Source organism: Carya illinoinensis, chromosome 15 (genome assembly GCF_018687715.1).
Source record: "Carya illinoinensis cultivar Pawnee chromosome 15, C.illinoinensisPawnee_v1, whole genome shotgun sequence".
In the NCBI taxonomy this organism is placed as follows: domain Eukaryota; kingdom Viridiplantae; phylum Streptophyta; class Magnoliopsida; order Fagales; family Juglandaceae; genus Carya; species Carya illinoinensis.
The window spans coordinates 7,791,672-7,921,743 of record NC_056766.1 but is presented as its reverse complement, the minus strand read 5'-3'; the positions used below and the strand labels follow the sequence as shown (position 1 = coordinate 7,921,743).

General features: G+C 37.7%; 9 protein-coding genes and 1 pseudogene across 10 annotated transcripts; 7 read left to right on the top strand and 3 right to left on the bottom strand.

Moving 5' to 3' along the window:
• Positions 1–14,689: 14,689 nt before the first annotated feature.
• Positions 14,690–89,344, top strand: LOC122297610 (annotated as a pseudogene).
• LOC122296613 (secreted RxLR effector protein 161-like) lies at positions 22,385–22,891 on the top strand. The gene has a single exon (XM_043106413.1). It carries the CDS (start codon positions 22,385–22,387, stop codon positions 22,889–22,891), a length of 507 nt encoding a protein of 168 aa, XP_042962347.1.
• LOC122297609 (cytochrome P450 81Q32-like) lies at positions 25,645–28,464 on the top strand. Its single transcript, XM_043107718.1, has 2 exons — positions 25,645–26,640; positions 27,550–28,464. The coding sequence occupies exons 1-2, from the start codon at positions 25,726–25,728 to the stop codon at positions 28,174–28,176; spliced, it is 1,542 nt and encodes a 513-aa protein (XP_042963652.1). The 5' UTR covers positions 25,645–25,725; the 3' UTR covers positions 28,177–28,464.
• On the top strand, positions 66,635–69,210 carry LOC122297608 (cytochrome P450 81Q32-like). The gene is made up of 2 exons (XM_043107717.1): positions 66,635–67,619; positions 68,463–69,210. Exons 1-2 carry the CDS (start codon positions 66,705–66,707, stop codon positions 69,087–69,089), a joined length of 1,542 nt encoding a protein of 513 aa, XP_042963651.1. The 5' UTR covers positions 66,635–66,704; the 3' UTR covers positions 69,090–69,210.
• On the top strand, positions 87,133–89,344 carry LOC122297611 (cytochrome P450 81Q32-like). Its single transcript, XM_043107719.1, has 2 exons — positions 87,133–88,110; positions 88,517–89,344. The coding sequence occupies exons 1-2, from the start codon at positions 87,202–87,204 to the stop codon at positions 89,144–89,146; spliced, it is 1,539 nt and encodes a 512-aa protein (XP_042963653.1). The 5' UTR covers positions 87,133–87,201; the 3' UTR covers positions 89,147–89,344.
• Positions 89,345–89,710: 366 nt separating this feature from the next.
• LOC122297612 (cytochrome c oxidase subunit 6b-3-like) lies at positions 89,711–93,383 on the bottom strand. Of its 2 annotated transcripts, none has more exons than XM_043107721.1 (5): positions 93,156–93,383; positions 91,713–92,042; positions 91,511–91,593; positions 91,342–91,423; positions 89,711–90,028 (listed from the first exon to the last, which is right to left on the bottom strand). In XM_043107721.1, exons 1-5 carry the CDS (start codon positions 93,351–93,353, stop codon positions 89,975–89,977), a joined length of 747 nt encoding a protein of 248 aa, XP_042963655.1. In that variant the 5' UTR covers positions 93,354–93,383; the 3' UTR covers positions 89,711–89,974. The 2 variants fall into 2 exon arrangements, with proteins under 2 accessions (XP_042963655.1, XP_042963656.1); XM_043107722.1 differs by lacking the exon at positions 93,156–93,383 and adding an exon at positions 92,915–93,103 and having other exon boundaries at positions 91,511–91,609.
• Positions 93,384–104,990: 11,607 nt separating this feature from the next.
• LOC122296148 lies at positions 104,991–109,073 on the top strand. The gene is made up of 5 exons (XM_043105598.1): positions 104,991–105,238; positions 105,616–105,730; positions 105,884–106,513; positions 107,030–107,213; positions 108,623–109,073. Exons 1-5 carry the CDS (start codon positions 105,162–105,164, stop codon positions 108,643–108,645), a joined length of 1,029 nt encoding a protein of 342 aa, XP_042961532.1. The 5' UTR covers positions 104,991–105,161; the 3' UTR covers positions 108,646–109,073.
• Positions 109,074–110,732: 1,659 nt separating this feature from the next.
• LOC122296149 (cytochrome B5) lies at positions 110,733–115,435 on the bottom strand. Its single transcript, XM_043105599.1, has 6 exons — positions 115,284–115,435; positions 115,106–115,150; positions 112,730–112,762; positions 112,446–112,603; positions 111,305–111,355; positions 110,733–111,199 (listed from the first exon to the last, which is right to left on the bottom strand). The coding sequence occupies exons 1-6, from the start codon at positions 115,321–115,323 to the stop codon at positions 110,846–110,848; spliced, it is 681 nt and encodes a 226-aa protein (XP_042961533.1). The 5' UTR covers positions 115,324–115,435; the 3' UTR covers positions 110,733–110,845.
• A 4,713-nt stretch (positions 115,436–120,148) lies between these two features.
• Positions 120,149–121,894, bottom strand: LOC122297834 (3-oxo-Delta(4,5)-steroid 5-beta-reductase-like). The gene is made up of 2 exons (XM_043108037.1): positions 121,565–121,894; positions 120,149–121,467 (listed from the first exon to the last, which is right to left on the bottom strand). Exons 1-2 carry the CDS (start codon positions 121,877–121,879, stop codon positions 120,331–120,333), a joined length of 1,452 nt encoding a protein of 483 aa, XP_042963971.1. The 5' UTR covers positions 121,880–121,894; the 3' UTR covers positions 120,149–120,330.
• Positions 121,895–125,133: 3,239 nt separating this feature from the next.
• LOC122296612 lies at positions 125,134–127,505 on the top strand. Its single transcript, XM_043106412.1, has 2 exons — positions 125,134–125,493; positions 127,017–127,505. The coding sequence occupies exons 1-2, from the start codon at positions 125,134–125,136 to the stop codon at positions 127,503–127,505; spliced, it is 849 nt and encodes a 282-aa protein (XP_042962346.1).
• Positions 127,506–130,072: the final 2,567 nt, after the last annotated feature.

Genomic DNA, 130,072 nt, shown 5'->3' with positions numbered 1-130,072 from the left:
CGTCACATCTCTGCAAAACAAGAGCTAAGTTATACAAACAATGATCAAAAGATGTACCAAAAACTGAAAAATCATCCATGAAAACTTCCATTATATCTTCCACCATATCAGAAAAGATAGCCATCATGCAACGTTGAAATGTCGCAGGATCGTTGCACAATCCAAAGGGCATCCTCCTAAAAGCAAACGTTCATAGGGGCATGTGAATGTAGTTTTCTCTTGATCTTCAGGAGCTATAGCAATCTGATTATACCCCGAATAATCATCCAAAAAACAATAGTAGGAGTACCCAGCCAATCGATCCAACATTTGATCAATGAATGGAAGTGGAAAATGATCCTTCCTTGTTGCTTTATTCAACTTGCGGTAATCCATGCATACATGCCATCCCGTGACCGTTCTTGTAGGAATGAATTCATTATTGTCATTTTTCACCACCGTCATTCCACCCTTCTTTGGTACAACTTGCACTGGACTTACCCATAAGCTGTCTGAAATAGCATAAATGATTCCAGCATTAAGGAGTTTCAAAATTTCAGCTCTCACTACTTCCTTCATTGCTGGATTTAATCTTCTTTGGTGCTTGATCGTTGGCTTGTAAAGCTCCTCCATTAAAATTTTGTGCATACAAATAGAGGGACTTATTCCTTTTATGTTAGAAATAGTCCATCTCAAGGCTGTTCTATGCTTCCTCAATACACGCAGCAACTTTTACTCTTCTTCGAGTGTGAGTGATGTAGCAACAATCACTGGAAATGTATCACTATCCCCCAAGAGCGCATAGCGAAGATGCTCAGGTAATTGCTTCAACTCCGGAGTTGTATTTTTCTGCATCTTTTCTTTAGCATTTTCAGATTCAGCCTTTGGTACCACCGGCTCTAACTTCCCCACTTCATTACCACCGGCTCTAACCTGCTGCAATGCTCCCAAAGCAAAAACATAGTGGAAAAATTCTTCACTAACAAAAGGCAAGTCAGATTCACAAACAGCAGAATTATTAAAATCAAAAGCATGAGATGAAGTGGTGATACAGAGTTCTAGGTGATCGGATGGCATATCTTCTTGAAAGGCCTATTCTACATATTACTTAATGACATCTACTCGAAAGCAAGTACTTGGATCTTCTGGAAATTTCATAGCTTCGTAGATGTTGAACATAACTTCTTCCTTATTAACTCTCAATGTTAATTCACCCTTTTGAACATCAATCAAAGCTCTTCTCGTGGCCAAGAATGGTCGGCCAAGAATTAGAGGGACTTCTTCATCTTCTTCTATGTCTAACACCACAAAATCAACAGGAAAAATAAATTTATCCATCTTTACCAATACGTCTTCTATGATTCCACGTGGATACTTAATGGACCGATCCGCTAGTTGCAAAGAAATTGTTGTATGCTTCATCTCTCCAAGTCCTAATTTCCTGCATATAGAAAGTGCCATAAGATTAATGCTAGCACCAAGATCACATAAAACTCTATCAAAAAATGAATTTTCAATAGTGCAAGGTAAAGTGAAACTCCCCGGATCTTTTAATTTTTGAGGCAATTTCTTTTGAAGAATGGCACTGCATTCTTCAGAAAGTTTCACTGTTTCAAACTCCACCAACCTTCTCTTCTTGAAAATAATGTCCTTCAGGAATTTGACATAGTTTGGCATTTGTTCCAAGGCATCTGCAAAAGGAATATGCGGTGGAATACCAAAAAGGCCAAATTAGATTTTAACTTGTGGTGGTTGCTTCGGCGATGAATTGGAACTGGAAATTGGTGGGTTAGGTCAGTAAGAGGTCGGTGATGAAGTGGTGAAAAAATGGTGGCTGGAGGTGGAGTGACGGCGGCGCTAGAGCAAAAAGACGCCTCAACTTGGAGGAGTTCTTGGTGGTTAATGGTGGCACTAGATGGTCTGAAAATTGGTGGGGGTGTTCATCGGTCGGAAGGGAAGAGAATGGGAGGGGCGATGAGAAGCACAGCCGATGGATGGCAGTGCTACAGTGGGATGAAAAAAACGATGGGGGGAAGAGAGGAGGAACGGGTCGCACGAGCTGGGGGAAAAAGGGAAGGAAAAGAAAAAAAAGAAAAATGAGAAAAGAAAAAGAGAAGAAAAGAAAAAGGGAAAAAGACAAAGGAAGAAAAGCAAGTGAGATCCAGTCCTCACAACTTGGGTCACTAAATTGATCTAACAAAATTATTTTCGAAACAACAAGTTAAATAAAATAATTCAAATGTAGTGATTAAATAAAATAAAATAATAAGATCCAAAAATAAAATAATTTAAATTAAAAAAAGCAATATGAATATAATATAATAATAAATAGCAAAAAAGCACGTTAAAAATAATTTCACCACTTAAAAATAATAAATTAATATTGCAAATATACTTTTAATTTAAAATAAGAAAATTACTAATTATAATAATTTAAATAAAACCACTCAATAAAAATATACGTAAAATGGGAATATCATAGAAATTTATGTAGTTTTTAATATCAAACTGGTGACTGGGTGGTGGGTTTGGAAGGCCGTTATTCCCATACCAAGGAGTAGCATAGGAAGTTCTTCTTTGTCTCAATTAGTGGTTGGGAGTTCCCTTCTGGTGAGACCTACCATCTAGAATTCCTTATTTAGGTGGTGGAGGGTATTGTCCTTGAGGACCGTAACCTTGTAATTATTCTTTCTGACAGTGAGGAAGCTCACTTGTATCTGGTTTATAAGTGGGTGGAGTACAATGACAACACCACTTGTTCTAATGTTCTCCTCACTCACTCCAACATCAATAGGTTTTTGGTTTTAGTGAACGGGCCTCATGTTTTTGGTCGCCAGTTCTTAGGTGCTCTTTTGCTATCTCGAGGGCAAAAGAGGGGATCTTCTGCTCCTTCAAGGCAAGAATGAAAGAAAACTATACAGTAACCCAATTCGTGGCTAGATTGAATCATCCTATGAATCAAGCTCTAACAGGGAGATGCTGATTCATGCTTCATCGACCCCTAGGGAAATCGGTCAGTTCAACCGGCTTCTCCATTTCCAAACTTACTAGAGGAAGTTATGGACCAAGCTAAGATTGACCTGGCATTGGTGTTAAACGTTGAGTCACCTGAGCTGGCTGGTCAAGAGGTCGTTTGCCATACACCCCTTGCCTCGGGTGGTCAAGATGGGACTCCTTGATAGGATGAGGATGATATTGATGTGGTTCTTCATTCTACATTTTTGGGAGCTGCTCCCTTGGTTTCGATGAGTTTTGCAGTCCCATTTGGCAAAGTACACAATGTGTCTTTGACACTTAGTGGAGGTGTTGACGCCTTTAGGGCCTGTGGAGAGGCGGTGCTTGGGTTGGAGGCTAGTTCTTCTTTGTCATATGTTCCTTCTACTGTTTCTAGCGGCATAACTCTAGAAATCTCTTTTATTCTTCCTGCATCCCTTCATGACAACCCTTCACGGGTAGATTTTGGCGAAGGTCATGTATTCATCCCTTTGTCGCCCTTTAGCACCTCGTCCATGAGGAGTGATGTTTCTTCGTCTACATCTTCGAGCAATTTTTCGATTGGCAATCACGCTTTGGACTCAGTCAAGCAATTAGGGGAGAGTGCCTTTGCAGCTTCGGCCTTTGTTTGCTCAACCTCTTCTGATTCCCTCATAATTATAGGGCTTTGGTAAAATGGTTGGCTTCAGACCTTTTTCCAAGGGAATTTTTAACTTCTCAAGGTTGCCTAGTTCCTTAGGATCTCAATCTGTGGGTCTTACACTATGAGCTGATGATCACAGGGACGAGTCTATTCATGCCATGACCAGTAAGCTCTGATGCTTTTTGACCCCAACAAGTTTTTATTTTGAGTGTATGTTTTCACTTTTCATGCTTCCCGAATGTGATTTGGTTTGTTCTCCATAGAGTTGACCATCTTGCAACTTGGATAGTTGATCGCTAGATCAACTTGGAAAAGGATAATTGTTCGATGCGTTTGTATATGGAGAGGACTCATCATGATGTCTAGATGGCCCAAGAGGAGGGGTTGAGATGGCAAGGAACCCGTCCCAGTTGAAGTTGTATTCCCATTCCCTAGAGGATCATATCTCTTTTCTCCAGAAAAGGATGGAAAATTTCCAACATCATTTGGAGAAATCACAGGGGAGGTGAAGTAATGTTATTTTGAGGCGAAGATCATGGAGGAAGAGCGTGAAACACTTTGTGATCACCTTTGTCACTTGGACATGGAGTTAAAGGAGGCTTAGTAGCAGAGTTTTGAACTTGCCACCCGTGTGACTTAGCCTAAGGAGGCTCACTGAGAACTACCCATTTAGCTCAACATTGCTCAAGGCGAGAAAGTTCATGCTGAGGCCTAACTTGAGATGGTGAGCTAGGATCATAAGCAGCATGACCAACATTTCATGTAGTTGAATGAGGTTGGTTTCTGAAAGTCACAAGCAAAAACTAGCTGCCTCTGAGCTAAAGGTAGTTAAGTTGGGGGTCTACAAGGAGGAAGTTATCCACCTTTCCCCTCAATTGGTGGCTACCTATAAAATCGCAATAGGGCCTAGGATTTGGGCTTAAGCTCGACCTCACAAAGCTGAGGGATTATATGCTAGACCACCCTAGTGTTGACCTGTGGACATTGAATTTGAAGTCGATCAAGGTTGATCACACCACCTATAAGGTTTTTGACTCATTGGGTAGAGACACCATGTCAGGTGCCTTGAGCTCGTCGTAATCCCTTACTCTTTCCTTTCTTTTCCTATAGTTTGTAATGAAGCTTGAACAATTTTTATTGATTATGACATTTTGGATCATGTTTAATGGTTGATTATTTGTCAATTATTTTTCTATCTTGGTCTATTTTTTACGCTTGTGTGAAGTGTTTAAGCTTTGAGAGTGCGTGGGCTGTTGTTTTGCTTAGTTTACTTGGCCTATTGTTTGGTTGGTTTGTTTTGTACATTGAGTGTGACTGGACACTCAGCTTGAATAGGCGGGAGATAGGCTTAACTGTGCTTAGTGGTTTTCTCCTTTTTTGCTAAGAGCAGGTGGAGACAGTCGACTTTAGTGTTTAGGTGGAAGACAAACTCGATCGCACTTAGTGGGGGAGGAGGGAAACTATGACGCCCCCAACTCCCACATATAGACATGCGGAAATCAAGTCGTCGGGATGATGACAATACGGATCACACATCCCATTGCCAAGTGCCAAGTGTGTGTACATGCAGCACGTGTACACGTAAGTAACGTAGCAGGTAATAAAAGTCTTTAAACTAAGTACCAAAATTTTGTTTAAATACAAACTTGCTTAAAACAAGCATATCAAAAATATTACAATTAACCAACATAAATATAATACAAATCAAAACAATAAACAAAAGCAGGAAATATATCACAATCCACGAGTGATCCCCGATCACTCATTCGACTGAGCTGCCTCCTCGTCCTCTACATCAAAATATACGGTACTCAAGACGGTACCGCAGGTAAGTAATAATCCAAACACTCACAAGATAAAAAAATATATTAAAACTCAATAATATGCATGAACAGGATGTCATATCATGAGATCCAAAAATAATCTTTTCCAAAAATAATTCTTTTCCAACTGATGCCAAAAATCACATTTGGCCAAAAAAAAATTCTTTTTCAACTCACGCCAAAAATCACATATGGCCCAAAAATTTCATTTAAAACTTTTCCTCGCCATTTTTCCAGAAAATGACCCAAAAATTCAAGTCTCAACTCAAGATCCATTTCCATTAACCGAATGCACCATGACCTCCCCTAGGGGTCATCTGCACACCCTGACTCCCTTCGTCACACTATGGGTAACGACCATGCATGTGACTTTATAACGAGTGATGCCTAGTTCTACGGCCAGCGCATACGTAGCTAAGCATCCTCTAGTCTCTGCTAGCAGAGGGGTCATAGAGTCAGTACGAGAGCATTATTATCATGTCCGCTCTCGTTGTCACCCAACGACAACTTAGGAGATGTCACTCAGTATATTGCACTCCCAAGTGACCAGAAGAGTTCCACGGAGTTAATACCCCATCTCAGCTTGGGCTCATGATATACAAACACCCAAAAATCTATTTACACATGGAAACCTAGTTTTCAATATTTAACACATGCACATATATGCCATTATGTGAAAAAATCCAATTTTCCTTTTTACAAACATGATCATGCATGCTCCATGCAATGCACACATCAAGATATAAATATCCAACAAATCTCAACATGAACAAGCATACAAACAAATAACTCAGTCCTCTAATCCATCTGACCCTGAGCTCCTCGGACTCAGTCTGCCATAACCAACAAAATACAATTTATTGTTAAAGTTAAAATATATTTAAATTAAAATGAAGTTTGAAAAATAATTACAATGCTATATAATATTGTTTGAACGATCAATGGGCTGTAAAAGGTGGCGAAAAAGCAATGCAACAGTGTAAAATACACTGTGGCCATGGGTTATAAAATACTCACTTTTGAATGATGATAAACGAAGACTTGGGATTGATAGAGAATGGCTTAGAGGTGTTTATGAAACTAATGGAAGTAGTGGTTGACCGTGAGTGGCGGAGAAAACGACAGTGGAAGTGAAAAAAAGGCCAAAACAGAGTTGAGCTCGTGGTGGTTGCTCCGGCTACTGATCGTAGCTGGAAATGGGCGAGTTAGATCGGCAAGAGATCAATGATGAACTAGTGAAGAAGTGTTGGCCATTGGCTGCACGACGACAGCACGGAGATGATTTTGGGCTATGGCTTGGTGGGGCATGTGTGGTTTAACGGTGGCTCGGTTGGGGCTAAAATTTGGTTGGGAGGTGAGTTGGAAGGTGGGGAAGAGGGTGGTGGGGGCGGTGCAGTGCACGTCGGTATGGTAGTGGCACTGGGGGCAGACGAATGAAACGAGTGGGAGGGAAGAGAGAGAGGGTGTCGCACGGGGAGAGAGGGACCGGGGGAGAAAATGGGGAGAAAGAAAAGAAAAAGGAAAAGAAAGAGTAAGAAGAGAAAAAAATAATTAGAGAAAAAGAAAAGATGAGGAAAAAAAATGAGATCCAATCCTCACATCTAAGGTCTAGAAACTGATCAAACGAAAACAATTTTAAAAGCTATAAACTGAATAAAATAATTTAAACACATTACCTTGCTAAAATATAATAAATAACTAGTAAAAACTAATAACAAAATTTTAAATCCAAAAATAAACTAAATTAAATTAAAGAACAATTTAAACACAAAATAATAATTAATAATAAGAAAGCACCTTAAAATAAATTTCACAACTAAATAAATCCAATTAAAATTCGATAAATTTAAAATAAAAGAACCAATATTTTCATTAAATTAAAATATATTTTCAATAAAAATATATGTAAAAGGGGATAACATAGAAATACTTAAACATGTTTTTTTCTTTTTTATTCGCCAAGGGTGAGTGAAGGCACTCGGCTTTTGTGTTTAGCCGGAAGATGAGCTTGACCACACTTAGTAGATGGAGAGGGAAACGCTTAAACAAGTTGTTTCCTCCTTTGTTTGCCAAGGGCGAATAGAGACACTCAGCTTTTGTGGTTAAGCAGGAGATGGACTCGACCACGCTTAGTGGGTGAGGAGGGAAACACTTAAACAAGTTGTTTCCTCCTTTGTTCACCAAGGGAAAGTTGAGGCATTTGACTATGGTGTTTAGGCATGTAACAACCGCTCCATAGAGATGAAATGAGCTACTACATTTTCTCCTACTTTCTTTTTATACGGAAATAATATATTAACAATTTACAAAGGAGCTTTCTCTTTCTTTTCTTCTTTTATAACTTCAAAACTCAAAATAAGATGTTTGTCAAAATATAAGACTGTCCCATTAGTTACATATTAAAAATCATAACTATCTTCATATTATGAACATCTACCGTGCACAAAATGTTTGCTTTCCCAAAATACAGTCTAAATAGTTTCACAAAACTTTCAAAAAAACTAAAACTTCATTAACAAGACCCAACCCAAGACTACTAAATTTCCGTCTCTCCTCCCTGAGTAGTGTCTTCTTTTATAGCTTCATCTCTATCATTACCTATACATTTAAAACATTAAACATAAAAGTGAGTCTAATAATCAGTAAGCAATATACCATACAGTTAAAATATCATACATCAATTATTCATTTCTTTTGAAAATTTATATAAGTTTAAAACATTTCAATTAAATATTCTGAATCAATTTTCACTTTTCTCTTACTAAACTATTACACCCTATATGTTAGGATTCGTGGTCTTTTGGACCCAATCGGCAAGTAGTCGAGGGTTGGGAATCATTCAATCAGGATGGGGCCACTAGGTGCACCACCAATGGAGCCAATCCAGCATTGCAATCTGCCCCTCTCATTAGTACCATCATCGTATTTTCATACATAAAACATTAATTTCCTCTTTCTTTCCTTTTTCCTCTCATAACATTTTCATCATCTTTCTCAGTCCAAACCAGTATGCATTTTCTTTCATAAAAGAATGTATTTCATGCTATAACTTTATATTAAGAAAATCACTAGTTTTTAAGAAAGCAAGTACATGATAAATTGCATGCTTTCAACCTTGAATGTGAATGCTTTACACCATACTTATACACATAGGTATAACCAATAGGATGCTTAACATGGGCTACCAAGAAAGTTGATATATTATATACATTTATTTTTCATTACAAAGAAGCATTTGAAGAAAACAAGCACATGTAGTAGAAGAAAATATTGTGTAAAAAGCATGATCATAGCTACTTACCTTCAAGCTCAACTTTTATTTCCTTTCGCACTTCAATAAATCCTATTCAATGAAATGAAATGAACATATCAATATCCACTTCACATTAAGCTTTGCTAACCATACTCTTAGCTAGTTGTTTACTTTAAATCCAAGAACGAAGTAAAACATTTTCCTTAACTTCCTGTTCATTTAGAAAAAGTCAACTACAAGACACAATCTCTATCCTTTCAACTTCTAACCATATCAAACAAGGTCAACAAGAAACCAATTCAATAAAACTTTATTCTCTCCTTCTCACCATCCATTTCTTTAAGGTATAAAAATTTCAAGTTATACTTCTCTACTTAGCACTAACTCAAGCCATTTAAATTCCTCATTTTAAGCTTGCTTATGAAATTCATAAACATGTTTAATAACTTGCTTGCTGACCAAGAAGGGTCCAATTAGTTTTCTACATGAAAGATAGGTGAAAATCATGGAATTAGGATGTATAGATGATAGGAATTTGCTTGGAAATTGAAGAGATCAAGGAAGTACTAAAATCTGGAAAATTTCGCCAAAATGGATATTTGTCGACTTTTGGTAACCTTGTTGGAACCAAAATGTGTGAACTAAAGCTTACTTGATGGTAGATTTTTCCCCTTGTTTTTTAGTAGTTTATCATAAAAATAAGTAACTTTAGTTGAGTGAAAATGAAATAGAAAATAGAGATGAAAATGGTCTTGTTTGAACCCAAAACATAATGCATAGCAGAAAATTTCTGCACTAACTTTTACAGACAGCAACTTTGTTTTCTTCACCATCGACTGGTTTTGGTTGAGAAAAATTTATATTTCTTGATGTCGGTGCGGTTTCAAAACCGAAACTGCATCGATACCTTCAGTTTTTAGCCCCACTTCTAGGGTCCTATCTAGGGATGAGATTAAAATGAGCCAAATTATTAAGAGACAAAATAATAATATTAATAGTGGGACAATCGGTAACAATATATATATATATATATATATATATATATATATATTTATATGTATATATATCTTCTTCTTCTTTTCATACTAAGTCTCATTTAAACATGAAAAATATATTTTTTGAGTTTTTAAAATAATTTTCAAAGTGACATAAAATTATTTTATGAATCAAAGAAGGGATTTAAAGAAGAAACAAAATCACAATAATGAAGACTCCTAAATTAAAATAAATGGAGAAGGAATTTGATTTAATTAAATTATTGACATAGGTTTTTTTTTTTTTTTCTATATTCAGTTATTACAAGGCAGAAGATGGGCTCAACCGTACTTGTGGGGGAAGAGGTAAACACTTAAACAATTTGCTTTCTCCATTGTTCGTCAGGAGCAAGTGGAGACACTTGACTTTCATGGTTAGGTGGGAAATGGACTCAACTGCGCTTAATAGGTAAGGAGGTAAACACTTAAACAAGTTGTTTCATTCTTTGTTTGTCAGTGGCGAGTGCTTTCCATCCTTTGCTATAGTGACCCTTGCTTCCTTTGAGGCTAGGTCCCCCACATTGAAGGATCTGGGCCTAACCTTTTGTGAAGTATTAGTCTGCCTTTCTTTTGTAAGCCGCTGCCCTAACCTTAACTTCCTCTCTCCTTTCTTATATGAAGTTGAGGTTCTCTTCCATTCCTCTGACGTTTGACTCTTTTTCAAAGTGACGGATTATGTGGTTTGACATTTCTACCTCGATCTACTGGTATAATTATTTTGCTTCCATAGATGAGGGCAAAAGGCATCTCCCCTGTCTGGGTGTTGGAGATTGGCTTGTAAGCCTATAGTATCCTAGGGTAATCCTCAGCCTAGGCTCCCTCTTTGTCTTCAAACTTTTTCTTTAGAATGTTCATTATTGTCATTTTAGTTGGCTCAACCTGTCTGTGGGCCTAAGGGTGTCCAAGGGAAGAGTATTTGGTGTTATTCTCAAGTTCGGCGCACCAACTCCAATAGTGGTTAGAATGGAAATATTTACCATTATCCAAAATGATGCTTCGTGGTATCCCGAATTGGCATATGATAGCCCTCCATAGGAATCTAGTGACATTTTTCATCATGATGGTTACTAGGGCTTCAACTTCTACCCACTTTGTGAAGTAATTCACGGTGAGGATTATGAATCTTGCTCCTCCCTTGTCCAGGGGCATGGGACCAACTAGGTTGTCACCCCATTGGGGGAACGGCCATGGCAATATAATTGATGTTTAGTTCTTCAGGTAGATAGATTGGTTCTGGCTTGTGTCGTTGGCACTGAGAACATTTGCAAGCTCTTTGGCATCCTTGAGGGCGCTTGGCCAATAAAATCCTACTCTCATAACTTTAACGACTAGAGCTCTTCCTCCTAAGTGATTCCCGCAAACCCTTTCGTACACTTCTGTGAGGACGTACTAATCCTCTTCCCTTGAGATGCATCTTAGAAAGGGTGTGGAGAAATCCCGTTTGTATAACATGCCTTTTATCAGGGCAAAACAGGCATCTTTGTTCCTCACTTTCCTCGCTTACCTTTATCACCTAGAAGTTCCCCAGTAGATAGGAACTTGGCTATGTCATGCGCCCATTTCAAGGTTCCTATTTTTATCTTGAAGATATCAAGTCTGACGGCTAGGGTTCCTATCGTTCGAATGGTCACCTTCCACGGTAGGCCTATCTCATCCATACCTGATGTAGCCCTTGCTAGTTTGTCGGCCTTCCAATTGTCAATATAGCTAATTTGGACATTACTAAAGCAATTGTTCCATTGTATACCTGCTATAGGTATCTCTTAATTAAGTTTCTCACCCTTTGCCAGGTATTCTCCTGTTATTTGGTTGACTAACACTTGAGAGTCTGCCTTCATGTCGATTTCTTTAGCCCCTAGAGCCTCCTCTACAGCGAGTCCTGTCAATACTGCTTCATGTTCCATCTCGTTAGTGGTGGTCTTGAATTCAAGCCTTATCGCATAATACATTTCCTTGATGTTCTCTACCACTATGTATATGTCTACTTTCACTAGAACGGTAGGACAAGCCACCAACATAAACTTGCTAGAGTTTCCCGGTAGGGGATCTTTGTATTTCTTCAGGGAAGTTAGTGAATTTGGCCATGAAGTCAACTAGTACCTAACCCTTTATCACCATCTAAGAAAGGTAGTCGATTTCAAATTCGCTCAGCTCGATTGACCAATTTACTAAATGGCATGAGGTGTCACCTCTGTTAAAACTCTTATGGGATGCACTTGGAAATATGGTCTTAGCTGGCAAGCAACTACTACTAATGCAAATGCTATCACTTCTATTATTGCATATTTGGTCTTGTCACCTCTTAGAGCACGACTCATGTAGTAACCCAGATTTTGCGCCTTTTATTCCTCCCAAACTAGGGCAGTGGACATGGCTGCTAGAGTAACAGACATATACAAAATCAGGACCTTCCCTTGATTGGTTTGGCTCACGAGATGGGGGACGTTATAAATATTCTTTGAGTTAGGCAAACACCTTCTTGCACTCATTATCCTAGTCACATGCCTTTTGCATGACTCAAAAGAATGGTAGGCACCTATTTGTGGATCTGGACACGAACCTATTGAGTGCCGCTATTCTCCTTGTTAACTTCTGTGCCTCATTCGTGTTCTTTGGTGGCTTCATATCGACGATCACCTAGATTTTCTTAGGGCTGGCCTCGATCCCTCTTTCGGACACTATGAAACCTAGGAACTTGCCCGACTGTAATCTGAAGGCACACTTTGTCGGGTTGAGTTTTATTTTGTATCATCTTAGTACAATGAAAGCTTCAGGAAAATCTGCCATGTGCTGTCCTAGTTCCTTACTCTTGACAAGCAAGTCATCAACTTAAACTTCCATATTCCTCAAGATATGCTCTTTAAACATTCGATTTACCAGCTTTTGGTATGCCATTCTGACACTTTTCAAACTAAAAGGCATTACTTGGTAGCAGTATAATCCTCGGTCAGTTATGAAAACCTTTATTTCTTGGTCCACTTGGCTTATCCAGATCTGTTATACACATAGTAGGCATCCATGGAGCTTAGCATCCAGTGCCCCACTGTGGAATCCATAATTATGCCAATTCATGATAGGGGAAAGCTATCTTTAGGCAAGATTTATTCAAGTTGACACATCCTCCACTTTCCATTGATCTTTACAAGAACCACGTTTGAAAGCCACTTTGGATAGTTGGTCTCCTTGATGAACCCTGCAACCAAGAGGCAATTGACATCTTCCGCAATTACCACATATTTCTCGGTACTAAAACTTCTCCTCTTTTACTTGACCTTCCTTGCTTTCGGGTTTAGGCACATGCAATGTTTGATCACCTCTGTTTTAGTCCCTGGCATGTCCTTATGGCTCAAGGCAAGGACATCCATGTGTTCGTTGAGCAGCTACTTAACCTGTTACCTAACTTCGGGCTCTACCTTGGATCTGATCCTTACCATGGCTTCTGGGTGAGCTTGATTTAGGGCGATCTGCTCAAGGAGTTCATCAACCTCACCTTGTTTTAGGTTTTGTTTGTCCCAGGTGTTGAATTCACGTTCAATGAGCTCAGGAGGTGGGGTTGGTGACTATTCATCCAGCATTGGTAATTCAACTACTCTCACGTCTATTTCTCAATCTCTGAGTTCTTGAACACAGCATTCTTTGGCAAGCACCTACTTGCCGTGCACCTCTCCAACACCCGTCCCCGTAGGGATCTTCATTTCTAAATGGTACATAGAGGTGATGGCTTTAAGGGCATTTAGGGTTCGTTGCCCAATGATGGTGTTGTAAGACACACGAGTCTTGAACACATGAAATCAATCATCCTGGTGGCCATGTGTGAGCCAAGTTTTGCAAATACTGGCAGGGCAATGCACCTAATTGGTTGTGCCACTTTTCTTGAAAATCCTTTTAATCGAATGGGTGATTGGCGTAGTCTGTTTTGGTCAATTCTCATTTTTATGAAAGCGTCCCAAAAAAAGATGTTAATTAGTTGAACTACTGTTATTGACTAGTATCCTCTTACTAGTGTAATTTGCTACCAACATTGTTATTATTAATGCATCATAGTGTGGATAAATTACTCCTTCACAATTGCCTTCACAAGATATTGTGGTCGTTTGCTATGACTTTGGTTGCTTAGTTGGTCTTTCGATGCTAAAGATTTCTTCATATCTAGCTTTGCAGGCATAAACCTTTCTTCCAAAGAGGTCGAGCCGCCTCCAGGGATAGTGTAGATATTTTTACTTTGCATTTCATATTAAGACGTCTAATATTATATAACAAAAAATTTTGAGATCCATATTAATAAATTTATTATTTCACATAAACTTAGTTTTAATTTTAAATTTGGAGAGGCCACAATCTTGAAAATAGATAATATATAGAAATTAGACAAAATTTTGGGACTTTAAGGAAAAAAATCTAAGGGAGACATCTCTAGGTATATTGAAATTTTTAAAATTTTAGAAAACATATAAAAATAAATCTATGGGGTATTTTTTGTTTTCAAAAAGTTTTGTTTATTTTTTGGGGTTGTTGTTGGGGGGGGGGGGGGGGGGGGAGCTATGTTAAAAAGAAAACAAAGGGGAAAACCGAAACCTAAGTCAGGGGGTGTTGCAGTTTTTTGTTTTTTTCTTTTTAACGAGTTTAGATAGTGGATTCATCTTTGTGGAATCCACTTAAGAGGAGTTTAAATATGTTTGGATGTCTTATATTAATTAACACTTAAAATGACTCTATAACAACATTACACTTGTTCAACATTAACCCGACTACATGAACATGCAAGAAAATGACTAAAATGGACACAATAATGGCATTAATTTATTTTAAAAAAATTATTAATAAAATTAGAGTACCATCCTCTTTTATAAAAAAACAAAAATACAATTAACTATAATTTTAAGTTTCACAAAAACTATCTTGAGCGTTATAATAATAAAAACCCAAAACTGATAGCAAAGAAAAAGTAGAATATAAGAAGGAAGTTACTAATTTTCCTATATATTATCTTTATTCCTCCCCACACAAACACATAATAACCTTCATAGGATCCACCAACCCAATCTATATCCTTCATCACTACCATGTTCTTCCAAATTCTTCTCTTCGTAGCCTTCTATGTCATAGCCAAGCACTTGCTTTCCAAGACCCAAAATCTCCCACCAAGCCCTTTCCCCACCCTCCCCATTGTTGGCCATCTCTACCTCCTAAAGAAACCCCTCCACCGCACTCTAACCAGGTTATCAAACCGGTACGGTCCCATAATTTATCTCAGCTTTGGCTCTCGACCAGTGCTTGTCGTCTCTTCCCCGTGCGCGGCCGAGGAATGCCTCGCCACCAAAGACATCATCTTTGCCAACCGCCCTCGCTGCTGGCCGGGAAACACCTCGGCTACAATTTCACCTCCCTTGCATTGGCCTCCTACGGCGATCACTGGCGAAACCTCCGCCGTATCTCGTCCCTCGAACTTCTCTCTTCCCACCGCCTCCAAACGCTCTCCCATATACGCACCGACGAGGTTCGTTCGCTCCTTCGCCGGCTCTTGCCTACTAATAATAAGAATCAAAACCAGACTGAAGTCCATGATCTGAAATCAGCCTTCGTTGAGCTTACGCTTAACGCGATGATGAGGTTGATTGCTGGGACTCGGTATTACGGGGATAGCACTGCGGAAGCAGACAAAGATCAAGTCTGCATGTTTCGGGATATTGTGTCTGAAACATTTCGGTTGGGGTCTTTGACATATGTCGGAGATTTTTTGCCCATGTTAAGGTGGTTTGGGATTACAGGGATGGAGAAGAGGTTGATTTTATTGCAGGAAAAGAGAGAAAGGTTCATGCAGAGCTTGATAGAGGATCATAAAAGAATGGGATGTGATGCAGATGCAGAAAACGATAAGAAGAAGAAGAAGACGATGATTGGAGTTCTGTTGGATCGATCTGCAAGAATCGGAACCTGAATACTACGATGACGAGATGATCAGAGGCATCTTGCCGGTAAATATTGAGATGATCTAGTTTTGCAAAGGGTCACTGAAATTTTCATGCATTAACAAGATTTTTTAATCCAAAACACTATAACTGAGGACAGATCGATAAGATTTTTTAATCCCCAACACTAATCTATTTAATTTCTACAGTAACAAATGTCACGAAAACATAAAAGATAAACATCTGACAACCTGAACCTCTGTTGCAGTAATAATGTTTTGGATTAAAAAAAGAAACCTGAACCTCTATTGGGACTTCATGTGGAAATAAAATAGGATTATCATTGTACCAGTGAGCACAATACATCAGCAAAAGCTGAAAATTTGTGGTCTAAAATGGAACAGCAGTAGCATAATTCTGTGCTAATGGAAACTCTGGTAACTCAAATAATTATGCTTGAAATATGTACATGTACAGGTCCTATTATCAGGTGGAACCGACACTTCGGCCGGCACCATGGAGTGGGCAATGTCACTTCTGCTCAACAACCCAGAACTTCTGAAGAAGGCGCAGGCAGAAATCGACAATCGGTTAGGACACGATCGCCTGCTTGATGAATCCGATTTGGCTAAGCTTCCATATCTTCGTTGCATTATAAACGAAACACTGTGCATGTATCCAGCAGCACCATTACTTGTGCCGCACGAGTCATCGGAGGATTGCCAGGTGGGTGGTTTCCACGTCCCTCGTGGCACTACACTACTAGTGAATTTGTGGGGCATGCAATATGACCCGTCAATTTGGGAGGACCCCACGAATTTCAAGCCGGAGAGGTTTGAAGGTTTTGAAGGGATGAAAGATCATGAGTTTAAGTTTAGATTCATGCCTTTTGGATCAGGGAGGAGGAGCTGTCCCGGAGAAGGTTTGGCAATGAGGGTGGTTGGCTCTGCTGTGGGTTCACTGATAAAGTGCTTCGAGTGGCAGAGGATTGGTGACGAAATGGTAGACATGGATGAAGTGGTTCGGCTGACCATGAGCAAGGCTCGACCATTGCATGCTATTTGTCGACCAGGTCCAGCCATGGTCAACCTTCTTTCTCAACTTTGAACCTATATATATTATATATATATATATATAGAGAGAGAGAGAGAGAGAGAGAGAGAGAGAGAGAGAGAGGGTAGCCCTAAATAAATGTGCATTGCCCTTGCGGTATATGTGTTGTTTAGTACTTTGAAATGCACTTCTAGCTTTTTACAAAGATCAAGTTACCTAGACAATGGAATATTGTTGGACTCGGTCCTCCTAATGGGCGTAATCCATTTATTTTCCAAAAACATCTCAAACCAAAGAAAGGTGCTGCAAAAATAGAGGCATTTGAACACTACGATCTGTGGATTTCCCCACATGCAGGCAAAAATAATCTTAGTAAGATCTGTTTCATGGAGTTTCATTGTTTTTAACACGTAAAGTAATACTAAGGGAGCATATTTTTTAGATGAGCCAGAACGAAATAGGACTGGGTTTGATTGTGAAAATAAAATCTTGAAATTGGTTGGAGTGACTTCAAGTCCAAAACACGAGCTTATTAAAACGTTTTGGCAATGGCATATAAACTTTCTCGACGCTTGAAAACTGCATCAGGAAACACTATTTTATTAGTATGTTATGCGTAGAGAACATTTAGGTAAATGCTATATTTTTATTCTCCATTGCCATTCATTAACCTCTTAACTGTTACAGAACAGTTGGAAGTATATGATGGAAAAACACCTGAGTGATAGCGAAACGATAACTTTGTTTATGTGTATTTGAACTGGAACTAAATCCCAATGAACAACCAAAATTTCTTATTAACTCATTTGTCCTAAAAGCACATTCCCTGAGGTTCCATATCTCATCAAAGAAACCGCATCTCAAACTCAGTATCAAAGTGGAAACATCAGCTACAGAGGACCCGGAAAGTCTCTGTTCTCCCTTTGCTCATTCCATCTGTCGATCTATTATGCATAAAGCACACAACACTTTTCATAAGCCATACAAAGCCAAGTTACCCCACGAAACAAGAAATGAGATCAAATTATACCCAAAAGTAGAATTTACAATCTATCAAGCACCATGATATATCAGCCAACCAATGTATCAGATAACTATTGCTAGTTTGTAATTGGTAGCTGCAAACTCTAAAAAGAAAGCAATGACTTAGTGTGCTAACTAGTGAGCATGTCTATTTTCACGGGTGTAACCAAGCATACTTCAATGATGATTTACAATGGGGGTAGAGCCAAGCATACGTCAATGATGATTTACAATGGCCAAACTGAACCTAGTTCTACACATCCTGGCTGCCCACAAACCCAACTTCCTCCCTTCAAAAGGAGGTAGAGCCAAGCATACGTAAATGATGATTTAAAATGGCCAAACTGAACCTAGTTCTACACATGCTGGCTGCCCACAAACCAAAACCTTCAGTTGGTGGTCAGCCGAGTAGATCAGTGTGCAAGAGATGGATAGTCTGAGTCTGAGTGGTGTACCCCTTGAAACTGAGCCCCAAACGAATATATATAGTTTTGCAGAAATATGGGTAAACACCCAACTTTGGTTGTTTTGTTCAGGCGAAGAAATTCTGGCCCAAACCTGAATACCCCTAGTAATTTGTGATGAAGTATAACTAGATACTAGTCACTTTTATCAGCAGCAACTTTTTCCAACCATTTCAAGTCAGAAGCAGTATACTCATTCTTGAAGCGTTAGCTTTTCATCAGTGCGTGGTGTCAGCCATACAAAGTCCAGCTTGTCAAAAGCCAAGCTTTCAGGCAAGAGGTGTTTAGTTCATACCAATCTAGGGGTATCCCTTGCTCTCCCAGGCCTGCACCCCCAATTTGTATCATTAGTGGAAGATTAGAAGTGGCTTATTAAATTTTTGGCATGATAACTGGATGGGTGATAGATCCCTTGCATCTTTGGGATTTTTTGTCTCTACACCAAAGCTTCGAATAAACGATCTATATACTACTGTTGGCAGAGTGATAAGCTTGAAGCCTACAGAATCCTATGTTGATGCAACAAATTCTTAGATTCAATATCAAACTAAGAATTGGTGATGATGGTCAATTTTGGAAGCATAAAAATGACGGAAAATTTACTGCGAAGTTAGCTTGGGATATTTTTAGAGTTCAGCATCCTCAGTTTTCTGCATCAAAGTGTATTTGGAGTAAAATTCGTCCACCAAAGATATCTTGTGGAATAATGGGTAGCTTTGGACTTCAGTATATAAAAAAATGTGGCATAAGCTTGGCTTAGTCTATTGTTATTGTAGTCAAACTCTGTTATCATGCATCTTGGGACAGCATGACTATTAATTCTCTATAATTTTCAATGTTGTTTATATAATGTACTTCTCCATCTGTAATCGGCAGAACATCAATATCAATCAACAAGTATTTTGGTTGAATTTCTCCTCTATTTTTTCATCTTTTTACCACATCTCTGTACCAAAAATACCAACAATTGGTATCAGCCCAAGGTTACAATCTCTTTGGGATATGATGGCTGCGCCTGGTTCATCTGCAACTCTTCCCATTTTTTCTGGTGAAAACTATGACTATTGGGGCATAAAAATAAAAACCCTTTTCTTATCTCTTGATCTGTGGGATGTTGTTGAAAATGGAGTCTCTTCAACTGTTGAAGGCATGTCTAAAGGAGCTTTTGATCCTACCTGAGTCAAGTCTGATAAGCAAAGGGATGCAAAAGCCTTGTTTATTCTGCAGTAGGCTGTGAGTGAGTCCATCTTTCCAAGGTTGATGAGGGCTTCTACTTTCCAGCAAGCTGGGGAGATCCTCTAGCAAGAATTTCAAGGTAATACCAAAGTTAAAACTATCAAAGTTCAAGGGCTAAGAAGGGAACTTGAAAATCTCAAAATGAAAGAATCAGAGAATATCAAGGACTATTTCTCTAGAGTCATTGAAGTAGTGAATCAAATGAGGGCTTATGATGAAAATATTTCAGATGAAAGAATTGTTCAGAAAATCCTCATAAGCTTGACTGAAAAATATGACCATGTGGTGGCTGCCATTGAAGAAGCTAAAGATCTCTCTTCACTTTCTGTCACTGAGTTAATGGGATCACTTTATGCTCATGAACAACGGATTGGCAGAAGGAATGAGGTGTCTTTGGAAAATGCATTTCAATCCAAAGTTAGCCTAAAGAATCAAAAGCAAAAGGACTTCAAGAAAAAGTTCAAGGGCATAGTAAAAGGAGGAGAAAATTCTCAAAAGAAGAAGGGAGAATTTTCACCTTATGGTGTTTGCAAGAAGACTAATCATTTGGAGAAAGATTGTTACCACTAATGCAATCACAATGCTCAAATTGCAAGAAGTTTGGGCATGAGGAGAAAGATTGTCGGTTCAAGAACAAAAATCAGCAAGCAAATTTTACCGAGGACAAGGAAGAGCAGTTGTTATATGCTTGTCATGTTGCAGCCGAGCAAAGAAGAGAGTGGTTTCTAGACAACGGGTGCAGCAACCATATGACACCAGATGAGAGTTTATTTTCTCAAATCAATAAATCTGTATGTGTTAAAGTGAAGCATGGAAATGGAGACTTGGTGGAGGCAAGTGGCAAAGGTACGACTGCCATGGAAACCAATAGAGGGACTAGATTCATAAAAGATGTTCTTCATGTTCTTAGTCTTGATCAAAGTTTGCTAAGTGTTGGGCAAATGATGCAAAATGGCTACTCACTTCACTTTGAGGGAGAGCTATGTGTTATTCTTGATTTGAAGAAAAACAACCATGTGCTGGCAGAAGTTAAAATGGGAAATGGGAGAAATTTTCCCATTACTTGGCAGTTCCCAAAAGCAATGATGGCCAAATCTGATGAAACAACTCTTTGGCATCAAAGGTTTGGTCATTACAACTTAAATGCCTTAAGGATGTTAAATAAGAAGAACATGATAAGAGATAAGCCTTTGTTGGACCAAAACATGCCTACTTGTGAAGGGTGTATGATGGGAAAGCAACATAGGCAGCCATTTCTATCAGGAGAAGCTTGGAGAGCAAAATCAGTACTTGAGCTAGTGCATACTGATCTGTGTGGTCCCATGAGGACACTTTCTCAAAGCCAAAATAGGTATTTTATGCTCTTTATTGATGATTTTTCAAGAATGACTTGGGTCTACTTTCTCAAACAAAAATCAGAGGCTTTTAGTGTTTCAAAAACTTCAAAATGCTGGTTGAAAATCAAAGTGGTTGGAAGATGAAGATCTTGAGAAGTGATAGAGGGGGTGAATTCAACTCAAGTAAGTTTGTTGAATTTTGCCAAGAAGAAGGATTGGAACACCAATTGACAGTAGCCTACACTCCACAACAAAATGGAGTCTTAGAAAGGAAGAATAGGACTGTTATGGAGATGGCTAGGTCCTTGCTAATGGCAAAGGGCATTCCAAAAAAGTTCTGGGCAGAAGCTATTAATACAGCAGTATATGTGCTAAATAGATGCCCCACAAAGGCAGTGAAAGATATGACTCCAATTGAAGCATGGAGTGGACACAAGCCAACTGTTAATCACTTCAAAATATTTGGATGTTTGTGTTACATTCATGTTCCTGAACAAAAGAGGCACAAACTAGAAGAAAATTCAGAGAAAGGGATTTTTCTTGGGTATAGCTCTCAATCTAAGGGATACCGGATCTTCAATCTCAAAACTCAGCAGCTGGTCACAAGTAGAGATGTTCAGTTTGATGAGCATTCAACCTGTAAATGGGAAGAAGAGCATGAACTAGATCTGACTCTTCATGTTCTAGTTATCGAGCAAGTTTAAGGGAGGCTAGAAACATCAGCTCCAAATGATCAACCTTCATCACCATTCTCGGTTTCAGGAAGTGATGGCAACTCTAGAAGTTTAGCACTTTTATCACCCGAGACTCCTCCAAGAAGATTCAGGGCATTGAATGAGATCGATGAATCTTGCAACTTCACTTCCATAGAGCCTGAAAATTATGCAGCAGTCTCTAAAGAACAAGTTTGGGTGGATGCAATGAAGGAGGAGATTAAAATGATTGAGAAAAACAATACATGGGAGCTGGTTGCATATCCTGGCAGCAAGGATGTTATCGGAGTTAAGTGGGTATACAAAACAAAGTTCAACCCACATGATTCTTTAAATAAGTGTAAAGCAAGACTGGTTGCAAAGGGCTATTCACAACAGGCTGGATAGATTTCAATGAAACCTATGCACCGGTAGCTAGGTTGGACAGCATTAGAACAGTAGTTGCACTTACAGCTCAAAGAAGTTGGAAGATCTCACAACTTGATGTAAAATTAGTTTTTCTCAATTGAAAACTTGAGGAGGAAGTGTATGTTCAACAACCTAAAGGCTTTATAAAGGAAGAAGGGAAAGTATTTAAGTTAAAAAAAGCTCTTTATGGGCTTAAGCAAGCATCCCAAGCTTGGTGCAGGAAAATAGATGGCTATTTTTGTGATCATGGCTTCAAAAGAAGTGTTAGTGAACCTACACTTTATGTCCAGCTCAAAGGTGAAAGTTTGCTCATTGTCTCACTTTATTTTGATGATTTAATTATAACGGGAAATAATTCAGTTATGATTGAATCATTCAAACAAGAGATGATGAAAACATTTAAAATGAGTGACATGGGACTAATGCACTATTTCCTTAGAATGGAAGTATATCAAGAATGAGACATTTTCATTTCACAAAGGAAATATGCTCTTGATTTGCTCAACAAGTTCAATATGGCTGAATGCAAATCAGTAGCCACTCCTTTGATAGCAAATGAGAAATTGAAGAAGGAAGATGGTGCAAAAGAAGCTGATGCAGCAGCATATAGGAGCTTAATTGGAAGTTTACTCTACTTGGCTGCCACTCGGCCTGACATCATGTATGCAACCAGCCTCCTTTCAAGATTCATGCAATGTCCTAGTCAAATCCATTTTGGAGCTACTAAAAGAGTGTTGAGATACATTCAAGGCACAAAGGATTTTGGCATTTGGTATAAACCAAGTTCTCATTCAACTTTGACTGGTTTTACTGATAGTGATTGGGCTGGTTCTATGGATGATATAAGAAGCACATCCGAGTATTGTTTTAATCTTGGAATTGGTGTGTTTCCATGGGAATCAAAGAAGCAAGGATCTGTAGCACAATCCACAGCTGAAGCAAAGTATGTGGCTACTGCTGGAGCTACAAATCAAGCTATTTGGCTGAGTAAGATTCTTGAAGATATGGGTGCAAAAAAGTAGCTACCAATTGTGATAACAAATCAGCAATAGCTATGGCAAAGAATCTTGTCTTTCATAGAAGAACTAAACATATTGCAATCAAGTATTATTATTTGAGGGAAGTAGAGGCAAAAGGAGATGTGAAGCTAGAGTTTTGCAGGTCCGAAGAACAAGTTGCTGATATTTTCACAAAGGCACTTCCAAGAGACAAATTCCAGATGTTGAGGCTCAAACTTGGAGTGTTAGAAAAATGCATCAAAGAGGAGTATTGAAACTAACGTCTGTTTATGATGCAATTTTTTCAATAAAGTCTATTTTTAGTCTATTGTTATTATAGTCAAACTCTGCTGTTGTGCATCTTGGGACAACATGACTATTAGTTCTCTGTAATTTTCAATGTTGTTTATATAATGTACTTCTCCATCTGTAATCGGCAGAACATCAATATCAATCAACAAGTATTTTGGTTGAAGTTCTCCTCTATTTTTTCACCTTTTTACCACATCTCTGTACCAAAAATACCAACAGTTGTGGCTATAAAGCTATTGAGTCTAATTTACATGTTTTAAATGATTGTTCCCTTGCTCTATTTGTATGGTCTCATTTCTTCCAGACTTTTGACATCTCAGCCTTTTTAGCCTTGGGATTGAAAGATAAGTTGCTCACTTGATGGTCGGTTTTTCATGGTTCAAATCAGCGTAATTTACTAGCTCAATTAATTCCTCTTTTGATACTCTAAGAATTGTGGTTAGCTAGAAATTTAGCCAAGTATGAAGGTGAGATAAATTATGCCTCATGCATTATTGAAAAAGTTGTGAAATGGTTGCAAGAACTTAATCTGATGTTAAAAACATTAAAGGGCATATTCAGATATGGTGCAATCTCTGCATTAAATATTTTGAGAATCCCTTTATAGAAGACTAGAACACAAATCTCAGATTGGTTTGTTGGTTAGATCCTCATACTGGTAGAATAAAACTCAATATTGATGGACCCGCACAGGGCAACAAGATTTGATGGTTGTGGTGGGATCCTTCATGATCACTATGGTCATTTCATACATGGCTTTTCCATTTATTTGGGGGTTGGTACAAATACTTTTGCAGAACTTTCTGTAGTTAAAGCTGGCTCTCTTTATGCTACCAGCTGTGTTTTTATGACCTCATTATTAAATCAGATTCTTTGTTGATAGTTAACTAGTATAAAAGTAAGAAGAGCCCTCCTTGCAGGTATGTGGATCTTTGGGAAGATATACTTGACTTTAACAAATTTCTAAGTTTTGATGTTCAGTATATATAAAGAAAAGGCAATAGAATGGAAAATGGTTTAACTAAGCTTGGAGCAAGGTATTACTTCGTCTTTCTTTTTTTTCACCTCACCACTACCTTGACAACTGTATGGAATCTTTTTTACCAAAAACTCTTGTTGTAGTCGGATGGGGGAAGCGCCGCACAACCAGTGTCCACATGGAAACGATTAGTTTCATTCATTTTAAACAAAATGGTGCATTCGTCAACCTCTGGGTTTTCTTTCTCCCTCGTTACATTTTTCCTTTCTCCTCCCCCCCGAGCTTCCTTCCTCATCGCATGGCTCAAAAGCACTTACACGAGCTACTGGAAGAAGACCGAAAACCATTCCTTCTCAACAACGAGATTGCTAATAGACGCTAACAGGTCAAAGGGCCCTCACCCAAGACCTAGTTACAGCTGTTAAGAAACGAAAATCAATCTACAAAACGCCGAGCTTTCCTTGAATCTTTTGCAACAACGCTTGCTTTCTCTCCTTCCACAACTTACCAAACCTCAGGAAATCTCCACTCTTCGATTTTTCATCTTCGACCAAGAGCCCTTGCAGAAGCCCAAGTGCCATTTTTATGTGTGCATGTGAGAGAAAATGACAAGTTGACTAGGAGATAATGGCATGGGAAGCACAGGGGACGAGCAGAGCAGTGCTAGTAGAGACCAACAATATACTCATAGAATTTGTGGTCAAGTTATACTAACATCTGGGTCGTTCGTTTCTTTTAACTTTATCTACTAGTAGCTGAGTTTTTGTTTGTGAGTGTAAAGGCTAACAAATATCGCCACTGTCTTCCGTTTATGGTAATGGTGGGTTGGGTTTTTTGGGTTTGGTTTTCTGATTTCGAGCTTTTTGTTTGAATAAGGGAAGCTTTAAGAAATAAGTTCATTTGAGAATGGCTTGTGTTCATATTGGTTATGGTCTTTACATCGATGGATACTGGTTGAGCAAAGAAGGTAAAAGCCCAAGTGTTTTCTTTTGTTCTTAATAATTAAATCGGATGACGTGATATTGTGCCACATTAGCCGATTGCAGCAAGATTATGTTGGCCAACTGTCCGTAGAAGAACTCCTTTGTTACTGATAAATCTGGTTTGCCAAGCTGCTTTAGGTGGAAATAGAAGTTTTACTTTTGGTATTATATGATCTGTTTTTTTGTAAATAGTTATTGCTTAAATATTGTAAAGTTTAGTATAGGACTTTTTTGAAATATTGATTAGGGACTTTTGTAACCCCATATTTAATAATATTTTAATAATATTATAATAATATTTTATTTAACTTTCACGTTAATTCATTTTATTTTAACCCAATATCAAAACAGCACTTTTCTCGCTGCTTGTTTTGATTTAAGTAATGTAAGCATAACTCCATACTCCTATCCGTTGACTTGGCATTGAAAAATTTATACAGGGAAGGTGTTAACTGAGGGCATCTAAAGCTTTAATAAAATTATGAAGTCAAGATATAGATATCTTACCTATTTTTCTTCATTCCTCACCACACAACACGTACTAGCCTTCATATCCATCAACCCAATCTATATCCTTCATCACCATGATAATCTTCTGCCAAGTTCTTCTCCTCGTAGCCTTTTATGTCATAGCCAAGCACTTGCTTTCCAAGACCCAAAACCTCCCACCAAGCCCTTTCCCCACCCTCCCCATTGTTGGCCATCTCTACCTCCTAAAGAAACCCCTCCACCGCACTCTAACCAGGTTATCAAACCGGTACGGTCCCATAATTTATCTCAGCTTTGGCTCTCGACCAGTCCTTGTCGTCTCTTCCCCGTGCGCGGCCGAGGAATGCCTCGCCACCAAAGACATCATCTTTGCCAACCGCCCTCGCCTGCTGGCCGGGAAACACCTCGGCTACAACTTCACCTCCCTTGGATCGGCCTCCTATGGCGATCACTGGCGAAACCTCCGCCGTATCTCTTCCCTCGAACTTCTCTCTTCCCACCGCCTCCAAACGCTCTCCCATATACGCACCGATGAGGTTCGTTCGCTCCTTCGCCGGCTCTTGCCTACTAATAATAAGAATCAAAACCAGACTCAAGTCCATGATCTGAAATCAGCCTTCTTTGAGCTGACGCTTAACGTCATGATGAGGATGATTTCTGGGAAGCGGTATTACGGGGGTAGCACGGCGGAAGCAGAAGAAGATCAAGTCTGCAAGTTTCGGGATATTGTGTCTGAAACATTTCGGTTGGGATCTGTGACAAATGTCGCAGATTTTTTGCCGATGTTGAGCTGGTTTGGGATTAGTGGGATCGAGAAGAGTTTGATTGTATTGAAGGAAAAGAGAGACAGATTCATGCAGAGCTTGATAGAGGAGCATAGAAGAATGGGATGTGATGCAGATGCAGAAAAGGGTAAGAAAAAGAAGAAGACCATGATTGGAGTTCTGTTGGATCTGCAAGAATCGGAACCTGAATACTACAAGGACGAGATTATCAAAGGCATCATGCTGGTAAGTATTGAGAAGGCAATATACTTGACATTAACGGGATTTTTTAGTCCAAAACACTATGTTCGGTTTGGTTACTGAAAAATTTTGAGTTTAGAATTTAGAATCTGAATTTAAAAATATTAAATTATTTATTATATTTTATATAATAATTTAAAAAAATAATAATAATGAGATGATAATTTTAAATTTAAAACGACAATTTTATAACTACGGCAAATCTAGTCATTTAGATCACTAATTTATTTAATTTCTACAGTAACAAATGTCACGAAAACATAAAAGATAAGCATCTGACAACTGAACTTTCTTGGGACTTCAAAGGAAATAAAATAGGAGAAAATTAACAGTTCAGACAACTGGACAAACGGTTGTTTTTCACATGTTATCCCGCGATTTGAGTACTATCAATATAGAAGAAATATATGTGATCATGTATAAGTCAAGACTGTTACCATCTATAAGATGACAAAACGTAATAATACAAGTTCCATACCACAAAATATCTCGGTTTAAATGTATACATTGGTGTCTATTTTCTTTCCTGGAAGAGATATATTCATTTAGTTTTGTGTGTGTGGAACATTTGATCATTATATTCTGAAGTTTTATTATATACAAGCACAATCATGTATTAATCTGTATATAAATATTGATTTATTCATACTTAAAATTTAAATCAATATTTTTTTTAATAAAATTTACTTTTTGACCAATCACATCATATTAATGTACAGATTAGTACACAATTGTGTTTGCAACAATATTTTTCCTATATTTCGTATAAATTGATACTGTATATTTCATGAAAAGATATTTATCTACGCCGCGCAATATTATCACTAACAAAAAAGTGCCATCATCACACACATAAGCACAGAATAATTGGACTTGAAATATGTACATGTACAGGAGCTTTTGTCAGCCGGAACCGACACTTCGGCCGGCACCATGGAGTGGGCAATGTCACTTTTGCTCAACAACCCAGATGTTCTGAAGAAGGCGCAAGTAGAAATCGACAATCATGTGGGACTTGATCGCCTGCTTGATCAACCAGATTTGGCTGAGCTTCCATATCTTCATTGCATTATAAACGAAACGCTGCGCATGTATCCAGCAGGGCCATTACTTGTGCCGCACGAGTCGTCGGAGGATTGCCAAGTGGGTGGTTTCCAGGTCCCTGGTGGCACTACACTACTTGTGAATTTGTGGGGAATGCAAAATGACCCGACAATTTGGGAGGACCCCACGAATTTCAAGCCGGAGAGGTTTGAAGGTTTTGGAGGGATGAAAGATGAGTTTAAGTTTAGGTTCATGCCTTTTGGGACAGGGAGGAGGAGCTGTCCCGGAGAAGGTTTGGCCATTAGGATGGTTGGTTTTGCTTTGGGTTCACTGATACAGTGCTTCGAGTGGCAGAGGATTGATGAGGGAATGGTAGACATGAGTGAAGTGGTTGGGTTGACCTTGACCAAGGCTCGACCATTGCATGCTATTTGTCAAGCACGTCCAGCCATGGTCAACCTTCTTTCTCAACTTTGAACCAATATATAATAAATGGAAAACAATATATGCAAGACTTACTGTCCCAGTTTCATCCCGTCAAATAAGATATGAGATATTTATCATTATTGAATATTTTTTTTTGGATGATTCTTTATCATTCAATAGTGATAAATGTGTCACATCTTATTTAATAAGATACAAGTGATATGAGAGTGTGCTGTATAATATTACTCATATATATATAGCATCCTAAAGAAATATGTGTTGCCTATGCAATGTATGTGTTGTTTAGTGCTATGAAATACATTTCTTGTTTTTTATAAAGATTAGGGAATGTCTGGAGAATAACATGAGATGAAAATAGTTGATTTTTTTTTTTCCTTATGTTACTTAGTTATTCTAGATTTTCTTCCACTTGCAACCGTTTATTGACAAATATTACCATGTATGAGGCGTGCATCATTCCACTTTTGCATCTCTTCATGTAGTGCAGATTGAGGAATCTATTCATCTCTCTTGTCTTGTTTTCGTTCTCAACACGTCTCTCTTCTTAATTGGGGGATATTCAAACGATGCCTTGTCCGTTAAACCCCATTTTTCCCTCGCCATCATTTGGCATTCCATTCCTTCTCAAACACTAACTTGCTCTCTACTACTGTACTCTTCTTAATCCCTTTCTTCTTCGACCTACTTTTCTTTTCTCTCCAAGCTCTTCCCTTTCAATGGCTTTCCGCAAGGTTTCCTACTTTGGCATCCATAGTTCTCAGTCTTCCTGACTATGCGATTCATCCAATCATTTGGGGGAACTAGTTCGCACCGTTCCATTGACTTTGAAGGATACAAGTGGTCGGCTACTACATCTCGTGTTGACTTGGACTTTGTGAAAAACCGATTTGTTGCATTGGATTTGTTGGAGTCTCTCTGCGGGATGGTTGACCCTAAGGGCTTTGCCGCCCAAGTGGCTTCGTCCTCGACCATGTTCTTGATGGGGCTCCGTTTGCCATTCTATCATCCTGTCCATGATGTGCTCAACTTTTTGGAATCAACTCCCTTTTAGCTTCTTCCTAATGTCTGAAGGATCTTAATGGCATGGTGTGTAGGTGACAATAGGTTTTGGAAGCCATTTGGGAGGAATACTCTGATCTTATAGGTTGAGGAGTTCCTCTATACCCACGGTGTTAAAAATTTAGATGGAAATTGTGACGCCCCCAATTTCCATGTACAGACAAGTGGAAATTGAGGCATCAGGATGATGACAACACGGGTCACGCATCACATCACCAAGTATCAAGTGTGTGTACATGCAACACGTGTACATTAAAAGATCGTAACGGATAATAAAAGTCAGTCGACTAAATACCAGAATTTGTTTTAATACAAGTTTGCTTAAAAATAAGCGTATCAAAAATGTTACAATTAACCAACATAAATATAATACAAATAAAAACAATAAACAAAACTGGAAATAAATCACAATCCATGAGTGATCTCCAATCACTCATCCGATGGTACCCAAGACGGTACTGCAGGTAAGTAACAATCCAAACACCCACAAGATAAAAATATATATTAAAAATCAAGATGGGACTCCTTGTTAGGATGAGGAAGATATTGATGTGGTTCTTCATTATACATTTTTGGAAGCTACTCCCTTGACACTTAGTGGAGGCGTTGCCGCCTTTAGGGCCTATGGAGAGGCGGTGCTTGGGTCGGAGGGTGGTTCTTCTTTGTCATCTATTCCCTCTATTGTTTCTAGCGGCGTAACTCCAGAAATCCCTTCATCACAACCCTTTGAGGGAAGATTTTGGAGGACGTCATGTATTCATCCCTTTGTCACCCTTCAGCACCTCGTCCATGAGGGGTGATGTTTCTTCCTCTACATCTTCGAGCAATTTTTCAACTGGCGATCATCCTTTGGACTCGGTCAAGCAACTAGGGGAGAGTGCCTTTGCAGCTTCGGCCTCTTTTTGCTCAACCCTATTCTGATTCCCTCATCATTATAGGGTTTTGGCAAAATGGGTAGCCTTAGGCCTTTTTCCGAGGGAATTTTTAACTTCTCAAGGTTGCCTAGTTCCTGAGGATCTCAATCTGCGTGCCTTACACTACGAGCTAATGATCATAGGGACAAGTCTCTTCGTGCCATGACAAGTAAGCTCCAACACTTTTTGACCCCCAACAAGTTTTTATTTTGAGTATATGTTTTCAATTTTCATGCTTCCCGAATGTGATTTGGTTTGTTCTCCAAGGAGTTGACCATCTTGCAACTTGGATAGTTGATCGCAAGATCAACTTGGAAAAGGATAACTATTCAATGCATTTGTATATGGAGAGCACTCATCATGCTGTCTAGATGGCCCAAGAGGAGGGGATGAGTTGGTGTGGAACCTATCCCGGTTGGAGTTGTATTCCCATTCCCTAGAGGATCATGTCTCTTTTCTCCAGAAAATGATGAACAATTTCCAACATCATTTGGAGAAATCATAGAGGGAGGTGAAGTAATGTTATTTTGAGGCGAAGATCATGGAGGAAGAGCATGAAACACTTTGTGATCACCTTTGTCACTTGAAGGAGGCTTAGTAGCACAGTTTTGAACTTGCCACCCATGTGACTTGGTCTAAGGAGGGTCACCGAGAACTACCCATTTAATTCAACATTGCTCAAGGCAAGAAAGTTCATGTTGAGGCCTAACTTGAGATGGTGAGCTAGGATCATAAGTAGCACAACCAACATTTCATGTAGTTGAATGAGGTTTCTGAAAGTCACAAGCAGAAACTAGCTGCCTCTAAGCTAAAGGTAGTTAAGTTGGGGGTCTACAGGGAGGAACTTATCCACCTTTCCCCTTAATTGGTAGCTGCCTATAAAATTCGCAATAGGGCCTAGGACTTGGGCTTAAGCTCGACCTCACAAAGCTGAGGGATTATATGCTAGACCACCCTAGTGTTGACTTGTGGACATTGAATTTGAAGTCCATTAAGGTTGACCACGCCGCCTATCAAGTTTTTGACTCATTGGGTAAAGACACCATGTCTGGTGCCTTGAGCTTGTCGTAATCCCTTACTCTTTCCTTTCTTTCCCTATAGTTTGTAACAAGGCTTAAACAATTTTGACTAATTATGACATTTTGGATCATGTTTAATGATTGATTATTGTCAATTATTTTTCTATCTTGGTTTGTTTGTTACGCTTATGCGAAGTGTTTAAGCTTTGAGAGTGCGTGGGCTGTTGTTTTGCTTAGTTTACTCGGCCTATTGTTTGGTCAGTTTGTTTCGTACAGTGAGTGTGGCTGGACACTCAGCTTGATTAGGTGGGAGATAGGCTCAACTGTACTTAATGGTTTTCTCCTTCGTTTGCTAGGAGTAGGTGAAGACACCAACTTTAATGTTTAGGTGGAAGACAAACTCGATCGCACTTAGTGGGAGAGAAGGGAAACTATGATGCCCCCAACTCCCACGTACGGACATGCAGAAATCGAGGCGTTGGAATGATGACAACACGGGTTATGCATCTCATCGCCTAGTACCAATTGTGTGTACATGTAACACGTGTACACAAAAGTAACGCAACAGGTAATAAAAGTCTTTCAACTAAGTACCAAAATTTTGTTTAAATACAAACTAGCTTAAAACACGCATATCAAAAATATTACAATTAACTAACATAAATATAATACAAATCAAAACAATAAACAAAAGTAGGAAATATATCACAATCTACGAGTGATCCACGATCACTCATCCAACGGTACCCAAGACGGTACTGCAGATAAGTAATAATCAAAACATCCACAAAATAAAAATATATATTAAAACTCAACAATATGCATGAACAAGATGTCATATGCATGAGATCCAAAAATAATCTTTTTCAAAAATAATTATTTTCCAACTCATGCCAAAAATCACATTGGCCCAAAAACAATTTTTTTCAAACTCACGCCAAAAATCACATTTGGCCCAAAAATTTCCTTTAAAACTTTTCCTTCCATTTTTCCAGAAAATGGCCAAAAAATCCAAGTCTCAACTCAAGATCCATTTCCATTAACCGAATGCACCATGACCTCCCTAGGAGTCATCCGCATACCCTGGCTCCTTTCATCACACCATGGGTAACGATCATGCGTGTGACTTCATAACAAGCGATGTTCAGTTTCATGCTCAGCACGTACGTAGCCAAGCACCCTCTAGCCCCCCACCAGCAGAGGGGCCACAGAGTTGGTACGAGAGCGTTACCATCCCGTCTGCTCCCGTTGTCACCCAGTGACAAGTTAGGGGACGTCACTCAGTATGTTGTGCTCCCAAGTGACCAGAAGAGCTCCACTGAGATAATAAATAATCTCAGCTTAGGGTCATGATATACACCCACCCAAAAATCCATTTACATAAGAAAACCCAGTTTTCAATATTCAACACATGTACATGTATGCCATTATGTGAAAAAAATCCAATTTTCCTTTTTACAAACATGATAATGCATGCTCCATGCAATGCACATATCAAAATATAAAATATCCAACAAATCTCAACATCAACAAGCATACAAACAAAAAACTTCATCCTCTAATCCATCCAACCCCCGAACTCCTCAGACTCAGTCCGGCATAACAAACTAATCACAATTTATTGTTAAAGCTAAAATGTATTTAAATCTAAAAGGAAGTTTGGAAAATACTTACAATGCGATATAATATTTTTTGAAGGATCAATGGGCTGCAAAAGGTGACGAAAAAATAACGTAACAGTGTAAAATACAATGTGACCGTGGGTTATAAAATACCCACTTTTGAATGGAGATAAACCAAGACTTGAGATTGATATAGAATGACTTAGAGGTATTTATGAAACTAGTGGAAGTGATGGTTGACTATAGGTGGCGGAGAAAACGGCAGTGGAAGTGAAAGAAAGGCCAAAACGGAGTTGAGCTCATGTTAGTTGTTCCGGCAACAAATCGGAGCTGGAAATAGGCTAGTTAGGTCAGCTAGAGGTCGGTGATGAACTAGTGGAAGTGGTGGCCAGTGGTTGCGCTACGGCGGTGCGAGGATGATTTTGGGCTGCTACTTGGTGGGGAGCATGCAGCTTAACGGTGGCTTGGTTGAGGTTGAAATTTGATGGAGAGGTCAGCCAGCAGGTGGGGGGAAGAGGGTGGTGGGGGCAGTGTAGTGCATGGTGGCACGGCGGCGGTACTGGGGGCAGACGAATGAAACGAGCGGGAGGGAAGAGAGAGAGGGTGTTGCGCGGGGAGAGAGGGACCGAGGTAGAAAATGGCGAGAAAGAAAAGAAAAAGGAAAAGAAAGAGAAATAAGAAAAATAAAAAGGAAAAAAAAGATAAGGAAAAGAAATGAGGTCCAATCCTCACATCTAGAGTCCAAAAACTGATCAAACGAAAACAATTTTTAAAGTTATAAATTGAATAAAATAATTTAAACACATTACCTTACTAAAATATAATAAATAACTAGTAAAAACTAACAATAAAATTTTAAATCCAAAAATAAATTAAATTAAATTAAAGAGTAATTTAAACACAAAACAATAATTAAGAATAAGAAAGCACATTCAAATAAATTTCACAACTAAATAAATCCAATTAAAATTTGATAAATTTAAAATAAAAGAACAAATATTTTAATTAAATTAAAATATTCATTTAATAAAAATACACGTAAAAATGAGGTATCATAGAAATACTTAAACAAGTTGTTTTCTTTTTTATTCGCCAAGGGTGAGTGGAGGCACCCGCTTTGGCGCTTAGTTGGAAGATGAGCTCAACCAAGCTTAATGGATGGAGAGGGAAACACTTAAACAAGTTGTTTCCTCCTTTGCTTGCCAAGGGTGAATGGAGACACTCAGCTTTGTGGTTAAGCAGAAGATGGACTCGACCATACTTAATGGGTGAGGAGAGAAACACTTAAACAAGTTGTTTCCTTCTTTGTTCACCAAGGGCAAGTGGAGGCATTCGGCTTTGGTGTTTAGGCATGTAACAACTGCTCCATAGAGATGAAATTAGCTACTACATTCTGTCCTACTTTCATTCCTCACCACACAACACGTACTAACCTTCATATCCATCAACCCAATCTATATCCTTCATCACCATGATAATCTTCTGCCAAATTCTTCTCTTCGTAGCCTTTTATGTCATAGCCAAGCACTTGCTTTCCAAGACCCAAAACCTCCCACCAAGCCCTTTCCGCACCCTCCCCATTGTTGGCCATCTCTACCTCCTAAAGAAACCCCTCCACCGCCCTCTAACCAGGCTATCAAACCGGTACGGACCCATAATTCATCTCACCTTTGGCTCTCGAAAAGTCCTCGTCGTCTCTTCCCCTTGCGCGGCCGAGGAATGCCTTGCCACCAACGATATCATCTTTGCCAACTGCCCTCGACTGTTGATCGGGAAACTCCTCGGCTACAAATTCACCTCCCTTGCATGGGCACCATATGGCGACCACTGGCGAAACCTCCGCCGTATCTCTTCCCTCCAACTTCTCTCCTCCCACCGCCTCAAAACGCTCTCCCGTGTACTCACCGACGAGGTTCGTTCGCTCGTTCGCGGTCTCTTGCCTACTAATAATAATAATCAAAACCAGACTGAAGTCCATGATCTGAAATCAGCCTCGTTGAGCTTACGCTTAACGCCATGATGAGGATGATTGCTGGGACGCGGTATTACGGGGATAGCACTGCGGAAGCAGACAAAAATCAAGTCTGCATGTTTCGGGATATTGTGTCCGAAACATTTCGGTTGGGGTCTATGACATGTGTCGGAGATTTTTTGCCTATGTTAAGGTGGTTTGGGATTAGAGGGATGGAGAAGAGGTGATTTTATTGCAGGAAAAGAGAGAAAGGTTCATGCAGAGCTTGATAGAGGAGCATAAAAGAATGGGATGCGATGCAGATGCAGAAAAGGATAAGAAGAAGAAGAAAACGATGATTGGAGTTCTGTTGGATCTGAAAGAATCGGAACCTGAATACTACAATGACAAGATGACCAGAGGCATCATGCTGGTAAATATTGAGATGATCTAGTTTCGCAAAGGGTCACCGAAATTTTCGTGAATTAACAAGATTTTTTAATCCAAAACACTATAACTGAGGACAGATCGATAAGATTTTTTAATCCAAAACTCTAATCTATTTAATTTCTACAGTAACAAATGATAAAATAGGATTATCATTGTACCAGTGAGCACAAGACATCAGCAAAAGCTGAAAATTTGTGGTCTGAAATGGAACAGCACCAGCATAATTCTGTGCCAGTGGAAACTGTGGTAACTCAAATAATTATGCTTGAAATATGTACATGTACAGGTCCTATTATCAGGTGGAACCGACACTGGGCAATGTCACTTTTGTTCAACAACCCAGAAGTTCTGAAGAAGGCGCAGGCAGAAATCGACAATCTGGTAGGACACGATCGCCTGCTTGATGAATCCAATTTGGCTAAGCTTCCATATCTTCGTTGCATTATAAACGAAACACTGCGCATGTATCCAGCAGCACCATTAGTTGTGCCGCACGAGTCATCGGAGGATTGCCAGGTGATAGATCGAGACGCTCTGAGAGAGGCCATAAGCCGAATCCCAAGTATTTGGGATGAGCAGCAGGGACGTGCAGAACGGGTGGGACCATTGCATGGTGCATGCAATGTAGAGAGGAGACGAAAACCATGCAGGAAAGGACTGGGTCATGGCCATTCTACGTGCAGAAGGAAGTAGTTGCAAGTTTTACGCAAAGTTGCGAGTTTTACGTTGTTTTATTTCAGTTTGTTAAGTACTCTGTTTTATGCTCTGTTTTACGTGAGCTAAGTCCATTTTGTTGGTTGTTAGTTTTCCTTGTATTTTGGTTTGTTTGTTCATGGCTTTGTTTATTTAAACAGCCAGTACTATCGTCAATCTATTATCAAGTATTTCATTCAAAGCTGTGGTTTATTTCTCACCCGCAGAGAATTGTTTACGTTATCGTCATTTGCAATTGATCGAACCTATCATTGGCATCAGAGCCAGGTTGATAATGGGGACGAACAAGGAGCGTATTGAGCATTTGGAGTTTGGAGTTGGTACCATTCAAGAAGGACTACAGCGGATAGAGGAAGCTCTCAATCAAATTTCAAGTATGTTGGTCATAAACCAGGAGAACCCCAACCACGGCAACCCACACCGAGAAGGCAACGATGGGGGTCAACAGATCGTTTCTTCAAAAACGGCGAAGTTGGAATTTCCACGATTTTCAGGAGATGACCCAACCGAATGGTTCAACAGGGTGTACTAGTTTTTTGAATACCAAGGCACGGCGAAAATTAAGAAGGTTTCCATGGCAGCATACTATTTGGAAGGAGAAGCCAACCAATGGTGGCAATGGATTTGTAGAGCATTTCGGGATGAAGGACGCGAGCTTTAATGGGAAAGATTCGAGGAAGAATTCTGGGCTTGTTTTGGACCATCAGAGTGTGAGGACTTCGACAAAACTCTTTCCCATGTCAAACAACTGGGGACCTTGAGGGACTACCAGCGCGAGTTTGAAAAACTCAGCAACAGGTTCCAAGGGTGGACTCAGAAGGCATTAGTAGGAACTTTCATGGGCGGGTTGAAGGCAGAAATAGCGGATGGCATTTGAATGTTTAAGCCGCAGTCACTTAAAGAGGCCCTTACTTTAGCACAAATGAGGGATAATCAGCTCGCACGGCAAAGGAGGTTCATGCGGTTACCACCTGCAAGAACTCCATTAGCTCTTCTACAAGCCACCTGTATAGCTCTTGCTGTACCTGCTAGACCCATTAAGCATTTGTCGTGGGAAGAAATGCAGAGAAAGAGGGCACAAGGCCTCTGTTTCAACTGCAATGAGTGATTTACAGCAGGTCATCGATGTCAGAAGCTGCAGTTGTTACTCTTGGAAGGCCACATGGGTAATATGACATGTGAAGATATTACTGATTAAATACTGGAAGATGACCACGGAGAAGATGCGGTAGAAGTACAAGAACTTGAACCTGAACTGGAGATCACCTTGCACGCCTTAACAGGAAGGACAGCACCAAAAACCATGCATGTCACAGCGAAAATGGGTCCCCACGAGGTAATGGTTTTGATTGACAGTGGATCGACCCACAACTTCATCAGCAACTGCTTAGCAAGCATGCTCAGATTACCTGTAATACTTACTGAGACCTTCCCTGTCTGAGTGGCCAGTGGAGACAAACTTACATGGCAGAGGCATTACGACAACGTACGGGTAGACTTACAGGGCACCAAATTTTAGCTTACCCTTTTTTCTCTACCCTTATCAGGTCTTGATCTGGGCCTCGGGGTTCAATGGCTTGAAATGTTGGGATCTGTAGTTTGTAACTGGAAACAGTTGACCATGAATTTTATTTGGGAAAATCAAAACTGGAGATTGCAAGGGGTGGATGTGCAAACCATTCAGGCGGCTTCACCAGCAAAAATGACAAAGGAGTTCCGTCAAGGGCATGCAATCTTTGTTGTGTGTTTTCAATCGGCTTTGGAACCTGCACCAACCGATGCACCAACTGACGATAAACAACAGAGTATCCAAGAGCTGTCAAAGGAATACGAAGATGTGTTCCAGGAGCCCTCCAGTTTACCACCTGCACGTGAAGTGGACCATTATATTACGTTAAAGGAAGGAACCGAGCCAATTAATGTATGACCCTACAGGTATGCCCACTTCCAGAAAGTCGAAATCGAGAAGCAGGTCCAAGAAATGCTGGATTCTAGGCTCATTCGTCCAAGCACCAATCCCTTCTCGTCGCCGGTACTACTAGTAAGGAAAAAAGACGGGAGTTGGCAATTTTGTACCGATTACCGATCACTTAACGTCGCCACCGTTAAGGACCGTTTTCCCATTCCAACAATTGACAACATGCTAGAAGAATTGAACGGCGCCACTTACTTCACTAAATTTGATCTGAGAGCCAGCTATCATCAAGTAAGAGTGAATCCTCCCGATGTTATTAAAACAACATTTCGCACTCATAATGGCCATTACAAATATCTCATAATGCCTTTTGGCCTTTGTAACGCACCTTCGACATTTTAGGCCATTATGAATTCAATATTTCGTCCCTTCCTTCGAAAGTTTATCTTAGTTTTTTTTTTATGATATTCTAGTATATAGCCCCACTTCGGATGACCATTTGGTACATGTTAGACAAACATTGGACATCTTGCGGCAACACCAATTTTTTGCCAAGGCAAGCAAATGTGTGTTTGGTCAGCAAGAACTGGAATACTTGGGGCACGTCATCACACACCAAGGAGTGAAGGTTAGTAGCAGTAAAATTGCAACCATGGTCGACTGGCCACCCCCCACTAATATTTCTGAGTTATGTGGTTTCTTAGACTTGACGGGATATTATCAAAAATTTGTTCAAAACTATGGTATCATCGCACGGCCCTTAACCAACTTGCTCAAAAAGGAACAATTTTGCTGAAGTGATGAGGCCGACGCAGCTTTTCTGGCTCTCAAACATGCTATGACCACGACTCCGATGTTAGCAATGCCTAATTTCAATGAGTCCTTCACCATCGAAACTGATGCATATGGAGAGGGAATTGGCACATTATTATCACAACGAGGCAGGCCAATAGCTTCTATGAGTCGAGCTTTGGGGGTTACAAAAAAATCTTGGTCCACTTACGCCAAGGAAATGCTTGCAATTGTGGAGGCCATACGCCTATGGCGTCCTTATCTACTGGAAAAAAATTCTTCATCCTCATTGATCAACGTAGCTTGAAATTTTTCTTAGAGCAACGTGTGGCTATGCCAGAACAGCAGAAATGGGTAATCAAGTTAATGGGTTATGACTACGAGATTGTTTACCACCCAGGCCGTGAAAATTCAGCAGCGGATGCCCTCTCACGCAAGTCTGGTAGCCCAGTTCTCCATCATATTCATGTGCCAGCAATACCCGTATGGGATGAGATTAAACAAGCTTATGAAGGTGATTCTTACGTCACGAATCTGACTCGCCAATCTAATAATCAATTGGAGGGGCCGTATGCATGGCGTAACGGATTGCTCTTCTTTAAAGGTAGAGTTGTCATTCCTGCTCAAGCTGCATTACGTACGAAATTGCTCCACGAAATGCATGATACAAACATAGGAGGCCATTCTGGGGTCTCACAGACATTCAAGAAATTAGCCCAACAGTTCTACTGGCCAAAAATGTATCAGGCGGTGCAAGAATATATCAAACAATGTCCAACTTGCCAGAATGTGAAGTCTGAAACAATGTCTCCAACTGGGCTCCTGCAGCCATTACCCATTCCGTGCCAAGTATGGGACGACATCACCTTGGACTTTATTGAAGGACTTCCGACATCCCACGGTAAGGATACAATTTTAGTAATTGTCGATCATTTGAGTAAGTCTGCACATTTCCTCTCATTAACTCATCCTTTTACTGCTAAAATCGTGGCCGAAAGGTTCGTCGAAGGAGTTATTAAATTGCATGGCTTACCAAGGTCTATCATCAGCAATCGGGATCCCATTTTTATCAGCAAATTTTGGCAGGAATTTTTTCAGATGTCGGGGACCAAGCTACATCTCAGTACCGCCTACCACCCACAAACGGACGGACAAACCGAAGTTGTCAATTGTGACGCCCCAAATTTCCACGTACGGAGATGTAGAAATCGAGGCGTTAGGATGATGACAACACGGGTCACACATCCCATCGCCAAGTGTCAAGCGTGTGTACATACAACAAGTGTACAATAAAAACATGCAGCGGATAATAAAAGTCTTATAACTAAGTACAAGAATTTTTGTTTAATACAAACTCGTTTAAACCACACATATTAAAATATTACAAGTCTCAAATACTGTTTCAAAACCAAAATACAAGGCATAAAACTAGTAGAGATATTTTTTGACATAAAGACTCCAAGTCAATACTCTGACAAAACCGCCTCCTCAGGCTCAGCCTCCTCCTCCTCAAACTCTGCATCAAAATCTACGGTTCCAAAATGGTATCGTAGGTAAGTAATAAACCAAGCAAACCTTAAGATAGAAAATATATTCATGCCACAATAATATGCATGAAAATGATGCCATATGCATATATCCCAAAAGTCCACATTTTTCACGCACGCCAAAAAAATCTCATTTTGGCCCAAAATATTTCCTTTAAACATAAGCTCATCATTATTCCAGATAATAGCCCAAAAGTCAAACCATTAGAGCACTGTACGTGGGAATCGCAGGCAGGACTCTATCACCATCCCTGCTCACCACCATCCGTAGGCATGCACCATAGGTGAGAATCACAGGCAGGATTATACCGCTGTCCCTGCTTACCACCATCCCTACGCTGTGTGCACCATAGGCGGGAATCGCAGGCGGGACTCTACCACCATCCCTGCTCACCATCATCCCTACACATGCCTCTAACTCAAACCAATCAATCCAATCGTTCACATGTACCAAAAAGCATTTCTCGCTTAAAATCCCAGTTTTCATTTTTGCAAACACATGTACATATATGCAATTACACGAAAAATTAGTTTTTCCTTTTTTAAACATGAACATGCATGCACTATGCAAGACAAACATCAAGGCACAAAATCTCCAACAAATATCAACATCAACTAAATATAACCAACTCCATCCTCAAATCCATCCGACCCCCGACTCCTCGGACTCAATCCGGAATAACCAACCAGTCACAATTTATCGTTAAAGCAAAGATATATTTTAATGTAAAAGAAAGTTTAGAAAATACTTACAACACTATATAATAATTTTTGAAGGATTAATGAGCTACAAACGGCTGAAAAAAAGTAACGTAATAGTGTAAAATACACCGTGGTCGTGGGTTGTAAAATACCCACTTTTGAACGGGGACAAACCAAGACTTGAGATTGATAGGGAATGGTCTAGAGGTGTTTATAAAACTAGTGGAACTGAGAATGGGATGTGGGTGGCGGAGAAAATGGCAGTGGAAACGAAAAAATAGCAAAAGCAAAGATGAGCTCGTGGGGGCTGCTCCGGCAACGGATCCGAGCTAGAAATAGGTGGTTTAGGACGGCAAAAGGTAAGTGATGATGTGGTGAAGAAATGGTGGCCGGAGGTGGAACGATGGCAGCGAAATGTCCCAAAAACCGTGCGGCTGGAAGAAGCTCGTGGCAGCTAACGGTGGCTCGAATAGAGGTAAAACTTGGTGGGAAGGTTCATCGGTCGGAGGGGAAGAAAACTGGGTAGGTGGTGTAAGCCACGGTGGCCAAACAACTGCGGTCTGGCCATTAGAAGGAAAACGCCGATAGTGAGGAGAGAGAGAGAGTACGTCGCGCGGAAGGAGAATGGAAGAGAAGAAGAAAAAGAAAGAAAAAAGAAAAGAAAGAAGCAAGGAAGAAAAAGAAAAGAGAAAAAAGAAAACGAGAAAAAGAAAAGATGGAAAAAAGAAATGATGTCCAATCCTCACCTCTGGAGTCCAGAAACTGATCTGACAAAAACAATTTTAAAAGTTTTGAAACGACTAAAATAATTTAAACACCACATCAAGCTAAAATATAATAAATAAATAGTAAAAACTAACAACTAAATTTTAAATCCAAAAACAAATTAAAATAAATTACACAGTAATTTAAACTCAAAACGATAATTAATATCAAGAAAACTCTAAAAAATAAGTATTACAACTAAATAAATCTAATTAAAATACAATAATTTAAAATAAAAGAATTAATATTTTAATTAAATTAAAATACTCATTCAGTGAAAATATACGTAAAAACGGAATATCACATCCTCCCCCCTTAAAATAAATTTCGTCCTCGAAATTTGCAAGGTCAAACATTATTGACAAAGTAGGATACAAGATACAACTCATAACACATTTGGGATAAACATACCATCATTAACACCCAAATAATTAATGATATTTCTCTCTCTTGTCTGCTTCTATAGGCGATTCCATCATACCCGCACTAATCTCCCAATGACCATCACTTCTAGTACTCCTAAGGCAACTATGTAATCCAAAATCTCCAATTCCACAAAAATATTAATACAACACCCAGTAAACTCCAATGGGTATTATCTTCGCGCCATAAATTGTGTTAATCTCAATCGACTCTCATGCTAAAAGAAAACTTCCAAACCTCTATTGTATTCCATAAGTTGGTATCCTATTAGTCACTTCTGAAATAAACCATCAATAAACATAAATTGCTCAACTAATGATTAATCTTCCATTAAAATTTTGAATCACTACTAATTCCTCAAAATCAGCACAAAATTTGAACACCTAATTATCTCCAAAAAATCATGCTTCTGTGTTCACTCTGATAACTCGCCAAAATACAAAAAGACTATGTCCTTATAAATCAACAGTACAAGTTAACTCAACACCTAAAAACAAGAAAATCTTTTGCCACACTTCAATAGAGAATAATATACCTCCAAAAACCACGTATTATCACTCATTCCTCATTTGGCTCTTACTGCCTTAATCAAAATTAATATTTTGCAAAAATACATCCATTAATTGATGATAGAAATCGATACTAATCAACCTCAATGCCCCAAATTGAAAACACATAACATCATCCCAAAATACACCTGCTTCTTCTAAAGATAAGGAACATATCCAAAAAGGTCCAAGTCGTTCCCGGCCAACCAACGAGAGCGCCTATAACTTCTACCCGACATCCCACACTTCAAGCTCATTACCTATATTTTGAATATCATCTAATCTAGCGGAAACTAAACTCACTATAAACTACTATTGACCCACCTAAACATAATAGAAATGCTCTTGGTAACTCACCCACCTGTTTGTACCCTCAAAACTCTAGTATTAAAACTTCTAATTCCTTCAATCGCACATCACAAATAAACCTCAAGACAAGCTATACTGCTTAAATCTTCACTCCATCAAAAACTATTGAACAACACTCATGGATCCTAATGCTTTATTACCTTATACAAATGATTATGCTACCTACCGTTAATGCATAAGTTTCAACTTCCAAAATTTTATCATACACCACACATGGCAACCCAACAATATCTTTCAAAATTAATAACAATGTTCATAATTCTCCCAATTAGATGTTCGATCTTCAAAGTAGAGTGTAGCCTCCATAAATTTAAATTCCTATACGGCCTCAATTCACAACTAATTCTTTAAGGTAATCATAACAATTATTGCCAACCAACATTCCATTGAGTAACACGCTTCAACTGAACACTCCAATCGACTTACCACTATCGTGTGTCGATCTCATGCACCTTGACTAAAACCAATAATCATTCCAACGTACAAGACATCCATCACTACTATTTCCATTATCTGGACTTATATCCGCAAATCAACATGAATCATTCCTAAATCTGCTCAACTTATACCCTTAAAATCAACAAACATCTATTGCTTAAAGTTTTGTACCGAGATTAACCTCAAGCCTGCTATTAATCCATTCCCAAAAGTCTACGGATCATAAAGCCTCAAATTCTATTGCATTCAATATCAACACAAACTACTTTTTCCAACACTTCGATGGACCTATTTCTTCCGAATCAATAAAAATCATTTCCTAAAATCTGCTACTACAACCTCAAGTTAACAATAATCATATTCTGAACTAGATCGATATCTTCAGTCATCAGTGATCAATCCTATTTAATAGTTGCAAACCTATCACTCTCTAGAGTAGATCAAGCTAGCATACCAAGTCTGTAAAATTAAGAACTCAACTCTTATTATAAATCGGTCCTTTAACTTTGCAATTCTAAAACCTTAAATCACATAAAAATCATTTTCTGGAATTTCTAAGATCAATGAACTTACACCCCATAATAGAACAATCAACTCCCAAAGCTTTCAAAATCTAAAATATTAGTGGATAATAAATCATTTTCTGAAATTCTCAAGATTGATGGCTTTAATCTAAGACATTCACCTTAAAAGCTTGTAAAATGTAAGCCCCAATTGCCACCAAATTACTCATCCGAATCAACGAAATTTAAATATTGAAATCTAATTATTTCCTCCAAAGCTTGTCGAACCTAACACCTTAATTACCATAAACTTATTTTCTTAGAATCTATAAGGCCTCAAACCTTAAATAAAATTCTCTTAAACCTATCCTTAAAGTTCGTTGAACCTACACTCTCCTATTCTATAGCCTCATTGCGACGTGAGTTCCCACCTTACAAAGATTGCCTAAACCATGACATTCTCTTTACCCCTCAACATCATAAAAGCAAACCACATCGCTAAGAATTTAAGCCTACTACACTAAGTGTTCATGCCTAATAATAGTATTCTCGATTATACCGCATTCTTGCCATAGCGTAACCTTTAACCTCAATTTCAACTCCGAACAAAACAAATCAAAATAAATTAAATTATAAATAAACCAATTAAATAAAATAAGATACACTGAAATAAATAAAACAAGTAAAACAACATACTTCCAATTCAAATAAGATCAAATCAAACCAAACCAAATCAAATCAAATAGCAACTTTAAATCAAAATAAATTTTAAATCACAACTTTAAAACTTTCTGATACTATACCTACCGGACACGTGGTTTTACCCAGAGCCAAACCTCGCTCTAATACCACCTGTGACGCCCCCAATTCCCACGTATGGACACGTGGAAATTGAAGTATCAGGATGATGACAACACGGGTCACACATCCCATCGCCAAGTGTCAAGTGTGTGTACATACAATAAGTGTACAATAAAAACATGCAGCGGATAATAAAAGTCTTATAACTAAGTACCAGAATTTTTGTTTAATACAAACCAGTTTAAACCACACATATTAAAATATTACAAGTCTCAAATACTGTTTCAAAACCAAAATACGAGGCATAAAACTAGTAGAGATATTTTTTGATATAAAGACTCCAAGTCAATACTCTGGCGAAACCGCCTCCTCGGGCTCAGCCTCCTCCTCCTCAAACTCTGCATCAAAATCTACGGTTCCAAAATGGTACCGCAGGTAAGTAATAAACCAAGCAAACCTCAAAATAGAAAATATATTCATGCCACAATCATATGCATGAAAATGATACCAAATGCATATATCCCAAAAGTCCACATTTTTCACGCACGCCAAAAAAATCCTATTTTGGCCCAAAATATTTCCTTTAAATGTAACCTCGTCATTATCCCAGATAATGGCCCAAAAACCAAACCTTTAGAGAACTGTAAGCCGGAATCGCAGGCGGGACTCTACCACCATCTCTGCTCAACACCATCCCTACGTGTCCACCGTAGGCGGGAATCACAGGTGGGATTCTACCACCATCCCTAGGCCACGTGCACCGTAGACTAGAATCAACGGGAAGACTCTACCACCATCCCTGCTCACCACCATCCCTACACGTGCCGCTGACTCAAACCAGTCAATCCAATCGTTCACATATACCTAAAATCATTTCTCGCTTCAAAGCCTAGTTTTCATTTTTATAAACACATGTACACGCATGCAATTACACGAAAACCTAGTTTTCCCTTTTTTAAACATGAACATGCATGCACTATGCATTGCAAGCATCAAGGTACAAAATCTCCAACAAATATCAACATCAACTAAACATAACCAACTCCATCCTCAAATCCATCCAACCCCCGACTCCTCGGACTCAATCCGGAATAACCAACCAGTTACAATCTATCGTTAAAGCAAAGATATATTTTAATCTAAAAGAAAGTTTAGAAAATACTTACAATGCTATATAATAATTTTTTAAGGATCACTGAGCTACAAACGGCTGAGAAAAAGCAACGTAATAATATAAAATACACTGTGGTCGTGAGTTTCAAAATACCCACTTTTGAACGGGGATAAACCAAGATTGGGGATTGATAGAGAATGGTCTAGAAGTGTTTATGAAACTAGTGGAACTGAGAATGGGCTGTGGGTGGCGGAGGAAATGACAATGGAAGTGAAAAAATGGCAAAAACAAAGATGAGCTCCTGGGGGCTGCTCCAGCAACGGATTGGAGCTAGAAATAGGTGGTTTAGGATGGGAAGAGGTAGGTGATGATGTGGTGAAAAAATGGTGGCCGGAGGTGGAACGACGGCGGCAAAATGGCCCAAAAACCGTGCGGCTTGGAGGAGCTCGTGGTAGCTAACGATGGCTCGGATGGAGGTAAAACTTGGTGGGGAGGTTCACCTATCAGAGGGGAAGAAAACTGGGTGGGTGGTGTAGGCCACAGTGGCCGGACGGTAGCGGTCTGGGCTGTAGAAGGAAAATGCCGATAGTAAGGAGAGGGAGAGAGAGAGAGAGAGAGAGAGAGAGAGAGAGAGAGAGAGAGAGAGAGAGAGAGAGAGAGTACGTCGCGCAGAAGGAGAACAGAAGAGAAGAAGAAAAAGAAAGAAAAAAGAAAAGAAAGAAGAGAGAGAAAAAGAAAATAGAAAAAAGAAAAAGAGAAAAAAAAAAAGAAGAGGAAAAGAAATGAGGTTCAATCCTCACCTCTGGAGTCCAGAAACTAATCCGACGAAAACAATTTTAAAAGTTATAAAATGACTAAAATAATTTAAACGCCACATCAAGCTAAAATATAATAAATAAATAGTAAAAACTAACAACTAAATTTTAAATCCAAAAACAAACTAAAATAAATTACACAATAATTTAAACTCAAAATTATAATTAATATCAAGAAATTTCCACAAAAAAAATATTACAACTAAATAAATCTAATTAAAATACAATAATTTAAAAGAAAAAAACTAATATTTTAATTAAATTAAAATACTCCTTTAGTGAAAATACACGTAAAAACGGAATATCATATCAATCGGTGTGTTGAGCAATATCTCCAGAGTATGGTTCATCAATGGCTACGCAAGTGGAGCTTACCTTCCCTGGGTTGAACTCTGGTACAATACCACATATCATGTGTCCACGGGAATGACCCCATTTCAAAAACCTTACGGATGCTTGCCTCTTCCAATGCCCATTTACTAGACTGGGTTTCTTCTGTGCATGAAGTAGACCAAAGTTTAGAGGCTCACAACGAACTGCTACGTCAGCTCAAAAGCAATCTGGAGGCTTCCATTAATCGCATGAAGCAAATTGCGGATAAAAAACGTGGAGACATTTCATTCGAAGTGGGAGATCTGGTGTTCCTTAAGTTACACCCTTATAGACAACAATCCGCCTTCAAACGTGGCCATCAGAAGCTCGCTAATCGCTTGTACGGACCATACCCAGTGATACAAAAAATTGGGGCAGTTGCATACAAACTTCAACTGCCAGACGGAGCCCGTATTCATCCCGTTTTCCACATCTCGCTTTTAAAAAACTTCGTGGGTGAGCTTACTGCACTGTCCAAGGAGCTGCCACCAGTAAGTGATGAAGTAGTTGTTCTGCTTGAACCCCAAAATACACTGGATACTCGTTGGGTCATGTTGCGCCTCCAGCCTGTCCAAAAATCACACAAGACGATATTTAAGTGGTTCAACAAATTGCCTACGTCCACTAGATCCTCTTTTATAGAATTTATACGAGATTTACAAAACTCTACAAATTCTCTTTCTCTCCCTCACGTACTCACTTCCTCTCTATTTTTCCCCACTACATTTTGCAACTGAGTTCTCTCCTATTTATAGGAGAGAGCAGCCTACTATCTCTGCATTAGGTGTAGCATTTTATGACCTTGCTGTAGAGATAGTGGGTGGGTGATTCAGTGGCTGCAGTTGGTGCTTAATGCAACAAAACACCAAACGGTGTATGTGCAGCAGCTATGCATCCCTTGCATTCATACTTGGGTTGATTCAACAATTACCCCCTCCACCCAAGTGTGACATACCAGGCTGCTTGCAAACTGATTCATTCTTCAAATGAATGCACATCTTTATTTGACATGAGAGACTTCTGCTATCGAATACGCTCCAATGCACCCGATGGTGCGCAGCAGTGTACAATACTGATCAAGTCCAAACAGTGTTGGAACTTGATTCCTGTTACAACGTTCGTCAACATATCTGCTGGATTATCTTCAGTGCTAATCTTTTGAAGTTTGATGTCCTCTTCTTCTAATATTTCACGTACAAATTGAAATCGAACATCTATGTGTTTTGTTCGAGAGTGATATACTTGATTCTTGGCCAAATGAATTGCACTTTGACTGTCACAGTAAACGGTAACCTCTTGCTACTTAAAGCCTAAATCTGTTACTAATCCCTGTAACCAAATAGCTTCTTTCACGGCTTCTGTTACAACAATGTATTCAGCTCAGTTGATGATAGTGCAATTGTCGACTGCAAAGTTGATCACCAACTAACTGGTCCTCTAGCCATAGTGAACACATATCCAGTTGTCGATCAACGTTTGTCAAGATCACCTACATAGTCTGAGTCAACATATCCAGTTACTAGACTATCTTCACTCTTCTCAAACTTCAAACCAACATCTACGATCCTTAAAATATACCGTAGAATCCACTTAGCTTCATGCCAATGAACCTTTCCAGCATTATGTATATAGCAACTAACTAAGCTAACGGCCTGGGAGATATCAGGTCGTGTACACACCATGGCATACATTAAGCTTCCAACAATACTTGCATATAGGACATTCCTCATGTAGTCCCGCTCTTCATCGGTTTTAGGAGACTGCAATGCACTGATCTTGAAATATGGGGCCATAGGAGTACTCATCGGCTTCGTCTTCGAGTCGATGTTGAAGCGTTGCAATATTCTCTTCAGATACTGCTTCTGAGTTAGGTGAACTGTACCTTTCACCCTATCTCTGCTGATCTCCATCCCCAGTATTCTTCGTGCTTCTCCCAAATCTTTCATTTCAAACTCATGACTTAACTGAGTTTTTAAGCGATCTATCTCCCCTTTACTTTTACATGCAATTAACATATCATTATATATAAAAGCAAATAAATGAAAGATCCATTTGTAAGTTTTCTGAAATATACACAATGATCGTATTGGCAACGAGTGTATTTCAAATCCATCATAAAGCGGTCAAACCGCTTATACCATTGTCGAGGTGACTGTTTCAAGCCATAGAGAGACTTCTTCAGACTGCAAACTCAATTTTCTTTTTCAGCTTCCTTAAAACCTTCTGGTTGAGACAGATAGATCTCCTCTTCCAGATCACCATGTAAGAAAGTTGTTTTCACATCAAGCTGTGCTAACTCAAGATCATATTGTGCAACCAAAGCTAGCAATATCCGAATGGATGAATGATTCACAACAGGAGAGAATACTTCACTGTAGTCAATTCCCTCTATCTAAGCGTAGACCTTGGCTACCAACCTTGCTTTGTATCACACTCCATTTTTAGCAGCTTGATCATCTTTCTGATTGAAGATCCACTTACAGTCGTATGTCTTCTTTCCTTTTGGAAGTGGCATAAGCCCCCAAGTCTGGTTCTGGTGAAGAGACTGCATCTCTTCATTCATCGCTTTTGTCCATTCAACTTATTCACTGGACTGTATGGCTTCTCTATAAGTGGTTGGGATCTCACCCTCTTCAGCTAGTAATGCATATGTCACATAGTCTGCAAAATGTGTCGATACACGTTTCTCTCGTCTCGGTCTGTTGGTTAGTATTGATTCGAGTTGACATGAAGGTACCGTGACTGGATTATCAACCTCATCTTGTCTATATTTTTCCAACTTCTTTGAAGTAATAAACTTCACACTCTGCGAATCATCTAATGTTTCGCCATCACTGCTGCCTTCACTGGAATCTTTATGCTTATGTGATTTAAGCATCTCAGATTCGTTGAATGTTACATCTCTACTGATGATCACCTTTTTGGACTCTATACACCAGAGTCTATACCTTGTTACACCAGTATTAAAGTTCAAGAATTTTGCTTTCTTGGCTCTAGGATCAAGCTTACTTTCTTTAGCATAATAGTAAGCATGTGTACCTCTCCACATTTCAGTGGGTGTCTTCCCGTCATTGACAACTGCGGGTAGTCGGTTGATGAGGTGGCAGACATATGTCACAACTTCAACCCAAAATTGTTTACTGAATCTAGCATTCAGTAACATATATCGCACTTTCTCTAATAAAGTACAATTCATCCGTTCTACCACATTGTTCTGCTGTAGTGTACCTCATACTGCAAAGTGTCTAACTATTCCCTCTCTCTGGCATACTTTCATGAAGGGGTCTAAAATGTACTCACCTTCATTATCAGATTTGAGCCGCTTGATCTTCCTACCGATCTGAGTCTCAACCATTTTCTTCCAATCAAGAAAGATTTTTAGCACTTCATCTTTATTTATCATCGTATACACCCACACACGACGAGAATAATCATCAACACAAGTTACAAACCAATGCTTACGTCCCAAAGATGCATTTTGGGTAAGTCCCCAAACATCAGAGTGCACATAGTCAAGTATTCCCTGTGTATTGTGTATCGCGGTTCCAAACTTGATCTGCCTCTACTTCCCCAATACACAGTGCTCACAGAAAGACAGTTTACCAGTCTTGGTACCTTTGAGTAAGCCTTGCTTCACCAGTATTTGCAAAACTTTTTCTCCAGCGTGTCCAATACGCATATGCCAAAGACTAATGGTGTCATCAACATTCTCATCTAGCTTCTCACAGCATGTGGAAGCTCTTCCATCAACAGTACTTCCTTGCAAGAAGTACAAGTTTCCTCACCTCAAGCCCTTCATTGCCACTTGAACTCCCATTAGTACTTTGAGAGTTCCGTCTTCAATGGTGATTCTGAATCCCTTTGAATCCAGAGATCCCAGTGAGATGAGATTCTTTTGCAAGTCTAGAATGTATTGAACTTCAGCCAGAGTCTTGACGCTGCCATCGTGTAGCTTTAACTGAATGCTACATATTCCCTGAGTCTTACAGACACTATCATTGCCCATAAGTACTACTCCACCCTCAATTTTTGTGAAGTCAGTAAACCAGTTCTGATTAGGACACATGTGATAGGTACATCCAGAATCCGTAATCTATTCATCGAAATGACAAATGGATGATGAACTTATCAAGGAAAAATCTGAATCATCATCTCTGTCCACGACATTGGCTGTAATGGGTTGATTCTGCTGTTGTCCCTTCAGTTTGGGACAATCCTTCTTCCAGTGTCCTTTATTGCGACAAAAGAAACACTTGTCTCTGGCGAGTTTTTTATCGATTGATAAACCACGTGATGTGGCCCGGGTTTCGATTGAAAAGCGTTCTTCTCTCTGGGATACCTTGACTGTGGCCATCCTCTTGCTGTTAGAACTTCACTTGATGTATCTTATTGTACCTGCTTATCCTTTTTTCAGTACTCATTGCTAATTAAAGAACTAGATACATCTTCAAAACTAATCTTTTCCTTCCAATATAATAGAGTAGTAATTAAATGCTCATACGTATCAGTCAAGGAATTTAACAATAGTAAAGCTTTATCTTCATCTTCGATTTCAACATCTAAATTTATCAAATCGGCAAGAATTTGCTTGTAACTATTCAGATGTTCAAACATGGAAATACCTTCACGAAATTGAAATTTGAAGAGCTTCTTCTTCAAGTGCAAACGGCTCTCAATGCTCTTTTTCATGAACTTATCCTCTAATTTCCTCCAAAGTTCCTTAGCATTTGTCACTCTCATGACAAAATACTTCTGTTCTTTGGTAAGACATAACCGGATTGTACTACAAGCTTGGGTATTAAGCTTCTTCCAATCCTGATCAGTCATATCATCTGGCTTTCCTTCCAACGCAATATCCAACTCTTGTTGGATCAAAACGTTCATGACTTCACACTGCTACATGCTAAAGTTACTTGTTCCATCGAACTTCTCAACTTCAAACGTCCAGAGCTATTGGCATTTTCTATCTCTTCCAGATCTTTTTATTTGAATTTAGAAAATTTAGACACAAAATTTCAAAATTCTAACCGTACGGATAAGTCCGGAATGATCCAAATAGTTAGAAAGCACTATTTGATCTTTGAAATCGGACTCCAAATGGCTTAGATCAAGCCTGACAAGATTCTGGAAAAACGGACGGTCCTGATAGTCTGGCGCGTGAGATGCACACACGGAAGTAGTGCGAGTGGGCGCGTGTGGTACATGCACGGGTTCCTCCTAGGGCGAGTGGGAGAGTGGGTTTCACATGTCTTCCTCCTCTAGGGCACTTGGGCGCGTGAGGTTTAGTCGTCTTCAACCTCGAATGCACGTGGGGGCACGTGAGTTGCAGTAGATGCACGCGCCGATCTTCTTGGGGCGCGTGTGAGCTCTTCCGACCTCCGTTTTCGATTCCATTTGTCGCAACAGATTCGTCTCGACGCAAGGAACACCTTGGAGTTGTCAAAAATTAATTTTGATCAACTTGAATTTTCAGACAGCTTGAACCAGAGCTCTGATACTAATTGTTGCGCCTCCGGCCTATCCAAAAATCACACAAGACGATATTTAAGTGATTCAGTAAATTGCCTACAAATTCTCTTTCTCTCCCTCACGTACTCACTTGCTCTCTATTTTCCCCCACTACATTTTGCACAGCCAACCATCTTTGCATTAGGTGCAGCATTTTATGACCTTGCTGCAGAGATAGTGGGTGGGTAATTTGGTTGCTGCAGTTGGTGCCTAATACAACAAAATACCAAACGGTGCATGTGCAACAGCTATGCATCCCTTGCATTCATACTTGAGTTGATTCAACAGGTCAAACGGGGAAATAAATTTGACGAGGAAAGTCTGGTCCAATGGAAGCATCTACCAGTCGAGGATGCCACGTGGGAGACCAACCAGTCTTTGCTTGAACGGTTTTCTTCTATGGACATTGGGGACAAGCGTCCACTTCATGGAGAGAGTATTGATAGGCCGAGACGCTCTGAGAGAGGCCATAAGCCGAATCCCAAGTATTTGGGATGAGCAGCAGGGATGTGCAGAACGGGCGGGACCATTGCATGGTGCATGCAATGTAGAGAGGAGATGAAAACGATGCAAGAAAGGACTGGGTTATGGCCGTTCTACGTGCAGAAGGAAGTAGTTGCAAGTTTTATGCAAAGTTGCGAGTTTTACGTTGTTTTATTTCATTTTGTTAAGTGCTCTGTTTTATGCTCTGTTTTACGTGAGCTAAGTCCATTTTGTTGGTTATTAGTTTTCCTTGTATTTGCTGTTTTTTTGTTCATGGCTTTGTTTATTTAAATAGCCAGTACTATCGTCAATCTATTATCAAGTATTTCATTCAACGCTGTGGTTTATTTCTCACCCGAAGAGAATTGTTTACGTTATCGTCATTTGCAATTGTTGGGACCTATCACCAGGTGGTGGTTTCCACGTCCCTCGTGGCACTACACTACTAGTGAATTTGTGGGGCATGCAATATGACCCGTCAATTTGGGAGGACCCCACGAATTTCAAGCCGGAGAGGTTTGAAGGGATGAAAGATCATGAGTTTAAGTTTAGATTCATGCCTTTTGGATCAGGGAGGAGGAGCTGTCCCGGAGAAGGTTTGGCCATGAGGGTGGTTGGCTCTACTGTGGGTTCACTGATACAGTGCTTCGAGTGGCAGAGGATTGGTGAGGAAATGGTAGACATGGATGAAGTGGTTCGGCTGACCTTGAGCAAGGCTCGACCATTGCATGCTATTTGTCGACCACGTCCAGCCATGGTCAACCTTCTTTCTCAACTTTGAACCTATATATATATATATTTAGAGAGAGAGAGAGAGAGAGCAGCCCTAAATAAATGTGATTTGCCCTTGCGATATATGTGTTGTTTAGAACTTTGAAATGCACTTCTAGCATTTTACAAAGATCAAGTTACCTAGACAATGGAATATTGTTGGACTCGGTCCCCGTAATGGGTGTAATCCATTTATTTTCCAGAAACATCTCAAACCAAAGAAAGGCGCCTCAAAAAAAAAAAAGGCATTTGAACACTACGATCTGTGGATTTCACCACATGCAGCCAAAAATAATCTTAGTAAGATCTGTTTCATGGAGTTTCATTGTTTTTAACACGTAAAGTATTACTAAAGGAGCATATTTTTTAGAAGAGCCAAAACGAAATAGGAGTGCGTTTGATTGTGAAAATAAAATCTTGAAATTGGTTGGAGTGACTTCAAGTCCAAAACACGAGCTTATTAAAACGTTTTGGTAATGGCATATAAACTTTCTCGATGCTTGAAAACTGCATCAGGAAACACTATTTTATTAGTATGTTATGCGTAGAGAAGATGTAGGTAAATGCTACGTTTTTATTCTCCATTTCCATTCATTAACCTCTTAACTGTTACAGAACAGTTGAAGTATATGATGGAAAAACACCTGAGTGATAGCGAAACGATAACTTTGTTTATGTGTATTTGAACTGGAACTAAATCCCGATGAACAACCAAAATTTCTTATTAACTCATTTGTCCTAAAAGCACATTCCCTGAGGTTCCATATCTCATCAAAGAAACCGCATCTCAAATTCAGTATCGAAGTGGAAACATCAGCTATAGAGGACCCGGAAAGTCTCTGTTCTCCCTTTGCTCATTCCATCTGTCGATCTGATATGCATAAAGCACACAACACTTTTCATAAGCTATACAAAACCAAGTCACCCCACGAAACAAGAAATGAGATCAAATTATACCCAAAAGTAGAATTTACAATCTATCAAACACCATGATATATCAGCCAACCAATGTATCAGATAACTATTGCCAGTTTGTAATTGGTAGCTGCAAACTCTAAAAAGAAAGCAATGACTTAGTGTGCTAACTAGTGAGCATGTCTAATTTCAGGGGTGTAACCAAGCATACGTCAATAATGATTTACAATGGGGGTAGAGCCAAGCATACGTCAATGATGATTCACAATGGCCAAACTGAACCTAGTTCTACACATGCTGGCTGCCCACAAACCCAACCTCCTCCTTTCAAAAGGAGGTAGAGCCAAGCATACGTAAATGATGATTTAAAATGGCCAAAATGAACCTCGTTCTACACATGCTGGCTGCCCACAAACCAAAACCTTCAGTTGGTGGGAAGTCGAGTAGATCAGTGTGCAAGAGATGGATAGTCTGAGTCTGAGTGGTGTCTGACCAGAGTTAATGGAGGCCTGGTACGAAGCGAGGGCAATGTTGCAGGGAGGAAAGAAACCGAGGGGAGACTGGAACCTATGGTTTGTAATTTCTCTGTTAGGGTGGGGGTGGGGGGGTGTGTTCTTAAGGAAATAGGGTTAAAAATTAGAAATAAATTCTTTTTAAACATAGTTTTTAAACATATAAATGCACGGTTTTCAGATTGGGGTCAGTGAACCAACCCCTTGAAACTGAGCCCCAAACGAATATATATAGTTTTGCAGAAATATGGGTAAACACCCAAATTTGGTTGTTTTGTTCAGGCGAAGAAATTCTGGCCCAAACCTGAATACCCCTAGTAATTTGTATGAAGTATAACTAGATACTAGTCACTTTTATCATCAGCAACTTTTTCCAACTATTTCAAGTCAGAAGCAGTATACTCATTCTGGAAGCGGTAGTTTTTCATCAGTGCGTGGTGTCAGCCATACAAAGTCCAACTTGTCAAAAGCCAAGCTTTCAGGCAAGAGGTGTTTAGTTCATACCAATCTAGGTGTATCCCCTGCTCTCCCAGGCCTGCACCCCCAATTTGTATCATTAGTGGAAGATTAGAAGTAGCTCATTAAATTTTTGGCATGATAACTGGATGGGTGATAGATCCCTTGCATCTTTGGGCTTTTTTGTCTCTACGCCGAAGCTTCGGATAAATGACCTATGTATTACTGTTGGCAGAGTGATAAGCTTGAAGCATGTTGATGGATTGAATTCTTAGATTCAATATCACACTAAGAATTGGTGATGATGGTCAATTTTGGAAGCATAAAAATGATGAAAAATTTACTACGAAGTCAGCTTGGGATCATATTGTTAGAGTTCACCATCCTCAGTTTTCTGCATCAAAGTGTATTTGGAGTAAAATTCTTCCACCAAATATATCTTGTGGAATAATGGGTAGCTTTGGACTTTAGTATAAGAAAAATGTGGCATAAGCTTGGCTTTGAAATGTAGTTGTGGCTGTGTAGCTATTGAGTCTAATATGCATGTTTTTAATGATTGTTCCCTCGCTGTATTTGTATGGTCTCATTTTTCCCAGATTTTTAGCATCTCAGCCTTTTAGCCTTGGGATGGAGAAATAAGTTGCTCACTTGATGGTCGGTTTTTCATGGTTCAAATCAGCTTCATGTACTAGCTCAATTAATTCCTTGTTCGATACTCTAAGAATTGTGGTTAGCTAGAAATTTAGCCAAGTATGAAGGTGAGATAAAACATGCCTCGTGCGTTATTTGAAAAAGTTGTGAAATGGTTGCAAGAACTTAATTTGATGATTAAACCATTAAAGGGCATATTCAGACATGGTGATATCTCTACATTAAATATTTTGAAGACTAGAACACAAATCTCAGATTGGTTTGTTGGTTAAATCCTTTTACCAGTAGAATAAAACTCAATATTGATGGAGCCACACAAGGCAACAAGATTTGATGGTTGTGGTAGGATCCTTCATGATCACTTTGGTCATTTCATACATGGCTTTTCCATTTATTTGGGAGTCGGTACAAATATTTTTGCAGAAATTTCTGCAGTTAAATCTAGCCTCTCTTTATGTTACCAGTTGGGTTTTTATGACCTCATTATTGAATCAGATGCTTTGCTAGTAGTTAACTAGTATGAAAGTAAGAAGAGCTCTCCTTGCAGGTATGTGGATCTTTGGGAACATATGCTTGACTTTAACAAATTTCTAAGTTTTAATGTTCAGTATATATAAAGAAAAGGCAATAGAATGGCAAATGGTTTAACTAATCTTGGAGAAATGTATTACTCCATTTTTTTTTATTATTATTATTTAAAGTTCACCACTGCCTTATAACTGTATGGGATCTTTGTTACCAAAAGCTCTTGTTGTAGTCAGATGGGGGAAGCACCGTGCAACCGGCGTCCATATGAAAACAATTCATTTCATTCATTTTAAACAAAATGGTGCATTCGACAGCCTCTGGGTTTTCTTCCTGTTGAATCAACCCAAGTCTGCAGCCACCACCCACCTATTGTCTGCAGCCACCACCTAACCACTGTCTACAGCCACCATTTCAGCCACCCACTCACTCTGATGCAAAGTCATAAAATGCTGCACCTAACATAGAAATTGTAGGCTGCTCTCTCCTATAAATATGGGAGATCAATTGTGAAGAAAGTGCAGTGGGGAGAAAGAAAAACAAAGAGAAAGAGGGACATGAGAGAGAGATAGAAATTCATAGAGTTTTTGTAAATCTTCTACAAATTCTATAAAAGAGGCTCCAATGGACGTATGCAATTTGCTGAACCACTTAAATATCGTCTTGTGTGATTTTTGGACAGGCCGGAGGCACAACAATTGTTATCAATTCTTTGGTTCAAGCTGTCCGAAAATTCATGTTGGTCAAAATCAATTTTTGACAACTCCAGGGTGTTCCTCGCGTCAAGACGAATCCGTTACCACAAACAGAATCGAAAACAGAGGTCGAAAGAGTCTACACGCTCCCCAAGCAGATCGGCACCCATGCATCTACTGCAACCCATGCGCCCCCACGCGCATCCGAGGTTGCCACGCACCCAAAAGTAGAAAGGCGCATGTAATTCACGCTCTCACGCGCTCACACGCGCCCTAGAGGTTCTCTGCGCGTGTCCTTCATGCTCCAGACACGCACCCACGCGCCCAACAATAGCAGCGCGTGTACCACACGTGCCAGACGCCATGCGTGCATCTCACGCGCCAGAAGATCAGGACCGTCCGTTTTTTCAAATTCTTGTCAGGCTTGATCTAAGCCATTTGGAGTCTGATTTCAACGATCAAATAGTACTTTCTAACTATTTAGATCATTCCGGACTCATCCGCACGGTTAGAATTTTAAATTTTGTGTCTAAATTTTCTAAATTCAAATGGAAAGATCTGGAAGAGATAGGAGCTCTGAAAATGCCAGTAGCTCTGGACGTCAGTCCACAGTGTCAAATGCCAAGTTTGAAATTGAGAAATTCGATGGAACAAGCAACATCGGCATGTGGCAGTGTGAAGTTATGGACGTTTTGGTCCAACAAGAGTTGGATATTGCGTTGGAAGGAAAGCTAGATGATATGACTGATCAGGATTTGAAGAAGCTTAATACTCAAACTTGTATTACAATCCGATTATGCCTTACCAAATAACAGAAGTATTTTGTCGTGAGAGAGACACATGCTAAGGTATTTTGGCAGAAATTGGAGGATAAGTTCATTAAGAAGAGCATTGAGAGCTGTTTGCACTTGAACAAGAAGCTCTTTAGATTCCAATTTCGTGAAGGATTTCAATGTCTGAACATTTGAATAATTATAACTAAATTCTTGCTGATTTGTTAAACTTGGATGTTAAAATCGAAGATGAAGATAAAGCTTTACTTTTGTTAAATTCATTGCCTGATAAATATGAGCATTTAATTACTACTCTATTGTATGGGAAGGAAAAGATTAGTTTTGAAGATGTATTTAGTTCTTTAATTAGCAATGAGTAACGAAAAAAGCATAAGTAGTTACAACATCATAGATCAAGTGAAGCTCTAACAGTAAGAGGGAGACTGCAGTCAAGGTATCCCAAAAGGAAGAATGGTTTTCAATCGAAAACCTAGACCACCTCACGTGGTTCATCAGTCAGCAAAAGACTCGCCAGAGACGAGTGTTCCTTTTGTCGCAACAAAGGACACTGGAAGAAGGATTGTCCCAAGTTGAAGGGACAACAGCAGAATCAACCCTCCACAGCCAATGTCATGGACAAAGATGATGATTCAGATTTTTCCTTGATAAGTTCATCATCCATTTGTCATTCCGATTAATGGATTATGGATTCCGAATATACCTATCACATGTATCCCAATCGGCACTGGTTTACTGAATTCACAAAGATTGAGGGTGGAGCAGTACTAATGGGCAATGACAGTGCCTGTAAGACTCAGGGAATAGGTAGCATTCGGTTAAAGCTGCACGATGGCAGCGTCAAGACTCTGACAGAAGTTCGGTACGTTTTGGACTTGTAGAAGAATCTCATCTCACTGGGATCTCTGGATTCAAAGGGATTCAGAATCACCATTGAAGACGGAACTCTCAAAGTACTAATGGAAGTTCAGGTGGCAATGAAGGGCTTAAGGTGAGGAAACTTGTACTTCTTGCACTGAAGTACTGTTGATGGAAGAGATTCCACATGCAGTGAGAAGCTAGATGAGACTGATGATGACACCACCAGTCTTTGGCATATGCTTATGGGACACGCTGGAGAAATGGTTTTGCAAACATTAGTGAAGCAAGACTTACTCAAAGGTGTCAAAACTGGTAAACTGTCTTTTTGTGAGCATTGTGTATTGGGAAAGCAGAGGCGGATCAAGTTTGGAACTGCAGTACACAATACATAGGGAATACTTAACTATGTCCACTCCGATGTTTGGGGACCTACCCAAAATGCATCTTTGGGAGGCAAGTATTGGTTTGTAACTTTTGTTGATGATTATTCTCGATGTGTGTAGGTGTATATGATAAAGAATAAAGATGAAGTGCTGAAAATCTTCCTTGATTGGAAGAAAATGGTTGAGACTCAGACCGGCAGGAAGATTAAGCGGCTCAGATCTGATAATGGAGGTGAGTACATTTCAGACCCCTTCATGGAAGTATGCTGGAGAGAGGGAATTGTCAGACACTTGGCGGTACGAGGTACACCGCAGCAGAACGGTGTCACAGAATGAATGAATCGTACATTATTAGAGAAAGTGCAATGTATGTTGCTGAATGCTGGATTCAGTAAGAAATTTTGGGCTGAAGCTATGACATATGCCTGCCACCTCATCAACTGACTACCCGCAGCTACCAATGACGGGAAGACACCCACTGAAATGTGGAGAGGTACACATGCTACTGATTATGACTCTTTACACGTTTTTGGATGTCCTGCTTACTATCATGCTAAAGAAAGTAAGCTTGATCCTAGAGCCAAGAAAGCAAAATTCTTGGGCTTTAGTACCGGTGTAAAAGGGTATAGAGTCTGGTGTATAGAGTCTAAAAAGGTGATCATCAGTAGAGATGTAACATTCAACGAATCTGAGATGCTTAAGTCACATAAGCATAAAGGCAGCAGTGATGGCAAAACATCAGATGATTCACAGAGTGTGAAGTTTATTACTTCAAAAAAGTTGAGAAAGCATGGACAAGATGAGGTTGATAATCCAGTCATAGTACCTCCATATCAACCCGAATCAATAGCGACCAATAAACCGAGACGAGAGAAATGTGTACCGACACGTTTTGCAGACTATGTGACATATGCATTACCAGCTGAAGGGGGTGAGATCCCAACCACTTACTAAGAAGCCATACAGTCTAGTGAACAAGTTGAATGGACAAAGACGATAAATGAAGAGATGCAGTCTCTTCACCAGAACCAGACTTGGGAGCTTGTGCCGCTTCCAAAAGGAAAGAAGACAATTGGCTATAAGTGGATCTTCAATCAGAAATATGATCAAGCTGCTAAAAATGGAGTGCGATACAAAGCTAGGTTGGTAGCCAAGGGCTACACTCAGACAGAGGGAATTGACTACAGTGAAGTATTCTCTCCTGTTGTGAAGCATTCATCCATTCGGATATTGCTAGCTTTGGTTGCACAATATGATCTTGAGTTAGCACAACTTGATGTGAAAACAGCTTTCTTACATAGTGATCTGGAAGAGGAGATTTATCTGTCTCAACGAGAAGGATTCAAAGAAGCTGGCAAAGAAAATTGGATATGTAATTTGAAGAAGTCTCTCTATAGCTTGAAGCAGTCACCTCGATAATGGTACAAGCATTTCGACCGCTTTATAATGGATCTGAAATACACTCGTTGCCAATACGATCATTGTGTATATTTCAAAAAACTTGCAAATGGATCTTTCATTTATTTGCTTTTATATGTAGATGATATGTTAATTGCATGTAAAAGTAAGGGAGAGATAGATTGCTTAAAAACTCAGTTAAGTCATGAGTTTGAAATGAAAGATCTGGGAGAAGCTCAAAGAATACTAAGGATGGAGATGAGTAGAGATAGGGTGAAAGGTACAGTTCACCTTACTCAAATGCAGTATCTGAAGAGAATACTGCAACGCTTCAACATCGACTCAAAGACGAAGCCGGTGAGTACTCCTATGGCCCCATATTTCAAGCTCAGTGCATTGCAGTCTCCTAAAACTGATGAAGAGCGAGACTACATGAGGAATGTCCCATATGCAAGTGTTGTTGGAAGATTAATATATGCCATGGTGTGTACACGACCTGATATCTCCCAGGCCGTTAGCTTAGTTAGTCACTATATGCATAATCCTGGAAAGGTTCATTAGCATGCGGCTAAATGGATTCTACGGTATATTTCTGGGACCGTAGATGTTGGTTTGAAGTTCGAGAAGAGTGAAGATAGTCTAGTAACTGGATATGTTGACTCAGACTATGCAGGTGATCTTGACAAATGACGATCGACAACTGGATATGTGTTCACTATGGTTGGAGGACCAGTTAGTTGGCGATCAACTTTGCAGTCGACAATTGCACTATCATCAACTGAGGCTAAATACATGACTATAACAGAAGCCGTGAAAGAAGCTATTTGGTTATAGAGATTGGTAACAAATTTGGGCTTTAAGCAGCAAGAGGTTACTGTTTACTATAACAGTCAGAGTGCAATTCATTTGGCCAAGAATCAAGTGTATCACTCTCGAACAAAACAAATAGATATCCGATTTCACTTTGTACGTGAAATATTAAAAGAAGATGACATCAAACTTCAGAAGATTTGCACTGAAGATAATCCAGCAGATATGTTGACGAAGGTCGTCATAGGGATCAAGTTCCAACATTGTTTGGACTTGATCAATATTGTACATTGCTGAGCACCCTCAGGTGCATTGGAGCGTATTCGATAGCAGAAGTCTCTCATATTAAAGAAAGACGTGCATTCGTTTGAAAAATGAATTAGTTTGCAAGCAGCCTGGTATGACACACTTGGGTGGAGGGGGTGATTGTTGAATCAACCCAAGTCTGCAGCCACCACCCACCCACTGTCTGTAGCCACCATTTCACCCACCCACTCACTCTGATGCAAAGTCATAAAATGCTGCACCTAACATAGAAATTGTAGGCTGCTCTCTCCTATAAATAGGAAAGCAGTTGTGAAGAAAGTGCAGTGAGGAGAAAGAAAAATAGAGAGAAAGAGGGACGTAAGAGAGAGATAGGAATTTGTAGAGTTTTTATAAATCTCGTACAAATTCTATGAAAGAGGCTCTAGTGGATGTAGGCAATTTGCTAAACCACTTAAATATCGTCGTGTAATTTTTGGACAGGCCAGAGGCACAACACTTCCTCCCTCGTTTCATTTTTTCATTTCTCCTTCTCCCCTTAGTTTCCTTCCTCATCGCATGGCTCAAAAGCACTTACACGAGGTATTGGAAGAAGACCAAAAACCATTCCTTCTCACTACATTGCTGATAGACACTAACGGCTCAAAGGGCCCGCATCCAAGACCCAGTTACAAGCTATTAAGAAACGAAAATCCATCTACAAAATGCCGAGCTTTCCTTGAATCTTTTGCAAAAACGCTTGCTCTCTCTCCTTCCAAGACTTCCCGGACCTCAAGAAATCTCCACTCCCCGATTTTTCATCTTCGACCAAGAGCCCTTGCAGAAGCCCAAGTGCCATTTTTGTGTGTGCGTGCGAGAGAAGAGGACTAGCTGACTAGGAGATAATGGTATGGGAAGCACGGGGGACGAGCAAAGCAGTGCTAGTAGAGATCAACAATATACTCACATAGAATTTGTGGTCAAGTTATTCTAGCATCTGGGTTTTTCGTTTCTTCAAGCTGTATCTACTAGTAGCTTAGTTTTGTTTGTGAGTGTAAAGGCTAACAAATACCGCCAGTGTCTTCCGTTTATGGTAATGGTGGGTCTAGTTTTCTGATTTTGAGCTGTTTGTTTGAATAAGGGAAGTTTTAAAAAATAAGTTCATTTGAGAATGGCTTGTGTTCATATTGGTTATGGTCTTTCCATCGATGGATACTGGTTGAGCAAAGAAGGTAAAAGCCCAAGCATTTTCTTTTTAATAATTAAATCAGATGACATGACACTGTACCACATCAGTTGATTGCACCAAGATCATGTTGGCCGACTATCCATAGAACTCCTTTGTTACTGATAAATCTGGTTTGCCAAGTTGCTTTAGGTGAAAATAGAAGTTATACTTTTAGTCTGTTTGTTTTTTTTTTTTTTTTTTTTTTTTTTTTTTTTTTTTTTTTTGTAAATAGTTATTGCTTTAATTGCTTACGTATTGTAAAGCTTAGTACTGTAGGACTTTTTTGAAATCTTGATTAGGGACTTTTGTAATAATATTAAAAAAATAATATTTTATTTAACTTTCATTTATACTCATATTATTTTAACTCAATATCCAAACGGAACTTAAACTGATGGTGCTTGTTTTCATTCAAGTGATGTAAGCTTAACTCCATACTGATATCTATTGACTTGGCATTGAAACATTTATACAGTGGAGGTGTTAACTGTGGGGATCTAAAGCTTTAACAAATAGGGTTTTAATCAAATTGAATTCTTAATTTTGTGTATATTTGGTAAGAAAATTATGAAAAATAAAATCTATTTACGTGTCTATTTATTGACAGATCAAACACAATACTGATGTAAAAAGTGCATTAATTATTTGCTATAAATAGTCTACTGCATCAAATAGCATAAAAAAATTATTTAGATTTTTAATTTTAAAAAATGAAAAAAAGAAATGAAAACCCCATCAAGAAAGAAAGTTCATGATTTAAAGTAATTTACTCACCAAAGCTTTTAAAGAGGCGTTTGGAACTTTTTAAGCAAACACGTCACCTAAATACAATGCCCCTAAGCAATTTTCAGTGGGCCACTTCGATTGCCCAACTTCCATATGTTTTCTTGTTCCGCACACAATTTTTTATTTATTTTATATTACTCCAAAACATGATACATTTTATATGTTATTTTATAATATATATATATATATATATATATATATGTATGAAAAATGCTAGTATGCTAGCTTGTCCTCTCATTTTGTTTATTCATGTATTTAATTTTTCTTTAATTTTTTTTCTTTACTTAATAGTTAAAGAAGTGAGTTTTAGTATATTGATATATTTTTTTAAAATATTTAAATATGTTAAAATAATATAAAAAATAAAAAATCAAATTTATACTAGTGGGCACACGCCCTAGAATGCACACTAACACTACCGTGTGTGTATGTATATATATATATATATATATATTTGTCAAACTCAATGTTCACAAATTGATTGTAAAGAAAAAGTGGCACTTAATTTCTCATTCTCCTTCTTTGCACTATCACTTTTTTCCCACTTCCTCACGTGGATTTGACTCGGTGTAATTTTAACTTTTTGGATTATTCATTTGACAAAATAAAAATAAAAAATAGAATCAATCCATGAAATAAATCTAAATTAGATTTTTTTTAGCCAAAAATCTTAAATCCTTTACTCAAGTGAGTTTCATATATATATATATATATATATATATATATATATATATATATATATATATATATATATATATATATATATGTTATAAAACTTGGGTTTTATAGATACAAAATATTGCCAAGATTTGTAATAAAGAAATTCAATTCAGGTAACAAAACTTTATTAGTTTCGGTTCTGAAAAAAACTCAACAAGTATATTTCTGTTTCTTGACTCAAAACCGAAATGCACAAGATTCACAATATCCACAATACTATCAACTGTGTTCACAAAACCAGCAGAATACCAACACAGATCTTATACAAGAATATACAGTACTTCCAGATCCAATATATAAGCACGAATCAACAAATAACCGAGAGCATATATATACCAGAAATTAGCAAGGAAATAAGAATGAACAATGAAATAAGAAAAATAAGTAAAACATAGAAAGAACACACCGAGATACGTGGTTCGACCCTAATGGTCTACATCCACGGCAGGAATAGCCTCAGAGATCTTTATTGATAAACAATACAGCATAGAGAAGCCTCAGTTCAATAGGATTACAAGCCCTCACAAGAAATCGCACAGATTTCTCTCTAGAGATCAAACCCCGAAACCCTAAAACAGCCCCCTTCTCCCTTTTCTCTCTATCTCTCTGCCTCTCGAGAAAGACCCAGCCGCTGCATACACAAAATGACTCAACACCCTTAGGGTTTACACGGTAAGTATGCAATATATATGTTACAACAGATGGTGACAAGTGTAATGATCCAGCGGCTTGGCTTATGAAGATCCAGATGGGAGCACGGGCTCCTCACGTGGTCTGGCAGCTCATCACTTAATAAATCAACGGCCCTGATCTTTCCTCCTTACAGCACCTCCACTTATTACACAAATAAAAGAGTACGTTAGTTTATTAAACAAATAGAGTAACATATAAATGTATTGACATACATATCACAATATATATATACTTAAAATGAGTGCCTGATACTTATGTATTTTATGACTACAAAATATCATTTTTTTTGTAACCCCAAATTTATTTTTAATTATATCAACCCAATCTATATCCTTCATCTTCGGCCAAGAGCCCTTGCAGAAGCCCAAGTGCAATTTTTGTGTGTGCATGCAAGAGGAGGACTAACCGACTAGGAGATAATTGTATGGGAATCGACTAGGCGACAATGGTATGGGAAGCATGGGGGACGAGCAAAGCAGTGCTACTAGAGACCAACAATATACTCACATAGAATTTGTTGGAGTTGCCAGAAACATATAGAAATCACATGATTTAGCATTCCCAGATCTCTAGGATCTCATAATTTCATGGTTATATGTTTGCTCACTTGCTTTCTCGAGAAAATTCTCTTTTACTTTTACTGTTTGTCTCAACTCATTTGGTGCCAATTCCACTCGATTTGATTCAAAGTCCTCTGTTTTCAAGTTGTGTATTTTGTGGTCAAGTTATATTAGGATATGGGGCTTTCGTTTCTTTAAGATTTATTTGCTCGAACCTGAGTTTTGTTTGTGAATGTAAAGGCTAACAGATACCGCTACTGTCTTCTGTTTATGGTAATTAATTAATTAACTATAAAAAAATTATTTATTTGTGATTAATTATTTCTGACAAAATGATTATTTTTAACAAAAATAAATTGTAAATAATTTTTTAATTACAAAATATTAATCACAAATATCTATTTTTCTTGTATAATAATGAGTCTAATTTTCTAATTTCGAGCTTTTCATTTGAATAAGGAAAGTTTTAAGAAAGGCTTTTGTTCTAGTTATGGTCTTTCCATTGATTGGTTGAGCAAAGAAGGTAAAAGGCCAAGTTTTTTGTTTTTATTAATAATTAAATTGGACGACGGGACATTTTGCCACATCAGCCGATTCCACCGAGAAGCTGCCAACTTTCCTCTTTTTATATAAAGTCAAGATCTAGGTATCTTACCTATTTATCTGCATTTCTCACCACACAAACCCATACTAACCTTCATAGGATCCACCAACCCAATCTATATCCTTCAACACCATGATCATCTTCTGCCAAGTTCTTCTCCTCGTAGCCTTTTATGTCATAGCCAAGCACTTGCTTTCCAAGACCCAAAACCTCCCACCAAGCCCTTTCCCCACCCTCCCCATTGTTGGCCATCTCTACCTCCTAAAGAAACCCCTCCACCGCACTCTAACCAGGTTATCAAACCGGTACGGCCCCATAATTTATCTCAGCTTTGGCTCTCGACCAGTCCTTGTCGTCTCTTCCCCGTGCGCGGCCGAGGTTTGCCTCGCCACCAAAGACATCATCTTTGCCAACCGCCCTCGCCTGCTGGCCGGGAAACACCTCGGCTACAACTTCACCTCCCTTGCATGGGCCTCCTACGGCGATCACTGGCGAAACCTCCGCCGTATCTCGTCCCTCGAACTTCTCTCATCCCACCGCCTCCAAACGCTCTCCCATATACGCACCGACGAGGTTCGTTCGCTCCTTCGCCGGCTCTTGCCTACTAATAATAAGAATCAAAACCAGACTCAAATCCATGATCTGAAATCAGCCTTCTTTGAGCTGACGCTTAACGTCATGATGAGGATGATTTCTGGGAAGCGGTATTACGGGGGTAGCGCGGCAGAAGCAGAAGAAGATCAAGTCTGCAAGTTTCGGGATATTGTGTCTGAAACATTTCGATTGGGATCTGTGACAAATGTCGCAGATTTTTTGCCGATGTTGAGCTGGTTTGGGATTAGTAGGATGGAGAATAGGTTGATTGTATTGCAGGAAAAGAGAGACAGATTCATGCAGAGCTTGATAGAGGAGCATAGAAGAATGGGATGTGATGCAGATGCAGAAAAGGGTAAGAAGAAGAAGAAGACCATGATTGGAGTTCTGTTGGATCTGCAAGAATCGGAACCTGAATACTACAAGGACGAGATTATCAAAGGCATCATGCTGGTAAGTATTGAGAAGGCAATATACTTGACATTAACGAGATTTTTTAGTCCAAAACACTGTTCGGTTTGGTTACTGAGAAATTTTGAGTTTAGAATTTTGAATTTTAGAATGAAATATATTTTAATGTTATTATTTTAGGATTTGTAGAAATTAAAAAAATTAAATTATTTATTATATTTTATATAAAAATTTAAAAAATTTATAATAACGAGATGATAATTAATTTTAAATTTAAAACGAGGATTTTATAACTACGACAGATCTAAGTCATTTAGATCACTAATTTATTTATTTTCCATAGTAACAAATGTGACGAAAACATAAAAGATAAGCATCTAACAACCTGAACTTCCTTGAGACTTCAAGAGGAAATAAAATAGGATTACCACTGTCCCAGGTCATGAATGACGTAGCAAGAAGATATCCGTCATTGACCTGGAAGAAAATTAACAGTTCAGACAACTGGACAAACGGTTGTTTTCGGAGTGTTATCGCGCGATTTGACTATCAATATAGAAGAAATATATGTGATCATGTATAAGTCAAGACTGTTACCATCTATAAGATGGCAAAACGTAATACAACGTCTCTCTTCTGAAAGAGAGATAATATCTTGGTTTAAATGTATACATTGGTGTCTGTTTTCTTTTCTAAAAGAGATAATATCCATTTAGCTTTGTGTGTGTGGAACATTTGATCATTATATTCCGTATAAATTGATATGTCTATTTCAAGTAAAGATATTTATCTACGCCGTGCAATATTATCACTAACAAAAAAGTGCCATCATTACACACATAAGCAGAGAATAATTGAAATATATATGTACATGTACATGTACAGGCCCTTTTATCAGCCGGAACCGACACTTCGGCTGGCACCATGGAGTGGGCAATGTCACTTTTGCTCAACAGCCCTGATGTTCTGAAGAAGGCGCAGGCAGAAATTGACAATCATGTGGGACTTGATCGCCTGCTTGATGAACCCGATATGGCTGAGCTTCCATATCTTCGTTGCATTATAAACGAAACACTGCGCATGTATCCCGCAGGGCCATTACTTGTGCCGCACGAGTCATCGGAGGATTGCCAGGTGGGTGGTTTCCACGTCCCTGGTGGCACTACACTACTTGTGAATTTGTGGGGCATGCAAAATGACCCGACAATTTGGGAGGACCCCACGAATTTCAAGCCGGAGAGGTTTGAAGGTTTTGGAGGGATGAAAGATGAGTTTAAGTTTAGGTTCATGCCTTTTGGATCAGGGAGGAGGGGCTGTCCCGGCGAAGGTTTGGCCATTAGGATGGTTGGTTCTGCTTTGGGTTCACTGATACAGTGCTTCGAGTGGCAGAGGATTGATAAGGAAATGGTAGACATGAGTGAAGTGGTTGGGCTAACCTTGACCAAGGCTCGACCATTGCATGCTATTTGTCGACCACGTCCATCTATGGTCAACCTTCTTTCTCAACTTTGAACCAATATATAATAAATGGAAAATAATATACACAAGACTACTGCCCTACTTTCATCCCTCCAAATAAGATGCGAGACATTTATTATCATTAAATAATAATTTATTGGATGTTTCTTTATCATCTAACAGTGATAAATGTGTCACATCTTATTTAATAAAATAAAAGTGAGATGAGAGTGTGCTGTATAATATTACTCATATATATATAGTGTCCTAAAGAAATATGCATTGCCTATGCAATATATGTGTTGTTTAGTGCTATGACATACATTTCTTGTTTTTTACAAAGATTAGGGGATGCCTGGGGAATAAGATGAGATATAAATAGTAGTCAAATATTTTTTTTTTCTTATGTTGCTTAGTTATTCTAGATTTTCTTCCACTTGCAACTATTTATTGACACATATTACCATGTATGAGGCTGACCATGTATGAGGCGTGCATCATTCCACCTTCGCATCTCTTCACGTAGTGCAGATTGAGGAACCCAATCATCTCTCTTGTCTTCTTTTCTTTCTCAACACATCTCTTCTTACTTGGGGGATATTCAAAAGATGCCTTGTCCATTAAACCCCTTTTTTTCCATCGCCATCGCTTGCCATTCCATTCCTTCTCAAACACTAACTTGCTCTCTACTACTATACTATTCTTAATCCCTTCCTTCTTCAACCTACTTTTATTTTCTCTACAAGCTCTTCCCTTTCAATGGCTTTCCTCAAGGTTTCTTGCTTTGGCATCCATAGTTCTCAGTCTTCCTGTGCTATTCCTTCAATCATCTAGGGGAACTGGTTTGCACCGTTCCCTTGACTTTGAAGGGTACAAGTGGTCAGCTACTACATCCTGCGTTGACTTGGACTTTGTGAAGAGCCAATCTATGGGATGGTTGACCCTAAGGGCTTTGCTGTCCAAGTGGCTTTCTCCTCGACCATGTTCTTGATGGGGCTCCGTTTGCCATTCTATCATCCTGTCCATGATGTGCTCAACTTTTTGGGATCAACTCCCTCTTAGCTTCTTCCTAACGTCTGAAGGATCTTAATGGCATGGTGTGTAGGTGACGGCAGGTTTTGGAAGCCATTCGTGAGGAATACTCTGATCTTATAGGTTAAGGAGTTCCTCTATTCCCACGATGTTAAAAACATAGATGGAAGTTTATGTAGTTTCTAATATCAAACTAGTTACTAGGTGGTAAGTTTGGAAGGCTGTTATTCCCATACCTAGGAGTAGCATAGGAAGTACTTCTTTGTCTCAATTAGTGGTTGGGAGTTCCCTTCTAGTGAGGCCTACCATCTAGAATTCCCTTTTCAGGTGGGAGAGGGTATTGTCCTTGAGGACCGTAACCCTGCTATTATTCTTTCCGACAGTGAGGAAGCTCACCTGCATCTGGTTTATAAGTGGGTGGAGTACAATGACAACACCACTTGGTCTGATGTTCTCCTCACTCACTTCAACATCAATAGGTTTTTGGTTTCAATGAACGGGGCTCACATTTTTGGTCGCCATTTCTTAGGTACTCTTTTGCTATCTCGAGGGAAAAAGAGAGGATCTTCTGCTCCTTCAAGCCAGGAAGGAAAGGAAACTAGACGACAACCCCATTTGTGGCTAGATTGAATCATCCTATGAATCAAGCTCTGACAGGGAGAGGTCGATTCTTGATTCATCGACCCCTAGGGAAATGGGTCAGTTCAACCAGCTTCTCCATTTCCAGACTTACTAGAGGAAGTTATGGACCAAGCTAAGATTGACTTGGCATTGGTGTTGACTTCGAGTCACCTAAGCTGACTGGTCAAGATGTCGTTCGCCATACACCCCTTACCTCAGGTGGTCAAGATGGGACTCCTTGTTAGGATGAGGAAGATATAGATGTGGTTCTTCATTCTACATTTTTAGGAGCTATTCCCTAGGTTTCAATGAGTTTTGCAGTCCCATTTGGCGAAGTACATAATGTGTCTTTAACACCTAGTGGAGGCTTTGACGCCTTTAGGGCCTGTGGAGAGGCGGTGCTTGGGTCGAAGGATGGTTCTTCTTCATCATATGTTCCCTTTACTATTTCTAGCAACATTACTCCAAAAATCCCTTTTTGCTTCCCTTCATGACAACCCTTCGACGGTAAATTTTGGCAGAGGTCATGTATTCATCCTTTTGTCGCCCTTCAGCACCTCGTCCATGAGGGGTGATGTTTCTTCATCTACATCTTTGAGCGATTTTTGGACTGGCGATCATCCTTTGGACTCGATCAAGCAACTAGGGGAGAGTGCCTTTGCAGCTTCGGCCTCCTGTTGCTCAACCTCTTATGATTCCCTTAACATTATAGGGCTTTGGCGAAATGGGTAGCTTCAGGCCTTTTTTTTTGGGGAATTTTTAACTTTTCAAGGTTATTTAGTTCCTCAGGATCTCAATCTGCAGGCCTTACCCTGCAAGTTGATGATCATAGGGACGAGTTTGTTCATGCCATGACAAGTAAGCTCCGACACTTTTTGACCCCCAACAAGTTTTTATTTTGAGTATATGTTTTCACTTTTCATGCTTCCCGAATGTGATTTGGTTTGTTCTCCAAAGAGTTGACCATCTTGCAATTTGGATAGTTGATCACTAGATCAACTTGGAAAAGGATAACGGTTTGATGCGTTTGTATATGGAGAGGACTCATAATGCTGTCTAGATGGCCCAAAAGGAGGAAATGAAATGGCGTGGAACCTGTCCCGGTTGGAGTTGTATTCCCATTCCCTAGAGGATCATGTCTCTTTTCTCCAGAAAATGATGGACAATTGCCAACATCATTTGGAGAAATCACAGGGGGAGGTGAAGTAATGTTATTTTGAGGCAAAGATCATGGAGGAAGAGTGTGAAACACTTTGTGATCATCTTTGTCACTTGGACATAGAGTTAGAGGAGGCTTAGTAGCGTAGTTTTGAATTTTCCACCCGTGTGACTTGGTCTAAGGAGGCTGGTCAGGAGCTGCCCATTTAGCTCAACATTGCTCAAGGAGAGAAAGTTCATGCCGAGGCCTAACTTTAGATGGTGAGCTAGGATCATAAGCAGCACGACCAACATTTCATGTAGTTGAATGAGGTTTCTGGAAGTCATAAGTAGAAACTGACTACCTCTAAACTGAAGGTGGTTAAGTTGGGGGTCTACAGGGAGGAAGTTATCCACCTTTCCCCTCAATTGGTGGCTGCCTATAAAATTCGCAATAGGGCCTAGGATTTGGGCTTAAGCATGACCTCATAAAGCTGAGGGATTATCTGCTAGACCACCCTAGTGTTGACTTGTGGACATTGAATCTGAAGTCCATCAAGGTTGACCACGCCGCCTATCAGGTTTTTGACTCCTTGGGTAGAGGCACCATGTCCGGTGCCTTGAGATCATCGCGATCCCTTATTCTTTCCTTTCTTTTCCTATAGTTTGTAATGAGGCTTGAACAATTTTTACTGATTATGACATTTTGGATCATGTTTAATGGTTGATTATTTGTCAATTATTTTTCCATCTTGGTCTGTTTGTTACCCTTGTGTGAAGTGTTTAAGCTTTAAGAGTGTGTGGGCTGTTGTTTCGCTGAGTTTACTTGGCCTATTTGTTTTGTACATTGAGTGTGACTGGACACTCGGCTTAATTAGGCAGGAGATGGGCTCAATTATGCTTAGTGGTTTTCTCTTTTGTTTGCTAGGAGCAGGTGGATACACTCGACTTTAGCATTTAGGTTGAAGACGAACTCGATTGCACTTAGGGGGAGAGGAGGGAAACACTTAAACAAGTTGTTTTATTTTTTATTTGCCAAGAGTGAGTCAAGGCACTCAGCTTTGGTGTTTAGTCAGAAGATGAGCTCGACCACGCTTAGTGGATGGAGAGAGAAACACTTAAACAAGTTGTTTCCTCCTTTGTTTGCCAAGGACGAATAGAGACACTCAGCTTTTATGGTTAAGCAGGAGATTGACTTGACCAGGCTTAGTGGGTGACGAGGGAAACACTTAAACAAGTTATTTCCTCCTTTGTTCACCAAGGACAAGTGGAGGCATTCTGTGATGCTGCCAAATCCCACGTATGGATACGGGAAAATTGAGACGTCCAGATAATGACATCACGGGTCACCACCTTATCGCCAAGTGCTAAATGTGTGTACATGTAATAAGTGTGCAAAAGAAAATACGCAACGGATAAACAAAGTCATATAACTAAGTACTAGAATTTTTCTTTATTTAATACAAACCCCTTCAAAGCATACATAATAAAATATTAAAAATCACAAATATTGTTTTAAAACCAACTACAAGGCAAAAACTCCAAATCAATACTCCGGCGGAGCCGCCTCCTCGGGCTCAGCCTCCTCCTCCTCCTCGATCTCTGCATCAAAATCTATGGTACCAAAAATGGTGCCGCAAGTAAGTAAGATCCAAACGCTACTAAATAAAAATATATTAATCTCAAACAATATGCATGAAAGAATGCAATGCACATAACCCATAAAACACATTTTTCCACGCACGCCAAAATCTCATTTTGGCCCAAAACAAAACCTTTATCACAAGTCCTTGCCATTATCCCAGATAATGGCCCAAAACAAGAAACCACTACTTTTCCAGAAAATGGATCACATAGCCTCGCCATTTTCCCAGAAAATGGCTCGTATCCAAACCAAAACCAGTTCCAATTATTGCATGCACCATGATCTTCCCTAGGAATCATCCGCACACCCTGGCTCCTGTGCCACACTGCAGGTAATGACTACGCGTATGACACCTAAACGAGCAATACCCAGTTCTCGCGCCCAGCGCATACCTGGACCAAGCCATCCTCTAGTCCCTGCCACTCTAGGGACCACGAAGTCGACACGATAGTATTACCATATCGTACAATCCAGTCGTCGTCCAGCGACAACTCAGGGGATGTCACTTAGTATTATCCACTCCTGAGTGACCAGAGGAGCTCCACCGAGATAATACCCCATTCCAACTTTGGGTCGTGACACACACGCACCTGAAAATCCATTTACACGATTAAAATCGGATTTTCTCAAATTAAATAAAATACACATGAATGCACCATATAATGCACGCCTCAAGGCACAATTAACCAACCAATCACAAAACAACCAAACCAATCCATCCGACCCCCGAACTCCTCGTACTCAGTTCGGAATCAACCAACCAGTCAAATAAATTATTGTAAGAGCAAAAATATATTTAAATCTAAAATAAGGTTTGAAAAATACTTACAGCGCTATAAGGTATTTTTCGAAAGCTCACGACGTCGCAAACGGTGGAGAAAAAACAACGTAACAATGTATTTTACACTGTGGCTGTGGGTTATAAATTACCCACTTTCGAACAGGGACAAACCAAGACACGAAATTGATAAGAAATTGTCTAGAGATGTTTATGAAGCTAAAGGAAGTGAGTTTTGACCGTGGGTGGCTGTAGAAATGGCGGTGGAAGTGCAAAAAGGGGCAGATCGGAGTTGAGCTCGTGGGAGCTGCTCCGGCAACGGATCGGGGCCGAAAATGGGTGGGTTCGGATAGCAAGAGGTAGGGGATGAAGTGGTAAAGAGGTGGTGGCTGGAAGTGGAGCGACGGCGTCGGAAATGGCTCAAAACCATGCAGAAAGGTGGGGCTCTAAGGGGTTAACGGCGGCTCGGATGAGGCTGATTTTTGGTGGGGGTGTTCACCGGCCGAAGGGGGATTTTTTGGGTGAGAGGTGTCGGCCACGTCAGCCAGATGGTGATGGTTCAGGGTGGAAGACAGATCGTCGACGGGAAGAGGGAAGAGAGAGCTGCGGTGTGCGGGAGGGGAGAAGGAAAAAGAAGAAGAAGAAAAGAAAGAAAAAAGAAAAGAAGAAAAGGAAATAGAAAAAAGGAAAAAGGAAAAAAGAAAAAGGAGAAAAGAAAAGATGGAGAAAGAAAATGAGGTCCAATCCTCATCTCTGGAGTCTAAAAACTGATCCGACGAAAACGATTTTAAAAGCCGTAAAATGACTAAAATAAATTAAACACTACATCAAACTAAAATAAAATCAATTAAAATACAATAATTTAAAATAAAAGAACTAATATATTAATTAAATTAAAAACACTCGTTCAGTAAAAATACATGTAAAAACGGGATATCACACATTTGGCTTTAGTGTTTAGGCATGTAAAAATCGCTCCATAGAGATGAAATGAGCTACTACATTTTGTCCTACTTTCTTTTTATACGAAATAATATATTAACAATTTACAAAAGGAACTTTCTCTTTCTTTTCTTCTTTTATAACTTCAAAACTCAAAATAAAATGTTTGTCAAAATACAACAGTGTCGTCCCATCAATTACAAATTAAAAATCATAACTATTTTCCTAGTATGAACATCTACCCTATACAAAATGTTTGCTTTCTCAAAATACATAGTCCAAACAGTTTTAGAAAACCTTCAAAAAAACTAAAACTTCATGAACAAGACCCAACCCAAGGCTACTAAATCTCTGTCTCTCCTCCCTGAGTAATATCTTCTTCTATAGCTTCATTTCTATCATTACCTGGACATTTTTAACATTAAACATAAAAGTGAGTCTAATAATTAGTAAGCAATATACCATACAGTTAAAATATCATACATCAATTATTCATTTCTTCTGAAAATTTATATAAGTTTAAAACATTTCAATTAAATATTATGAATCATTAATGGTCTTTTGGATTAGTGGTCTTTTGGACCCAATTTGCCCGTAGCCGAGGGTTGCGAATCATTCAGTCAGGATGGGGCCACTAGGTGCACTACCAATCGAGCCAATCAAACATTGCAATATGCCCCTTTCATTGGTACCATCATTGTATTTTCATACATAAAACCTTAATTTCCTTTTTCTTTCCTTTTTCCTCTCATAACATTTTTGTCATCTTTCTTAGTCCAAACCAATGTGCATTTTCTTTCATAAAAGAATGTATTTCATGCTATAACTTTATATTAAGAAAATTACTAGTTTTTAAGAAAGCAAGTACATGATAAATTTCATTCTTTCAACCTTGAATGTGAATGATTTACACCATACTTATACACATAGTTATAACCAATAGGATGCTTAACATGGGCTACCAAGAAAGCTGATATATTATATACATTTATTTTTCATTACAAAGAAGCATTTGAAGAAAACAAGCACATGTAGCAGAAAAAAATAAAAATATTGTGTAAGAAGCATGATCATAGCTACTTACCTCTAAGCTCAACTTTTATTTCCTTTCGCACTTCAATAAATCCTATTTAATGAAATGAAATGAACATATCAATATCCACTTCACATTAAGCTTTGCTAACCATACTCTTAGCTAGTTGTTTACTTTAAATCCAAGAACGAAGTAAAACATTTTCCTTAACTTCCTGTCTACTTAGAAAAAGTCAAATACAAGACACAATTTCTATCCTTTCAACTTCTGTCCATATCAAACAAGGTCAACAAGAAACCAATTCAATACAACTTTATTCTCTCCTTCTCACCATCCATATATTTCTTTAAGGTATAAAAATTTGACGTTATACTTCTATACTTAGCAGTAACTCAAGCCATTTAAATTCCTCATTTCAAGCTTGCTTAAGAAATTCATAAACATGTTTAATAACGTGCTTGCTATCCAACAGGGGCCCAATTAGTTTTCTACATGAAAGATAGGTGAAAATCATGGAATTAGAATGTATAGATGATAGGAATTTGCTTGGAAATTGAAGAGAACAAGAAGTACTAAAATCTGAAAAATTTCATCAAAATGGATATTCAATGACTTTTGGTAACCTTGTTGGAACCAAAATGTGTGAACTAAAGCTTACTTGATGGCAGATTTTTCCCCTTGTTTTTTAGTAGTTTATCATAAAAATAAGTAACTTTAGTTGAGTGAAAATGAAATAGAAAATAGAGATGAAAATGGTCTTGTTTGAACACAAAACAAAATGCATAGCAAAAAATTTCTGCACTAACTTTTACAGACAGCAACTTGGTTGTATTCTTGAAAAGAAACATCATTTTTTTGGGTAAACATGGCATAAAACAGAAGGATAGTTCTTGATAAACCAGAAACTTATAAGAGAAAACTTACTAGTTTGAATATAATCTTTGGTTGTTTACTTACGCCATTAGCTTGAAGAAAAGGTTAAAAGTACATACTAATCTTTACTGGTTTAACAATTAAAAATAAAGGCTTAAACGTAGTAAAAAATTGATTCAAACTCAGGAAGAAGGAAAGTTAAAGCTATAACAGAATTTTTTTTTTATAGAATTGTACAACTTGGACCAAAACAAAGCAGAAAAATCATCTCGCCTCTTCAAGCTATAGGTTGCACGATTTATGATTGTTCCTACCTTCCTTCCATTTGATTACACACCCAAATAAACAAGTACTAGAATCAACATGTGAGAAAATTCGAAGTTGGAAGTCACTAAATGTGACGCCCCAAATTCCGTTTGGGATCGGACGAACATTTGAAACGTCGAGACATGCAACACAAGGTTACCTGCTCCCGTTCATGACATATAAGATACAATGTTTCTAACATGCATCTAACATTATGCAATATTCGCAGCAGATAATTTTTTTCTTTAGCAATACTATGCACCAAATTGAAAATATCCCAAATGCTTAAAACATATTTCATACATAAAGACCCATTGAACAACTAAGATCATAACACTAGTCCAAAATGGTTATGATCCAAAAAGTACTAGAGATGCAACTCCATCGTATAAGTAGTAATTTACGTTAACTACTATATTAACATTGACGTCGCACCGTCGCTTAGTCAACTGTGTCTAGTTGATCAGCTTTTGATTCTCCTTCAAGTCCTGTAACAAGATCTACCATTCGGGGGGAATGGTAGTTGGGACTACCAAAGTGAGATTTGATTACAAATCTCAGTAAGTTAACAAAAAACTTCCACACAAGCTAATGATGCATGGATGACAGTAAAAGCATAAATGCATAATCAAATTTATAAGTAATTAAAGCATAAGTTGGCGTATAACATAGCATAATTGACATAACTTAAATTGAAACAGAAACTGAACTTGACTTGACATGAATTTAATCTGAAATTTAACTTAGCATAAACTTGCTCTGAAAATTGAATTAACATGAACATGATATGAAACTTAACTTATCATGAACTTGTTCTGAAACTTGACTTAACATGAGCGTGATATGAAACTTGACTTATCATAAACTTGGTCGGAAACTTGACATGAAAAATACATACTCCACAGTTGTTGTGGCCCCATGTATTCTACACATCACAATGTATTTAAATACATACTCCACAATTGTTGTGACCCCATGTATTCTACGTGTAAATACATACTCCACAGTTGTTGTGGCCCCATGTATTATACGTGTAAATACATACTTCACAGTTGTTGTAGCCCCATGTATTTTATACGTCACAATTGCTGTGTCTCACGTAGTGCATGCGTCACAATTGTTGTGACCCCATACTTCGTGTGCCATAGATGTTGTGGACCCAACGAAACTGAATGTACTCAAGATGAAACGTGACTGGAATACGAAATGACTGAAGCCCTGACATAACATAACGTGACTTGAACATAACTTGAAATACATGACCAACTTGAGATAAAAACATTTCGTAACATGACATAACATATAATAAACAACATATTTAACATAACATACTTGCAACAGTGAATATTACATGACTTGACATACATGTAATAGATGGCATACTTATCATGATGTACTTTTAATGTACAACAATACATGACAGAACATATTATGTAACAGATAAAATCTGATGACAGAATAAATTCTGTATAACAGACAATTACGTGATAACTTGGCATGGCAAGACATATATGATAACACACATATATACACTGTAGTTCTTTTACTTAGCACACATACACAGTAGACTGCTAGTAAGTTAAAAGCTAACTTACCTCGATCTCCGCGTTTCTTATAAAACTTTAAGCACGATCACGAGGAACTGTAATTAGTGATTCTAAAAATTAGCACTAAATCACTAATAAATTGAAATATGGAAAATACTAACTTAAAGAGTAAAATTTCCATTTTACTCTCTGCATGTAAGAAAATGACCGTTTTACCCATAACTTAAGGATTTTGCATACTAACTCCAAAAGTCACCAAAATTTACATGCATCATGTAAATTTTATCCTCAATTCAAATATCAATTTAGAAAAATCTAAAACTAATCACAACTATTAAAACTCCATAGGGCCGAAATTCCCATATGATATTTCTATTGATTTTTGTTTCCAACTTGTTTTGATCAACCTTTTGATCTATGACTTATAAATATGTGATCTTTAAACCAAACCATCACATGGTTTAAAAAGATATCCTAAAACATATATAAGCTTCTAATTCAAGATCACATGGTTAAAAATTAACCAAAACATAAATTTAGCCAAGAACATCCACACTTTAGCTTATCTGAATATCTGTTTGCATAAAATTTCATATCTTTGAAACTAACATCAAATATATTCAAAATAATAATATAACATGTATATAAGATAGTTAGGATCCTCCAATAAAATTATCAAAGTCATTGGAATAGGTTTAGACTACCAAAGAGTTAAATTTTCTCAAAACAGAAACTGTTTTTTTTCCTCTTCCAGTTTCTAAGTTTCTAAATCTAAGAAAATCTTTCATCAAAACCTTTAATCATGCAAAACTCCTCAACCAATAGTCATATATACATGTTAACAATACTCCATAAAAATTTCGAACCAATATCTATCCATTAGCTTGGTCAAAAACTCCAAACTATAACATATTCTCCAGTTTATCTCCTAGAATGACCTTTCTATAGTTTACATAATATTTGACTAACCAAATAATCTTCAAATGGGACAAATAAGATATCCACGTAAACTAGACTGAAAAAGAAAAAACTTATATGAAGGAGACTTTATGATAAAACACTTACAAAATTTTCGAAATGGGCGTGCAAAATAACTCCTAAAAGCTGTCCGAGAGAGAGTGTTTGATATTCTTTTAATGGAAAGTGTAAGTGAAGATAATTTCGTGGGGAGGGGTGGCTGGAGATACTTATGGATGAGATATGGAAGAGATGAGGCTGGAGTGAGAGTTAAGTGTAGGACTCTCTTACTCGAAGTGAGAGTTAAGTGTGGGACTCTCTTACCCGAAGTGAGAGTTAAGTGTATGACTCTCGTACCCAATAATATCCACGAAATTAGCTTAAAATATTTTTATCCAATAATATCTACAAAATTAGTTTAAAATATTTTTATCCAATAATATCTACAAAAATTAGCTCAAAATATTTTTATCCAATAATATCTACAGTTTTGAGCAGACGTTTCGTCCGAAAATATGAAAAAGTGTTATTGCGCCATAAGACCTTAAATAACCCTCCAAGTCTAATGGCACAAACCATAATACATTTTGACACTTCTAACTATCTCCAATAATCAAAAACACACTTCGGATACCATAGTAAATAATAACATTAACTATGTAGTTAGACTAAAACATATACGATTAATGGATTCGTCAAAACTTATGGGGTCTTCACGAGGTTTCTAAAGCTAATAGAAATTTCACAATTAAATTTCTAGCGGGCTGTTACACTAAACAGATTTGGATAGCTGCAGGATTTTCAAAAATCAACTTATGTTGTTGCTGTTATGTACTAAGCATAGACATAACAAAAAAGGATTTGGAACTAAATTTTTAACTGCCTTATTCTTCTTCCAAAGTGTGTGAACTAGAGCATCAAAGCAAAAAGAAAGCGATGTGAGCTAAAAGAAATGTAGGGAAGAGGTTCCTGGCTAGATGTTGCAGAAATTTCAGATAATAAAACTCTTGGTTGCTATTTATTCTGTGTATAACAAAATCTCTTAGGAAAAATGAATTTTTCTTTTTTCTGAAGGAATGGTTTATGGGTGATGGGGTAAAACTTGTCTATTGTACTTATAAAAATGAGTGGCTAGTATGTAAAATAAGTAGATATTTCTCTACTTTTAAGTAAGGGTGTACAAGAACTAGCTGGACTGGCCATTATTGATGTGATCCGACTAAAACCAGCGGAGAACCGGTTGACATGTGGTTGTAGATTCTTCAAACCGTCATCGGCCAATTTGGTCCCAATTTGAATCAATGGCAGACTACTGAACTAGCCAATAGGGGGTTAAATAAATCTTTTCCTCATATATGATGTCATTTTTTTACCTTCCATTTAAAAAAAATAAAGAGAAGCAACGCCGTTTGCTTTAAAACACCAAATGGCATCGTTTCGCTGTAGGGTTTAACACCCTTACGTCCCCCCTTCCCCCTCTCCTTCTTCTTTACTCTTCAGTTCTCATTTCGTCATTTATGGATCTCAGCTCTCTCACCTCTCTCATGCACAGCGGCGGCCACCCACATCCCATGCTGCGGATCTCTCATCTCTCATGTCCCGCAGTCATCTCACACTCTCATTATCGTCAATAGAAAGATGTGAAACTCCGTGACTCATCTCGCCCCAACGTCGCCCATGGAAAGATGTGGAACTACATGACTTCAGGTAATGGTTTTTAACTTTTGTTATCCTATTTGGTAGTTAGAATGAAATCAAAACTTTGTTTGTGGATTGTGTTTGGAGAATGGTGAATTTGGTGATGGGAAATCTTCTGGCTCGAAAAATCAATCCCCGAACCGATGAACCGATACGGTGCCAACTGTTAAACTCCGGTCGGTGTTCTTTCTCCCCGTCGACCATTTTTGGTTGAGAAAAATCTGTATTTCTAGATGTCGGTGAAGTTTCAGTTTTAGACCGAAACCACATCGATACCTTCGGTTTTCAACCCTACTTCAAGGGTCTTATCTAGGGATGAGATTAAAATGAGCCAAATTATTAAGAGACAAAATAATAATATTAATAGTGGGACAATCGGTAACTAAAATATATATATATATATATATATATATATGGATATATATAACCTCTAATTTTTCATTTAAACATGAAAAATATATTTTTGGAGTTTTTAAAATAATTTTCAAAGTGATATAAAATTATTTTATGAATCAAAGAAGAAATTTAAAGAAGAAACAAAATCACAATAATGAAAACTCCTAAATTAAAATAAATGGAGAAAGAATTTGATTTAATTAAATTATTGACCTAGGATTTTTTCCCTAATAGATTTAGTTATTACAAGGCAGAAGATGGGCTCAACTGCACTTGTGGGTGAAGAGGTAAACATTTAAACAATTTGCTTCCTCCATTGTTCGTCAGGGCAAGTGGAGACACTTGACTTTCATAATTAGGCAGGAGATGGACTCAACTGCACTTAGTAGGCAAGGAGGTAAACATTTAAACAAGTTGTTTCCTTCTTTGTTTGTCAGAGGCGAGTGCTTTCCATCCTCTACTATAGTGACCCCTGCTTCCTTTAAGGTTCGGTCCCCCCCACAATGAAGGATCTGGGCCTGACCCTTCTATTGAAGTATTACTCTACCTTTCTTTTGTTAGCTGCTGCCCTAACCTTAACTTCATCTCTCCTTTCTTCTAAGAAGTCGAGGTTCTCTTCCATTCCTCTGACATTTGACTTTTTTTCGAAGCGATGGATTATGTGGTTTGACATTTCTACCTCGATCTACTGGTATAATTGCTTTGCTTCCATAAATGAGGGTAAAATGCATCTCCCCTGTCTGGGTTTTGGGGATTGTCCTATAAGCCTATAGTATCCTGGGGAGTTCCTCAACCCAGGCTCCCTCTTTGTCTTCCAACTTCTTCTTTAGAATGTTCATTATTGTCATGTTAGTCGACTGAACCTGTCTATTGGCCTAGGGGTGTCCAAGGGAAGAGTATTTGGTGTTATTCGCAAGTTCAGCACACCAACTCCAGTAGTGGTCAGAATTGAAATATCCACTGTTATCCAAAATGATGCTTTGTGGTATCCTGAACTGGCATATGATAGCCCTCCATGGGAATCTAGTGACATTATTCATCGTGACAGTCACTAGAGCTTCAACTTCTACCCACTTTGTGAAGTAATTCACGGTGAGGATTATGAATCTTGCTCCTCCCTTGTCCAGGGGCATGGGAACGACTAGGTTGACAACCCATTGGGGGAATGGCCATGGCAATGTAACTGATGTTTAGTTCTTCAGGTAGATAGATTGGTACTAGCATGTGTCGTCGGCATTGAGAACATTTGCAAGCTCTTTGGCATCATTGAGGGTGCCTGGCCAATAAAATCCTGCTCTCATAACTTTAGCCACTAGAGCTCTTCCTCGTAAGTGATTCCCGCATGCCCTCTCGTACACTTCTACAAGGATGTACTAATCCTCTTCCCTTGAGATGCATCTTAGAAAGGGTGTGGAGAAACCCCGTTTGTATAACACTTCATTTATGAAGGCGAAACAGGCAGCATTGTTCCTACTTTCCTCACTTACCTTTATCACCTAGAAGTTCCCCGGTAGATAGGAACTTGGCTATGTCATGCACCCATTTCAGGGTTCCTATTTTTATCTTCAAGATATCAAGTATGACGGCTGGGGTTCCTATCATTCGAATGGTCACCTTCCATGGTAGGCCTTTCTCATCCATACCTGATGTAACTCGTGCTAGTCTATCGTCCTTTCAATTGTCGATACGGCTAATTTGGGCATAACTAAAGCAGTTGTTCCATTGTATACCTAATATAGGTATCTCTTAAGTTTCTAAACCCTTTTCCAGGTATTCTCCTGTTATTTGGTTGATTACCACTTGAGAGTCTACCTTCATGTCGACTTCTTTAGCCCCTAGAGCCTCCGCTATAGTGAGTCTTGTCAATATTGCTTCATGTTCCATATCATTAGTGGTGGTCTTGAATTCGAGCCTTACTGCATAATACATTTCCTTGATGTTCTCTGCCACTATGTATATGTCTACTCTCACTAGAACGGTAGGACAAGCCATCAACATAAACTTGCTAGGGTTTCCCGGTAGGGGATCTTTGTATTTCTTCAGGGAAGTTGGTGAATTTGGCTATGAAGTCAACCAGTAACTGACCCTTTATCATCGTCTAAGGAAGGTAGTCGATGTCAAATTCGCTCAACTCGATTGACCAATTTACAAAACGCCATGAGGTGTCCGATAGCTGCAGTATTGTTTTAGGGACTTCACTGTTAAAACTCTTATGGGATGCACTTGGAAATATGGTCTTAACTGGCAAGCAACTACTACTAATACAAATGCTACCACTTCTGTTATGGGATATTTGGTCTTGTAACCTCTTAGAGCACGACTCATGTAGTAAACTAGATTCTGTGCCTTTTCTCCCTCCCAAACTAGGGAGGTGGACATGGCTTCTAGAGTAACAGACATATAAAAAATCAGGACCTCTGCTTGATTGGTTCAGCTCAAGAGAGGGGGGAGGTTATAAATATTCTGTAAGTTAGACGAACACCTTCTTGCACTCACTATCCTAGTCAAAGGGCTTTCGCATGACTCGAAAGAGTGGTAGGCACCTATTTGTGGATCTGTACACAAACCTACTGAGCACCGCTATTCTCCTTGTTAACTTCTATGCCTCATTCATGTTCTTTGGTGGCTTCATATAGACGATCACCTGGATTTTCTCGGGGCTGGCCTCGATCCCTCTTTCAGACACCATGAAACCTGGAACTTGCTAGATCGTACTCTGAATGCACACTTTGTCGGGTTGAGTTTTATTTTGTATCGTTATATTACACCGAAAGCTCCAAGAAAATCTACCATGTGCTATCCTAGTTCCTTACTCTTGACAAGTAAATCATCAACTTAAACTTCCATATTCCTCAAGATATGCTCTTTAAATATTCGATTTACCAGCTTTGGTATGTCACTCCGACATTTTTCAAGCTAAAAGGCATTACTTGGTAGCAGTATAGTCCTCAGTCAGTTATGAAAACCTTTTTTTCTTGGTCAACTTGGCTTATCCAGATCTATTATACATAGATTAGGCATCCATGAAGTTTAGCATCCAGTGCCCCACGGTGGAATCCATAAATAAGTCAATTCATGATAGGGGAAAGCTATCCTTTGGGCAGGATTTATTCAAGTCGATGAAGTCAACACATCCTCCACTTTCAATTGTTCTTTACAAGAACCACGTTTGAAAGCCACTTTGGATAGTTGGTCTCCTTGATGAACCACGCAACTAAGAGGCAATCGACTTCTTCCACAATCACCACATACTTCTCGGTACTAAAACTTCTCCTCTTTTACTTGACCTTCCTTGCTTTCGAGTTTAGGCACATGCAATGTTTGAGCACCTCTGTTTTAGTCCTTGGCATGTCCTTATGGCTCAAGGCAAAGACATCCATGTGCTCGTTGAGCAGCTATTTCAACTGTTACCTAACTTCAGGCTCTACCTTGGCTCCGATCCTTACCATGGTTTCTAGGTGAGCTTGATTTAGGGTGATCTACTCAAGGAGTTCATCAACCTCACCTTGCTTCAGGTTTTGCTCATCTCAGGTGTCGACTTCACATTTAATGAGCTCAGGAGGTGGGGTTGGTGACTATTCATCCAGCATTGGTAATTCAACTACTCTCACATCTATTTCCTAACCTCTGAGTTCTTGAACATAGCATTCTTTGGCAAGCACCCGTTGGCCATGCACCTCTCCAACACCCGTCCTCGTAGGGAACTTCATTTTTAAATGGTGCGTAGAGGTGATGGCTTTAAGGGCATCTAGGGTTCGTTGCCCAATGATGGCGTTGTAAGACACACAGATCTTGAACACATGAAATCAATCATCCTGGTGGCTATGTGTGTGACGCCCCAAACTCCCACATACGGACATGTAGAAATCGAGACGTCGGGATGATGACAATGTGTGAGCCAAGTTTTGCATATAGCAATGGACCTAATTGGTTGTACCACTTCTCCTGAAAATCCTTTTAATGGAGTGGCTGATTGGCGTAGTTTGTTTTAGTCAATTCTCATTTTTATGAAAGCGTCCCAAAAAAGGATGTTAATTAGTTGAACTACCGTTATCGACTAGTATCCTCCGACTAGTGTAATTTGCTACCAACATTATTATTATTAATGAATCATAGTATGGATAAAGATTTGCTGTGATTTTGGTTGCTTAGTTGGTCTTTCGATACTAAAGATTTCTTTGTATCTAGCTTTGCAAGCATAAGCCTTTCTTCCAAAGAGGTCGAGCTGCCTTCAGGGATAGTGTAGATCATATTTTCACTTTGGATTCCATATTAAGAAGCCTAATATTATATAACAAAAAAATTTGAGATTTATATTAATAAATTTATTATTTCTCATAAACTTAGTTTTAATTTTAATTTTGGAGAGTCCACAATCTTGAAAATAGATAATATATAGAAATTAGACAAAATTTTGGAACTTTAAGAAAAAAAAAAGGGAGAGAGACACTTATGGATATATTGAAATTTTTAAAAATTTTGAAGCCCATATAGAGATAAATCTATGGGGTATTTTATGTTTTCAAAAAGTTTTGTTGTTTTGTTTTTTTTTTTTTTTTTTTTTTGGGGGGGGGGTGTTGGGGGGGCTATGTTCTCATGAAATTACAAAATAAAACACATACTCGCTACTTGCATACAGATTGAGAGAACATGTAAGAGGGAGGGAGGGAGGGAGGGAGAGAGAGATCTCGGGATAGAAAGAAAAGGAAGGAAAAAACCGAAACCTAAGTCTAAAGGGGGCGTTGCACTCCCTTTTTTTTTTTCTTTTTAACTGGACTGAGCTTCGTGGAACCCACTTAAGAAGAGTTTAAATATGTTTGGATATCTTACATTAATTAACACTTAAAATGACTCCATAACAACATTACACTTGTTCAACATTAACCCAACTACATGAACATGCAAGAAAATGACTAAAATGGACACAATAATGGCATTAATTTATTTTAAAAAAATTATTAATAAAATTAGAGTACCATCCTCTTTTATAAAAGAAAAATACAATTAACTATAATTTTAAGTTTCACAAAAACTATCTTGAGCGTTATAATAACAAAAATCCAAAACTGATAGCAAAGAAAAAGTAGAATATAAGAAGGAAGTTACTAATTTTCCTATAAATTACCTTCATTCCTCCCCACACAACCACATACTAACCTTCATAGGTTCCACCAACCCAATCTATATCCTTCATCACCACCATGTTCTTCCAAATTCTTCTCTTCCTAGCCTTCTATGTCATAGCCAAGCACTTGCTTTCCAAGACCCGAAACCTCCCACCAAGCCCTTTCCCCACCCTCCCCATTGTTGGCCATCTCTACCTCCTAAAGAAACCCCTCCACCGCTCTCTAACCAGGCTATCAAACCGGTACGGTCCCATAATTCATCTCACCTTTGGCTCTCGAAAAGTCCTCATCGTCTCTTCCCCTTGCGCTGCCGAGGAATGCCTCGCCACCAACGATATCATCTTTGCCAACCGCCCTCGCCTGTTGATCGGGAAACTCCTCGGCTACAACTTCACCTCCCTTGCATGGGCACCATACGGCGACCACTGGCGAAACCTCCGCCGTATCTCTTCCCTCCAACTTCTCTCCTCCCACCGCCTCCAAACGCTCTCCCGTATACGCACCGACGAGGTTCGTTCGCTCATTCGCCGGCTCTTGCCTACTAATAATAATAATCAAAACCAGACTGAAGTCCATGATCTGAAATCAGCCTTCGTTGAGCTTACGCTTAACGCGATGATGAGGATGATTGCTGGGACTCGGTATTACGGGGATAGCACGGCGGAAGCAGACAAAGATCAAGTCTGCATGTTTCGGGATATTGTGTCTGAAACATTTCGGTTGGGATCTTTGACATATGTCGGAGATTTTTTGCCTATGTTAAGGTGGTTTGGGATTACTGGGATGGAGAAGAGGTTGATTTTATTGCAGGAAAAGAGAGAAAGGTTCATGCAGAGCTTGATAGAGGAGCATAAAAGAATGGGATTTGATGCAGATGCAGAAAAGGATAAGAAGAAGAAGAAGACAATGATTGGAGTTCTGTTGGATCTGCAAGAATCGGAACCTGAATACTACAATGACGAGATGATCAGAGGCATCATGCTGGTAAATATTGAGATGATCTAGTTTTGCAAAGGGTCACCGAAATTTTCATTCATTAACAGGATTTTTTAATCCAAAACACTATAACTGAGGACAGATCGATAAGATTTTTTAATCCAAAACACTAATCTATTTGATTTCTACAGTAACAAATGTCACGAAAACATAAAAGATAAGCATCTGACAACCTGAACCTCTGTTGCTGTTATAACGTTTTGGATTAAAAAAAGGAACCTGAACCTCCATTTGGACTTCATGTGGAAATAAAATAGGATTATCATTGTACCAGTGAGCACAATACATCAGCAAAAGCTGAAAATTTGTGGTCTAAAATGGAACAGCAGCAGCATAATTCTAATGGAAACTGTGGTAACTCAAATAATTATGCTTGAAATATGTACATGTACAGGTCCTATTATCAGGTGGAACCGACACTTCGGCCGGCACCATGGAGTGGGCAATGTCACTTTTGCTCAACAACCCAGAAGTTCTGAAGAAGGCGCAGGCAGAAATCGACAATCGGGTAGGACACGATCGCCTGCTTGATGAATCCGATTTGGCTAAGCTTCCATATCTTCGTTGCATTATAAACGAAACACTGCGCATGTATCCAGCAGCACCACTACTTGTGCCGCACGAGTCATCGGAGGATTGCCAGGTGGGTGGTTTCCACGTCCCTCGTGGCACTACACTACTAGTGAATTTGTGGGGCATGCAATATGACCCGTCAATTTGGGAGGACCCCACGAATTTCAAGCCGGAGAGGTTTGAAGGTTTAGATGGGATGAAAGATCAGGAGTTTAAGTTTAGGTTCATGCCTTTTGGATCAGGGAGGAGGAGCTGTCCCGGAGAAGGTTTGGCCATGAGGGTGGTTGGCTCTGCTGTGGGTGCACTGATACAGTGCTTCGAGTGGCAGAGGATTGGTGAGGAAATGGTAGACATGGATGAAGTGGTTCGGCTGACCTTGAGCAAGGCTCGACCATTGCATGCTATTTGTCGACCACGTCCAGCCATGGTCAACCTTCTTTCTCAACTTTGAACCTATATATATATATATATAGAGAGAGAGAGAGAGAGAGAGAGAGAGAGAGAGAGAGAGAGAGAGAGAGGAGCCCTAAATAAATGTGCATTGCCCTTGCGATATATGTGTTGTTCAGTGCTTTGAAATGCACTTCTGGCTTTTTACAATGATCAAGTTGCCTAGACAATGGTATATTGTTGGACTCGGTCCTCCTAATGGGCGAAATCCATTTATTTTCCAAAAAATATCTCAAACCAAACAAAGGTGCTGCAAAAATAGAGGCATTTGAACACTACGATCTGTGCATTTCACCACATGCAGCCAAAAATAATCTTAGTAAGATCTGTTTCATGGAGTTTCATTGTTTTTAGCACGTAAAGTAATACTAAAGGAGCATATTTTTTAAATGAGCCAGAACGAAATAGTACTCGTTTGATTGAGAAAATAAAATCTTGAAATTGATTGGAGTGACTTCACGTCCAAAACACGAGCTTTAAAACGTTTTGGCAATGGCATATAGACTTTCTCGATGCTTGAAAACTGCATCAGGAAGCACTATTTTATTATCATGTTATGCGTAGGTAAATGCTAAATTTTTATTCTCCATTTCCATTCATTAACCTCTTAACTGTTACAGAACAGTGTTGAAGTATAAGTATATGATGGAAAAACACCTGAGTGATAGCAAAACAATAACTTTGTTTATGTGTATTTGAACTGGAACTAAATCCCAACGAACAACCAAAATTTCTTATTAACTTATTTGTCCTAAAAGCACATTCCCTGAGGTTCCATATCTCATCAAAGAAACCGCATCTCAATTCAGTATCAAAGTAGAAACATCAGCTACAGAGGACCCGGAAAGGTTCCGTTCTCCCTTTGCTCATTCCATCTGTCGATCTGATATGCATAAAGCACACAACAGTTTTCATAAGCAATACAAAACCAAGTCATCCCACGAAACAAGAAATGAGATCAAATTATACCCAAAAGTAGAATTTACAATCTATCAAACACCATGATATATCAGCCAACCAATGTATTAGATAACTATTGCCAGTTTGTAATTGGTAGCCGCAAACTCTAAAAAGAAAGCAAAGATTTAGTTTGCTAACTAGTGAGCATGTCTAATTTCAGGGGTGTAACCAAGCATACGTCAATGATGAGTTACAATGGGGGTAGAGCCAAGCATACGTCAATGATGATTCACAATGGCCAAACTGAACCTAGTTCTACACATGCTGGCTGCCCACAAACCCAACCTCCTCCGTTCAAAAGGAGGTAGAGCCAAGCAAAAGTAAATGATGATTTAAAATGGCCAAACTGAACCTAGTTCTACAAATGCTAGCTGCCCACAAAACCAAAACCTTCAGTTGGTGGTCAGTCGAGTAGATCAGTGTGCAAGAGATGGATAGTCTGAGTCTGGGTGGTGCCTGACCAGAGTTAATGGAGGCCTGGTATGAAGCAAGGGCAATGTTGCAGGGAGGAAAGAAACCAAGGGGAGATTGGAACCTATGGTTTCTAATTTCTCTGTTAGAGGAGAGAGGAGGGGGTTAAAAATTAGAAATAAATTTTTTTTAACATATAAATGCATGGTTTTCAGATTGGGGTCAGTGAACCAACCCCTTGAAACTGAGCCCCAAACGAATATATATAGTTATATGGGTAAAAACCCAAATTTGGTTGTTTTGTTCAGGCGGAGAAATTCTGGCCCAAACTGGAATACCCCTAGTAATTTGTGATGAAGTGTAACTAGATACTAGTCACTTTTATCAGCAGCAACTTTTTCCAACTATTTCAACTCAGAAGCAGTATACTCATTCTTGAAGCGGTAGTTTTTCATCAGTGCATGGTGTCAGCCATAGAAAGGCCAGCTTGTGAAAAGCCAAGCTTTCAGGCAAGAGGTGTTTAGTTCATACCAATCTAGGTGTATCCCCTGCTCTCCCAGGCCTGTACCCCCAATTTGTATCACTTTCAGCTTTGCACTCAAAATTTCTCAATGGTTGCAAGAGTAATGAGGCATCATCAACACAGATTGAGTGAATGAGGGAAGCAATTCAATTGGATTAAGGCAAAAAATGCGTAAAACCAGTGGATAAATAAAACCTAAATCAGTTTATCTATCTGAACATTTAGAACAAACTTAAAGATGATTGACGAGAAAAGATAAAATTGTACTCTTGTAAACATGCAAAAGCACTGAAGATACATACCCATTCACCCGGGCAAAGAGAACGATAATATTTTGCAAACTTATCACACTCTGGGGCACCTTCCCCTTTTGCAGCTACGCACCTACAACAGATCAAAATAATAAAGATCAATTACCAAAAAAAGTTTTTTAAAATGATCTGAAGAAATTACAGAACAAGTTTGCCTTACCGATGATACTCAACGTATCGAGTAAAGCAATGCCTTGTTTGATTTGTAGTTGGGAAGCGAAAATCTGCAGGGGCTGTCTCAAGCTGTATAACCACAATTCTTAAGTTCACAAAAACAAAACATAAGATGCAAATATTGAATGAATGATGCAGTTAGGTAGCAATATAAAGAATTTATAGTTTAATGGTCTAGGCTTAGTAACCGTAATCTCTGCTGTCTCTTCAGCAGCATCTTGATCGCCAGTTTTCTCCTCTTCAGAATTTTCACCACTTGCTTCAGTAGCAGCTTCACCACCATCTTCAACAGCAGTAGAGTTGGCTTCGGAGCTCTCTCCAGAATCAGGGGTTGCTTCACTGCTTGCTTCAGTGGCAACCAAGGTAACTTCAGTACTTTCTTCTGCAGTAGCAGGTGAATCCTCAGCTTTCTCGGAGGAAACTTCTTCAGCTTCAGCAGGTACTGGTTTCTCAACGTCTTTTACTTCCACAGATTTAGTAACCGCATCAGGTTTCTTCTCGTCCTCCAATGAGTATTGCTGTAAGTCAAATCATGTGGCAGAAAGGTTACCATTCTAATTAAGTAATAAGTGCACCCAAAATCTTACTATAAACAAACCGAAATTTATACATTCTCCTATGATTCAACCATGTAACTGTCTTCAAGATTTCTTAACAGGTGATGTTGTACCTATGAAAGAAGCCAGCACCGACACCTAATGACTAATGAGTTTATCCTTAGAGTGGCCACCTGATATGGCACGACTTATTTAGCATTAAAAAATAAGTTACTTGCTTTTTAAGCATGAATTAGAGAGATTTTCTTTGAAAAAGAAATGAAAGTAGCTATAGAATGTTACCGAGTTCTCCAGCAAAAATAATAATAGGAAAGAAAAATAAAATATCCAATTATAATTGGGAGGTCTTAATACAAAACAAAAGGCTAATTCTTAGAGAATATCACAATGTCCTCATATAAGAAAATATGTCATTAAACTTTGAACAAAGTGTTTGCTATATGATGGAGCACCAATGCGTATCTCCCTGATATATCATCAAGATGCAAAGAACATTATATCATCTCCAATAATTTTGTTCGAAGTAGATCATCTCTAATAAACAGTAAGTAATTAGGCAATCACGGGGTTCAGTATACTTGATGAGACTTTGGGGGGGGTGGCGGGGAACAACTAATTTTTCACTAAATCGAAAATCTGAAACTACAATTACGTGAATTCCATGTGGAAAGCGGCTTCGTCAATGCTCATAATTGAGAACATAGGCTCCATCGTTCACAAATAAACATACAAAGCCCGCAAACCAAAAGCATGTTTTCATCAATCAATTTAGTTACTGAAAAGAAAAACAAAATTGCATAACGAGCACTAAAATCAAGTCCTCAGTCACATACGGCCTACTTTTCTGATCGTTTCCGACATACACCAGAATCGACCAAGAAAATCAGAACCCAATGCACAAAAGCGAAGATCCAATCGTGATCGAGTGCAAAATCCACCCAAAAAATAATAAATTCAAGAACCAAAACAGATCGACTGTTGACATTCTACCGTTTGTTCGAACGAAACTGGAGCATTAGGTACTTGGGGAAAAAAATGAATAAATAAATAAATAAAAGAAAACGAGAAGATTACGTCAGATAGGGATGGAATTTTGTCGCTTTGGGCCTCCGCCATTTTGATGGAGAGAAAGCGATGTCCCACCGCGTACAGCTGTGCTGTGGTCAGGTCAGAGGCGGCCGAGCTGAAACAGACTGGCGAAGAAGGAAAAGGGAGTGTGTCCGTGTGGTTGGGTGCGTTTGGGTTCCTAGGCAGCCAACTGCGTTTGGCCATGTTTCCATTTTGGGCTAGACTTTATTTCGCACGAACTTTTGTCTTTGATAAAAGAATAATAGAAATAATTCAACTAAAAAAAAACATAAAAATAAATTTATAAATAGTTGTGATTTAATACAATATGTCAATTTATAAAATTATTTTTAATCTTAAGTAAATCTAATAGATTACGTGAAAATATAAACTCAATTGTAAATTATTTTCTGTATTTTCTTAAGACTTGATCTTCATAACTTATAGATATTATTTAAGCAATTGGCCCAGCGAATAGACCCAAATACGTAAGGGGCCCAGGTTAGCTAGGCGATCCATCGGCCTATTAGAGGACCCCGTCATGGAGCAAAAGTCGGCCTGCAACTTCGAACGCATAGGAAACCCACCATGACACAAGGAAAATGAAACATGCCACCTCATACAGTCTTGAGCGGACAAGTGAGTGCAAATCACGGAAAGCCTTCGATACTTTGACAGATGGGGAAGGAAGAACTTGACGATATGCACTACTAAGATGAACAGGACAAAAAGCCACGCTGCTTTAAAGGAACCTGACTGAAGAAACTATTGAAGAGATACATCCCTTGACATAGGAAATAGGCAACTGACTCCAGAAATCGGGTATAAGAAAAAATCTTTAGGTATTATGAATTCTTTTTGAATTTTTTATTCACGTACACGAAATATTAAGATAATACTAACTTTAACAACAGAGACTTTCCAACCACCACTACAGCTACCATCTCGTTGTATTTTTTATATTTTTTTGTATTCACAGGTTCAAAATCAAGGACCCAAATTGCCGAGAGGCCAGCTCAAAAATATGTGAAACATGACTTTAACATATGTAATACTCAAAGAGTAAAAAATACAATCATGTTTGTTATAGAATCTTCAATATCTAAAGATAAAATGGATCATTATTGATGTTAGGTGTTGTTTGACTCAACATCTTAATACAGTTCAAGTTGCTTGATTAGTACTTGTTGAACCCAAGATTTCAAGTTTTGTGTAATTATATATTTACACATGGATTTTGATGATAACAAATGAATTCAAAGAATAAAGAAGTCTCAAGCTCAATTTGTCTACACAATGGAGTCAAGCACATTAAGGAAACAAGTATGAGCAAGAAGGGAACAAGTTCACATTAAAATTATAGAGTAATGTTGTAAATCTCTTCAAAATTCGAAATTAGGATTAATGCTCAAAATTAATATTTTATCATAAAGCATTAAAATACATTTTCCACATGTGCATGAATATTTTTGAAAATTAAATTTGAAAATTTTGAAAGATGATTGATTGTCATCTTTTGCATGTGCATGCCTTGATTAAAGGGTTGAACTTTGAAAATATTAAAGATGATTGATTGTCATCTTTCACATGTGCATGTTTTATTTGAATATTTTCAAAAGTGATTGATGCTTTTTTAGACTTATACAAAAAGTAAAAGATTAGGTTTGATTTTTTTGAAAAAGTGAATGATGTTGTATTTGACAATTGAAAAAGAAGAACCTTTTATTTGAATTCTTTAAAAAAGTGAATGATGTTGTCTTTGACAATTGAAAAAGAAAAACCTTTTATTTGAATTTTTTGAAAAAGTGAATGATGTTGTCTTTGATATGTGAATCTTTTTAAATTTGAATATGAAGTCTCATATGCCTATAAATAGATCATTTGAGAGCTTCACATTCACAACACCAAGAGCATACAACATTCATTCAAAGCTTTCATTCTCTCTTCTCTAAGCATTGAGCCTTAATCCTTGTTCATTTTGAGATATATAGTTTGCGCTGTATTGTTTTTATTTCACTCATTGAGGAGTGTTTTCTGATAACCTACCCACTATCAGCTTTTGTATCAGAAAAAGGGTGTGTATAACCCTTGTGTCTGTAGAAAGTATTCTACACGGGGAATAGTTGAATCACCACGTGTAAGGTGATTGCAAGTGTAGAGGGTGTTCTACACGGATCCTTTGTAGCGGTGTTGTTCAAAGGTGTAATAGGTTTCTATCTCCACCTGAAGGAGGTTGAATAGTGAATTTGGGAATCCTCAAGGGGTAGCTTGAGGCGAGGACGTAGGCAGTGGGGCCGAACCTCGTTAACATACTGAGTTTGCTTCTCTCTTACCCTTACTCTTTATATTTATTGTTATTTCATATTTTGTTTATATTTTATATTATATATTTGATTTATAATTGTTATTTTTTTTAATACAACTCAATTCAACCCCCTCTTATGTTAGTCATCTGGGCAACAATTGGTATCAGAGCTAAGAGCTCTATTATAAGATTAATTATCTTTTGAGTTAAGATCTTATGGCTAACATTGCAGCTTCATTTGGTGAAGGCCAATCTAGTAGTCGGCCTCCACTCTTTTGTGAAGATAATTACTCATTCTGGAAAGTTAGAATGAGAATATTTCTTCAAGCTCAAAGTAGAGAAATATGGAAATGTATTATAAATGGACCTTATATTCCAACAAAAGTGGTTGGTGGAGTAAAGGTCAAAAAGGAAGAAGAAGAATTTGATCGTGAAGACGATAGACTTTATACTTTAAATTTAACTGCTATGAATTTATTATATAATGCTCTTAATGGAAATGAGTTTAATAGAATAATGAATTGCGCTACGGCAAAGGAAATTTGGGATAACTTGGAAGTAACTTATGAAGGAACTTCGCAAGTCAAGGAATCAAAAATTTATATTCTTACTCATGAATATGAAATGTTTAAGATGAATGATGATGAATCTATTTCTAGTATGCACACTCATTTTACTAACATCATAAACAGCTTGACAGCTCTTGGCAAAGTTTATTCCACGGTGGAGATAGTAAGAAAAATTCTCAACTCTTTACCAAAACGTTGGGAATCAAAAGTTACAGCGATTCTTGAAGCTAGAGACCTCAAGAAGCTCGAAGTCAATGAACTCATCGGGTCACTTATCACCCATGAGTACACATTGAAAAGAGGAGAAGAAGAAAGAAAGCCAAAGAAGAGCTTAGCACTTAAAGCTGTTCCTCATGAAAGTGAAAGTGATGAAGATGAGGAAAATGACGATAAAGATGAAGAAGTTGCGATGATAACAAGAAGAATTCAGAGGTTCTTGAAGAAAAATAGAACTCTTCCGAGGAAATCCTTCAAAAAGTTTTCCAAGAAAGATTCAGGTAAAAATGACACTTTAATTTGTTATAAATGCAATAAACCTGGTCATATCAAGACAGATTGTCCTCTACTAAAGAAAGATCGAAACAAGGGCAAGAAAACAATGAAAACTACATGGGATGATGATTCAAGTAGCTCAGATAGTGAAGCAAGCAATGAAGAATCAGCAAATCTTTGTCTTATAGCTAAAGATGATATTGAGGTAACAAATCTTGATAATATTGAAAATCATTCATATGAAGAATTGCAAAATGTTTTAGAAGAGATTTATGAGGAATTTGAAAAATTGGGTATCAAGTATACTGCTTTGAAAAAGAAAAATTCTTCTTTAACAAACGAAATTGAAATTTTAAGAAAAGAAAGTATCATTTTGAAAGATGAAAATCTTGAATTGAATAAGAAGAAAACCGTTTTAGAAAATATTGTTGAAAACTTTACGAATGGAAAAAGAAATTTTGAAAAACTTCTTGGTAGTCAAAGATGTGTTTTTGACAAGGCAAGATTGGGATATATGCCAAAACAAAAATACAAACCTTATAAAAATTTCTTTGATAATCATTCTACATCAAAGACTAATATTCAAAATTCTTTTCATAAAAATAATTTTGTCAAAAAAGGATATTATTATAATCATTCAAGTTTTTCATATATGTCACATGCTATTTGTAATTTTTGTAATAGAAATGGTTATAATTATCATACTTGTCCTATTAGAAGAAATCATACAATAACTATTAGGGCCATATGGGTACCTAAAAATCTTGTTTCTTCTAATACTAATAAATAAAGGACCCAAAGAACTTGGGTACCAAGAAAAATCATTTTAATTATTTTTATAGGTATGCATGAAGTCATCCACAAGTAAAAATAAGTGGTTTTTAGATAGTGGATGATCAAGACACATGACGGGAGACAAGACTAAGTTCTTTGATCTTAGATCTAAAGAAGAAGGACACGTGACATTTGGAGACAACTCGAAAGGGAAGATCGTGGGAATAGATAAAATTGGTAATGAATCTTCTCTCATAATTGAAGATGTTCTACTTGTTGAAGGTTTAAAACATAATCTTTTGAGCATAAGTCAATTATGTAATAAAGGATTTATAGTTACTTTCAAAATGGATAAATGCATTATTTTGAATGATCATGATTATAATATTTGTTTTATTACTTTTAGAAACAATAATGTTTATACAATCGATTTTGAAGAAATTACCTCACAAGATGCTATTTGCTCTTCAGTTCAAAATGAAACTAGTTGGCTATGGCATAGAAGATTAGGTCATGCCAATATGGAACTTATTTCCAAACTTTCAAAAAATGATCTTGTGAGAGGTTTACCAAAAACAAATTTTCTTAAAAACAAAATTTGTGATGCATGTCAATTTGGTAAACAAACAAAAACTTCTTTTAAAACTAAGAAACATATTTCCACTACTAGACCATTGCAACTGATACACATGGATCTTTTGGGACCAAATAGAGTTGCAAGTTTATGAGGAAAATATTATGCATTTGTTATTGTTGATGATTTCTCTAGATATACTTGGGTCATCTTTCTTGCTCATAAAGATGAGGCACATAATGCCTTTACCAAGTTATGCAAGAGAATTCAAAATGAAAAGGGCTATACTATTTCAAGTATCCGAAATGATAGGGGAAAAGAGTTTGTTAATAAAAATATTGAAACATTTTGTGATGAAAACGGTTTTGTGCATAATTTTTCTGCTCCTCGAACTCCTCAACAAAATGGGGTAGTAGAGAGGAAAAATAGATCTCTTCAAGAGATGGCAAGAACAATGCTCAATGAGAACAACTTGCCTAGTTATTTTTGGGCCGAAGCGGTAAGTACTGCATGTTATGTTATAAATAGAGTTATGCTAAGGTCTAAGTTAGATAAAACCCCTTATGAGCTTTGGAATGAGAAAAAGCCCAACATTGGTTACTTTCATGTATTTGGATGCAAATGTTTTATTTTGAATGACAGGTATAATTTAGGCAAGTTTGATGCAAAATCTGATGAATGTATCTTTCTCGGATATTCTACTAATAGTAAAGTTTATAGAGTATTCAATAAAAAGACTTTGACTGTACAAGAATCTATGCATGTAGTATTTGATGAATCTAATTCTCCACTCTCCAAGAAATCTATTGATGAAGAAACAGGAGGTATAAATAACACAGAAAGTCTCAATCTCAACAAAGAGAAAACAATAGAGGAAGTTCAACATTGAGCCATCAGGAAAGATCATCAAAATTTAATACAAGATGCAACCAAACAGTGGAAATTTGTGAAAGATCATCCAGTGGAACAAATTTTGGGAGAACCTTCACAAGGTGTAAGTACTCGATCTTCTCTTAGAAATATTTGCAATCATACTGCTTTTCTATCTCAAATTGAACCAAAAAATATTAATGACGCACTTCTTGATGAATCTTGGATTCTAGCTATGCAAGAAGAGTTGAATCAATTTGAAAGAAATGATGTTTGGACACTTGTTCCTAGACCCAAAAATCATACTATTATTGGAACAAAATGGGTTTTAGAAACAAGAAAGATGAGTCCGGAGTCATTACTAGAAATAAGGCTCGACTTGTAGCCCAAGGTTTTAATCAAGAAGAAAGAATCCATTATGATGAGACATATGCACCTGTCGCAAGATTAGAAGCTATTCGAATGCTACTTGCATATGCTTGTTATAAAGATTTCAAACTTTTTCAAATGGATGTTAAAAGTGCTTTCTTAAATGGTTTTATAAATGAAGAGGTATATGTTGAGCAACCTCCAGGTTTTGAAAATCATATTTCCCCAAATCATGTTTTCAAACTCACAAAAGCACTATATGGACTTAAACAAGCTCCTAGAACTTGGTACGAAAGATTTAGTGGTTTCTTGATTGAAAAAGGTTTTTCAAGAGGAAAAATCGACACAACTCTTTTCATTAAATATGAAAATGATGATATTCTTTTGATTCAGATTTATGTTGATGATATAATATTCGGTGCTACTAATGAAAATATGTGTCAAGTTTTTGTTAAGACTATGCAGGAAGAATTTGAGATGAGCATGATGGGAGAACTTATATTCTTTCTTGGATTGCAAATTAAGCAAGCAAAAAGTGGGACATTCATCAATCAATCAAAATATATTAAGGAATTACTGAAAAAGTTTGGGATGGAAAATGCTAAAGAAATTGGAACACCAATGAGCCCATCAACTAAACTTGATAAAGATGAATCCGGTAAGCCAGTCGACTCGAAGATATATCGAGGTATGATTGGTAGCTTATTATATTTAACAGCCAGTAGACCAGATATTATGTTTAGTGTGTGCTTATGTGCACGCTTTCAATCATCTCCAAAAGAATCACATTTAATTGCAGTTAAGCGCATTCTTAGATATCTTAGTGGTACAATTAACCTAGGGTTATGGTACCCTAAGCACACATCTTTCGATCTAATCAGCTACACAGATGCAGATTATGCTGGCTGTAAAATAGATCGAAAAAGCACTAGTGGAGCATGTCATTTCTTAGGTCATGCATTAGTTTTCTGGTTTAGTAAAAAACAAAATTCTGTTGCACTATCTACTGCTGAGGCAGAATATGTTGCTGCGGGTAGTTGTTGTGCTCAAGTTCTCTACATGAAGCAACAACTTGAAGATTTTAAACTCAAGTATAATCACATTCCAATCAAACGTGATAATACAAGTGCTATAAATCTTTCAAAGAACCCAATACAACATTCTAGAACTAAGCATATTGAAATAAGATATCATTTTCTCCGAGATCATGTGTAAAAAGGCGATATAATATTAGAGTTCACAAATACACACGATCAGTTAGCAGATATTTTCACAAAACCTTTACCAGAAGATAGATTATGTATGATCAGAAGAGAAATAGGTAAGATGCATGCTATGAATATCTCTTAAAAGATAGACCAGAGTCAATAAAAATAGAGATAGATTTTTTAAATACTTTTACATAAACTTGAGATTCTTAGCCTCATGTTTGAGACGCTCATTCTCTTCATACAATATCATGTCATTCTTATTCATGGGAACCGGCAAGCAGAATGAAGAATCTAATAAAGATTTCAACTGTTTATTCTTCTGCCGAATGATTCCTTCCCTTGTATGAGACTTTTGAACAATTCATTGAAGTACAACAATTTGTTCTTTGAGCCTTTCAACTTCATGATTTTTGGCTTGTAGCCGCTGAGAAAAAGCAACAATAGAGGAAGAGTAGCGAGTCCCAAGAATCACCAAGTCATAAATAGCATCAGAATCTGACTTATTAGTCAGATTATTATTTTCTTGCTGCAACATGGCACCAATGGCAGCTGCAGAAAGGACAGGAGGTTGAGATGCAGAATGCCTCATGGATGGATCTAGAGAAATGTTAGAAGAATGAGCCATTGAGAAAAGAATAGAAGGCTTAAAACGAGAATGCTGAAGGAATGCAGATGAGTTATAGAGATGAGATGAAAACTTGATGCGGATTGGATGAACTTCAGGACTGATTTTATAGAGATAGCATAAAGAATAAGACAAACTATTTTCTCTTCAAATATTATTTAGTCAAAAGAAATACAAGATATGCTGGACACACATTGTCAAAAGTTTTCTTACTAAGCCAGCGAGATTAACAGTAGATTGTCCCTATTTTTCTAGTAAACGATGAACCTCTGCTGTTATCTGCCGATGTTGACCTTGTATCTGAACCCTTTCTCGTTCCAGCTCCTCTATTCGTGGTTACAGATCATGAGCATACCAATCTGTAAATTTTTTCAACTCTTGGTTTTCTTACTTTAGCCTTTTATTCTCACTATCCTTATTAGCAAGCTTCTGTCGTAACTCAAATATTTGCATGTTAAGATGATCAATCTCACTCACCTTCGCCATTAACCTCCTAGACATGATCGTAACAGAGGCAGCATATTGACTACTGAGCATGATTGATTCTGCAATAATCTCAGAATCAGCCTTACTAGAAAAACGGTTCACTGCTCCTATCATGGTATTGACGGCCTCAGGAGAGAAGATTGATGATTGATGCGTCAAGGGTTCCTGATTCAAGTCTGGAACATTAGTGGAAGAGAATTGCTCAACCATTCTATCGTTGTGGAAAAACAGAACTCAGGTCAAGAAGCGATTATTTTTTTGGCATCCGATAGATGAAAATGATCATTTTTTATAGAAACTCGGAGCCTTCAATCCCGTTTGTCAACAACATCAGGCGATTGTTTAATCTTCAGCCGTATTAAATTCATAGAGTTAGGCCTCGAGGCTTTGCAGCACTTGTCGGGTCACGGACGGCTCCATTTTTCAACCATCTATAGTGTCTACTAACGCACCGTTTTCTTCAGTCTATTTACTTGTTGCGGATCCTTTTTAATAATATCAAAAGGGGAAGAAGTGTTAGACTAGAACATTAACACTATTTAAATTGCTAAACTTGTTATATATGCTTGGAATTATATTTATACTTTTGCTTGAAAAACTAACGCACATTCTCAGGGGGAGCTTAAGTATTAATACAGGTTTCAGGTTTTATCAAGTATTTGTCATCATCAAAAAGGGGGAGATTGTTGAACCCAAGATTTCAAGTTTTGTGTAATTATATATTTACACATGGATTTTGATGATAACAAATGAATTCAAAGAATAAAGAAGTCTCAAGCTCAAGTTGTCTACACAATGGAGTCAAGCACATCAAGGAAACAAGCATGAGCAAGAAGGGAACAAGTTCACATTAAAATTATAGAGTAATGTTGTAAATCTCTTCAAAATTCGAAATTAGAATTAATGCTCAAAATTAATATTTTATCATAAAGTATTAAAATACATTTTCCACATGTGCATGAATATTTTTGAAAATTAAATTTGAAAATTTTGAAAGATGATTGATTGTCATCTTTTGCATGTGCATGCCTTGATTAAAGGGTTAAACTTTGAAAATATTAAAGATGATTGATTGTCATCTTTCACATGTGCATGTTTTATTTAAATATTTTCAAAAGTGATTGATGCTTTTTTAGACTTATACAAAAAGTAAAACATTAGGTTTGAATTTGTTGAAAATGAAAGTGTGCTCATTTTGTCATATGCCAAAAGTAAAAGATTAGGTTTGATTTTTTTGAAAAAGTGAATGATGTTGTATTTGACAATTGAAAAAGAAGAACCTTTTATTTGAATTCTTTGAAAAAGTGAATGATGTTATCTTTGACAATTGAAAAAGAAGAACCTTTTATTTGAATTCTTTGAAAAAGTGAATGATGTTGTCTTTGACATGTGAATCTTTTTAAATTTGAATATGAAGTCTCATATGCCTATAAATAGATCATTTGAGAGCTTCACATTCACAACACCAAGAGCATACAACATTCATTCAAAGCTTTCATTCTCTCTTCTTTAAGCATTGAGCCTTAATCCTTATTCATTTTGAGAGATATAGTTTGCGCTGTATTGTTTTTATTTCACTAATTGAGGAGTGTTTTCTGATAACCTACTCACTATCAGCTTTTGTATCAGAAAAAGGGTGTGTATAACCCTTGTGTGTGTAGAAAGTATTTTACACGGGGAATAGTTGAATCACCACGTGTAAGGTGATTGCAAGTGTAGAGGGTGTTCTACACGGATCCTTTGTAGCGGTGTTGTTCAAAGGTGTAATAGGTTTCTATCTCCACCTGAAGGAGGTTGAATAGTAAATTTGAGAATCCTCAAGGGATAGCTTGAGGCAAGGACGTAGGCAGTGGGGCCGAACCTCATTAACATACTGAGTTTGCTTCTCTCTTACCCTTACTCTTTATATTTATTGTTATTTCATATTTTGTTTATATTTTATATTATATATTTGATTTATAATTGTTATTTTTTTTTAATACAACTCAATTCACCCCCCCTCTTGTATTAGTCATCTGGGCAACAGTACTTACTAACCAATAAATAAATTAAAAAAAATAAAAAATAAAAAATAAAAAATAAAAAAGAAAAAAGAAAAAAGAAAAGGAAACAATACATATTTGCTTTATATGCATAGGGAGATGTGCTAGGTACAATCTGCAAAGGCAGACCCCAGGTACACTGTTGTTTGTCGTTTGTCCATATCAGCTTAGGTCAAATGACCAAATTGACCTCCCTCCAAAATTTTTTCAACATCTATTGTTTCAGCCATTCACGAAGAGAGCTACAAAATGGAAAAAGAGAAATCCATTTGCCGCTATCCAGTCCCACGTGACCCAAAATTTTTTTGTCTCCTCCACCATTGGCATCGTGTCCATCTCCTCCACCATCAGCGTCGTGCTCAACTCCTCCACCACCGTCTGCCGATGACGTTTATGTTTTTCAAGTGAGAAAAATTATTTTGACGCTATCTAGAAATTGGAAAGTCACCTTTATATACTAAGGTAGAGTGCAGGAAATTAGAATTTCAAATATAAAATAGAATCCAATTTTACATGCATTGGCTGATTAGGAAGCTAGGTGGAAACCATATTCCGAAATCATCCTGCTTAAAGTAATCAATGAACCTTTGTAATCCCCTGATTGGCAAAACACAGAGATCGTTGCGTTCCATAAAACTAAGTCATTCCCTCTCACACATTTTCTCAAACAACTGGACTGCAACTTTGAGTTCACGGCATTTCCAATACAAACTCAAAAGTGAATTTCCAATACAACAATGGCATGAAGAAGATTACTCTAGCGCTCAAATGGAAGTAACCTATCGCACGAACGGAGTGGAATAAGGCTCAGAAGGAATTACTCTTTCGGCGTCGTCCTCAGCTCCTCCACCACCTTGCACAACGACGTTAGCCACCACCTAGCATGACGACATTAGGGCTGGGCAAAGCTTCAATCTTGGGGATGAAAGAGGAGAGCAATCTCTAGTTAAGGGAAGAGCAGTCTAGAGAGGAAAGAGAGAGCTATCTCAAGCAAGACGACGTCATATAGAATAAGAGTAAAACGGATCGTTTTTGCCACGTTGGGCGTGCGCACCCAATCCCCTAACATGGGACTGTATAAAGAATTTCTCATGCATAGGTAAGATTGCAACATCCAACTCATGCTTAAATTGATTGTATAGCGGGGAATCCCATTAGGAGCCAAAAGAAGCTAATAATTGTGGAAATTTTATTTTATTTTTTATTTATTTTATATTATTTATAAAGAATTTCTCATGCATAGGTAAGATTGCAACATCCAACTCATGCTTAAATTGATTGTATAGCGGGGAATCCCATTAGGAGCCAAAAGAAGCTAATAATTGTGGAAATTTTATTTTATTTTTTATTTATTTTATATTATTTATTTGTTTTTTGTCGACCAGCTAAGGTGTTTTTTCTCCCAAATAGATCAACGCCGTTTACCAATTTTGACCGCACAGCTCATAACGACACCGTTTCTTCTGATTGTCCGGTTGACGGCGCAAATTGGAAAAAAAAAAAAGAATAAATATTCCGTCGTGTGGCTGCGCTGTCCCCGCTAGGACCTCATTCTTCTTGCCCGCCTTAGCTTCTTCTTCATTGGATCTTCGAATCTCTCTCTCTCGCTCTCTCTCTCTCTGTGATTCGATTCATTGAAATCGAATCTCGATTAATCGACCCGCTTCGTATCGATTCTCTTTTCCTTTTTTGATAATGGCTTCGAGTTTTGATCGGTGGGAGAAGGATCCTTTCTTCTCTGCCGCCGAGGAAGTTCAAGAATCAGCCGACAGGTACCCATTAATTCAATATATCAAATGTTTGCAATTTCTCTTGTGGGTTCTTTTATTTTTTTTCAGGATTTTCAGTCTCTATTTTGTCCTAAATTTTTTGTATTATTTGTTTGGTAGCAAAGAAAAAAAGTGATGAAACGATAATTAAGAATGAAAGTTTCAGTAATGCTACATTGCTTTGTTGTTAGGACATTTCGGCTTAGCCATTTGTTCTATTGTGCCCTGATTATTGTATATATCTGGGTCTTCGTTTAATCAAACACAGGCAGAAAACCATGGTTATTTATCCCAGCTTCCAATTCACTTTCAACGTTAAATGCGGAGTTTGGGCTTGGTTGTATTCATATTTTGTAATTGTTGTTTCTATTGTTGTGAAGGATGGAATCTACGTATAGAACATGGATTCACGCGGAGAAAGACGATTCTAGCCTGTGGGACTCCGAAGAACTCCGCCGTGATCTTCACACTGCCCTTGGCACTACCAAATGGCAGGTAATTCCCGACCTTCTGACTCTGCTTCGCCTGCATCCGCACGCATACTCAGCTGACGTAAATTGGATATTTGATTGATTGGGGCTGTACTCATATATCTACTCGTATCGGTAGAGTGAATATCTGATTGAAACTTTTGTGCGGGCAATGCAGTTAGAAGAGTTTGAACGGGCTGTGCAGACTAGTTACGTGAAGAGCTCAAGTGACGATACAAGAGGCAGGCACCATGAATTTGTTATCGCCATTGAAGACCAGATTTCAAAAATCGAGAACTCGTTGCAGGTATCCACTCTTTCAGAGGGCAAGGCATCATTGCCTTGGATGCGCTTAGACGAAGGAGAATGCAATGAACTGGCATCGTTTCTTTTGGGATCGTCAACATCTGAAGACAAAACTCCTGGGAAGTGTAATCGAAAGGATATTGAGAATCCACAAGTGACAGATAAAGGTTCAAGGCCTGATTGTTCAGAGAACTCCCGTCATTCTGCCGAGTGCATGGAGGCTAGGGAGGGTAAGTCACATGGGCACAGGAGGACCGCTAGTGCTAGTGCTGACATTGGTGCTTGGAAGATTTTCATTCCTGACGATGGACACCAGCAGAATTATTCAAAAGAGCAGACTGGGTTGCCTGTACGTAAGATACCCAGTTTGTCAGTATTCCCAAGTTCCATGGAATCTGCATCCAAGTTGAAGTGGTCAAAGAATGGTTTTAGGAAGTGGAAGGCAATGGATCGCCAACAAGAAGCTGATGCTGCATTTTTGCAATCTCCTCAGTTGTCTAAGGTGTGTATTCAATGACTTCAATATGTTTCTGAGGTTAGGACTGTTTTTCAAAAATTTTGCTGCTTGATTTCTTGATTTCTCTTTCCTGATAAGTAATATAAGATTTTAGTGAAGCTAGTAAATAGGCATAGCCCAAGTACACTGGGAAGTATACAAACAGGAAACACCTAATTACAAGTTAGGAGCTGGAAAGTGATACAATAAAATCATGTAAGCTGGCTCCATGAAAAACACTGGCTGAGGCCCAAAGAAATAAAGTATGGAAGAATAAACTTCTAAGCTCATCCGATGAACGTTCCCTATCTTCAAAGTTTCGACCATTCCTTTCAATCCACAGACAACACATAATACATAAAAGAATCATTCTCCATACATCCACAATATGGGAATTGCTCCTAATCCTTTGCCAACAAATGAACAAATCTACCACCCTCTTAGGCATCACCAATGCATTCCAATTGATTTCTATATCTGCCTTGTTGTATTCATAATTATGTTATATTCTTTTTCATAAAGGGCATTAATGTATGCTATGAAAGAAGTAAGAGTTGCCTCGATGGTTGCAATGATTCTTATGATAAGCAACTTTATGGATGGTATGGAGCTATTCAGAGACAGCTTCAAAGGTCTCAGTACCAGATGCAGTATAGCCGACCGGTTCAAGTGACTTTTTGGATTGCTCTTCTCCTATGCTTGCTTTGTAAGTTTTCCTGAAATCCTCTCCAAATTATTAGTTCATATTTTGATTGATTTCATCTTATCAAAAGCTGTGTGCGAAGTTTTGGAGAAGAGTCCTTCTCTAGAGCACCCCATTTGCAACTAATTTGATAATCATCAACAAATTTTTTTTTTCACTTGTTTTTCAAATTTTTAAATGAAAATTAAAAAGTTTCAAAGTTATCATTGAAGACTTTTTTTTTTTAAAAAAAAGATTTTTTATTCAAATTTTGTCTTTTTTAATTGAAAATTAAAAAGTTTGAAGTTTTCATTGAAGAAAATTAAAGGAAAAATGAAAAAAACTATTGTTGGTTGTTAAATGGGGCGAAGTATATAAATATATATAAAAGAAAATGGCACATCATTTTTCATTGGAGAAAATGAATTGCTAAATGCGATTGCCAGGAATCTTGCTTGAGTACATGCAGCAACGGTGACAGAGTGAATATTAGCACTAAACTACCAATAACGTTTTCAAGAATGTAACAACTTTTTCAATGTGGTGGAAGAACTGGTGGAACATATGTTGTATTTGGAACAATATTTGTGGCATGGTCTAGGAAAAATTGTCATCTAGCAGCCACTACAATTATTCATTAAGGGCCTATCACGGTACTTATTTTTTCTGTCATTTTATTATGCCTATGCAATCACTCTTTGCTGTTCATGAACCTTCTGAAAAATGGACTAGATGGAGAATTTTTCCACAAGAGCAGTATACAGAAGCAGAAACTTTTTATGCTCCATGTAATATGCTTGATACTCTATCAGTGTTCTGTTATATACTGCCCAACCCTAGCACGTATAAATGTCAGTATTCCAGCAATTACATTCTTTTGAGGTCACGAGGCTCCAAATTATTGCTAAAGAATAAAATGAGGCATGCTTCCATAACGAAGAATTAATGCTTGGAAATTTACATTCCAATCTTAAAGCATTTTGATTTCTCCCTTAAAATTTATGTTACTGGTTCTCATTAAAGCACTCTCCACAGAATATTTTGGAGATTGAAAACTTTCTGCGCATCCATCTTTCTCATTCTGTCTCCTCAATTAAAATCATTCTCCAAGATTTTCTTTTTTCATTCGTTAATTGATCATAAAGAAATGTCAAATGGAAGTTAAGTTGCCTCAAGAGTTTTATTAATCTGGGTCAAAAAGTGTGTACCTGTGGCATCCATCATATTTTTCATCGATTCCATATTTTAATTTTCCATTTGATTCTGCATCCATTTATCTCTAATTATATAATCTATTGAAGTCTTCTTCTTCTTCTTCTTTTGTTTTTTTTTTTTTTTTTTTTTTTTTGGGGGGGGGGGGGGGGGGGGGAGAAGGGTGGTTGTTCTTGGTGCTTCCTTATATGGATGCTTATCTTTCTTGTTTCTCTCTGCAGTTTTAATGTCATGTGTGGTGTAGAAGGATCTACTTGTGTTCTTCATCTGGCATTTTGTTGTTGGAGAGGCAGTATTCAGATCAGATGATCTCAGGGAATGGCAATGCACGATGTTTAGGCTGTTGCTGGATTTGTTGAATCATGGGTCGTTATTCTTTCACACACAATTTTATGTCTTAAACTTGCCAGTCCTGGTGATTACTTCAGAGGGAACGATCCAAGCACTTTATAGAAAGCCCATCTCTCCCTCTGTTTTTTGCATTTTTTTTCTTCCCAATTTTGATTTATTTGATGAAGGACAAACTCGGTTTGTATGTCATAAGAGGCAAGGAGAGATGTCAAAGAAAGTTTGCGTAGGAGGGTTGTAACTAGTAATTCAAAACATGTTTACCTATCAGCTTGAAGTTGTAAAAAATACACAAATATTTTAGCGGAGTTGCATTTCTGTCAATCTCCTCCATGTTTATCCTTTTTTTTTTTTATCTGCAATGGCTGTAAAAGGGAAAGAAATATGGGGACGTGTATGAAATCAGAGCATGATACATCCTTAAACGAGGCAAATATATATGTTCGGCTGAACTTGAAACTCGAGTGTTTAGCACCTTTGCCCTTGTGTTTTTTTCCACCCCTAACCAAGCTTTATGGATGAAAAATAAAAGAAAGTTAATAATAAAAAATAATTCTATTTAAAAGCCTTTACACCGCACATCATCATGCACGCAATATAATTTATCTGAGTGGATCTTTCCCATTATGAAAATCTGATAGACATTGAGAAATACAAATAAGGGGAATGCTTTCATGTGTCTGGTTGCAAGTTGTCCATTGCTCAATATTATTCTCACTGCGATTTTGAGATTGATGAGTGCAAGATATTCTATTGTCTCTCACGATAGACCACATTGTCCAATCTGTTTTTTGCATACTTTGGTTGACCAATTGCTTGTATTGCCGACATTGAGTCTGGTTCAATGAGAATTGTTTTCAAGTTTCTATTCACTGCCATTAACGCTGTTGTGGCTACTCCAATATTTGGATTGATACTACTTGGTACTTATGAATCTTGTGTGAACAAAAAGTAGCGTGCCAATGCCAGATCTGCAAACTGCTGCTACTGTGCTTCCATTGCTTCTAACTGATACATCAGATGAAAGTGAAGAAAAACCTTTGAGGGAAGTGCCATCTAGCCTCTTGCTGGTATATTTTTCTGGTCCATTCATTGTAGTGTTACCTGAAGGTTTTGGAAACTTTTGACACAAACCAATTTGGTGATGGACAAGGAGACTTGTAAATTACCTAGTTTCTTAAAAACCAAATGTTATCCATGGCTTTTAGTCTCGTTCAATGAGTGGTTTTCAAATTTCTATTCACTGTTTCATAGATTACCATTAATGTTGATGTGGCTTCTCCGATATTTGGATTGATACTAACCTTGTGTGAATAAAAAGTGGAGTGCCAATGTCAAATCTACAAACTAATGCTATTATGTTTCCATTACTTCAAACAATCACATAAAAAAAAAGTGAAAATAAACTTTAAAAATGAAGGTATTACAATTTTATTGATATCGGGGAATACCTCATACAAAGAGGAACGGGGGAGTTACATAAAATCCCAAAATCAGGCTCCTACAAAAAATATATACACCTAACAAAATCTAGTGCAATCAAACCTTGCTAAAAGTTTGATGCCGAAAGGAATGTTTATTTTTGTGTTCCAAACGTAGTTTAAACCTTGTTTGGTTGTTAGATTCAACTAAAACCAACTCAGTTCAGTCAAATTTTAATTGAGTCTAATATGTAAATATCCAACTCTTAAATTACTAAATTCATTTCAACTCATAACCTCTTTACACGTAGGATCCACTACCTCTTTCAACTCAACACCTCTTTATACATAAGACCTACAATATTTTTCAACTCAACACCTATTTATAAGTGAGATATATTATCTTTTTCAATTTTTCATAAATATTTCTAAACTCATTTTAACATCCAAACACATTTAAACTCATCTTAAATAAATCACATAACTCAGTACAATATTTTGCCTTTACTCGCCATGAATATCCATGGTATTAAAACCCAAACAGGAAAGGAAAATATTGAGGTTGATCCAAGAAATTCTGCCAATATAAATCACTGATAACAAACCCCACAACAATACAACATACAGATGATCACAATGGACATAGAGTGGTTTAACAAATTAGACAAGATGATCTTAAATTGTTATCTGGGCTGTTCGGGTGAGGCATCTGTAACAGAAATAGGAACCAGCAACCAAGAAGGGTACGAAGAACTCAAGAACAGCTGCATAGTTTGGTGTGCTGTCGTCCTTGATCAGGAAAGCACTCATCTCATTGCTTTTGGCTTCCTTGTACCCAACTTCCTTGGAGTCTCCGTCCTGGACTGTGTATCCTTCCAGAACACCCACTTGGTATTTTAGGAGCAACTTTTGAGCTGCCTTGCTGTGTCCAATAACCTCAAAGTCCTTGCTGGCATCCTTCCCTGCCGCCTCTATCAGCACCTCTTCTCCCCCTGGATGCTCCTCCAAGAACTTCGTCACGTTCAAAACCTGATCACGAAAAACAGTAAAATTCACATCACTCCGAGTGATTCACTCGACCCAGAACATGAGAGAGAGAGAGAGAGAGAGAGAGAGAGAGAGAGAAGGATTTACTCTGCCATTGATGACCAACCAGCAATCTTTCTTTGATTTGTGCTGAGTAACCTGGGAGAGGGTGTAAACTCTAGTGGCCATAGTTTTTACCGTGCTTGAAAGAGTGCGTGTATGTGGTGTGCTGAAGTGAGGTAATTGGTGTGTTGGTTTTGCAGGAACTGAGTGCAGAATTTGTAGGAGAAGAAATGTAAGGGGCCGGGGGGGATCGGGGTTGTTAGGCACCGAGCACGCGAACAACCACCCGTTGTGATGGTAACCATAACAAACACTTTTGAGGACCAGACGCAGTTGACCCTCAGATGGTGAAAATCACTCCGATCACGAGGAAGATTGACTCTGGAGTTAGCTGAGCCTACCGCATTCTGGTCCTCCCCACATAAAATATGCGTTTGCCTAACCAAAATCCTCTTTAATTGTCAATTTTATAGAATTTTAATATTTGTCTATATAGAATTATCGGGCAATATGACCCCACAGAAGCATTTAATATTGTAAAATAAATTATAGTTATAGTTGTGAATGTGTAAATATTATATAATCACTTTAAAAAAAACAATAAATATGAAATTTAAATAAAAAATTAATTTTTTAATTAAAAACTCAACCCTTCTTCAAAACGACTACGTAAAGACTTTACACTCTAGTATATAATATTGCTTATAGATTGATAACCGCGGTTTGCAATATTAACCTTAAACTTCCAAAACAAACACCTTAGTCCTGTCTGTCATTACCGCCGGTTGCCATATGACACTCATCAATTTATAATCATTAAGACAGCTTAAAAATAATTAAAAAATAGATAACGTAACACAATCTTGTGTACATTGTGGCTTTTTGACACCTAGAGGATGCAATATATAAGTTCTGTAGACCTTGTGGATTTTGTGGAAGGTTAAAAACAGATGAGAGTCATCATAGTGGCTTGCTGAGTAGTGCTGTCTTTTATCCCCTTTTATTTAATGGTAGTTGATTCAAAGTTTTCTTTCTACAGTACCAATATTGTGGTCACAAAAGCTCTACATTGCACAAAAATTGACAACTCTTTACGGCAGATTTGCAATGAGTGGCATTCTACATCGAGTTCATGGCCACTGCGTTGAAGAGATGTTGAAATGAAAAGCTATTGTGAAGTACGAGCTTCTTGGGTGATTTGTGATAAATCTTTGAATGCATCATCACTTTGATCCTTTTTGCTGAATTCCATACCCTGGAACATGACCCTTGATGATCGATACTGACTGCCAAAGGCAGTGCCAAAACCCCATCCAAGGCCTACTCCAATCCCACAGCCTCCACCTTTAAAACAAAATTTCAAGGTGATGGGTGGTTTTTATATAAAGATGATACATTCTGCTACATGATATAACTATGATAGATCAACCAAATATTTTGCTTTCAATCAAGAGAGTGCTAGTTGTATACCTGCACCGAGGCCCAAGATGTTCAGAGGCATGCCTGTAGCATAGAATCATCAAACATCAGCAAATCAGCTGGTTGGTAACAGAAACATAAATAATCAAGGAATCACAGAAAGAGTTCAATCATTTCGTTATAAAGTAAAACTTGATTGGGAAACATGACAGAATATGGCATATGACAAACACCATTAGCATTGTCATACAGGTACCTGAAATGTGAAAAATAACATCATTCTAAAAACATGAGATGTCGGAAATAAAACCATTCTAAAATCTAGGATTCCAAATATTTGTCAAAGCCAAACGTCAAAAACCTATTGATTATTGCCCTTCGAATTTCTGACTGATTATTGCCTATACTATATATGACATGCATGGTCAAAAGAGATGCTGATGGTCAATGAGCTTGCAGACATTATTTTTTTTTTAATGGGTAATGAACTTGCAGCCCCTTGTTTCAAATATGCCAAACTTTACGCATTTCCACCAGCTTAACTAAGAGTACTAACTGAAAAACTATATTATTATACCTTGCAAAATCTAACTAATTGTGAAAAAACAGTAATTAGTTTTTCTGTCATTCATTGTCCACTTGCCAACAAGCACAAATGGATTCCATTAACATTACCCATCCCTGAACCTCAGCCACTAAGCCTCTCTCTATAGGACTATCTACTGGAAGTTTATTTTTTAAACTAATTCAAATAGTTTGCATGACAGTAAGGCTTTTCTCCTTCTAAATTTGACATTTGAGAAATGGGTTATGCTGATGTCATTTTTGGCATTACATTCTTAGACATGATTGCCTTATAGGGTCACATCACAACTATGTAGACAAAATACTTAAAAAGATTTTATCATTTTGATTGCTTTAAAGGTGCACTTGGTTAAAAACCTCGGCGATGAAATTTCTCCTGCTGTATTTGAAGGTTATATTGTAACGAAAAATTATCAATGTTTGGATGAAATGAACCCACTAATAGATATGTTTTCACACTAGCAAGAGCTGTCATTGGAAATCCTATGGCAAGACTTGTATGGCTGGATCAACCTCTGAATCTATGCTGCCTCAGAGAAGGCTGGATCTGAAACCAAATGGCCAACTTTGTTAGTAGATTTGCCTTTTTGGACCAAACTAGTCCCACATGTTTGAACTAATTATGATTGAAAGGTTGATGTAACTCTCTAATGGGAAAAGCCAGAGACAAAAGATCGAGGCATAACATTGTCAGACAGCTTATTGAGAATGGATAATTGATGATGGACGATGCAAGGTCAGAGAGAAGCCTGGCTCGTTCTCTTTCCAAGCCATCAGCTGGGAAGCTAATGGATGACACATTGAGGAAGATAAGATTGATATTCAATTGTTCTCATCATAGATTCCATAAAGGAGGTTAAATGGAGAAAATGAGGTCACATGACATCTTATTAGATATTCTCACCCAAGTTTAGCTTATCCATTCATTTGAAGAAAACAATAAAGAGTGCATCCCTATAGAGTATAACAATAGCGTTAATGAGAGATCTTGAGCTTTTAAGTTCTTGAAAAGGGGCCATAGGCTCTATTTTGGGATGGGTGTTAACGGCAACACACTCTTGATGAATGCCACTGTGCTCATGAAACCCAAGAGGCACATAGCCAGTAACGCACCAATCCATTCTAGAACAACCTTGGTTAAAGAAAGCCATGCCGTTGATAGCTGTTGTCAAGTTACATAATCAAATTTGGTAAGCGTGTTGCCATTTCAGTAACTTCCTACGTATTTGTCCGAATGCGTGGCTAAAACCAATCCCATCTTGATAAATACTTGTTTCAGTTCCTTCCAATTCTAGTGTTTGAAACATGAGTGGGGAATGTTGTGTTTGGCCAAGACTAAGTTTATTCATCTCTTCCACCCCGAAAAACTCTGCCCTTTGCATTGTCTAGCAACCAACGCTCACACAGTTTCACTTCCACCAAAAAAAAAAAAAAAAAAATCAAGCTTTACTTTGCCAAGGAAAAATGATTGAGGGTTATTCGCTTGCCCTACACGAAGGAAGGTGCTATACGTTCCTATAGTTTTGTGGGTACAAAATCAACCTTCAAGGAAAAAGTATTTGTGTATAGATTCTATAGCTCTGTAAGATCCTTTTTCTGCGACCGACAAAATTCCAAGCTTGATAATGGGTCATTGATTATTGACCCATCAAAAACAAAATTTCGGGTCTGTGTTTGTTGAACAACAAGAAATACCGTATAGTCAAACTATTTTTGCACAATGAAAAAGAAAAAAAAAAAAAAAAAATCGAATCCAATCCAAAACACCGAAAGATGAAATAAAAGTTCTCAATTGAACAAATTATGTCAAGCACGTGGACATGAAAGGGACAAAACACAGACCTCCGAAACCCCAGCCAACTCCGAAACCGCAACCGATGCCGAAACCTGAAGACAAGAATTTCAGAGACCATTGTAAAGTTAGTAACAGACCATGAGGAAAAAAAAGAAGACAGAGAATCGGATTCTGAGAAATGTCCAAGCTTAAATAATCGTATGCATAAGATACAGCAGGCCGTACCAATTCCGACACCAGCTCCATTGAAATCGGTAAGCACCATGCTGCTTTTTGCGGCCGAATAAGCTCCCTCAGCAAGTTAGGCTCGTACAAAGAAACTAGACAACCTTAAATATGGGGTTTTTCTTCTGATATTCAATTTTCTACGTTTCGACCGAAATTCAATTATGTATAAAATAAGGATCCGTTTGAATTCAAGAATAGTTTTATGTTATCGCATTATAATTTTTTTAAAGTTTTATATAAAATATAATAAATAATAAAATAATAATAATATTAAAAAATAATATTTTATTTAACTTTCAACTTTTATCTCAACTCACCTCGTCTAAACTCACTATCTAAATAATACATAAATCTTTTTGCAAATCAGCTTCTATGTAAAAAAAACAAGGAGGATTATTCATCCAAGCCTAATTTTTTCCTACCTGATTCGAAACCTGGATACTCAGGCTCCGGTTACGGATTCCAACCTAGATTTGATTATGGCCAAAATCTGGATTATAAAACCCAAACTTATACGGTCCGGATGAGGGTAACGTAAAGCGGATTCAGGTTTCCAATCCAGTATCTGGATTTATACATATTATAAAACATGATTTTCATTCCTGAAGTAGGGTTTCCTACTTTATGCCATCCCCCCCCCTCTCTCTCTCCCCTTTTCGAGTTGCTCTTCAAATTTCTCTTCAATTATTTCGTGAAGAACAGAAGAGAGGAGAACCATAGCACTATCTGCTCAGACCTCTCTCTCACTCAAAATCGTGAAACCCTAGATGCCATGTATCTCTTGAATTTTAAGCTTTGGTTGCCATCTCTCTTTCACCATCGTGTCTGTCTCATCGGCGACCTTTCGGTAAGTCTCTCTCCTGATCTGTAAACAATGAATGTAAATTTGGGTAGATCTAGTAATTTGGTGAACTTGTCGAATGGGTAGCAATAAATAGGTAAAAAAAAAATCAAACTTAGATAAAAATAGTTAGCAATAAAAGGAAATGAATGGAAGACAATATCAGAGTTAGCTAGAAAATGAAAAACCAACGAAAATATCTTTATAACATTTTGTGTAGAAAATGGAAGGAAAGCAACCCAAAATGGAGTGTGGTACAGAAAATGAAAAGGGGAAAAAGAAATGAAAACGACCCAGAAAATGCTGTTTTTTTAGGGTTTTTTTTTCCTTTAATTACTTTGTTGATTTGGATATGTTTTGATGAGAATGTTTTAATGAAAATATTTATGAGAAATATTTTCTGGGTCAGATCTGTGCTAGCATATGTTAAGAGAAAGGTGAGATATCTAAACTATGTTTTATGTTCTTATTTATTAATTTCGGTAAGAGAAGTGGCTGGCTGTCTAGGGATGTTTAGTTGAATGAAGACTCTACAAAATATTTGTTTGTGGGTGTATTTGGAGAAAAAAAAAATGAGAATCCATTTGTGTGCTTGGAATATGGGTCTATGGGTTTGTTTGTTTAATGATGAATGAGTGAATTATTTCGTTTTTATGCTCAAGTTTTTTAGGGTTTATTGATTCTCATCATCTGTTAGTAAAGCATATTCTCATCCTCATGAATCATTAAGAAGACACTGACCTGAAGATAGATTCAAGTTTTTTAGGGTTTTGTGATTCTCATCATCTATTGTGATTCTCAAGAAGATGGTATAAATATTTTAGGGCCACCTAATTATTCACGATCCCCTTTGTTCATCTTTTACTTAGGCAATGAGGCAAAGAGATGAGAGGACTTGGAGTAAACTCGAGGAACTGGGGCAGCTTGCCAAGGGACAAAGACTTGGAGGCATTTTCAACATCATACATAATAATATACAAAAACTGGAAAGGCAACTAAACCAGCTTGATTTAAACAAGAGATTGTTCTAATAAATTACAATTTTTGTGACAATTTCAAATGTATTGAATAGTTTCCCTTCAGATGGGGAAGCTTTACCCAATTGACTTGGGCCAATTCTCTTGACCATGGGTCATCTTTCCAGATTAAGTTATGGCTTCGCCCGTTTTGTTCGTAAAAGAATAAAAAATTTGAAATATGACTTCTAAATCCAACTTAAAAAATAAAATAAAAAAAGGTGTTCAAATTTGGAATCAAGATTTTCAAAAAAGTTCCTCTTCGGAACAGCCCATCTGATAAGAGCAGAATAACAGCCCCCAAATTATAAATAGACACGTAGGATAGTGATCTAAATTTACACTACACATACACACACCTAATTAAAATCCATAACAAATGAAAAAGAGAGAGAAACCATCCCCTTTTCTTCTTCCCTTCTTCCCTCTTCCATCGAAGCCTCCATCTCTAGAAATTTCCCTTTTCTTCTATATTCTAACACTCCGCTCGTCAACCCCAAGCATTCAACCTCCTTAAAACCCATGCCACTGTTGTTGCCAACTTCACTCTTCAATGGTGTGCAAGACCTGGAATCTTCGTCGCACAGTTTGAGTTCCTGGTGATAAACTCCAACTTCACCCTACAATGGATACCGATTTGCCTTGAATATATAATATCTATGGGTTTGCTAACTCTACTATGAAAGATAAAATATATATATATATATATATATTAGTTTGAGAGAGAGAGAGAGAGATAAAAGTAATGGAGAGCTGGATGGACCTTATCACTTTGCAACTCACTTACCCAACCCAAACTGCAACTCACTTTACTTATTCCCCAAATCTACAAAAACATATGGATTTCTATCTATACATACAAATGGGCACGACAGTGATGGCGTTGATCACCAAATGAAATCTTTTGATTCCAAAAAAACTCCCGCCGACATCAAGGCTTATCAACCCACTCATTTTCAGTAGCAATTCGTCCACAGCTCCTACCATCCATCTTTCCAAATGAGCCCCCATTGAGGCTAAGCCTGTGTATATATAAGAGTAATTAGATACAATAGTACGTTCCTACTAGGGGAATTTTTGGGGTTGAAACTTTGGGACTTCGGTGGAAGAGAGAAGAAGAAAAGAAGATGACCACAGTAGAAAGCATACACCCGATCAGCTGTAGTCAAGCGTATAAGATTCAAAATGAAGGAGCTACGTGGCAATAGTTTATTGGAGGGCTGTTATTTGGATATTAACAGTTGTACCGGTGGGAAGGTTTTCTCTTTTCAAAATCCGAATTCATCCAGGTTCCGACCCAAGTCAGACTCAGCTACACTGTCCAAGTTTGGAACTCAGGTTCCAGTCCAGGTTCCCTAGTCGGAATCTGGATGAACAGCCCTAAAAACAGGGAAATGACTAGTACATTTCACCCTCTTTAAAAAACTAGGTAAATGTGTAAGCCCATAAAAAAATATTTTTAATAGTGGACTACATTCTTTCTTGAAAAGTGTATGACCTTGCACACTCTAAAATTATATCTAATATTATTTTATAAAATATTAGTGATAGATTGTAATATAATTCAAGTGAAAATCAACTGTGAAGGTGGTTTTTGTAGGCAGTCTTCAAAAGGCCCAACCTAAAGTTTCTAACGTAGCCGTGAGAGATTGTCGTAGATAGCATTGCACCAATTCTTGATCAATTATTGTACTTGAAGATGGCTTCTGTATTTTATTCCATAGACTTGGATAACATAGTGTGTCAACTCAATTGTAAGATAGGTGGGAATGGAGAAACAATTCGATCACATCTTTGCAAGGGTTTGTGGAGTATGTAGATCTGTACCGACCTATAGGGCTCACACGCCTATTAAGGAGGGGTGTATATAATGTCTTAATAGAAGTCTTAAACCACATTATATATACTCTAAAAAGACTAGTTAATAATACAATTTGATCTTAAGTATTGCTACTCATAAGCCCCATACACCACACACCTCACTTTTTTTTATTTTTTATTTTTTTTTTTAAATTTATTCTTTTTAAACTAATTCAATTTTTCTATTCATTATTCATATAATAAACATTAATTCAATTTTTCTATTCATTATTCATATAACAAACATTTGATAAAAGAAAAAAATTAAAAAAATTAAAAAAATGGATGGTGTGTAGTGTATGGGCTTATGTTTAGAATTTTTCTTTGATCCTCATTGAAATATTATAAAGAGTAAGAACTTCTCATTTTCAAGCAATATGATATCTTATATACAACCTACTCTTATCTTTATCATATGGGGTATCACAATCTACTCCCTTAAATTTCTGACATCCTCGTAGGGCCTGTTCGTTGTAGGTAATACGTCTCAAGTCCCATATTTCTTGTTGGAATAGGTTCTAATCTTATTTGTAACGACTTAATGAAATTTCCAAACCAGATGACTTATACTCTAAAATAACTAGCCAATGATATAATTAGCGCCCTATTAGAACATTATAAAGAATAAGAATTTTTTATTTTTAAATAATGTGAAATCTCTTTTTTTTTTTTTTGAAATGAATAATGTGAAATCTCATACATTATATATTCTTATCCTTATCTTATAGTGTAGATGGTCAAATCTAAAAGATTTGAAGTCTAAACATACGATGGAGCTGCGCATTTGACAGTCGAAGCCTCGGCAATGGATGGCTCTGCAGGCCCACTTGCCACTTTGGATGGCACGAGGCACACTCCCTCACTTTTTTCATCACTCTTTGCTCCTTGTAAATCAGCAATCTAATAGTGCAACGCGTGTAGTTGGCAGGGGCCAGAAAGGCGATAAACAAGCTAGTTCTTATTCCCAAAGACTCTTTTTATGGAATTTTATATAGAATATAAAAATGATGTATATTTTATTGAATTCTCCCCCAATTCGCCCTTGTTCTAAAAACTTCTATCCTAGCTCTAGTCCAACTCCAAAGTCCAAACCGAATTAACCTGCATTTTTCTCTTCTCGAAAATACTTATCACATGCCAAAACCAAACATAAAGTTCCTTTGAATGTTCTTATTTATAAACCCAACGTACAACCACAACACTCTCTTACCTATTTTAAAACCAAAACGATATTTTATGCGTAGAAGTGCTCACCAAAAAGGGGAAAAAAAAAACATAAAATAAAAGGACTAACGTCGTGTCCAAAGACATTCACAAGTCACAACCTTCAAGGTACAATATTGTGGACTTTCATCTTATCAACCCAAGTGATTAGAGAAGTCTTGGAGTTCCTGAACCCCAAGAAACCATGCTCCTTGCTCTTATTCATACTGTCCAACGCACCCACCACACACAGCATCAAGTCCGCAAACCACCACAGCCCAACCTCCTCCAACTTCGTGGGTTGCAGATGATTCTTCCTCACAATCTCCTCCCACACTGGTCCCTTGTCCTTCATCATCTCCACCAAGCTAACTTTCTCACCCTCCTCAAATCCATACTTCTCAATCCCAAATCTCTCCGCCAACACCTTCCAAAGATGCTTCCACTTGAACACGTCCCCGTTGTTGCAGTTAAACGCTTCGTTCCTTGCATTCGGGTCTACTGTTGCCCATATCTGCTGCTCTGCAATAAGATCAGCATCTGAAGCCACTGAGTACCCTTCCCAGCTCGCTTTGCTTCCAGGGAACTTCAAAGGAAGCCCCTCCTGCTTGCATATTGCTGCATATACACAAAGCGTGCCTATTACGTTCATCATGCTATAGGGGGAAAATCCGAATATAACGTTGGGTCGGTGAATGGACCAAGTCAAGCCTTGCTTCTTCTTCGCCTCTTCAAACAAAATATCCTCCTGGGTGTAGTAGAAATTCGGCACGTTCAGTCGGGGCAAGTCCTCCGTGAAAGGTGGCTCGTGGGGTTGGATCTTGCCAAAAGACTCGAAGGGTCCGACGTAGTGTTTAGCTCCCGTCTGGAGGCAGATGTGGCGGAGTTTCGGAGCGTTCGGAATCAGAGCACGGAGCACGTTGCTGAACATAGCGCCGTTGACCTCGCAGTTCTCGGCCTCGGTTTGTCGGCTAGCCCAAGTGACATAGAAGATGTGGGTGACATCTGCTAATTGGGAAAGCTTTGCTTCGGTTTCGCCTGAGTTCGAGATGTCGCACTGGATGTAATGGACTGGATGCTTCGCATTCCACTTGGGACGAGGACGACGCGCCACGCCATAGACCTTCCACGGGCCTCCCGGGGTATCAGGGAGAGGGAGGATTTCGGCGAGGCTGTTGCCCACGATTCCAGTCACGCCGATCACCAGGCCCACACTTTGGTAGCTTCCTGGTGGTACTGCTTCTTCGGCTTCGTTTATCCTCTGCAAAAAACAATAAAAGCTGAGTTAATTTGCAAAGAAACAGCAAGTGGGTGTATTTTATTGAGAATAAGCATTGGGGAATAAAAAAAGTTTTTGCCTTTGTAGCACCAACAGCTCTAGCCCACAGCCAGTTGATCATGATTATGAGAATGTGGGAGAGGAAGAAACAAAAGGATGAAAATTGAAGGAAGAAGAGAGTGGGGTTGGAAGAAAGAGTCCTGCTACTTCCAGCCGACCTTCGATCCAAATTCCTAAGCTCTCTCTTAGTGGTTAAATATGTAGGAGCACTCTGCTCTAACTTATATATGGAATAAAAAGCAGAAAATCCGATCTCGAAGATGACCCCAGCCTTGACATCATTTTGGCTTTCTGGGAGGTTATGGAACAGTTTGGATCGTTTGGTACTTGTCATAGAAAACGTTTTCAGAAAATATGTTTACAAATGTCAATTCTAATCGTAGCCTAATAATTTTGAAAAGTATAAATAAAATAAAAGATTTATATAAAAAATTAATTTTTTAATAATAAATTTTTTTTTTTTTTTTAATAATTACTCGGCTTATATATTACTCGGCTTATATATATGGACTCGAAACCAAGATGCTAAACAAAGAGCTGTCTGTTTAAAGCCAGGAACAAAAGACAGAAATTCCAAGACAAAGTCTACAAAGATGACCCCAGCCATGACATCATTGAAGGAGGATGAACTAGTTTTGGGAACTTTTAAAAACAAAGTTGGATAAGATCGATTTGACAAACGCGTTCATAAAGCTGTCTGTATTTGCTTGATATTCCAAAATGTTGACAAAGTCTATTACTTTTGATGGTTTAAAGTCAAATATAATCTTAAAAGAATAACGAACGATCATACGTAATCTTAAAAATAAAATAAAATAACTACTCATCTACAATTCTTTTATAATTTTTTAAAAATATAATATTATTTTAAATATTTATTTTAATTTTGATTTTAATTTGATGTGTTTAAAATTTAAAAAAATATTATTTTATTGATAAATTATAAATAAATTGTAGATAAATTATAAGGGTATCGTTTCCAATCTTAAAACAACGAATCTGGTCATATGTTGCAATGCCACGTCTATAAGTCACTTTCAAAAGCTTTTTAAATCAGAAATAATATTTATAATTATGAATTGCTCAAATATGGTATAATTTTTTTAAAAAATAATACATGCAAAATTTATATAAAGAAAAACGAATATTTTAATAATAAATTTAGTATTTTTTAAAATAATTACACTATATTTATCCTCTCCACACTTATATCAATATTGTTATAAATGCTTTTTGTACTTCTTATCTTCTTCTAAATTGTTTTTTGTACCTTTTATCTTCTTCCTAATTTCCTTTTTCAAAATACTTTTTACTTGTTCGCTATCTCGATAAGAGCATTGGCATCAGTTTGTTCGAATTACTTTTTATTTTTAAATTTGACTGATTTTATTAATAGAAACCCTACATCGGATTAGTCAAACTCATTTCATATAAATTATGAGCTACAATATTTTCTTCTTATTTTTCAAAGTTGAAAAGTCCTATAGCATGTCCAAATATATTGTTTATTAATTTCAGCTCCTCTCTCCTGCGGTTCTCTTCCTTTCTCTTCTCTCCCGCGTATCACAACCATTCTTTTCTTCTTCCATTTTTTTTTCTTCTTTCTCTTCTTCTTCCCTCTCCCGTGTCTCTCCCTTCTTTCTCTCCCGCAGCTCTTTTCTTTCATCTTTCACTTCCTTCTCTCGAGCACAGCATCGCCACGACTTCACTCCAACACTGATGCCCAACAACACAGTAAAATCCGAAACCCTAGCCTTGATTCCTGCTCTTGATTTGTTGTTTGGGTTTGATTTTATTGATGTTGTTGGGATTTTTTTGGTGACATTTTGCTCTGATTTTAAGAAATCGGTTTTTTCTTTCTTCCGTCTTGTGGAAGGGCACATTTTGCCCATTCTTGTCAAAGCAAATTTTCATTTACATTCTGATTAAGTAAATAATGCAATCTTGTGTTCCAAAATCAAACTTGTAATTTCATAAATTCATCCTCTTTGAATTTAAACCTTACATATGTTCTGTAATACATTATTACCATGACTTGGCTTGATCTTTGTAATCTAGTACCATTACCCTCTTTGATTTCTCCTGCAGTCTTCTTATTTAGTATAACGTACTTTTAAATGTTCAGGCAACTAAAAAAAAAAAAAGAGAAACTGTAATAGGGATTTGATTCCTAATCCTGTTTTGTTTTCTCCTGTAACTTTGTCTTGTATTTGGGAACATCATGTGTATTATTTTCCTAAAAAAGCAGGTTAGTTCAATATTATAGGGTTGGATCAGATGTACATGATTTGTAAATGGACAAGTTATGACCGATTGTTTTTATACTGTATGTAAGGAGGTTTGACAGGACTTAAAATTAAAAAGGGAAACGATGCAAGCTAAGATGGACTAATTACCTAAGGCCTGACCTTAAGCATGGCAGCTTCACTCTCATGCATGTAGTTCCATTGCACATAATAGAATATCATAATATTCTTTTCAGAATTTAATTAGTTTGGAAGCAATGCTCTCTCCCAAAGTGGACCATATGCATTCCCTTGTAGCTCGTCCTTCATATGCTTTCCAACACTTATCACCCGTATACTTCCATTGCTGCAATGAGACCCTTTTACTTTTCAATACTTCCATTTGCAATTATATGGCATAGGTATAAATCATAATTTATAATCATCTCATAATTTTCATATTTCAAAACCCACTTTGCCACTCTTCTACTTATGATGTCTCCACCAGCTGCCCTAAATTGGGTTCTGGGTGCCCAACATAGCTTGAGTGCAAGGTTAACTATGTCTTACATGGTTTCAATGTAAACTTAATTGTGTGTGTGTGTGTGTATAGCCTTCCAAGCACCCTGTTCTTGCAAGCTAGTTTTCAAATGCAAGTTTTTTCTCAAGGGTCTATATTGTTCATATCGCTCAGGTTGCATGAGCAGTTTTGGTCTTTTCAATCTAAGATGATCATTTATCAATACATTTCACCAGAATCTTAGGCGCAGAAAATAGACTATCCAATTAATCTTGAACTTTAAACCAAAATCAAAATTTAGGTTAATTAATGTTGAACTTTAATTAACACAGAGTTGAACCAAAATGATACAACTATGTACTGAGCTGAACATTGCACAGTTGTCTATGTGATTTCAATTATGTACTAAGCATTACACAGTTGTCTATCACAGATCATACAATTATGTACTGAGTTGAAATTAACTATGCATGGTTTCTTTAAGGTATAATTGCAAATGTTATGGTAGAATAGATATTAGAATGAACTGTTTGTATGTTATTAGTTCATCCAAACTTTGGTTTCTTCCTATTTGTACGAATTGAACTATTTGTATGTTATGGTTTCTTCCTTATTATTAGTTCACATATGAATATTTAAAGTATAATTCATGCATGGCTGTTGTATGTTATTTTGTATTAAACTTTGGACAACACTTTATGTACTAAGCTGTTATTGGAGTTATGAGTCTAGTCCTGATTTTGTACATGAATATTTGAATCAAGGATAGACATCACATTTGATGAAGATCCTTTTTTTACGACTCTATTGCAAAGTAGTGAACAAGGAATCTCTATTACCCTAATGACTAGCAGCCATGATAATGTTAGACTCCAAGCAACACAATTGGCAGGTGAAAATAGGACACATAGTAAGAAAACACAACGAGGTGTGTCTTTCATCGTAGAGGAGGACAATCTCCTCGTGTCAGCTTGGCTCAATATTAGCGTGGATGCTATCCGGGGATTAGATAAAAAATATTCACAAATGTGGGAGAAAATTAGTGATTATTATAATGAGTATAAAAAACCTAGCATGGCAAATCGTTCTGGAGGGTCATTGACAAATCGATGGCCAGTGATCCAAAAATGCACAAATAAGTTTTGTGCTGCTGTGGCCCAAGTAGAAGCATTGCATCCAAGTGGTGCAACAGAGCAGTACAAGGTATGAGTTTCTAACTAAATTTGGTTTTGAATTTTTTTACTGAAATTCTATTATCACTGTTGCCCAGATAACTAACACAAGAGGGGGGGTGAATTGATTTGTATTAAAAAAAATAACAATTATAAATCAAATATATAATATAAAATATAAATAAAATATGAAATAACAATAAATATAAAGAGTAAGGGTAAGAGAGAAGCAAACTCAGTATGTTAACGAGGTTCGGCCCCACTGCCTACGTCCTCGCCTCAAGCTACCCCTTGAGGATTCCCAAATTCACTATTCAACCTCCTTCAGGTGGAGATAGAAACCTATTACACCTTTGAACAACACCGCTACAAAGGATCCGTGTAGAATACCCTCTACACTTGCAATCACCTTACACGTGGTGATTCAACTATTCCTCGTGTAGAATACTTTCTACACACACAAGGGTTATACACACACTTTTTCTGATACAAGAGCTGATAGTGGGTAGGTTATCAGAAAACACTCCTCAATGAGTGAAATAAGAACAATACAACGCAAACTATATCTTTCAAAATGAACAAGGATTAAGGCTCAATGCTTAGAGAAGAGAGAATGAAAGTTTTGAATGAATGTTGTATGCTCTTGGTGTTGTAAATGTGAAACTCTCAAATGATCTATTTATAGGCATATGAGACTTCATATTCAAATTTAAAAAGATTCAAATGTCAAAGACAACATCATTCACTTTTTCAAAAAATTCAAATAAAAGATTCTTCTTTTTCAATTGTCAAAGACAACATCATTCACTTTTTCAAAAAAATCAAACCTAATCTTTTACTTTTGGCATATGACAAAATGAGCACACTTTCCTTTTCAAAAAATTCAAACTTAATCTTTTACTTTTTGTATATGACAAAATGAGCACACTTTACTTTTCAAATTTTTCAAACAAAATCATCTACCTTTTGTATAAGTCTAAAAAAGCATCAATCACTTTTGAAAATATTCAAATAAAACATGCACATGTGAAAGATGACAATCAATCATCTTTAATATTTTCAAAGTTCAACCTTTTAATCAAGGCATGCACATGCAAAAGATGACAATCAATTATCTTTCAAAATTTTCAAATTTAATTTTCAAAAATATTCATGCACATGTGGAAAATGTATTTTAATGCTTTATGATAAAATATTAATTTTGAGCATTAATCCTAATTTCGAATTTTGAAGAGATTTACAACATTACTCTATAATTTTAATGTGAACTTGTTCCCTTCTTGCTCATGCTTGTTTCCTTGATGTGCTTGACTCCATTGTGTAGACAACTTGAGCTTGAGATTTCTTTATTCTTTGAATTCATTTGTTATCATCAAAATCCATGTGTAAATATATAATTACACAAAACTTGAAATCTTAGGTTCAACAATCACATTCTCACTACATTCGCATATTTAGATTAAAAGAGTCAAAATCATGTATAGAGAGACTAAGAAGGCCACATACAACATGGAACATTGTTGGTGTCTATTAAGACACCAACCAAAATGGCAGCAGCATGTTTCCATATTGTCAATGAGAAGGAAACCACATGGAAAACGCGCTACTATTGCGGACTCGACTCCACTAGGAGACGACACTTTAGATGACAACGTAGAGGTCATTTTTAAGAGACCTCCAGGCAAGAAGGTTGCGAAAGAGAGTGAGAGAAAGAGAAAGGCAGGAGAAACTTATGATACTGAATTTGCCGAGGCCTTAAATGGCATGAGAAATGACAGAGCCATATACATTTCTGAGAGAAAACAAGAGATTAGCAAGAGTAATTCTGTGGCACACGATTTACTGGTGGAGAAAAAGAGGAAGAATGATATGTTAAAAATGAAGATCGATATGAAGTTAATGAAATTAGATCTTGCTGGGATGAATACAATGCAGCAAGAGTATTTCTTGAATATTCAAAAAGAGATTTTCAAGGAATCGTGGAAGCGATTTTCATCTACATCTCCACCTCCATCTCCATCTTTTGATTTTGAAGGTGTGTAGCCATCTTTGTTTCAACCAGTAATTATCTACTTAATATTATTTTGTTAATAGAAACATAATTGGTTTTAGTAGCTAGGCAGCCACATGTGGTGTTAAATAAATGTGGCTGGGCAGCAACTATTGCTAACTATTTTGTGGCTTTTTGTTGGACTGTTATGTATGGTTGTTGGATAGACTTTATGTTAGAGATGCTGTTATTTTGTAGGGCTGTTAGGCTGTTATTATGGATGCAGATGCACACAAGTGATTGTTGGAGTTAGAATATTGTCAAAAATCTGATGTTGCCGATGCACACAAGTTGGGTTGTTATTTTGAACAGCATTAAGTTGTACATGTAAATGTTGGGTTGTTATTTTATTATATGTTGTTGGGTTGTGATTTTCTCATATGTTATTTTATTATATTTTGAGTTTATTATATTATAAATATGGGATTATTATGGATTGTACATATGGAATTTTTATTTACATATGAGATTTTGTCATCTATATACATATAAGATTATTATATTATAGATTGTTAGATTATGAATATGAAAAGGAATGTGATTATTGTAGGTTATATCACATTAGAAAAATAAAATAAAAAAGTAATTATAAAATAAAAATTATAAAATAATAATATTTTATTATTATAAAGAATGTGATGGCTAATCTAATGTAGATTTTAAGAATTAAGTGATTAGTTAAAAAATAAAAAGTTACATATTCTTCAAATTTTGAATATTAGGACAGCCAATCCAATGCCAATGCTCTAACAACTTGATGTGTGGAAGCTCATCATATGAAATTATATAAATAATTAAATTTATATTTTTTTTATCGTTTTAAAATAAATGATAATTTCACATTATATTAGCTAAAATTTAATTAGAATTTTGCTGTCCCATTTTCTTAATTTTCCTCAAAATTGACATTATCATTTCAGTGTAAAAGTATGGAATATTTTGATCATTTACTTACTAATTAGCTGATTTTTAGAAGCACGCTAAAACACTCCCTACACATTATAGATTAAGTTCAATGGAAAGATTCTCATGAAAATCCATAAGAGCACTGGTTTTCCTTAATTTTGTTCTACAAAAGAAACATACATCTTTCTATAATTGATACTTGCTAAATATCTGCATACATCCAATTAACATGGAAATAAACCATCTTACTAAAATTTTACTTGGAAGCATAATATCAAATTATTAGAGGCATATTTGGGTAAAGCCAAACATTTTCAAATATAAGGGATAAAATATCTCAAACCCATAATGGATATCCAAGCCCAATCCAAGGTAGGGGGACTCATAAAGAAAAAAAAAGAATAAAAAAGACAAAAGGATGAGAGAAGAAAATGTGTCAAGAGGAAAAAGATGATATGTGATATAAAGGAAAATAGATGTGACGCAAGGAAGACAAGAGGCAAAGGATAAAGGGAGAGACTAGGCCACTTCAGCCAAGGGCTCTAGGAGAGGACTTCGGCGCTAGAAAAACTTCAACTTTCTTGAGGAAGCTTTCTCAACCTCACAACCATAGCACCAACGACAAGGCCACCTTCAAGAGACAAATCTCGGATCTTTATTATACAGTGAGGATAAGAGATTATAAGAGACTGTAAAACAATCATATTATAGCAAGCCAGCATAAACCACGTAAACACGTCTGTCTCCATCCCTTTTATTTCTCTGCATTTATTTCTAGCTTACTACAATGGATATATGTACGGTCACTGTACAACCACACCAGTGACCGATCAAGGCTCGAATAGACTTCGCGGTCCGAAAATGACTTTTTCTCGCATTTCGACTTGTTGCGTCATTTTTAGGCTTTAACACTAAAATTCCTTAAAACTTGATTTTCAAACATCACTCAAACACAAAATATTTCTCTATTTCAAATTTCAAACTTTTTATATAATTATTAATCAAATGTGAAAATCAATACAACTTTTATCAATTTTAAAAAATATATATTATAAAATTATATTCAATTTACTTTTTAACTTTATCTTTTTACTTTTACAAACTCTAATACAAAATTTATTTTAAAAAATATTGTATTTGAACATTTTCTCTCTTTTTCCAAGGCTCATTAAAACATTTTTACTCAAATTATTTTATAATTATTCACAAAATTTGAAAATACTTTAACCATCCAAGCACGCCCTTAATATATCATATTTTACAATGTACTCACTATTTTAATTGACATCCCATAAAAATCATTTGCTTTATTTTTATTTTCACAAAAATCATAAAGGGAGCATGTGGGAATGTTAGGTAAACAAGACCACTCGACAACTAGCTTGAGATCGATTCAGTCCAACTCAAATTCGACTCAGTTAATTTATTTAATGAGACATTTATGAATATAAAATTATAATAAATTATTAAACCATATAACTCGTATAAAACTTGGCTCGATTCGAATAACTTTATAGTTATTGCCTTATATTTATAATGGAATTATTTTAAACAGGTTGCTTGTAAACATAAAATACAGCACTAGATAGATGAAAAACTCAAGCTCGACTTGTGTTCGAATACAAAATAAATAAACAAGGCTTGACTACCCATT

Coding starts and splice junctions, on each gene's coding strand:
- LOC122296149 (XM_043105599.1), bottom strand. CDS start 115,323: ATGGTGCTTACCGATTTCAATGGAGCTGGTGTCGGAATTG. Junction 112,604..112,729: donor CATCTTGGGCCTCGGTGCAG/GTATACAACTAG, acceptor TTTGTTTTAAAG/GTGGAGGCTGTGGGATTGGA. Junction 111,200..111,304: donor GGTTGGTCATCAATGGCAGA/GTAAATCCTTCT, acceptor TTTCGTGATCAG/GTTTTGAACGTGACGAAGTT.
- LOC122296148 (XM_043105598.1), top strand. CDS start 105,162: ATGGCTTCGAGTTTTGATCGGTGGGAGAAGGATCCTTTCTTCTCTGCC. Junction 106,514..107,029: donor AATCTCCTCAGTTGTCTAAG/GTGTGTATTCAA, acceptor TTTTTCATAAAG/GGCATTAATGTATGCTATGA. Junction 107,214..108,622: donor TCTTCTCCTATGCTTGCTTT/GTAAGTTTTCCT, acceptor TTCTCTCTGCAG/TTTTAATGTCATGTGTGGTG.
- LOC122297834 (XM_043108037.1), bottom strand. CDS start 121,879: ATGACAAGTACCAAACGATCCAAACTGTTCCATAACCTCCCAGAAAGC. Junction 121,468..121,564: donor GAGCTGTTGGTGCTACAAAG/GCAAAAACTTTT, acceptor TGTTTTTTGCAG/AGGATAAACGAAGCCGAAGA.
- LOC122296612 (XM_043106412.1), top strand. CDS start 125,134: ATGACTAGCAGCCATGATAATGTTAGACTCCAAGCAACACAATTGGCA. Junction 125,494..127,016: donor GTGCAACAGAGCAGTACAAG/GTATGAGTTTCT, acceptor CCAAAATGGCAG/CAGCATGTTTCCATATTGTC.
- LOC122297611 (XM_043107719.1), top strand. CDS start 87,202: ATGTTCTTCCAAATTCTTCTCTTCCTAGCCTTCTATGTCATAGCCAAG. Junction 88,111..88,516: donor TGATCAGAGGCATCATGCTG/GTAAATATTGAG, acceptor GTACATGTACAG/GTCCTATTATCAGGTGGAAC.
- LOC122297608 (XM_043107717.1), top strand. CDS start 66,705: ATGATCATCTTCTGCCAAGTTCTTCTCCTCGTAGCCTTTTATGTCATA. Junction 67,620..68,462: donor TTATCAAAGGCATCATGCTG/GTAAGTATTGAG, acceptor GTACATGTACAG/GCCCTTTTATCAGCCGGAAC.
- LOC122296613 (XM_043106413.1), top strand. CDS start 22,385: ATGGCTGAATGCAAATCAGTAGCCACTCCTTTGATAGCAAATGAGAAA.
- LOC122297612 (XM_043107721.1), bottom strand. CDS start 93,353: ATGGCCAAACGCAGTTGGCTGCCTAGGAACCCAAACGCACCCAACCAC. Junction 92,043..93,155: donor AAATTCCATCCCTATCTGAC/GTAATCTTCTCG, acceptor TTTGACTTACAG/CAATACTCATTGGAGGACGA. Junction 90,029..91,341: donor CTCTTTGCCCGGGTGAATGG/GTATGTATCTTC, acceptor TATGCATATCAG/ATCGACAGATGGAATGAGCA.
- LOC122297609 (XM_043107718.1), top strand. CDS start 25,726: ATGATAATCTTCTGCCAAGTTCTTCTCCTCGTAGCCTTTTATGTCATA. Junction 26,641..27,549: donor TTATCAAAGGCATCATGCTG/GTAAGTATTGAG, acceptor GTACATGTACAG/GAGCTTTTGTCAGCCGGAAC.